Source organism: Hemibagrus wyckioides, linkage group LG03, assembly GCF_019097595.1.
Source record: "Hemibagrus wyckioides isolate EC202008001 linkage group LG03, SWU_Hwy_1.0, whole genome shotgun sequence".
Lineage (NCBI taxonomy): Eukaryota > Metazoa > Chordata > Actinopteri > Siluriformes > Bagridae > Hemibagrus > Hemibagrus wyckioides.
In genome coordinates this window covers 19,722,168-19,849,239 of record NC_080712.1, presented here as the reverse complement: position 1 = coordinate 19,849,239, position 127,072 = coordinate 19,722,168, and the positions used below count along the sequence as shown (strand labels likewise).

The following is a 127,072-nucleotide window of genomic DNA, read 5'->3' as shown; positions in this document are numbered from 1 at the left end:
AAGAATAAACTACTATGATCACCATTCTCCTCACTCTCTGAGTGAATTTAAACCACTACAAACCTTTCATTATATTCCTGACTTTGTATTATATTATTAATAATCTACACCAATCAGGCATAACATTATGATCACTGAGAGGTGAAGAGAATAACACTGATTATCTCCTCATCATGGCTCCTGTTAGTGGGTGGGATATATTAGGCAGCAAGTGAACATTTGTCCTCAAAGTTGATGTGTTAGAAGCAGGAAAAATGGGCAAGTGTAAGGATTTGAGTGAGTTTGACAAGGGCCAAATTGTGATGGCTAGACAACTGGATCAGAGCATCTGCAAAACTGCAGCTCTTGTGGGGTGTCATCAAAAATGGTCCAAGGAAGGAACACTGGTGAACCAGCGACAGGGTCATGGGCGGCCAAGGCTCATAGATGCACATGGGAAGTGAAGGCTGGTTCGTGTGATCAGATCCAACAGACGAGCTACTGTTGCTCAAACTGCTGAAGAAGTTAATCCTGGTTCTGATAGAAAGGTGTCAGAATACACAGTGCATCACAGTTTGTTGTGTTTTGGCAGCAAAAGGGGATCAACACAATATAAAGCAATTGGTCATAATGTTATGCTTGGCAACTTGAAACTGAAATGGCTTTAATCAGGATTATTATGTCATGAATATACACAAAATAGCCCAAGGATAACCGTGATGGCCTGGAAGCTTAATGGTGGTAGTATCATGTTGTTGGGAAAAGTTGTAAAAGTTGTAAAAACAGCAGGGACTATGAACCGGGGTGATTATGTATTAGCATGACAATGACCCCATACTGCCTGAACTACGGCAGTGGCTCAGACCAAAGAACCAGGATGTGTTCAAATGCCCCAAGACCTCAACCTGATTAACTAAGCTTGAGCAATTTTGCCAGTATGAGTTAGAATAATAATTTAGGCAAAACATCAGCATCCAGATGTCAAAGAGACATTTCCCAAGTTTCTGAAATGATGGAAAATTATTATTATTACTACTATTATTGTTAATAATAATAATAATAATAATAATAATAATAATAATAATAATAATAATAATAATAATAATAGGGGTGTTTTCTGAGACAAATAACTACTGGAAAAACGCTTTTGTCTGGATACCTGTCTGTGATATTTAAATTCCTGTGTGTAATATCTGCTTTATTCAACGAATCAGCCAATAATCCTGGATTGAATGTATACTTTTAGTCTATAGAGGATCAAAGTGAGGGACTGAGTGAAATGAATGAGTGAGTTGAGTGAATGTGTTTCATGAAATGCTTTGCATCTGAAAACAAGTTATATTTTCTGGTCAGTAGATGGCACCAAAGGACAAGACTTGGGAAAGACTCTGGCAAAGAATTAATGAATTAATTTTATTTACTAACTAGGACTGACATGTCAATTAAGGTTAATACAAATATGTACAAGATATATGTTATTAAATACAAATACAGTAGCACAAACTATACAAAGTTTAAATGCAAGAGAAGACTACATTTACGCAAATGTTTGCAGAGTTTGGGTGTGGTACAATTGTACAGAAGTGTGATTCCATGTATAAATAAGCAATGATGTAGTTCAGTTCTGAAATATATTAGTGACCAACGTTTAAGGAGAAGAAAGTGTGTATTGTTGTTTTGTCTTGATGAGAGATAATGTTCTTTGACAATAATTTTGTCACTCATACACACTCAACATAGATCTATTCTCCAAACAGAGCAGCATATTTGCCCTTTATATCAGAATCACCTTTATCAGAATCAGAATATCTGTTGATTGTATGACTGAGTCCGTGTTTCCCTATGTGAGATCCCAGGGTACTGTTTCAAGAAGTTTTAAAGACTCTATGTTGAGAGCTGAGCCAGTGATGATGTATGGTGGTGACAGCTGAGCCAGAAGAAAAGCAGAGTTGGGGGTTTACTTCGTGATCTACAATAATCTCCAGAGTTTAAAGAGTATTTAACTCCAGTTAGAACACACCAGCTGTTCCACCTCCTGTCTGTATGCAGTTTGTGGCCCTTAGATGTGAGACAGATGCGTCATGTCCAACTACAACTGTTAACTTTATGTGGCAAAATGATTATTCACACACAAAAATAAATATTATACTCAATGTGACTTTTTACTATATCCATGTCTAGGAACCAGCTGTCCACTAGCTTGAAAAAATCCACTGGATTTGATGAGACAATGTATGTAATAAACACACAAATAAATAATATAGTGTTATGTAATACACTCATACTGCAGTGCATGTTATGACATTGGGGCAGTGGTTAAGCTTTACATTAGTGACCTGAAGGTTAGTCCTTTGACGTAGCTATGTTTGGATTGTCAATGTGCCTCATTTGTAAATCACATGAGTAGAAATACTTAGATAATTCAAATAAGGTCTCTTTAGTAACAATCTGAGCTCACTAGCAAAAGGATTTCAATATGCGTCACAGATATATAAGCTCTGCAGTCTGTGGCCTCAGTGATTATGTAAGATCTCACAGTTTATATGCGCTATTATTTGGTATTATATTATATTAAATGTTATTTGGGAATATTGTGGCATTTCAGCTCAATTTACACTAAAAAAAAATCAGATTTAATAGTGTAGGCTGAATATATGAAATATGTCTGGCTGAAGGTCACCTGTTGTTGCAAGCCCTGCTTTAACCTTTCCCTCATATGGCTACATGTGTTCATGCTCCAGCCCCCACTCTTTTTGCCCTCTGGTAAAAGAATGATCTATTTTTTTTCCTGCCTTAGGATCCCAGGATATCTTATTAATTCTCACCATATTATCATTTCTAATATATCTTAATAAGTCCACAGTGTGTAAGTTCAGAGCTTATGTCTCTTCCCTTCAGAAAATGAAATTCCCCAAATGCTTGAGGTTTGTATTTAGGGTGTAACAATGCTTCCATGGAGATGGAATGTCAGTTATGGGAAGCTGAACCACAATTTTAGCCAGCTAATTACATCATTCAGACCAGACAGCTGCAAAAGTCATCTCCTACTCCCTGCTCTCTGTGAGAAACACATATTAAGACCAATACACTGTCAGCAGAATGGCAATCTGTCAACAGAAACAAGATATATTTTGAGCATAGCATAAATGAAATAATTCAACAAATACTGATGGTGTTTGTGTTTTCCTGGGCTTTTTCAGTAAGTACTGAAAACACGTTTAGTTTAGTGAAGCTGAATAATTTGGATGTTTTACTGGTGCTTAATCATTTCAGTGGCCTACATTTAAATTGTCTTCATTGTCTACGCACTGTACTGCAAAATGCAAATAAATTAATAAACAGACTTCCTTCCTTATTTCATTCACTAAAAAAATATATGAAGTGTTATGGAAGAGGCAGAGGTAGTTTTTGTGGCCATACATACAAGCAGTGGACAGATGGGTGATGATGTCTATTTATTTGTATGCTCTACTCACAATCTGTTCATGTTCAAGTTTCCTACTAGTTTAAAAGTCGTTTTTTTTTTTTGTCAGATCAGTCCTTTTGGAACCAGAAACACCGCCCACATCCTTTCAATGCTGGTGTGAAATTTTTCAAAATGTACAATCTTCATTGAGAAAGAAGCTCAAAACTTAGATATTTGTGGAGCATCAAATAGTTTTCATCACTCTGCATGCTTATGTTTATGCATGGTTTATACCTACTGAGCAGGTCAGAGTATTCCACTACAAATACTGAGCAGAATGTATGACACCACCTCACGCTAGCAAACAGAAAAGCAGATAAAAATAAACCAGCACTGGTACACTGCACACACAAAAAGCTATTAATGTGCTAACCAGGCACAAGTCAAGCTGAGGCACTGCTTATAAGAATGCATCTTTGAGAACTTAAATAAAGCTGTACTTTTAGGAAGATTTTTACCAGTGAACACATAGTGGGCAGTTCATAAAACTTAAAGGCCAAATTCATTTCCAAAGCTCACAAGAAATAACTAGACTGCCCAGCAAACACTATATTAGCACTGTGGTCAGCAAGGACTGATTTGACATAATGCAGTCCAGTGACAAACTGAATGAATTCTGGACCATGCCCTAGATCTCAATAAAATTGCACATACTCTTGACTGGTGGTATGTGCCTGGTGCCAGAGAGTGAAGGTCAGAGCCCTACACAAACGTAGCTGTGCTTATCTACTCCAAACAGTCGCGTGACACCTGAGACCAGGAGTGAAGTATGCTCTTCATATAATTTTCAACAAATGTTAGTTCTGGCATTCTACAGGAAGCTGATCTGCATAATTTATAATTACTTTTAAAAAAACTTTTTTTGGTATACTGAATTCAGTAAGCATATATGCATACGTGCACGTACTCACTATGGGGAATACACTCCCACAAGGTCATAAAGTCAGTCATTTGCATATGAAAGAGGAAGCAATTCTCTGTGTACATACTCACATGATTAGTTGCTTAAGTTTCTTATGGACGTGTTAAACTTATCATCTGGCAATCAGTGAATAAGCCACAAACCTTTGACTACATTCTCATTTCCATCCAGCTTAGGGACATTTTGAATGATGTGCTGGAAACTCACACTTAAGCATAAGATAACCTATCTTTTAGGACAACACATTTAGAGCCAATAAGTTAGGTAAGCAGTCAGAGCACAGGACATACTTACATGAGTCCCAAAATAATGATTCATAAGCACATGGAAAGTAGTAATCTCTGAAGTGACCTTATTTAGTTCTCCTTGAACTGTGTCATTCTAACAGTGTATTTCATTACTCAAACTAAAATTTTAGAAAATTCCAATTTACCAACAGCAGCTATATGTTTTGTATATTTTATATTTTCATGTGAAACCAGACATTAGCTTTAACTGGACACACTTATTATTATTATTATTTTATTATTATAAAAAAAATCTTAATGTAGTTAGAAAGGGGCAAAAGAAAAGCAGTGTCCGCCAGCCTGTTAGCATGTTGCTGGGAAGTTGGCCAGCTTTCCAATTCTAGAGTGAATGTCACATTCGCAGGACAGATAACAAAAGGCCCTTCCTCCTCTCTCAGTTGCTCTATCCCTTCATCTTGTCAGCCACTACCCCCTTCCTTCATCAGCTGAGCCTGACCACCCACTCACATGCGCACACGCATTCATTATTCACTGTATTAATGATTTCTTTTTTCTCGTTTTCGAGTGCTACAGAAGCCTTAACAGTTGAGTTTGACATGGCCCACATTTCTACAATTCAGAAACTCAATTTCACTTCATTTAGCAGTGTAAGCAAAATTGTGTGAATAGAAACAGTCCAGACTGAATTAGTGATCACTTGCTACAGTATAAATCTACTCTGAGGTTGAGGTTGTCTTTGAGCCCAGTCTTTCTTGTGGCTTCTGCCTGCCAAGCCCATGTACCAGACATATCCAAATGTACTTAACCAGCAGCAACTCAGCAGCACAAAGTACACTTTAGGTGTGTACATGCAGGCATTAAAACATGGCTTGGGGCTGTATTGGTCTCATTGTACGGCTTTCATTACTACACCTTTATAGTTTTGTTACAGTTCCAATAAAACTGTGACAACCAAGCAGCCAATGTAATAAGGAAATTAACAGGGTGATATTATGAAGAATCTGGAGCTCAGCAATGATTCCTAAGCAGACACTGAATATTCTAGTAAGAGCAGTTAGTTTTGCAAGCTGCAATGAAGTACATATTAAAAAATGTTCTATTACATTTCCTGCTTCCAGGGTTTTATAACCATTTGGCCACTATAGTCTCAGGCCAAGATAAAATAAAATGATACTGTCCTCCTTGAGTATTGGATTGGAAAGTATTGGAATGTATGAAGTATTGGAAACATAAGGCCATTTCTTCTGTTTTGCTGTATTCTGAAGATATTTGGATTTAAGATCAAATTATGCATCAGAAATTCAATATTTTAGCTTTCATTTCTGGATATTCATTCATTGTCTATACCCGCTTATTCCTAGGACTCCTAGGGTCACAGGGGTCTGCTGGAGCCTATCCCAGCACACACAGGGCAAAAGGCAGGGGTACACCCTGGACAGGTCACCAGTCCATCACAAGGCCACACATAGACAAACAACCACACACACGGGCAATTTAGAATTACCAAACAACCTAATGTACATGTCTTTGGACTGTGGGAGGAAACCCACACAGGCACAGGGAGAACATGCAAACTCCACACAGAAAGGCCCCAGCCTGTTCGACCCCAGGATTCAAACCCAGGACCTTCTTGCTGTGAGGCAACAGTGCTAACCACTAAGCCACCACACTGCCCCCATTTCTGGATATTTACATCTAAAATGTTTAGAAACAGACAGCCTTAAATGTAATTCAAGTAAATAACACGTAATGTTGCATATCCTTTGTTTCCAATAACAGTTTCATTCTTCTTTTGTGATACTTTTCCAGGCTTGTACCACAGCTTCCTTCAATTGTTCTTTCTTTTATTGGGTTTCTCCCCAGGAGATGAAATGCATGCTTAGTTGAGTTAAGGTCTAGTGATCAACTTAGTCAGTCTAAAACCTCATATTTTGATTCCAAAAGTTAGTGCAGACTGGACTGAAAACCAGAATTTCACAGAGATATTACAAAGAGGTTGAAGAAATCGGAGCAGAGTTGAAACGGGAGGGTCACAGAATGAATGAAATGCTTTCAGAATGAAAATTCGGGCCCAACAGAATATCACTGTAAATGAACACAAGATTATGTCCAAATTAATATGTGTTGTCTTTTTGTCCTAGTTAAACATACATCTACATAAATACATATGTATAACCCATCTTTCTGAAATAAACAGTGTGTAAAAAGGGTTGACAAATTTTCCAGCCTGGTCTCAGACTACCGCTGAGCAATGTCTTAGCACCATGTGACTGTGTCCTCACGGGGAATCCCATGATTTTTTGGCAAACATTCTAGATCCTCTATCTCCAGTGCTAGGAAACATTTTCACACAGTAAAGACACATAGTGCTGTGCATTTCAGTTTACTAGCATGTGAATTACAGAACCACAGAGGATATGAAAAATCATAATATGCATGACGGTGTTTTGTATATAATAAAAATCCAATGAAACCAAAATGATAGTATTAAGCTAAATATTCAAGATTCAAATCATTTTCTGCAATCCACATCACCAAACCCTCGTCCTCTTCTTAATAGTGTCTGTGTGTACCAGTGAGTAAACAACTTTAGCTTTGGTTTTTGAGTAACACCCATCAACTGGAAAATCTAACTGTAATGTAAACACTAAAATAGATGCCAGACAACCTCCCCGTGATTCATGCTCGAGCCTGGAGTCAGAGAGCAAATTGAAGCTAAATGCATTTATTTTCTGTTGGTGACATGACTGATCTGAAACCAGTGGACGGCCATTAGGAAAGAAGCATTCAATGGCGTTAGATGTAATTGATATTGATTTGCTTTGCAGACTTTTATCCAAAATGATCCATCACTTACAAATCCAAGCATACAGCTTAGAATTCATTCAAGGGTTCAATCATGCAGACTGAAGATCTCACAATCCTAACCATTCTTAAGAGATTTACAGATCTACAAGCCTGCACTGCTTATCCAAGCTTAACAGTGACATTTTATGCCTTTCGCCTACTCGGCAGGATTAAGACGGTTTAACTCAGAGAGTAAAGTGCAGTGTGCATATGCATCAAAGAGACAGCATTTAGATAATGGCTATCGGTAAGCACTTAAAAGTGGATGGTAAGCATCTTTGATATTGATGTTAAAAGTAGAATATTTTTGAGAGTCAAAGTTGCTGCATCAGCAGTGTACTGATTGTTCCATTAGTGGAGGAGTCGTTCAGCATCTATAGAAATTCTCCCAAATCCTGTGTTATTGTAAACATAGACCTGCTAAATTTAGAAGCAGAGAGCGAGAGAGCGAGAGAGCGAGAGAGAGAGAGAGAATACATTAAGGAACTGTGGCTCTGAACGGAAGCTGCTTAAGGTCTATGGATTTGCAGGGAGTAAAGGTGCTATTCTAGTGCTGTATGTTGTAGCTTAGACCATCAGTGCTGACTGGAGAGAGCAGACAGACAAGGGTGGACCACTTTTCAGCTCTATTCTCATCCCTCAGTCTTTTCCTTCCCTTCTTTAACCAGGGAACAGTAGGCTTAAAATAACACTCGCCAATCCCACTGTTACATTGGCCACTCACCATACCCTTATTTATGCACCCTGTGACACAAGCTTTATATGGTCAAAGGTACCCTTTCCATGTGTAAACTATGAACAGCACTGCAATACTTCCTACCTTTGCACATATATGATCCAAAAAGAGTTAGTACCCTTCAGACAACACAACATGGATCAGACTAGAAACTAAACACTGAAGTGACATGCCATGCCATGCCATGCAGAACAGAACAGAAGCAGAGGGAAAAAAGAGAAACAAGTTTGTTGTTGGAGTAAAATGGTTGATGCATAACTGGAATCGTAGTGTAAGCATTGGATATCAGGGAACACGTCTGTGTTCCCTGTGAGAGCTCAGAGCACTACCTTTTATGGTGCCTAGATCTAGATCTATGGTGCCTAGATCTCGCAGATTTATAAATCCTCCAAATCTAAAGGCACTGGACTGGGGGAAAGGTAAAGAAAAACCGCTCCCAGTTTTAGATAAGACAGAACAGCTGTAGTCAGAACATATTTAGCCAGAAACTCAGTTAACATCAATAAACAGATGGATCACTGATTACTCTAAATTTCTCCATTCCTTTCAACAACTCAAGGGTCTTTTTTTTCTCATGGTAAGTCAGATAAATAGGACTTGACGAGTGTACATAGCAGAAACCTTAGCAGTGTGTGGTGACATGCACAATGAAGAAAAAAACAATCAAGATTAGAATTGATTTCATCTCATTTTAAATTTATTGTAACAAAAAAAACCATACTTAACATAATAAAATGTATTGCCATACTCTGAAACAAATTAAAGATGTAAAAATGCTCATACACAAAGAAGAGTAATAAACATATGGTTTAAAGCCATGTAGCCTCTACAAAACACTATGACTGTCCCAAAATTCTGATTAACTCCATCTCTGTATCTTTCCGTCTCTGTATAAAAAAAATGAGCAGAGAGCTAATGTCTACCCTCATGTTTCAAGAGGTCACTTTATACATCTCAAGACATTCCTGTAGTATTCTAGTCCCTTGGTTTGGTAGCAAAAGTGAGGTATCCTGTGTGTCCAGCCATCTCTCTAGGTGGTGTAGCAGTCTTGCAGGTCACTGAAGAGTAGCTGGGGTTTGCTGCAGGTGGGACATCCTCCGGAGCAGGGTCAGAGGTTATCTTGGTACTATCTGTTTCTCCCTCCTCTGGGCCGAAGTCCGGTAAGGACAGAGTGACGGAGCGGACATCGTGTACTCTCTGCAGAACCTCCAGAGTACAGATCTCCTTAAAGCCATGATCCAGCAGACTTTCACATGTCCTCTGGACCTGCTCGATACATGGAGAGAACGAGCACAAACGACCCCCTGCACAGAGAGAAAGGACAAGCAGAGGTGCAGAGTTACGTATACAGAATATATATGTATATGCTCACTTAGCAACAGCACATTAATGGACCAAAAAAAACATTGTTAGACATGAACAGAATGAAGTCTTCTTTCACTTCACTACCAGTCTGTGTTCTAAACATTTCAGGACACCAGTCTGCTCTACAAAGCATGTGTGAAATAAAACAAAAAAAGACAAAAACAAAAGAGAAATAAGGTATGGTGAACAGCCATATACAGCAGGCAAGTCAAGTCAATAGTAATAAACTGCAGATGAGTGACGGCTCTGTTCATAGCATGTGTTCAAGAAATACAGGGAGCAGAGAAAGGAAAGAGGTGAAGCTAGCAGTTGGCAATTTCCCTGCCCTTCTATAAAGTCTCTCTTTCTCAGGGAAACTTACTGGGATTCTTGTTATACATTAAAGCTAAAACTTGTTTGTTTGTGATCTGTTCAAGTCTATCTAGTGCATTTGGCACACATATTAAGATCGTCAGTGCAGTGAGCCAATATGACCTCAGTAACCCTGACAAATAAACTGACCAAAGGGAACGTGTGTACATGTGGTGAGTGGTCTACATGTTACTCAATTGATTATGTGGTAGGGAATGCTCCAGTATGCTGATAAACTTTATGGACAGTAAAAACCTAAATAGCTTAAAAAAAAAATAAAATAAAGTAATAAACTGAAGAGATAGAGAGAGTGAGAAGGAGTCAGAGTATGTCTGAAATGTTCCACAGACAAATAAGGCCATTCCATGCAAACCAAGTCATAAACATAGACTCATGGTTTCCTGGCAACAGCAGTACAGCAGCCTCGGAAAGAGGAAAGTCAGGGCAGCGTGGGAGTCCTCCATGCACTCCAAGCACTAAACATGAGTAGGCCATCAGCCAAGCAATGACAGGTATTACACAGAAAGAGCAGGAAAGAGAGAGAAAACTGCTGTAGGAGTTCACAGACAACAGGAGTCAAACTTCTATCACCTTATAACATGCAGCTTTTTTGAAAATGTGAGTTGAGGCTAAACAAAGCTCAGTCGAACATTCTGCACAATACATGCACCATACATACTGTTCAATGTTCTCATATAAGAAGGCTGTACATACAGAGCAGTTATTAGAAGAGCTTTGGCTAACACCCTGCATTTATATTGGAGTTCTCTCAATAAGGAATCCTATTCCCTCAACCTAACCTCTCTGCAGTCTCACAATCTATCCCTTTATGGTCAAAAGCTTGTCGCTGTGTATCTTTACATGTGTGCAAGTGTGTGTGTGTGTGTGTGTGTGTGTGCGAGAGAGAGAGAGAGAGAGAGAGATAAGCTTGCAAGCTTCTAACCAGAGATATAAACAAACCTAAAAAATTAAATTGCGTTTATGGTCATGTACGACAATTTAAATATTTAAAATTGGAATCTGGGATCTTAATAACTTAATACAATTTTTCGGATAACATTTGTGTTGCTTGATGTAGGTAAGAGAATAAATGCTTTCTATCAGCATATCATTTCAGCAAACGTTAGTATGTATGCTAAAAGAAATTAACATCCCTATCCATTCATTCATTCATTGTCTATACACACTTATTCCTAGGATTCCTAGGGTCACGGGGTCTGCTGGAGCCTATCCCAGCGCACATAGGGTGAAAAGCAGGGGAACACCCTGGACAGGTCACATCCCTATCCCTCAATTCAAAAATGTAATGAAGCCTTGATTAATGCCACACAGTGTAACTGCAATGAGCTGAGCAGCAGACAAGTCCAGGCCTGCTGGCTGGACATGAAGCCACTCAGCTGCAGCAACATGCATGAGCACTTATGCACAGAGCTGTTTGGCCATATCCACTAACAATCAGCAGTAAGCTGGGTCATAAAATATTAACTGTGCATTAGACAAAATGTTGCCTATACAACTGTATCAATCATTTATTAAATAAGAAGAGGATAAGCTAGTTTAAAATTGAATGTCCTTCAATAAGCCAAGTTAAATGCACTGGCAATAGTGCGTTTATAGACATGAGAGATGTGATGCATCCTTGTGTGTTGTGTTGCCATAACAATGCTGTTTACATAAACTACTAAAATAAAAATACACAGAAGCTTATCCAGATATAACACAAAACACAATACTCTTACACGTGTCCTTGTCTGACCAGTGGGATATAGTATTCTATTTTCTATCTTTTTTTAATATGTTGTATACATGCGAGTTTCAGTCTACTCTTCAGACACATGGGTGAATGGTGTAATTCCTACATGAATAATACAAATCTTATGAGTAAATGATTCACAGAAAAAAATGACTGTTACCAGTCAATACTTCCTCAGTAAGAGGACAATAATAGCAAGGCATCTTGCCAACAGAACACTTACAAGCCTTTAACACATGCATATAGTGTCTCAGACAAGGGACAGGTGTGCAGGAGCACCAGACATTCAGAGAACTGGATGTTTAGCTATATAACAGCAATATTATAGGAAACAGAACACTTTTTTGCAGGTGGCCTAGACAAGAACAAAACTGTACCAAATTGGCCAAAGTAAGTACAATTTCCCTTATTGAGAATCTTAACCTTTATCTCCATGCCCCTTAAAAACAAGTGACACATATACGTACCCCTGGGTTTGAATGCTTTCTTGGCATGTATGATGGCCTCCCATGGTGATGGGATGTCCAGAAATACAGCATCGGCTATCCCCACAACACCAAAGCCGTCTTTGCACACATCCTGGTTACGGACAGTCACTAGATGGCCCACTTTGTGATCGCTGAACTCTTGTGCTGCCTTTTCTGCCCGTTGGGCATGGAACTCGACTGTGTGCAGGTGGCCATTGGGTGCGATGGTGCGAAGAATGGCGTGGGACAGTGAACCGCTCCCAGTGCCTGTCTCACACATTCACAGGCAGAAAAAGGAAAAAACATTTACAACATGCTTTATTTAGAAAACAGGGAAAATTCAATGAAATGATCACATTTAATTTAGGTTATAGTAATGATACAGGTGTATAACTAGTATCAGAGAGAAGCCAGTAAGCTGGTACATTCAAGACAAGAGATTTTGTTATAGATTATGTTAAGCACAGACAGATTAGATAAAGATATTAATAAAGCTATATATCTATTTTAAATAGTAAAATATTTATCTGACTGAAGCTCAGTGTTACTCATCATGTCAATACACCAAGGAGCAGGTCGATATTTTCACTGTATGACTGTATGATCATCACACCCATATGTGGATCTTCTCCAAATTGATACCACAACGTTGAAAGCAAACAACTGTCTAGAGTGGCTTTGAATGCTCTATAGCTCCTCATCACTGGCACTAATGAGCCAAAACCTGTTCCACTGCAATGTCCCTGTGCACAAAGCAAGCTCCATAAAGGCATAAATTGGCAAGGTTGGTATGGAAGAACTTAAGTGGCTTGGACAGAGCCTGGATCCAAATCGATTTTTGGGATGAACTGGAATAATGACCAGGCCTCCTTGCCCAAAATCAGTGCCTGACCTGTTGAGGCTGAATGAGCACAAATTCCCAAAGTCACACATCTAAATTAAGTGGAAAGCCTTCCTATAGGAGAAGAGGTTATTATAACAGCAAAGGGGGACTAAATCTAGAATCGGATCTTCAAAAAGCGCATACAAGTGTAACTGGCCTTGCGTCCACAAACGTTTAGCCATACAGTCTAAATTAAAAAAATATAGCATGTAAGAATAAATTTACCCTTCTGCCCACACATACAAGTGTACACCCACATATTTACAGGCAAACACATAGAAAGACAGAGAAGTATACATGCCAACTCCTCCTGTCCACAGTGTTACATCACCATAGCTTTTGTTTAACAACAACAATGCAGTCAATGTTCAGTTCGCAGGGTGGTATTCAGATGGAAGAGGATAGCTGAAGTCACAATCATAGATCAGGAAAGGAGACGGCCAAAGAGAGCAGAGTGACCAAGAGAAAAATGAGATGATAAGATAAGTATAACAAAAGGGTTCATACCACGAGACAGGGCTGAACAACAAACAGAAAAACAACACAGAAGCAAAATATTTTGCTGTTCAGCTCAGGTATACTGAAGTCAGTACTGACTACAATCACAAAAACAACACAATGTGTGTGAGAGACTCTGCTCTGCCCTCCACTTAAGCATTGCTTAAAAATCATTCAGAATACCACGCAGTTGAACAATCCAGCTAAAGAGAGGTGGCTGCAGAGTACCGAGAGGGTGTGTATGTCCTCTGAGGCCATTAAATAGATCCATTCAGATTACGAGTTGCTCCCACTTAGTGAATGAGCAAACAGACAGAAAGGAAAACACCACACAGACAGAGAAAGGAGTCATACATGGAAAAGGAAAAACAGCACATAAAAAGCGGAGGAAAGAGAGAGAAGGAAAATATTATGGAAAAATAGTCAAGGGAATAAACTTTTCCACACAATTTTTTTAATGAGTTCCTAAAACAAGTTGTTTTTATATAAACACTGTTGTTTCATAGAATCTGTTTTAGATAAATTACACAAGGAACTAAAGAAAGGCTGCAAAGGTGTCATATGGTGCAAATCCTCTCATAATTACAGGGCAGTGAAAAAGGGTTGTGGTTTCATTCTGTATGGTGAAAATTTTTCCTTCAAAATATTAAGTAAGGACAGAAAGGGAGGGATGTGCTAACAGTGTTCAAGACATGCCACATCACCACCAAACTGGTTAATAATTAGTTTTGATATGTACTGACCTATATGTACCAAAAGTATAAGAACCTCTTAACATCCATTTTAACTGGTACCAACTAATCCACAGTGCTACAGTAAGCTGTCGTTTTATGGGCACTTCAATAATGGGGTTAGAAATCATACCTTTATCATATCGGTCAGTCAATGTACACAGAACCAGATAAGCTAGATTCAGAAGGTGACCCTCTTTCTCCTAAAAGCACACATTACTAAACCTGCTTAAGTAATCCTTGATACGTACTGCAAACTTACTCAGCTCAATCACAAAGTCACTTTCAGTAAAGTTAGTTAAACAGATCATACGCAACTATTTAAACAAGCACTACCACCACTGTGCTTAAAATCACTGACCATTAATCCAACTGAGCATTGCAGTTTTACAATATAGAGATTTGCATTTTTCCAATGCATGACAACAGACACAAACATATCACAAATATGACATGATATCACAAAGATATCACAAATATGGTCAGGTGGATCAACATTAAAATTCTCATATGCCTGACATAACGCCAGAACTGAAAACAGCTTGGACATCTGAGTAAAACTGAACAAAAAAAGAAGTTTCTAGTAGAGAAACAGCTTTAGTAAATTATGAGCACATAATACCCAAGTACTCCCAAAGGAAGGTCCAATTCAGAATGAACTCCTAGAATAACCTTAACATTATCCTGCATGGTAAAATTTTGTATGGTAAAAGCAACATTTTAGAAGCTCATCAGGTTTCAGATTTAGCCTGACATTCAAAAGGAAACATTCAACAAATGGGTTATTGGCTTAGTTAGTTAAAAATGCCTTTTGGATGAGCCTTTAATTTTTTTTTTTTTTTTAAATATCTCAATTACTAAAAGTTACACCGATCAGGAATAACATAATGACCACATGAATAATATTGTGTTGTGCATGGACTCAACTAGATCCCTGAAGGTGTGCTGTGGTATCTGGCACCAAGATGTTAGCAGCAGATCCTTGGCCCCCACCTTGCAACTTACAGGACTTAAAGGATACTTACAGGACTTAAATGATACTTTTTGTAGATACTGACCACTGTAAACCAGGAACACCCCACAAGAGCTGCAGTTTTGGAGATGCTCTGATCCAGTCGTCTAGCCATTACAAATTGGTCCTTGTCAAACTCGCTCAAATCCTTACGCTTGCCCATTTTCCCTGTCTCTAACATCAACTTTGAGGACAAAATGTTCACTTGCTGCCTAATATATCCCTCCCACTAACAGGTGCAATGATGAGGAGATAATCAGTGTTATTCACTTCACCTCTAACTGCTCATAATGTTATGCCTGATCGGTGTATGAGTTTAATGTAAGATTAAATATGCATTCTCTCAAAATTCTAATTCAGTTAATCATGGTATAACTTAGCAAAATAGTGTCTAGCAACAAAATCCTAGAGAGACTGTTAGCTTCAGCTGTCTCACCTGATTCACACACAACAGAGCCTGGTTTGAGGTCCAGCATCAAGGTGATGTTGGCGATGTCTGTTGTGTAAAGGATTTGGGTTCGGTGAGGCAGATTCACAGTCCATAGCTCGGGAGTGGGATGCAGAACATACACCCATCCACCCTTACTGCATGTTACTTTCGAACCAAACCGTCGACCGATTAAATCAGTGGAGTGCCGAATGGCTCCATAGCGGGTCTGTGTTTGAGCACCAGATTCCACTTTGATGGGCATCATGGAATCATGCCCAAGAAAGATGATGACCACATCTCCTTCCTGAATGAGCTCTGAGTACTCCACAAAACTCATGGGACAGTTGTGATTCACTGCAATATTGGAGAAAAAGAGTGTTATTCCAGTTATTGGACATATCAGGAACTGTTTCAATGTAATGAACTTTCACTTGAATTCAATTTTTATGTGCAGATAACCACAGTGATACAAACAGAAAAACTGCTGTTATAATAAACATCAGTACTCCTGGATGTCTGTCAATCAAATTAGTGAACAGGAACTAAGTGTTATATAACTGTCGATATTCCTTGCCAGCATAATTCGCGTAAATGTCCTTTATATCAGCTATGCAATCTATAAGAGGTAAAATAAAATATTTCTGATTCATAATCAACTATATCTGTATTATAGACAAAAATATTTGTGTAAGTGATTTTAAATCCATATTAAAATACCTACTTGGTCAAACTGGCTTATTCATAGTACTTTCCATGAAACTTACCATTTGTGATTATGTATACATTCAGTTTATCAATTAATATCTCTAGATAGATAGTTTTATTTATTTATTTATTTATTTATTTATTTACTAAGTATGGATTGTTTTATTTTTTGTAATACTGTTATTTTTTTATATTTTTTTTAAATATGTATTGTTTATACTTGTGGGTTGATTGTCTAATTTGTAATATAATTTTATGTAACTTTTGTATTATTTTTATAGAAATAAATATTAGTTTGAAGGGGTTTTTTACTTCTTTTTATTTTACATTTATTACTCAGAGTATCTATTATCCATCCCTTATCGAATTTCCAAACACTGCACGTGCAAGCCGTATCAGGACCGTTATTATTCAAATCACTTCCCAACCAAACTCCCCAGCTTTTAACGAACTTCGCGATCGTCTAGAGACTTCAGCCGAAGACAAGGCTACAATGGGCAACCTGTAAGTGTATGTTTATAGAGAAAAAAGCCTGTGTAAAGCATTTTATTATGAATAGTAGCACTTTAATCTAAATAGCAGCACTTTATTTTACTTCAGCATGGTCACTGTAACGATCTTTAGCATCTCTCGGGGCGCGAGCTAGCAAAGACTGCTAGCTCACATTTGCTAACAGAGGTTTTCACAAACTGAACGGTAACTGTGTCCTACAATAAAAGTGTAGAAATCAGTGCGAATGCAGTGTTAAATCTGCACAATGTTTCCATGAAAGTCAAAATTTCCCAACATAACTAGACTACTTCACAGAATACACGTCGTCGATTACCCTTTAGCTAACCCCGTCGTAGAAACACTATAGCTCCTAACATTCAATACTGCATTCAATATCCTAAGTGTTGTACATCTATTATACATCCTAAGTGTTGTATCCTAAGTGTTGTACATCTACATCTGATTATTGTTTTAAGAACAACAGCTCGTTTTTGGTGGGTAACTAATCAAGTGACGTTATTTGGCTTCACTAAAAATGATTTTAGGTGTGCAGATAGGTAAATAAACACTACTACATTTCTACACACGCTGGGTTTATATTAACAAGCATAATGTCTCTCTTCACGTATTTCTAACGAAATGTTTCAGACTTTCTGTGTTCTTCCTATTGTAAAAACTGATGGAAATCGCGACGCATGACATATGCATTAGTGCAGAAATATCGCAAAAATAAAAAATAAGGGAATGTCTACAGTTAACCATCATCGTAATGCCTAGAACTAAGAGAACCGTAATGCTTAGATCTAAGAGAACAGCAATGCCTATAAGGTCTATGAGTACATTGGGGAGCTGACAGGTTTGTTTGGTGCGATGTCTGTCCAGCTGAGGTCAGTTACATCAGGTCAGGTGCACAACATGCAGGAGTCTGCACACATTATTATTGTTTCCACAGCTATCTAACAGCTCCAGAGCATCATTTCACTCAGCCTCCTAGCTAGCCACGTTAGCAAACTGCAAGATCAGGTTTACCTGAGTTAAGACAGAATTTACACAAAATTGCGGTTTCCCTGTGTAAGTACACGTAAACAGCGATTATACCAAGACACTTACCTTTATTGAAAATGAACTAGAGCTTTATGTTGTCTCTCAGAGAAACCCGTCTACACACGTGTTAGTACAGCAACACCGACTCCGCCAGTAACTTGTCGCAGGCAGATGACGCAATGAAAGCCGACACTACTTCTTTGACCTTCCTCTGTTAGCTAGTGTAATTCACTTGCATATCGACAGTTATAATGTCGCTTCACTGTGCATAAATCATTCAACTATACATACATAAATGTATATATAAAACATATGATTCTTGAGGGATTCTTGAATTGCGCTTTCTTCAAAAACACACAGATACATGCAAATAGAGACGTTTATCATGATTGAAGTTATAGTTTAAACCACATGATTTGTAGACAACTATCTGCTTTAATGGAACACAATGCAAATTTCTTTTTTTAAATACACAATACTACGTGATAGAGCCCTGGAGGTTTATAAACGCTGCAGTTGCTCTCTAAACCCAGTGTCCTCAGCCTCACACTCTCCTAGTCCAATGAATGGACTACAAATATTAGCCAATAGGAGCCGCTCTTGAACACTATAAAATAAACGCTCCATCCCCAAACCCCTCGCCGGAGAGTAGGATAACTTTAGAGCTCGCGCACACACCCGGGAGTTTTGTGTTAATCTTGTCATCAAGTAGTAGTCCACAGGTAAGATTTCGGATTTTTTTTCCCCCAACAGAAACTAAAATTAAAAGGAAAGACAGAAGGTAGATTGCACGACTACCAGAAAACTCGGGGATCTGACTGAAGTGACTTAGTCTTTCCATTACAACATGAAGGACTTGGTTTTGATGAAGGAGGACGTGTGCCTGCAGCGTTTAACCACACATTCCCCTTCTTTACGATTTATGTTTAGACATTTTCCATGTGCGTCTGAGACCCATTTAAATGCGTACTCAGAAAATCTTTTCATTGTCTAGTAGCGGGTGTGGAGATAAATGATTTTGCGCGTATATTGTTCTCCTAGGCCAAGCTGTACATTCAGATTGTTTTAACACCGCATGCACCTCTTAATACTCGGACCTTTTTTTTGTTGTTGCGTGTGGTCCTATGTCTGAGTCTCTTAGAGGGTACAAGTTAATTTGTCCTTATTTGGCCAAGTAAGTCATTCCACTGTCCGGGTATACGTTACTTTCATGAGTTTCTATTTATAATCTATTTTGCCAAATTGTTATAATCGCCATTCTCACCATATTGTTTGTTCAGCAAAACCAAGCCCTTGTTTGGACGATTTGATTTGGTTTGTTCGTTTGTGGAAACGCTTACGATGTCTTTTTTTTGTATGGACTCCGTTCCTCGGTGCACTCAGGGAGCCTCCGCCATGCCTTTCGGAAACACCCACAACCAGCTGAAGATGAAGTACTCTGCTGAAGCAGAGTTTCCTGACCTGACCAAGCACAACAACCACATGGCCAAAGTGCTCACCCCGGCCATATACGAGCGCCTGCGCAGCAAACAGACACCGAGTGGCTTCACGCTGGATGATGTGATTCAGACCGGAGTCGATAATCCAGGTAAAGCTGCTTAAATGGCTTTTGCCCGAACGCAAAAGCCGAAACCATCTACTTGAAGCAGCACAGTTCAGTCAGCGAAAGCAATCATTGGGTAATTTATCACGACTGCTAACAAAACAGGCTCGGCCAAATAAATCAACATCTTCATGGTCTGTCAGATGTGTTGAAGTAGGGAAAGTTGCTGGAGTATTTGTCCTGGTGCTGTCTGGGGCAAACGGTACAAATGGTTTGTTTTAGAACTATATTCAGACCTATTTCAGATGGTGAATGTAACTTGGTGTTCAAAAGCACAGGAGTAGTGTTTATTTATTTATTTTTTATTTAGAAATGCTGTACAATGACCATGCTGAATTAAAAAAAAATCCAAGAAAGGCTTTAACAGTCTTAGCTCTCCAACAGCAGTAGAGTATTGATGTAAAACTTAACTGCGTTAAGTACATTTTTCTGAATTCCCAGATTACTTCTCTGTAGATTGTGTTCCTGTGTTTTGTATTTGTGTAGCAATCAAAAACCAAGCACTCATGCCATCAAGAAGCTGTCTGCTGAGGATGAATACCCAGACCTCAGCCAGCATAGCAACCATATGGCCAAAGTTATGACACTGGAATTGTACAAGAAGCTCCGTGAGCGCTCCACTCCAAATGGATTCACCATAGATAAAGTCATTCAGACTGGTGTAGATAATCCTGGTAATGGAACAATCTCAGAATAGACATTATGCTTTTCTTATAGAATCAAGTGACTGTCCAGGACTGAAGAGTTTTTTTTGCAGTGAAACTTAAATTAGATTAGCAAGGAAAAAGATTTCCAGGCACAAGTTATGTTCCTTGTATATTATTGTAATTGTGCTTTATGTACTCTAGTGTGCCTTTTGTGAAACCCTTTCTGTATGCATGTAGAGCTGAGATTTCATGTCTCCATCCTAGGTCACCCCTTTATTATGACTGTGGGCTGTGTGGCGGGAGATGAGGAAACCTATGATGTGTTTAAGGAGCTGCTGGACCCGGTCATCCAGGACAGACATGGTGGATACAAACCCACTGATAAACACAAAACTGACTTGAACCCAAGCAACCTCAAGGTACAGTCATGACTTGCAATATACCAGCTACTGCAATGTGTGCAGACCTCTTGCTAACAAGCTTTACTAGTTGGCACATGGCATTATTCAGAACTTCTTTTTTTTTTTTTTTTTTTTTTTCCCCCCCATATAAAGGGTGGGGATGATCTGGATCCTAACTATGTGCTGAGTTCTCGCGTGCGAACAGGCAGGAGCATCCGTGGCTTTTGCCTGCCACCACACTGCAGTCGTGGAGAGAGGAGAGCTATTGAAAAACTTTCTGTGGAAGGTATATTTTAACAGCAGACCATGGCTCCATCTAGTGGAGAAACTGCTAAACTGTCTTTTAGTAGTGCATATGCACTTTCCTACCCATTGCATCATTAAAGCATAAACCCACAAATTTGTCTGGGTATGTTAAGACCTTTTCTTTTCAAAACTGGCATAACCAAGAATTGGGGTTCTGTTGACTCTTTGATTTGGAGCTTAATTATTCAAATGATAAATGGTGATTGCAACTGAAACCACCTGACATGGACCAGCACTGAAATGTCAGGTTATAGGTTATGCTAAGCCCCTATATATTGCTGTAATGATAACAAATGGGGAAATGTTTCAAATTGGGCATTCACTGACCATCTTTGTTTTCTCTCTTGTAGCTTTAGGTGCCCTGAGTGGAGACCTTAAGGGGAAATATTATGCTCTGAAAAATATGACTGAAGCTGAACAGCAGCAGCTGATTGATGACCACTTCTTGTTTGACAAGCCTGTATCTCCCCTGTTGTTGGCCTCTGGAATGGCCCGTGATTGGCCTGATGCCAGGGGAATATGGTAAGTGTCAGAGTACCCACTGTATAGAATATATACTGGGGTGCTTCCACTTGTGTGACGGTAGTATTGATTACTATTACACAATGCACTATTATGCTTTATATCCTATAACTGTATCAGTGCACACCTAATATTTAACCCTATATTTATGTAATTATGTATATGGCCATGTGTGAAAGAAATTGGGCAGTTATCTGTAGTAAAATTTGAGGATTAATGATTACTGGGAATACAGATTTGAGTGTATATATAATCTTGGTCAGATCAGCATATTTTTCAGCTAGGTTTATGAAAAGAATGATCAACAATCCACAAAGATATGTAATCAATTTTCTTAAATGTATTTAAGGGAAATTTCTATTTATTTGCATAGGTCTGACAGGACATGTACTATTGGAATACTACTTGAATGAGAACAGTGTTTGATATTTATCAGCTAGTGCTAATGTGCTTTAGAGTTAATGACAAAATATATAATGGATTTACCTGGATGCCAAAATCACCTTTATGAAATGAATAAAATACTGCTTCCCTGACCACTGTGAACACTAGTAATTGCCAGTACTGAGGGCAGTGGTCCTGGTTTATACCACTAGACATTTATGGTTATGAAAAAGGCATGCCCTTACATCAGTTTAGTAATTAAATGTCACCCAATGAGCTGTGCTGACAGTTTAGTGCTACATTTATGAATGGAGTAAATGGGTTGGAGTGCTTAACAATGCTTTGTATACTTTTTAGTGTTGTGGTAGCACCATATAGACAGTGTACTAGCTTTTGTCCCAGTTTAGTGGGTATGTTGATCAATCAACTGTTCTGCTTTACACTACATGACTAAGATTAAATTTGAGCCAATCATTTTTGATAGCCCTGGCTATTTAAGAAACTTGATGCAGCAGTCCCATTTGTAAATCACACCTTTTTAATGATTTTCAGGCACAATGACAACAAAACATTCCTTGTGTGGGTGAATGAGGAGGATCACTTGCGTGTCATTTCCATGCAGAAAGGTGGCAACATGAAGGAAGTGTTTACTCGTTTCTGCACAGGCCTCACAAAGGTAATCTGCTAATCTGTGTTCGAGTGGGATTATTTCATAGTTCAAGTAGTTGATTAACTTGTCTGCTGAACTGTTCTGTACATAACTGATGCTTTCTGACTTGTACCCTTTCAGATTGAGGAGCTGTTCAAGAGCAAGGGACATGCGTTTATGTGGAATGAGCACCTGGGCTATGTCCTCACCTGTCCTTCTAACCTGGGTACAGGTCTGCGTGGAGGTGTGCATGTCAAACTCCCCAATCTAAGCAAGCACAACAAGTTTGAGGAGGTGCTCAAAAGATTACGCCTGCAAAAGCGCGGAACAGGTAAATGTTAAAGCCTTTATAAGAAGGTAACATGTTATGAAGCACATGGTACTGCCCTCAGTATGGTGTTGGTAGTCTATGTGGCTGGTTCTGGCAGTAATACTAATGGCTGTATTCAATGTCAGGTGGTGTGGACACTGCTGCAGTGGGTGGTGTGTTTGATATCTCTAATGCTGACCGGCTGGGCTTCTCGGAGGTGGAGCTTGTTCAAATGGTGGTGGATGGTGTGAAGCTGCTGGTGGAGATGGAGAAGCGACTAGAGAAAGGCCAGGCCATTGATGACCTCATACCTGCTCAAAAGTAAATTCAGCAACCATCCTTCTACCTCACTCACTCCAAAATGCCCCTTTTCATCCCCACTCCAAATCAACTCCTTTGAGGTTAATAAAAGAATGTATATTGTATTTAAGATGCCTTTATGGTTACAAATGAATTAAACACTCTACCAGTCTAATCTGTCTGCTGTCTTGTTCAAATCAATAAAGGTTAAAGCCATAACAAATGGACCTATTCAATTGTATAAAGATGATTTCCTATGAAATTGTTTAAAATAAATTTGTCATCTTGTCATAAAATCAGTATTGAAGTGAACAATTGGTTAACATGCATGTCTTTTACCAGCCTTCCTTGAGTAGTAAGCCATTTGCAGGAGTTGAGTTAAAATGTTTAGTAGTGTCATTAAAGTAATAAGCTGTGTAATCCCCCCTCTATCCTCTCACCTGTTCAGTGCCCTTGTCTACCTTGCCATAACCAAGGCAAGCTAAATCTTATTTTCACAATGGAGTACAAACCTACACCTTCCAGAAGAGACAGTTTGGGTAATAAGTGGTATGAAAGAACAATCATGTACAGCTGTTTTAATATAATCCATAACTGCAAGCAATAACAAGTAGCCCTTTAACACATTAGAGCTCTTGAGTAAGAGAATGACAATGTAATCAAATCAAAAGGTGCATTATTTACAAGTGGGAAATGGGCATAAAATAAATAAAACTTTTTACTTCAGTCTTGCAGCATTCACACAATGAAGGTGAACTCAAATTGGGTAGCTCGATCACATTCAAGTACAAGCAAAGAACTTTGATAACAAACTTGACTGATGTGCAGAATAACACAAGCAATTTAAAAGCATTTTGGCTCTTCAAAGATTTTTACATAGCCTTTTACACACAGGCTGCTCATAACACCAAATACCTATAGCATTGCAACACTGCCTGAAGAGGAATAAAGTATCTCTGGTTTTACACTTTTAGGCCACATCTTGACAATCGTCACTCTATAGAGGATAGTGTGTATCTACACGTGCACATTCTTAACCAAAAGATTCAAATCAATTCTCTTTTACAGTGTTTAGCAACTTGTGGCACATAAATTATTGCTTTTAGCAATGTTAAAGTCTATACATTTGAAGTACATAGGTTAAGTGGTTTGTTAAAAAAACCCATACATTTGCAAACTGCTACGTTTGTGATTGTACAGCTTTGTTACTCTATATAGGATTTAACACTTTCATTTTTCTTCTACATGAATAGATGATAGACATTCATAGCTTGAGCTCACTGGCAACTTTGGAAGCAATGTTTTTAAAAGCAATGGATGTCCCAGATATCCTCTTAAAACGGACACCGTTGAGTGAGAGACGGGGCAGTTTGCAGACCTCCATCTCCCACTGGACAAGGCTGTCGGCATGTCCATCGCCATGGACACAGAGAAGCAGGAAGTGTTCACGCTGTTCATAGTCGCAGTTGTTGGCGTCTAGAACTTTGCGGATCTCGTTCATGATGGCGGCTGGCTCCATGCTGCTGGTGGTGTTCATACTCCAGGTGAAACGGAGAGAGCGGGGTTTCCCGTCTTTTCCATCTTTCCCTTCATCTTTTTGCTGATCCCCAGGTACATGGCGACTGAAAGAAGGAAAAAACACAATGTAAGGAAGGGACTATGTGAAAAGAAATGGGTGGAAATAAATAAAACGAAGGATCGGTTGGGGGTGGGTGGGTTATATTGCAAAATTACACTGAGATATGTGAAGACATTTTAAATCACAGCAAACATAACATTATGGGCTAGCAAAACATTAACTGTTAAAGAATGTCTCCTGTGACATTTTGTCTTAAATTAAGTGATCTTAAATGATGTAACACAGAATAGAGGAGAAAATGAAACATCCAATAGAAAAATATATATTTTTTAATGTTCCCCAAGCTCCTTGTTGTAGTCAGTTTATCAGTCAATATTTGGTTTCTCCCCCCCACCAAAATAGATTGCGGGATTTATATACCATATATAAAATAAAACCTTCAACAAGCATGAACATCTAGCAATGAAGGAAAAGTAAATTCACAACCAAGTAAAATAAATACATATATTAGACAGCAATAATTGTTTAAGCATGCAAACCCCACAAAAAAGCCCATACAACGAATTAAAAACAGTAATCACAATACATACAGCCACATGCAATAGAAACGACCATGTACTAGTTCCATGTCCATAAGAGCAAAGGTCTCACAGGCCACACTACTGACCATTCAAACATGATGTGTTGATAATATACTATAGGTCAGGTCAGACATAACTGAAGAAGAGATCAGACATGTATGAACCAAGTGTAGAGGATCTCAGAAACACCTCACCTTGTGCCCTCAAATCTCCCGCTTCTCTCAAACTCGGTTGAGACTCTGTTATTCGATTAGAAAACAAAAAGGAAGGAAAGAAGGACAGCACATTTGAGCTCAGTGTTACAGCATTGGTTAGAGCAGAAGGAAAAGGAAACAGAGAATAGAGTGATTGCAATGAACGAGTTAAAAAAAAAAAGAAGCAGACCAAAATATCCAATAGAAGCTATATAGAGCTCCGAAGAAAATTAAGAGACCACTCCAAATTTTTCTGAATGGCAATTGGACCAGCTGGATGGCAAAACCAGTGCTAGTAGATACCTCAAAAATAATTGGAGTCAAATAATAACTAATGGCCATGCCAAAAGAGTTGAAAAGAAAAGATTTGAGTAAGGAAAAGGTTTCAGTTCTAGCTTTATTGGCAGAGGGATACAGTGAGAGTTAGGTTGCTTCCATTACTTAATTTCAAAGACAGAGGTTCATAAGAGCAAGGTCAAGCTGTAGACCAGCAGAGATCAAAAATGACTCTCCACTGACTGGGATGACCACCAACCCATTAGATTGTCACTCAAAGGCTGAAGTCAATGCTAGAAAAAAAGCCCTTCATCAATGAGCAGCAAAGAAGATCCAGGCTGAGGTTTGCAAAAGACCATAAAGACTGGACCAAGGTCATCTTCGCTGAAGTTCAATTTTCAGTTTTGCCCAACACCTGGTCATGTAATGGTTGGATGGAGACCTTGAGAGGCCTACATGCCACAATGTCTCACACCCACTGTGAAATTTGGTGGAGGATCAGTGGTGATCTGGGGTGCTTCAGCAAGGCTGGAATCAGGTGCAATTGTAAAGGACACATGAATCAAACCAAATACACGTTGTCCTAGATGAAAACTTGCTTCCTTCTTCTCTGACAAATGTTCCCCATCTCTGAGGATTGTTTTTTTTTTCAAGCAGGACAATGCACCCCTCCACACAGCCAGGTCAATGAAGGTGTTTCAGGTCAATCAAGGTCATGGCCAGCCCAATTTCCAAACCTAAACCCAATTGAAAACCTCTGGAATGTAATCAAGAGGAAGATGGATGGTCATAAGCCATCAAAAAAAGCAGAGCTGCTTGAATGTTGGCACCAAGAGTGGCATAAAAAAAAAAAAAAAATCACTCAATAGCAACGTGAAAGATTCCACCAAATACTGATTTTGGAACTTTTTCTAAGTTAAAACATTACTACTGTGTTTAAAAAAATGAATGAGCATGTTTTCTTTGCATAATTTGAGATCTGAAAACACTGCATATTTGTTATTTTGACAAGTTCTACAAATAAATGCTCTAAATGACAATATGCATATTTGAAATTTGGGAGAAATTATGACGGTAGTTTATAGAATAAAACAAAAATGTTTATCTTATTCAAACACATACGAATACCTATACACAAATAGTAAAACCCGAAAAACTGATATTTTTGCAGTGGTCTCTTAATTTTTTCCCAGAGCTGTATCAGATTGCAGTTGAAATTTTTGTCAAGATCGTCAAGAAGTCATTCACATATACACTATGTGGCCAAAAGTATGTGACCCCCTTCCTAATTATTGAACTGGTACATAAAATCATCAACATAAATAAACATTAGCAGTGAAACGGTCATAATGAAGAGATCAGAGTCACTATTTTAAATGTGGAACCGTCATACTATGCCACATTTACCACAAGTCAGTTTATGAAATTTCTGCCCTGCTAGATCTGTCCCATAAGGGCTATTATAGTAAAATTATAGTGCATAGGAGCAACAACAGTACAGCCACAAGGCAGCATACCATGCAAACCATGGTGCTCCTGAGCACTGAAGCACAAAAAATCCTATCACTCAATACAATGGGCTATACTGCCTCTGGAAGCAATAACTGTGTTTCCATGGCCAAGTACCTGCACACAAGAAACCTTTAAAGTCATGGATCACGCTTCAATATCTAGAATCTGGATTTGGTGGATGCCTGGAGAAATCTACCCATAGGAATGCATAGTGCCAACAGTATTGGTTAAGGATGGATACTGTTCTACGGATGTTTTTCAGGGTTTGGTCTAGTCTAGGCCACTGTTAATGCTACAGCATACAAAGACATTTTAGACAACTGTGTGCTTCCAATTTTGTGGCCATACGAATGCTCTTTTAACTAGATGGACAATAATTCCCATAGACACTTTTAGAAATCTTGTAAGAAAGTCTTCCCAGAGTATGGGACACACTTAGGAAGCTGGTATTGCTGTAAAGTGAGACAACTCCATATCGATGCCCATGGCGATAATGTCTCGCAAGCTCATATAGGTGTGACTGTCAGGTATACACATACCTTTGGCTATACAGGGTATATACCATGTAAATACACATGACTGAAGCCATATAGTTTAAACACACACACACTAAAAACAGCATTTTGTTGAGTGGATTTTAACTATCCCTTACTCTAAACCCATTTCATCTGTGCATTTCTACAACTTCCTATAGCCCCTTCTCCTGACTATGTAAAAAAAGAAGAAGAATATCTGTGTCATTTTAAAAAGATTGGTAAACAAATCGAATATGCAGAGGCCAAGGAAGCTTTGTAAAGCCACGTTTCCAAAAGAATGATGAGAAGGTAGATGGGTCAGGAAGAAGGATAGAATAAGAAACAAAGAGTACAGACTTACTAAGAGTCTTTGGCGCAGGGTTGGAGGGGGCTGACAGGGTGGGGGGCACAGAGGGGGCCCCTGTCCCTGATTTAGCAGCACACTGCCGCTTGTTCGGGTCAAAAGTGACCCTGATGTAGAAAAATAGAAATGGAGGAGAGAAAAGACAGCCAGTGAAGAAGAAGAAGAAGAAGAAGAAAGAGAGTGGGAAAGAAAGAAGTCAAGGCACAAAGAGGGGAAAAAGAGGGGAAGGTTGCAATGGACAGAAGAAACAACAAAGAGCCCATTTTGTCAGTGGTGAAGTATTTTCACAACAGTTTAAATCTGTGGATCCAATATCAGTTTGAAAAATACCCACATAAAGTTGAAGACAAAGAAAATGAAGAAGAAATGGTAATGAAAATTCCTAAATTGTTGAACATATCCTATTAAAAAAATAACAAAACAACAAAAAAAAGAAGCTACATATGCCAGGGAGAGAAGACGCATGGATGAGAGAGGCAAAGTGAAAACAAAGAGGAAGACATGAGGGCAAAACCAACCTGAGACAGCCTCTGCTGTGGTTAAAGCACCAGACAGGGTACTTACTTGACATTTTGTAAGACTGGGACAATTTATTTATTACTAATAATTGATCTTAGCTGTGTAATAGGTAGTCAGTCTGGATAAGAAGGTTTACTAAAAGACTAAATCTTAATGGACATGCATATCTGTAATTTGGAAACTCAGGCCCTTGACTCAGTTATTGACTCAAACAGGACACCGATGAGTTTAATAGCAGCAAGTGAACTTCATACTCGTTAAGAAAATAATACATACAATACAAACATGTCTACATGGCTGGTAAGTCATCTAATACATTTTCCCCAGGCCAGTGATTGTTTAATACTAATTAGCTTTAGGAGCCACATTCTAAAGTGACACACTATTATTACAATATAGACTCACTGATCACTTTATCAGGAACATTAAGTGATTGCTGATTGATATAATTAACCAATTGCTGTCGGGTCCTATTTCCAGATAATAGCACATGATCACTAAATGTTTCAGCTCTTAAGGTGTCCCCATCATGACTATCAGAGGGAGGCCTCTAAAGCAAAAAAAAAAAAAAGCTCCAAATCAAAAAAAGATAGCTGACATGATTGCAACTTTACAGATCCATGACCATTTCATGGATGGATCATGCTACAACTCATTATTGGAGTATGAGTTTGCAGAAAAAAAAGGAATTACACTTTATGTTGCCATGAACACATGAGCCAAGTCCACCAGGTAGCCCCAGTTAAGCAGATAGACTTGATTAGTTGCAATCCATAGCAAGATATTAATTTCAATTTGTCATATTAGCATGCAGATAAAGCTTTAAGGCATGCTTAATCAATACAGAGATAAATGAATGCAATCACAGCAATCGAAGAAAATCACTAAGCACTATATGTTAGTATTCCAGCTCGTTTTAGTTCATTACCCCAACAGACTTGAAGTCCTACCTTTTGGAAAATCTGAATGACATGTTTCTACAATACAAAAAGATGACAAAACAAAGGAGGAAACATTACAAAGATGGACAAAAATGAGAAAATTAACTAAAGAACCTGTAATCGAACATTCCGAACAACTAATTTCAAATTAGAAAACACTTTTGTTCATTTTGTGTAGTCTTCTCTTTAATTAGGCATATTTTATACGTTTTAATGAGGATTAGTTAACAGCAGTGAGGACTACTGTTGGAAAAAAAAACAAACATATATGCAGTTTAGTCTCTGGGAGAGTTCAGGGATTGGTGTGTTTTGTGCATTTACCTGCGTGTGAGTTTCGAGGTGAGCTTAGTGAGGAGGTTGTTGGTGTTGGCACGGCTGCGGGGCTGTGTGGGTGAGGTTGGTGGCCCGTTGTACGTTGCAGTGCGACGCTCCCTCACCTGCCCATGAAAGGTGCTGCGACTCGTGGTACCTCGTGGAAATCGCAGTTTATCAGAAGTAGCAGCATTGCTGATGCTGTGAGTGGAGGCTCCTGGGTTCCGCTTATCAGGAGACAAAGACGCACTATGGAAAGACAGGAAGGAACAGGGTGAGAGTTACATTTTCCTGTCTCTCTTCTTTTGTCTGCAACATCCTGTAGAACTACCAAAGTCTTCTTTGCACTCTGCTGCCTGCAAAGCAAATTACTTACAAGTGCAATACAAATACAAACAGCTATAACATGATGCACTAAACCCAAAAACTGATACAATGACACTTTTAATTTTAATACATTTCCACAAATCAAATAACTGTAGAAGTCAACAGAAGTCTCGATCTCAGATTCTGCCCTGGACACATTAGGATTTTGTGAGAATCCTGAAGGGCCATAATCATAGTCTAATTTTTTTCAAAATATAGCAAATAGAATATACATCATATATGAACTACAACCATTAATCTACAGAGCCTGAAATTAGAATCCAATGCTTCTTTAGAACAGAGAAGGGCCAACAGTCTCTATTAAAGTCTATGCTCTATTAGGGTCTGTATTTATAATAGATTATAAAGCTGTCATTTCCCTCTGTTATTAACATGTTTTCATGGAACTGTCAAATTTATTTCATGGCAATGTTATTAATATGGAAAGAATATCTGACAGTAGATAGTGCCTTTAATGATTACATAAAAAATGGTTTCATCAATGCTCTTTGACATACACCTTAAACACACAAGTGCATTATTACCAATTTAACCATACAGAACAGGAAAACAATTTTCCTAATCCTACTGAAATTAATGTTAGACAACATGCTTTTGAATAGTATTTAGATGTGATTGTAAAAATACATCAAGTGAAAGACACACACAGCTTTTGATTTTAACACCAGTTTCAGAAAACGATCAATCCAGCTGTGATAGAAACCTGAGTTAACTATTATGATAACTACCCTATGGATGACTTTGCTATGGATCTGCTGTGAACTATGGATAGTAGGAAAAAGTTGTGCTTTATTGTACTTGGGACTATTTTTTGAATTTTTTTCCAAGTTCCAGCAGCCCAAATGGAGAACGGCTGTTGGCCTTGTGTTTGACATGTGCCACAGCACTTCCTACTTATTCGAATAAATTTTTGGACTATTAAACATGCTTTGAATCAGTTCAGTTCCTGTTCACAAACCTTGTTTGTATACTTCTACCTCTGCTGGTGCCACCTAGTGTGTAAGAAGAATTCCAGCTCACCTGAGCTTTTCCAACCTACCTGATCCCACTTCCACTGTTGAAATAAATGGAGATTGAATTGAGAAGCTATTTTCTGGCTGAGAGTGGAGCTAATTTAAACAGTTTCTATTTCTTCAGTCTTTGGATATAAAAGTTAAACTCTGGAAATGTTTCTAATACAATGTTCAATATAAAAAATTAAAAGTTAAGTTCAAAATCACTTTTAAGCTATGTCCATTCAGACTGTACCTGTTCTCTTTTCCATTGGGAACAACAGCGAGGCGATCTGTATTGTTCCTGTCACTGCACACATACGTGTTTCTCCGACCCATTCCTCCAGATCCTCCAGAGTTATTCTGAGTAAAACCAACACACACATCTTGCACATCACTTATACTGCACTAAAATGGTAATTATTATTCTGGCTGAAAAAAGTAGTCAATGACAAACAGTAAAAAATTATACTTAAACATGATCACTCACATTAGGAGTAAGAGAGTTCCCTGTCTTGCGGTCAGGTATGTCTGCTTTGTTAGGGTTATTTGCATTACCCAGTAATGGGCTAGGGGGGCTTTGTGATGGAGCCTTACGGACTACAACTCCTCCATCCTGCTTAGTGTTAACGTCTGCTGTGCTGGGAATGGGCCTCTTAACGTTACTCAACCCGGTGTTTACACCGCCCACTGATGGAGAAAGACAGACAGACAGACACAGAGAGAGAGAGAGAGAGAGAGAGAGAGAGAGAGAGAGAGAGAGAGAGAGAGAGAGAGAGAGAGAGTGAGAGAGTGTGAGAGAGACGCCAAAAGGAAAAGAGAGACGAAAACATTCAGCTCTGTATTTCTATAACGTTCAATTTACAATATGCATGGTACTAAAATGCAGTTAGAATGAGGGAGCTCTCATCATCTTTGGCCAAGAAAATTATTAGTTATTTTTCTGAGTAAATTATAGGCTTTAGAATAACTATTTGTAAACATTATTATTTTGTATTCTATGCCATTCAAATATTTAAACAACCATGTGGAATTGCCATTTGAATTAGAATGAATTTAAAAAGGTCAAGTTGAATGCCACCTTGGTCACTGTAGCGTCTAGTTTTTTGATTGGACGAGACACTTCTCTGGACCTTCTGGTGAGCTGGTGACTGGCCATTCATCTCACTAGCAGGCCTGTTTTTCACCACAGAGAGGTTGCTGCTGGTGCTGGAATCATTCCCCTCCTGCCCAAAAAAATGAAATGCCCACAGAATGTAAGATGAAATCCCTGCTTTCATGGACTCTTTGACCTGCAGAGTGGTTATGCACCAATTTCTGTTGAGATATCCACAGAATGTATAGAAAACTTTATTGGTACAGGTCCTCACCTCATTGACCTTCCTCCCTAGCAGTAAGTAGGTGGCTGTGATGTCATCATATTTCATCTTGGACAAAGACTCTTGAATTTCCTCCCTGGTGTAGCCCATACCAACCATCACATCTGCATAAGTCAAAAGAGAAATATGACAAATCAGTAACAGCTACTAGCTATGTGCCTATTCTTCAAAATGAACTTGAACTAGGCTTCAACACATTGGATTGCACTTGGGCTTTTAATTTTCAGTCTACTTCAGTCCGTCACTTCCCTAACATCAATCAGTCGATAAGTCGATATCTGTGTATGTGACGCTCATGTGAAGAAGTCAAGAGGAAAGACTTGTTTGAGGAAAACGGGAAAAGAACAAGTTCATGTTTGCATGTGGTTCTGCAGGCAGATCTGCCATTTTATAAAGGCTGTGACCTTCACAGAGAACAGTAAACTGGAAGCAGAGACCAATTTTGCTGCATACCTATTCTCTTCACATCACAGATGTCAGCCTCTGGTTCAATGTAGGGTTTGAGCTCATCCTCCTCTGAACCGGAGTTGATCCAACGATCCTTCATGATTTGCTATAACAGAATTATGCATTGGATAAAGTAAATCCAAAATAGACACACAACAACATAAAGGTTTCTGGAACTATAATTACACTGATAATTTATGGAAACAAACTGGCAATTTCAACATCTTGTTTTTTTTTAATCTAAAGAACAAGTAGAAGGCTTGTCAAGAGGAAATCCAAGTGGAAGGCTTGTTTTCATCGTCATTGCAATTTGTCTGACAGGCAGCAGAGGGCTCACAATAAAACAAACAGCGCTTTCAAACTGTCACTTCTGTTCTTAAATATGAAAGAGCACCAATGTATAAATAAAAGTTGGCAAATATTGACATAGTCATTGTTGAAATACACTGCAGGACTGTGATTACGCCAGAAGAGTATGAAAGAGAATAATGGAATGTTTTATGTCTTGCAACTAGGAAACGGTAAGTTGCAGACCAAGCTTTTTGTGCACTCCCTCACTATTCTCCACACTCACAGAGCCTACAGGGTATGAACATACCGCAAACTGCAGCAGCATTATTCATTGCTCTGTGGGAACGGGACTAGGTTGAGGTTAAAAAAGAATGCCAGAGATACCAACCTCTAGTGTTCCTCTCTTCGCAGGGTTCAGCACGAGGAAACGTTTGAGGAGATTCTCGCAGTCTGTAGACATGTAGAAGGGAATTCGATATTTACCTCTTAACACACGTTCTCGCAGTTCCTGCATACACAACACACAAAAGCATACATTTTAAATCATCTCTATTCAACTATGGATGTCAAGCTATAAACAGAACTGTACATAGAAATTCAGACCTTGAGGTTCTGGCCATCGAAAGGAAGTGATCCGCTAACCAGAGTGTACAGTATGACTCCCAGACTCCAGACATCAACCTCAGGCCCGTCATATTTCTTGCCCTGAAAGAGCTCAGGAGCAGCGTATGGAGGACTGCCACAGAACGTGTCTAACTTATTCCCCATTGTAAACTGGTTGCTGAAACCAAAATCTGCTATCTTTATGTTCATATCAGCATCCAACAGCAAGTTCTCAGCCTATAAGAGCACAACAGATATAGAGGAGAAAAAATATTAAGTCTCTTTAATCACAAATGTCACAGAGAAGAACAGTTGGTAGCTTTATGCTTGTAGCTGCAGTGTCTAAAAAAATATCAAACACAGTGATTAGCATGATTATTCATAATTCAGTTGAAGATAAAAGCATATTGTCTGTGTATGCCTAAAGCTGGGCATTCACTCTCTATATAATGTGTGAGAGCAGAACAGGATCTTAAACAGAGAACATTGTACACATTACTGTCTATGCTTTAGTAAAACAAAACAAGACAAAACAAACAAAAAAAAAAAAAGGAAAGAGCCCGACTACATTGGGTTGAACTTGATTGTGCCTCTCAAAATGCAGTTTCTTTCACCATTATACAGTGCAATACTTTTTTTCAGTCATAGAAAGCCAACAAATCTAAAACAGAAAATAATTTCAGAAATCTTGTCAGGAAGTGCAAACTGAGGATAAAACTGAGCTAAAAATCCTGTTGTGCATTACCAACTTAACTCAAATCATCAGCAGAAGGCATCAGCAGGCTCCAAAGAGAAGGGTACGGATGTCTTAGACAAAACCGACCACCACCATATTTTAGAGAGCATGATCTATTCCAGACATCTTCTCCTCAGGAACACATTATATTCCATACTCCATTACTTTTAGCTCATTCAACTTAGACACTATTATGCATGACAAATCATTCATATTACTAAAACCCAGTGGACCATTCATTTACCCTGGGACCACCCTTTCTTAGCTCCTTCTTTCACTTACAACGACGCATACATGTAGTCAAAAGCCCTCTAACTGTTCTCATGGATTATTCATGGCAGATTGAAGTAAAGGAAGCATGACAGCACGGCTAATCTAGATAATAAGTGAGCTCTCCACAGAACATGCTGTGCTTTCTCGCATGCAGTACAGACACACAGGGCAAAAATACCTACAGCATAAATATGAGCATATCCACCCTCAGCCACAAAAGCATGCTCATGAACATAGCTTACCTTCAAGTCTCTGTGAACAATGTGTTTCTGGTGACAGTACTGCACAGCTGATACGATCTGAGAAGAACAAAAAATGTTTTCATTAAGAAGACTTGCTAGACATATCGATATCTAAATGGCCTTCCAGCTATTGTCTTTTACATCTTACACTCACTTTACAGGAAGGCTTGTAGCTAAACTGAAAAGGCACACTGTGCTCTGAGCAGCACAGGAGGGAGGGATAATCTGCTTTCACAAACTGGCTAATGTTTCATCCCAATAAAGAAAATTGCTCAGCATGTATTTCCCAGTATCAATGTGGCTACTATTAGATCTTGTTACCATTCTTTATCTTAAATCTGCAGATGTAACCACACTCAAAGACCAGAGTTTTATAAATATTACATTTTCACCATATCCACAAATTCGGATATTAAACACAGCAACATGGCTGTGTCAGTTCAGACTAGTCTGTTTGAATAGCTTCCTAATGAAGGAATACTTCAAATTGAGAATTAATAGGAACTTACTATTGTTTCAAAGTTTTTAATATTACACTAGACAGCGCATAGTATGTGTGAGAGCTCAAATAGAGTTAGGGTTAGAATTCTACCTTAATTCTACAAAAGTTGAATCAAGTCTCCACTCTATGATCAAACTGTATGTGAGAATGTGAATGCAAAACAGATGTTAAGAACACTACACCTGTCTAAATTTAGCTCTGGCCTCTTTCTCCTTCATCCTGCCATGAGTAACAAGGTAGTCGAACACTTCACCTGCACACAAAACAAATGAAAGCAATGTGATGAAAACCAATGAGATCAAGACAAATGTACAAAAAACCCCCCAAAAAACCCAAAAGGGGTCATGTCTGGAACCAAACGGAGGCACACACACTCACCTCCACTGGCATACTCCATCACAAGATAGAGATTCCTTTCTGTCTCAATCACCTCAAACAGCTTTACTGCAAGGGAGAAAGACACACAAGACAAATTATAACATAAACTGTACTCATTTGAAGTAAATAATCTTCCAATGTTTAATATGACAGTGTGACCCTGAAAAAGGTAAAGCCGTTTCTGAAGAATAACTGAATAATCAGTGTTTAAAGCTGGGAAAGCTCCTAATATCATTGGAAACTTTTAAAGGTCGAATTTGAGGACTTTTAAATAGAAAACAATGGCTGTTTTTCATAAAAGTTTATTAGACCGAAATATAAACTGGACATCATCTGTAAGTGAAGGATTTAATTAAGGATGGGATGCCATATCATTATAATTAAAGATTTATTTATGAATAAAATCGGTTAAAAAATGATTTTTACATTCATTCATCCACTGTGTCTTGGAACTTTTTTCTTTAACAAAAAATGCCAGATTAAAAAAACCTGCAATATTTTTGAAATTTGTGCTGTTATAATTTATCATGTCACATTGCCTAACCCTAGTTTTAACATGTAAAAACTACTATTTCTTTTCATAACAAATTTTTTTAAAATAAAATAGAATGCCTGATTTCATCTTGTGTTGCATTTCTACTGACATGCACTTGGTCATAAAAATATGATGAAATAATCCTTTATTTGTCCCTTTTATTTGTTTAAAGAGCAAATTCCTACTCAAGCAGGTGAAACTCTACCTTTTCTCTATCAAAAATAAATCTTAACAGAACTATTTAAAAAAAAAAATCATAGTATTTTATCTCTAAAATACGTTCGTTAGAAATTATATCTGTAAGTAAATAAACAGCAACTAGTCATTATTTTTCATTTGCTCCCAGTCCCCAGGAACCCAGGTTATGCTGTAGTTGGCTTGTCCTGGGATATGCATATGAGGTTGCACTATTTAGTTTGGTAATACTTTGTTTCCCCTTTTTTATGGAGCACAAAACTATTTAGTCTACTTCTGTTTTTAGACGAATTATCATAAAGAGCTGAAAGAAGTGAACCAAAAAGGCAAAATGTTTACATTCTAATGTCAAATAACAAATTCATGTTGTCCCTAATGACCATTAGGATTTTTGTACTGTGCTTTGTCACTGATATGACCATGACTCCTTATTTAAAAACTGCGAATAATACCTCGCGTATCACATTATGTATTGTATTTGGAAGAATGCGCCAGTACTCTACGCCTGGACAATTTGTGCATTCATTTTGTTTAAGACCATTAGGTATGTGGCAGAGTTTGCAATTTTATAAATGGCTAGACAAGTGCGCCATTGTACTTCCATCGTTCTGCCCGTTAGACTCTGCAATAGAGACAGCAGCAGTAAGGAAACGTCTCCAAGGCAACATGTTGCACTCTCTCACACAGATTCAGGACTTCAGAGAAATAAGCATTTAAATCAGTCAGTCAGTCTACGCTGACAGAAGGGATACACAGAGCTTCTTTCTGTGTACACTTGAGGATATGTCTGCTCCAGCGACTCATTGTCTTGTGTGCAAATCAGAACAAATGCAGAGGAGTAAATCAGTGGATCCTAACCCTGAAAGGCACGGCATTATAAAAGGAGACAAAGTAGGAAAAAAAAAAACACACACACACCATTTACTGTCAAGATACTTTTTCTTTTAAACTTACCAATATTTGGGTGGTTTAAAATCTTCATTATTCTAACTTCCCTGAAGAGCTGATGGACAAAAAAAAAGGACATGGTATTGAGCAGTACATTCAGGAAGGGACACAAGCCACAGACATCATTTCACCAGCTTTAGCTTTGAGAGAGTGCTAAAGACACTGAGCAAGTGTTAAGAGACACTTCTGAGACAGTTCACACATGCTGACTTTCTAGTACAAGCAGTAGTGCACTGTTCCCTAACCTCGGAACAAACAAAGCTCATCTCAGCATGGAAATGCAAGAAAATGGGGTTTTTACTAATGAATAGAATAAAGCCAATCAGAAAAAAATGACACAGAATGCTTGTTTTGGGTAACTATGCAAGGAAATGTCTTAATACAGTAATGCTGTATTTACCTTAAAAAGCCCCAACACAACAGGTAGTAGCTAAAAGAGACATTTGCTAAGCTACAGTGTTAAGTCTGTTTATTCTTCTTCTCCTTCTTGTAGTAGTAGTAGTAATATTACACAAATCACAGGGTGTATTTATTAAGACTATGTATGTTCAATATGGAAAATGATACTAGAAGAAAATACTAAAAAGGTAATCTGCCTGGTTAATATATATCTCACATTAGCATTTGGTCTAATGAGAACCAGTGATTCAACCTGATGTATACCAAATAAATACATATAAATGTAAATTTAAATGTGTCTCTATGAATCCATCTGGCTACAGGAAGGGCTGTTAAAAACAGCACGGCAAAGCAGGGAGGGAGGGCATGGTGTGGAAATGGCAACAAGTTCACCGGGTTCAGGAAAAAGAATAAAAAAAAAACAAAACACTGGTCAGACTTACTCTCAAAGGAATTTTTACAATGCCATATTCCAAAACCAACTTTTTTCAAGTCAAACTGGGAGACAAATATATAAGAAAGTGATATGGTTTGTTACTATTATTATTATTGTTGTTTTGTTATTAATAATAATAATAATAATAATAATAATAACTATTAGTTTTAATATTATCATTCCATTTCCAGAAATGACTAAATGAAAGGCAATGATCCTACAGGCCCATCCATATCAGTCTGATGCCAAGACTATAAGTGCTTCATGACAAACAGCTCTCTGTGAACCTCCTGTAAACCAAAACAGCGTGAAACTAAACCTAATCTGTGCAAATAAAATTAAAGACACAAAGCACAAAGCAAAGGGAGTACAGGGCAGTATGGTACAGAGCTGTTCTTGATCTAACACAGCGGCCTGAAAACTGAACAGAAAACTGCTTAATTAAAGAACCATTATTATTAGTATTCATGATGGCAGTTTTCTAGAACTGAAAAGCATTTAGATATTATCTGAATGTAATGTCTGTCGATCCATCTTTCTCCATTTGCCCTCTATTTCTCTCCCCGATCGAAAATCTTAACACCTACGTGATTGCTAAAGAACACTGCGGCACGACAACTCACTTCAGTCAGGGGACAAGTGCAACATGTACACCCACGCACAATTACACAACCGTTCAGTGACAACGAAATTCTCACACATTCATACAGACAAATGTGAGCTTTGGAACAAAACGATAAATAACTCTTGAAAGCAAGGTCACTGCTACAGTAATAACCAAGAGGAATGGGAGGATGCAGGGTAAAGCAGAGATATAAAGGGGCAGAAGGATTATAGAAGAGGGGCACTGGCAACACATCAGAGCAAATTGGAGAAATAAAAAAAAAAATTAGGCATGCAGGGATAGTTTCAGGATTTGTCTGTGTTAATTAGCACTATATATATATATATATATATATATATATATATATATATATATATATATATATATATATATATTTATATATATATATATATATATATATATATATATATATATATATATATATATATGAGTCAGACTTTTTCTCTTTTGGCTCAGCACCAGAAGGCAGGAGACGCAGAATATACGCAGAATCCAAAACCGTAGTGTTGTGGAAAATCTAATGGTAACTGCAGTGCGCTTCTGTGCCCAGCTAATAATAGAGACAGGGTCTCTGAATGCATGTGTCAGAGCGAAGGAAAACATGAGAGTGGTTTCTACTCTATTTCTCTCCAGCTTGTTTTTTTTTATTTCATCTATGCTCATGGGCCTCTTCTGAATCTCACACCGCCCACAACATTGGCCCTTCTGTGGCTCTCCTTAGCTCCTGGTGAAAAATCTTCCTGCTGGCCTCAGTCTCACATCACTCCTATCTGCCACCTATTTGTCCATCTGCCGTTGCTCGAGATCCCCCCCACCCCACCCCCCACAAACAGACCAACAGACAAGCAAAATGCAGATTTTCTTCAGATTGTCTAGATAAACTATGCCAACACAGAAAGTAAGGAGACACAGAGATTGGGATTATGTCGGTGTTTGTTATGTGCTTGTATTCAGATCCCAGATGAGTGTCAGAAGTCTAATTTTGTATTTCTGGGCATTACCCAAATTACCATAACCAGGCCTGTATTTTATTAATTATTTCAAGATAGATCGTAGCCATTTATATGCACTTTATTTACTATTTAGTGCAGTAAACACTAGTAGAATAAACGAGTGCTTTTTTGACATAAATGATAAAACCCACTCTGATCTGTACCAAATTAAAGCCCTATGGACATCATTTCCCACAGACTTAAACAACGTGTCCGAGTCCACAGTGACCTCCCTTCCTGACATGGATGACATCATTTCCTTGAGAACAAGGATACAAACCAAGTATTTCAATGCCTAAAATTTCCAAATAAGTAATTTCTCCAAATGTCAGTTTTAAATAGATGTAATAAAAACAGGCTACACTCATACACCAAACAAAAGCTACACTTTTAACCCAAAATATAGCTCACCTTTTGAAGGCTTGTTGGATTCAGTTGGGTCCTGTCAATAATTTTTACTGCCACCTGTAAAAAAAAAATGATTCATTTAATTTTTTTTCATGTAATCCTAGTAAAAAAAACTTTTCTTATTAACTTTTTTCGCATTTTCTTATAACGATATTTGCATTAGTAGTGTGGAGTCTCACTTATTCTAGGGTAAGTTTTTTTTTTTATTGCTCTCTCTTCTCTGCTTTGTCTCTGTGCTCACTAAGTATTTTAGGGTGTAACTAAAATCTCCATGTACAGTCTAATAACCTACAGCTGTAACATTCCAGTGGAAGTAAAAAGCGTGCAACAGGAAGGACACTGCTGACCGCTCACCTCTCTGCCTGTGAGGATGTGACGACCCAGTTTAACCTTGGCAAAGTTGCCTTTTCCAATGGTTTTCAGGAGCCGGTAATTCCCAATATGAGGATTCTGATCTTCAGAGCTTGAATTGCCTGAATTACGGTTTCGGCCACCCGACCTTACAGACCGAGAGGCCCCCTCCATACGGCCGTGGCCATTAGATGTGTGCTGTGAAAGAAAAACCTCAAATTAACATCATGATCAAGTTTGGTTTCAAGAAACACAGCAAGCTTTAGATGATCTCACAAATATAAATACAAACAAGTACATGTATAACTTATACAGACTTACTGATATGGACAGAATAAATTAAATGGATTGTTAGTCAGATCCAGAATTATTGGCACCCAGGAAAACTTTTTTTTAGGTTGCACACCCCCACAGATCCTCTACCAGAGTTAACTGGAGATCAAGCTATTTTCAAGTGTGTGCTGAGTGTTTTGTGCCAAAAAGCTTTATTTTTGTCTCATCTGACCACAGACACCATTTACAGTAGTGTCCAGTGAACACTAGGCTCTAATGTTTGTGGTCAGATGAAAGAAAAACCTTTATTCTGGCATGCTGCTCACATAGTTTGTTGGTATGGAGGTGGCATCTAATTTTTAGTCTTAGAGACTTGGTGGGGGAAAAAACATCTGGTTATGTGTGTTTTCTTGTCTTGCTGTACTAACCCCCAACAAGGTTTTTAGGTTGATGGTATTCTTAGTCCCTGACCTAGTGAACTAGCATGAGGATGTGTTTTTGTAAGTCATCTGCTAAAATGCAGTAAATTATCAAAATGCTACCAACTTCAATCTCAAACTGTGATCCTGTTTCCTCTCTAACAAGATTTTTTCACTGTATTTGAAGGCAAAATGTGTCAGACAGTGTGTCGTCTTCTAAAAAGGGTCATTTACATGGTTTATGAGGTTAAACATGGTTTGGTCTCATTACTTTATATTGATATTCTCTAAGCGTCTCCATGTTGATGAATTACTAAAGGTATGTAGCTGCTGTATAATACATTATATTAATATTTCATATTGTAATAAAATATATCGCATAATAACTTTAGTATTATGGTGTTAGATTTATGACAAAATATTCTTAAAGTCAAGACAGAATTAAGACCTGTGTGTTCATTTGCATATTGCAGCCTCAGTACTACAGAGGACATTTCAATAACAACAACAACAAATATGTACATATAGTGCAGTTCAATTCGACGTATGATGTCAGTTTTATAAAAATCACCCGGCACTATAATTCCTGTGATATTTTCGATTTTTGATATGATATTAGGAATTATCCATTGTTACCTGACAAAAGAAGGATGAGCATAAAGCCCCTGAATAGCAGTTTTATTGCCACTAACCAGTGAGGAAGCATTACAGATCTTAAACTGCTGTGAGATTTACAAGGTCAAGTGACAGAATTGCAATCAAGAAATGGTGCAGGAAGAAGTTCTGACCTTGTGAGATCTGAAAACCTGCAAATCCAGTGGAGTGAAGCATGCCATGTACTAAATATCAATATGTGAAAGCAATATACTCTGACTTGTTTCCTAGATCAACAGAGAATACTTACGTTTACTTCATTTTCATTATGCCAAAAAGCACATATGCATTTTTAACATGCTATCTGCATGCTAGACAAAATTGTTTCACTAATTAGTAAAGAAAATAACAGCAAGTTGGTGTGATACTCTAACACAACACCACTGTCTCGACAGAAAGCTGACCCTGCACTATGGCTAGTTTTAACTAAACCGGACTGACTGTCTCTTGTGGCAGCTTTAGCGTTATCTGTACAGTCTGATCTGAAATGACGGCATTGCGCCGCTTTTTGAGTAGCCTCGAAAATGGATTTTTTTTTTTAAATGCTGTGTCAGCACAATGCGAGCAATAAGAAATGAATGAAAATGCAAAAAAAAACCAAAAACAAACAGAACTAACACACTAATGTTAAAAGTGGTAGATTAATTAGGACAAGGGGATTCAAATGTGTGTACTTAAAATACTGCTGTGATGCGTCATTCATTGAGACCAAACCAAGTGCTTCGGAAGCAAACTGCTGTCCTTCTTTTAAGCTGGGGGGAGGGGGGGTTTTGGGGGTTCACTGATACTCGCTTCTAGCGATACTCATCAGACAGGTAACATTAGGGCTGTGACAGGCGTGAGTCAGGGCATTAATGCCAGTGCTGACCAACACCTCCCATTATTATGTTTATGTCTGTGGTGTCAGGTTCCACTAGAGATTTGGGATTCCCCTCTTTTAACAGATCAACTGATGACATTGTTTTTTTGTTATACTAAGAATTTATTCCGTTATGTTACGTGAGGTTCAACGTTAGGTGCAGTGCATATATTTCTATAGAAATTTAATGACAATCAGAAACTCTTTTGATCTTAGAACATCTATAGATATGTGTATATACATTCCTCTTATTGTAAAGGTCATATATGAACGATAATATTAAAAAAATAAATAAATGCAGTGGTTCTTAATGACTCAGTGGTTCGATGCAAAGCAAACTTGGTCCCAATGTCAAGCTGCAGTCTGTGATGATCAAATCACCTGCACATCACACCCAACCACCTACACACTATGCGAACAAGCCTGTGACGCAGACATGACATAAGACACACTTTTTCCTCTTTGCATTGAGACCCTTGAGAGACGTATGAGGCTGGAGATGAATGAATAGAGAAACTGCAGCAATAAGCATTCACCTGCAGTTCCTAGTCGTGACTCACCAAGCAGACAGCTGACTACCCCCCTACCTTACCTCGCGCCAATGCGCATTAGCTCTTACCAGTCAAAGCGAGAGTGAATATCTCTATACATATAAAATACGGAGACAGATCATCCAAACGGTGCAAGACACACATTGCTCGGGGAGAGAGTTTGTTTAAGCATATGCTGCACACATTAGGTAGATTAAAAGTCCGCTCCCGGATGCTGCAGACCTCATGCGTGTATCATCATGCTGAGTGTCCATCTGTCCATCTGGGCGAAAACAACTAAAGCGTTTAATTACCGAGCCGAAATGCGACACTGTGGCAAAGCAGACACAGATCACAGTACCACATGTTAATGTTAGTACACCACTTATGTGAGTTGTACTATCTCCTAGTCACATCCGAAAGAGTAATGGTTAACAATCAGAGCATAGGTGAGTGTACAAAAAGTTCCAGCTTGTCTGATGAAGAATACGAGAAGGAAGAGAAGGACACCATTTCAGATACAGTGAATGTCCAAGCTAGCTTCGTTACAAAGACGTTTATCTGAATTGACTGAGAAAGAAGCTGGATACTTACATTTTCAGTTTTCCGCTCGTTGACGGATGGTAGTGCTGTTTTTGTTGACATTGTATCGCTGAATCGAGGCTGGATTACAAGTTTAAATCAGACGATTTTGCCGCACCGATGTTTTTAACGTGTAATAATGTCTACAACTGTCTACACCATTACTGGACTGAGCTATTGAAGAGCACCGTCAGCGCAAACTTGGGTAAAAACTTCACACTGGAATAATGTCCAGGCTACAGACTGGGTCCCCGAGGTGAAAATGTTGTTTTAATCCAACGTCGGTGTCGAGCCATTAGCTAGTTGAACTGAATTTCCCGATAAGAGCAGCACCTAAACTAGCAGCACGATGGACCGTCTGTGGCTCTCTGATTCACATTTCGGATGTCCGGCTAGACTGAAGAAAAAAAAATCCCCCCACAAGGCCCTGACTATCCAACCACGGTCCCTTTGTGTGACAAATAACTACAGTTAAGCACTACAACTTTCCTTTTCGACCAGTCTGAGTAAAACAGTTGTGTTACGGGCCTGGGAATGAGGTGCTCTCTGACAGCTTCATTCCTCCGACCTCTGTCTGTCGCTTTTGGTTAAAGCTCCTTCCTTCCAAGATGGCCACCCAATGGCAAACAAGCCAGGACCTCAAAGCGTTATTTTTTCCCCCCTTACTCGTATTCTGACAAATCCCTCCCTGCTCATCTCCATCAGCTAGGAGAGCAGTGAACAGTCCAATCCGAGGGCTGCTTGTAATATCTACAGCGAATAGCATCTGCTCTTCTATCCTGGACCAGGGGAGGGGGATCTGTGGAAATACAGGCGTAGAAATAAGGCGGCGCTGGGAAAAACCACAGGAAATGAGGAAACTTTGATTTCTGTGGTCGCTGGAGACTCTTCGGACACTTACTTTTCTTTGACAGTTTTAAGAACCGTGCTTTCATGGTGGGACAGGGGAAATGGAGACCATGTACACCACTTCTGACTTACATAAATAGCAGTAGAGCTAAAAACAGCTCAAAACATACTGAGTACCACACATTAATGCCATCCTTTTTCTATGCCTAGATCTGCATACACCTACATCAGCCTACAACATATCTGGATTAGAAGAGGAAACCAGAAAACCCCCGAAATCCCGAAGCAGGGGACCCCCCCCCCTTGAAAATTTGTAGTGAAGCATATATAAATCATAATTTGAATAATTTACCGTCATCTCCACAAGTTTCATGTAAATTTCCACACATTTAACACAATATTCTCCTAAATGCTGCAGGTCTGTGGTTGCTGAATTATGTCTCTTTATGATACATAACACTACAAGCATACACCGATTAGCCATAACATTATGAGCAGTGAGAGGTGAAGTGACTAACACTGATGATCTCCTCATCATGGCACCTGTTAGTGGGTGGGATATATTAGGCAGCAAGTGAAAAGTTTGTTGTGTTAGAAGCAGGAAAAATGGGCAAGCATAAGGATTTGAGTGAGTTTGACAAAGGCCAAATTGTTCCTGCAGTGGTCATTATCTATCAAGACCGGTCCAAGGAAGGTACAGTGAACCGGCGACAGGGTCACGGACAGCCAAGGTTCATTGTTGCACGTGGGGAGTGAAGGCTGGCCTGTGTGATCCGATCCAACAGATGAGCGACTGTTGCTCAAATTGCTGAAGAAGTTAATGCTGGTTCCGATAGAAAGGTGTCAGAATACACAGTGCATGAGGGGGTCAGCGCTGTTTTGGCAGGAAAACACAATATTAGGCAGGTGGTCATAATGTTATGCCTGATCAGTGTATATGTAGCCTATATGCTAAAAGTTGACACAAAGTACTAATAGTGTCACTTATAATTTAAAATCCATTTCAGTGCTGAGGAAAATACAGTGGATATTCAAGGTGTTTTGTGATGTAAAAAAAAAGAAAATAATACATAATTTGTGCATACCCTTCCATAATTGGACATATGACTGCTCATATTTAAACAATCACATTCATGTTCAAAAGTAATTATCATACACCTGGCATCAATGACATAATTCTGATTAACCCCAAATAAAGATCAACTGTTTCTGTAGGATATTTTTGACATCACCTTGGGGTCATCCGAGTGTTGAAGTCATGGCCTACACGGCTAAGAGCTTGCAAAGCATGTAAAGGATCTCGAAGTCTGGTATTGTTTAGGAAAGGGGTACAAAAAAAAGTATTTGCTCATCAAAATTAGCCATCATCAAGTGAAGAAAATGTGGCAGTATAGTGACATCACCAAGAACGGGACATTCCTCCAAAACTGATAAAAGGACAAGATGAAAACTCATCAGGAAGGCTGCCAAGAGGCTTATGGTAACGTTGAATATCTGGCAAGTACTGCTCACTCCCTTCGAAGACAATCGCTTTTATTCTTCACATGCCTGGGTTATTGGGTAGGCTGACACTTTCTCACACACACACACACACAAAAAATCAAAAACAAAGTTTTCCAAGCTCATCTACAACACCTGAAACCATGCAGCAAAATGTGTTATGGTCTGATGAGATCATGGTAGATAAATATATTATGACTGGGAATTGGACTCAAGTCAGGAATCAGAATCATAGATAGCTTCAAGCACCAATATATATATGTTGGTACAAAACCTGCAGGCATCTGTTAAAAGCTAAAGATAAGGGAACATTTTACCTTCCAGCATGATAATGACCCAAAACACAAACCTAAGCCAAAACAGAAAAAAAAAAATCAGTGTTCTGGCATGGTGCAGTCATAGCCCAGACTTAAATCCTATCGAACCTGACTTGAACTAAAGACTCGAAGGGCCCTGTGCACAGGAGATCCTCTTAGACCTTATTAGATGTGGATTATTTGTTTAAGGAAGAGTGGAATAAAATTTCCATTTAACATGTTCTAAGTTGGTATACACTTTTCTGGTATAAGCTTTTCTCACTAAAACATTTGTCTTGCACATGTATTTTGTTGCTTGTTATATCACATGAAAGATGCAAACTATGTTTTACATCATACAAACCTGCAATTCATAAAAGGTTTGTAGAATTGTTTATATCCACCATGCGTCTATGAGATGAAGGGAATATTTCCTATGGATAAATACTGACACCTGTTGGCAACAGCATTTTTTTTGGGAAAGACTGCCTTAATGGTCAATTCACAGCACTACTGAATTCTTCAGTCTAACTGGTCAGATGATAAGTTTTTCATAACCACATATTTATGGGCACTGTGTTGGCCATACATTGCTGTCCATTACTGAGCTTGTAAAGGGGCAGATTCTTCCTAACAAAGCCTAGCAGGCCTGTAATGTTTGGTTTATTGTGAGAGCTTCTCATGGCTAACTGTCAAGTATACACAGTTTCAACATGACTAACAAGTCATGATGCAGGATTCATAATGTCTAAACAATTTGGCTGTTTCAGAACTGACCATCTTAGAGAAGCATTCTCTATACATTTCTGCTTCTACCACTCATTTTGCACAGGATTCAGCAACGAGACCACAGAGCAGCTCCAATTTGGCCTTGGAGAGTTTGCTCCCTGCATCAATCCAATCATCAGATCAACTATTTATCCCTCACTGTGGGAAAGATACAGAGAGGTCAAGGAGTGTTAAAAATACTAGGAAGGAACCAGGTTGGCATGGAGAATGAAATGGGAACAGAGCAAAACTCCAGCAAAACTATATGACTTAGCATATCCGGTCAACATAACCCGACTCTGCAGTGAACAGTGTGGAATGTCCACAGTCACAAACTGTTAAGATAGATCCATAGTGTATGTATTGGGGGGGATATGGCTGGGTTACTGTATATAACTTTGGTACATTGTGGGACATACCTGGCATGCCTGCCCTTGGACACAACTTTAGGGCACTTACTGTTTAGTACACCAACTAATTATTTTGCTAGCTGTTTTTTTTTATGATAGTAGTTATTTCTTACAGGTTGAAAGCTGAGACATGTTTAAGAGCTTGAACTGACCAATCTTTGTGGAATTAAATAAATCATCCACAAGAGCAGTGACCATTTTGAGTGCTGGGTGTATAAACTGTAAAGGAGCAAAATAAAAGCCTGACTGAAGGTGCTATTGGTTAAAAAGTACAAATGAATATTGGAAAGTGGCTTGGCAGAGGAAACTCTACATATACTTTGGTTAGTTGATTTTCAATCAAATTCTTTTGCTCGCACATTTTTTCTTGGCTACTTTATTTATAAGTCTGTAATTGGAAACAAAATCTCTATCAAACATTAACAGCATTAATTCAAGAAAACATGAAAGCATTCTTTATTTAATGATTAAAGAAATTAAAAATCACCACCAACTGTGCAGCTTAGCTAAAGCCATTAATCAAAGTCACAATATAATTTTTTCAGTACAGAGGAAGAACAAACAATAGTTTAGCAGCAAGACATTGAAAGCGCCATTTTAAAACCATGCCTCACTCAGCAACAGAGATAGAATAACTAGTGAAAGAGCTATGCATGTATACATACAAATAAGAAAGGGGCTGAAAAGAAGGCTACTGATATTAATTTGATCATTTTATCATTAAAGAAAGCTGAATAATCTGCGTTGGCTGCCCAAGATGCATCATTTCTCTAAATGGCATCAATGTCAAGGTCATCCTCCTCCTCAGTTTTCTCTGGCTGAACGGTCTCCACTTTCAGCTCACGGGCAGAAGAAGAGTATACAACCTAGAGGGCAAGAAGGACAGCATCACCAAAAGCCAAGACAATCTGACCAAGGTTACTGACAACGACTTGAAGCTTCCAGTATTTCTTGCCAAATGAGAGTTTGCAGAAAAGGTAGAGAAAGTGCAATAGGGCATCTGGGCTCATGATTAATGTGCACCAAGTAGTCAGTGTGGATGGAAACACTAAAATGGAAGCGTATGATGTGCCCAATGTGGTTTTGGCAATATGTTGTGTAATCTGTATTTTTTTATGTTCAATAAGTAAGACAAATGCCTTAAATATACAGCCAAGCCCTGAGAGATTTAGAAAGCTAAAAACTACAGGTAGGTAATCATTAGCTACAATTAAATTGTACTTGTAATATTACTGAAATGTAAAGCCACTGCTGTGAGACTTAATGTTTAAGTACACAGCCCACTAGGATTTGCACAAATGCACAAAAGATAACATGGACCTATGGATTTCATATGTGCCCAAGTTGGGGAACTGGGAGAGATTTTTTCTTCTTATAGACTCGTGCATCGAATAAAATAAAGGAAAAATGTGGTTGCTGCTTTACCTCTACATTCTCATCATCTTCCTCTTCTTCCTCTTCACTTCCCTCACTCTCCTCTTCTGCCTCCTTCAGCCATTTGACAAAAGGAGCAGCCTTAGCATGGATCTCCTTTGCCAGCTCTTTAGATACATATTTCTTGGACACCTTAAAGATAAAAACATTTGTTTTGAAAACCACATTTTGTAACACACTAAACAAATACTGTAATAATATTACTGTACTTTTATGTACACACCTTTTCAGCCCATGTGAGAATGACATCCTCCTCCAACAAATCAGCATCATACAGGTCTTTTAGTATGATTGGAACTCTGGGCAGCAGCTGAGCTTGGTGTAGCTTCACCACACACTCAAAGCCCCCCAGCAGATATTTCTGAGCCTTCTTATCATTATGGCAAAACTGTACAGATGGAACAATTGAGAATGATTCAGTATCAGAAGAAAAATGAAGCGCACAATTCTAAAATGTGCATATTCAATCCAATCATAACCACAAAGAAAACACTTCAGCTCAGGGCACTCTCCTCAAGTTCAGTAAGTGAGGTTACATCAACATGGCTGCTCACAGCGTCAACAACAAATTAACTTGCTGCCAAGACAAACATGGAGGCATCAATGTATTTCTTCACTTTGTAGCTTGACGTGTAATTCTGAGCACTGACTGGTAAGTCTGTTGCACACTGGTTCCTCAAGTTAATAAACTGTTAACCAATACTTGAACTAATTTGCATTAGCAAATGCTTCCCTGAGCCAAGACAGTAATGCTTGCTTGCACCAGAGAATAGTGCCATTTATAGGTACCAAGTTGTGTTTAACTTAAAATAAAGCAAACACTCAAACATACCAAACTAGGACAAACAAATTCAAGACTGGAAGCATGATGCTTCAAATAGGCTGCTAATATCCTGTATAAACTTTCAGTTAGTTAAATAAATCTGAAAACCTTCATTTGATGCATTTAACATGACAGTTTGTATTGTATTTTCTAAAAGCCTTTGGAAAATTCACAAAAAAAAAAATAACAGCAAATTCATTAGGTGAATTGTTGGCTAATTGCTTGTCTTGCAATCACTTTAACCACATCATCAGAAGCTCCAGAGACTTACACGTAAAAAGTGGCGTTTGTATTTTTTGATCTGATCTCTGATGTTTTCATTAAAGAGCAATTCACTCAGGATAAGTGGCCCCATGGCCCTCACATCCAGACGCTCTGCCTCAGCCAGAATTTCCTTGTCTGCAGAGTCTATTGCGCCATTTTCTTTCTTTTGCTAGGAATGAAACATGATAGAAGAATAAAAGTCATTATTAGCCTTTATAAATCAATTTCACAAGCCTCAGAACTAATGCACGAAGGATTAAAGAAGACATTTGATCAATTTTGTAGTTAATCTTAGGCAGTTTCGAGGTTTATATGCTCAGTACCCATGCACAAACACCCACATCTACTTACTTTGACAAAATTATAAAACATATTGACTCTATCCTCCAGGGTCTTCTCCAGGTCATCTGAGAGGGTCAGGTTCTTAGCATGGTCACTAATCTCCTCCATCCGCCGACGCTGGGCCTCCTCAGTGGTCTCCTCTGCCCAGTCCTCATCATCTTCATTACCATCCTAAACACAGGGCATATTTTTGACTGAGTTTTTCCATGTCAAATAGGGAGGTTTTCACACCACAATTATTTAATTCACCTTACTTAACCTCAAGTAAAAACACAATCCTAATGTAACCCCTGTAATCAATCTAATATGGCTACTTGATGTAATCTGTATTCTAATAACCATCAACAACCGTAAAAAGGCACTCACCACAGCGTCCGGCGCATCAATGTCTTTATCGTTCCCAGCATCACCACTGCCTGATCCATTTTCCTTGTCCTTCTTTCGGTTCTTCTTCTCCTTCTCTTTCTTCACAGACCCACTATCACTCTCTAAATTTATAGTGATGATAAAACAGAGAAGGTGATAAAAATGAATTATTATTATTAAATCAACAAATACTTCTGGGATGTGAAATGTGAAAATCTTTATTAGTAATTCATTTTCATGGCAGCTGCTGTAAAGGTAAAAAAAAAATGTACCTGGTGGATTTTTAAGGATGAATGTGCACAGTTTGTGGCGAGTGTCTAGCATACCCCGGTACCCACAAGCCTTACAAGAATTTCCAATAGTTTGTTTCTTTGGATTAACATGCTGAAAGACACAAATTCAAATTTAAAGCACATTGTGACAATCATGCACTGGCTCATTTACACATACATACATCAAAGTAACACATCCCTTTCTACGTACTAAGTCAGTCTCAGGATTATCACACTCAGGGCACAGCACAAACTTGCGTATGAATCCATCCAGCATGTCCTGTAGTTTGTTGGCCTCATGGGAGCCGTTCACTATGTAGCGGTCATTCTTTGTGTCAAACTGGGTCTGCGCCCCAAGCTCACAGCCAAAAAACTTGGTTGGATCTTAAAATAGAGAGAGATATATTTTGTCAGAATTAATCTGGCAGACTCACATACTCATTACTGATGAGAGCAAATCACCATGTAGTACCCTAGTGGAATAAATTAATGTCAAACTGTCACTGACAGGATTAAATAAAAAATACATTACTTAAAACTTACATGTTGGAGGTCGATTCAATGCCTTTGCAACATCAACCATGTTGACAATGACTGTCTTGATTCCATTTCCTTTGCCCTCCACCTGGACAAAGAAATAAATTACTCTTTATGAACAAAAAACACTTTCCAAAAGTCAGAGAGATACAATTCTAAAATAAACAAATAATAAAAAAAAAAAACATGCCTAACAGGAAATAAATACCTTGGCAATCAGACGGGGCATCTTGTAGCGGTAGAACTGGTCCGACACATTGCGATTGACGTTAACAGACATTTTGAGTGACCTGTGGCACTATCAGCAAGATAAAAAGATCTTGGATGGGGATTTTTGGGTATCTTCTGTCTGGAGAAGACGGGATGACATAAACGATTGCAAGCGTGCTCGGTCTCTGACATGAAAAAGATTTTGCCACAGAGGCTGCAAGTTCCTTGCTCGTGGTCTAGGTTTACACCGCTTGCGTTCCAACAGCTGCGCAACAGCTCTGGGAAAAAAAAGAACATTTTTATTAGTCAAACAGGAGTGCACACTGATATTTTTTATATCATCCAGTCTTTCCCCCTCAGCATCAGCAGACCTTAATTAAACTAAACATAAACTGAAAATAGTACGTCCATGTGGAGAGTTACTGAGAATGAGAGAAATAGTTACAAACAACCCCTGTGCTCTGTAGCAATGGGCCTACTGTTCAAAGGTTATATTGATTTTGGGCTGCTGAGACAACATCTGAAAACAATCACACAAACACACATTATATACACACCAATCAGGCATAACATTATGACCACCTGCAATATTGCGTTGGTCCCCCTTTTGCTGCCAACCAGCCCTGACCTGTCATGCACTGTGTATTCTGTAACTTTTTCAGCAATTTGAGCAACAGTAGCTCGTCTGATGAACGTCAAGCTCGTCTTCGCTCCCCACGTGCATCAGTGAGCTTTGGCCACACATGACCCTGTTGCCGGTTCACCACTGTTCCTTCCATGGACCACTTTTGATAGACACTGACCACTGCAGACCAGTAAAGCCCCACAAGCGCTGCAGTTTTGGAGATGCTCTGATCCAGTCGTCTAGCCATCACAATTTGGCCTTTAATCAAACTTACCTGAATTCTTACACTTGCCCATTTTTCCTGCTTCTAACACAACTCTGAGAAGAAATATTCACTTCACTTCTCACTGCTCATAATGTTATGCCTGATCCATCCATCCCTCTATATATTATATAAATGGTTTAAGCTTTTTATTTTTTAAATCCTCTGCATTTTTCTTGCTTTATTTATTTATATATATATATATATATATATATATATATATATATATATATATATATATATATATATATGTGTGTGTTCTGTTCATTTCGGAATTATTCACTTAACATAAATTGGGACAACACTAAAACATGCGGATATATATATAATTCCGAAATGAACAGAACACAGGGGTTACAAAGCACACGGTTGGTTTACAGTAAGACTATCCAAACTCTAAATTTTAGCGATTTTCAGTGCTTCAAAAGGCATCTTTAAACGCCTCAGTATAACTATACACGTTTCTGTATGCGTGTTGATGCAGGAGAACAATCTCCCCAGTGTAACAGGAGTCGCCCCCGTGACTAACTGGGCTTCCAGTTTACTTCAGTCACTGAGCTCACCACCCCCATCATGTCCGCTTAGCTGTCTTTGTGAACGAAACCAAAAAAACCAAGATGTCAACGCCTTTTCTTCTTTCTTCCCAATCATCGAGTGCCAAGTTTCTCAAAGAATTAATAAACCAAATATAAAAGCGCTAAATTGTAATAAGAGGTCGGCGAACTCGGCTCATTTTCCACCATGGTGCAGAGTGCGTCATAGCTAAGCTAAGCTAATTGCGCTTGTACGTGCGCCACCACGGTACACACACGGTATGTAGGACGCCATTTTGATCCGAGTTCCTCCAGTCATTCACACCCTGTAGACTAGCAGCTGGTTGAGATTATTAACGATAGACACGATGTACAGGTCTGACATGTATAAGGTTAACCAATATTAACAATTTTGATCTGAGACACTGTTCAAAGGCTCACCGTTTCCGTAAAATAAAGACATAAACACAACGCTAGTCGTCCAACGACGCAGTGAAGGGTTGATAGTCGAGCTGGAGTTGTGTGTTTGGGTCCTGATCCAAGAATAAAACCCGACACGGCTGAAGAGAAATTGGTTAGGGCAATGCAGCAGGTCCAAAACAGTACGGGGATCTGAGAATGAAAAGAAAAGACGACATGAAAAACCTAAATACGGACAGCTTAGATTGATCTGAAATAGCAGCAGTGATGACCTAGTAGCTAGCTAGTTTATATAACCAGCAGGTTAGCTAGCTAAGAAAAATGACCAATAACAAGTATTTAAATATCAAATAAATATTTATACGATTAACAAACGATTTTTTTTTATTTATAAATCATTCAAACACAAATTTGGGTATATTGTTTCTGAACTGCTGTTCTTACCTATCTAGAACCTTCTTGCGCCTCTACGCAATGGCAGAGATCATTGGCAATACAACTGAAACTCGATGACGAGCTAGTACTCCTCGCATGACGAGTGCACTAATAACCCCGCCCCTACAAGGATTGGATGAGCGCCCCATACGCTGGCACATTCTGCATCCTGAGTGGTTCCTTAAAACGTCAATCACAATCTCCTCGCTTCGTCTTCTTTCATTACACAGCCTGCCTTACACAAACAGTGCGTTGTCAGGCATGTTCTCAATTAAGGTGGCAAAAATGGCACATCGAGAGTATTCCCATATTCCCTGTTTACAATCTTAAAACACTGCAAACCCTTAATGTGACATTTCCTCCTAATCTGTTTAGTAGCGATTACAGTGTGGATGTACGAAAACTGGAATAATTATATTTTTATGTCTGTCTATGACAACATTTTTTTCGGAGTTATGTCTGATTCTGCATAGGTCTGATAACATTGCCTACATATGATTTCTCATAAATCTAAAATATCAAGAGGAAATGCTAGGGATTTTTTTGTTCTGAATGATGAAAGAGCTTTGAGGTAATGGGGAAGTACTTTTTCTATCCCTGTTATTTGCGTATTGTGGAGGAAGCTGGTTGGTTGATGGCTGGGGAATACCAGGCATTGGTGTTTACTTAAACTGGCTGCGCAAAGCTTGTGGATAAAACTGTTTGATATAGTCGGAGCTTCGTAGTAATAATAATAATAAAAACGTTACTGAGTACATTTGGAAGGTCAGCATTGGAGAGGACAAGCAAGAAAAATGCCGAGATTTTTGAAAACCTTGAACCATTTTAAGAAAAAATGTCAAAATAGGGAAAATGAAAGTTTGGTGAGCCAGATGAACCCGGAGTCCACTGAGCATGCATATGGTAAGTTATATTCTTATTCATTGATTATGATGAGAGAAACAAAGTTATATTATTTCCCTTTTTTTTCTGGGCTTTTCAGGTATCCCAATCATTTATGCAGAGTATGAAGAATAAATTTATCAGACTTAATTTTGCAATAGAAATTGATTTGGTTTGATAGCCACATTCCTGTCATTTGGGAATGGTGTAGAAACATCATATCTTTTGAAACCATACCTTTCACTGAGCAGCGTTATTGGTCAGATGGCATTTATATACAAGTGTTTCATTTACAGAAAATCCCGAACAAAACAGTTTGCTTATGAAGACAAAAGACAAGTTTGATGAAGATCCCCGAATGTATGACCAAGAAACAACCCCCCCAATTCTCACAGATGCACTTTCTGGAGCCAGACATATCCAGGAGCTAAAAGATGCAGCTGAGCAGGTGAAACAGTGGAAAAATCCAAATGGCATCACACCTTATGGAAATATAGGCTCTGGCACCTACTCTCAGTGCAGGTTGAAAGACTACGTCATGGCAGTGGAAATATTTGTAAAAGACAACTTTCCTTCACTGCCAACAAACTCACAGACACCCACTGAGCAACACCTGAATGATGTGATGAGTCTGATATGCAACACGGTGACTGTTTTAGTGCCAGTCTTGGAGGATTCAGTACTAGTGAATTACCTGCTTGACAGTTATAATCAGCACTTGTTTGGCATGTTCTCCTTGTTAATGGATAGAAGTTCATCAGTAAAAGACTCCTTCTTCCTTCTACAATGGGTGAAAAAGGCATATTTTAGGTAGGCATTTTACGAATATAATTATCATGATCCAGTATGCTGGTATAGTGCATAAACATATTAAATTACATTTCACGGTTTGTTTAATTATTTATGGTTTCAGGCCGGACCATAAAGGATGCCTGGATACAGAGAATGGTGTACTCAGTCTATCAGACCCTTTCTTGCTTGCTGACTGGTTGGAGTATTCAAAGCAGAAACTTCTCATACTCCTTCAGGACAAAATCTCGACCACCCTGCACAATATCCTGCAACATGATGAGCCTAATAGTGTTGGTGAAGACAGCAACGAAGAGGCTTGCATTCAAGTCCAACTCGACGTTATACAGGTACTAGGTCAATAGGAATTTCTGTTTATAAATACAAATAATCCTGTCCAGAATCTCTTCAACATTAGCACTCCCCAACCCTGTCTCTCTACAGTGTCTAAATGCTCCCATTCAGGCAAGTGAAACAATCAGCCACACCCTTAAAAATGATGTACAAAGACTTTGTTGCAATGAACTTCACACTTTCATGGAGAAGTGAGTTTGTCAGATTTTCTTCCCTGTAGTAAATAGATAATGTTTTATGTTTTTTATTATATGAATTAATATAAAATGAACTGCCTCTCTAACAACAAATGTATGTTGGCAGGTATATGAATGCACAGGGGGCAGATGAGGCAAATTTACTGTATCACTTCAAGAGACTTCATACCTGTAGGCAGCTCAGGTGAGTTTGAAAGCTGATCCTGATTGTAGTTTGCATGTAACAATATAGTTAGCTATTAAAAAAAGCCTACAATTCTTTTAAACAAGAATGTTGATTTACATGGTCTGTGTGTAACTTGTTGGATTGCACCTGTTAAAATGATTTTCCTTTGCTGCAGGTCCTATGCTTTGAGCATTATTGATCCAAACAATGACACAGATTCCTCAACTCTCCTGATGTTAGAAAACACGGAAACACAAGTTTTGTCCAGTGTCCATCAATGTTTTGGAAAGTTAGCAAAGGTGAGTCCTTCATTTATTACCAAAGTACAGTAATAGAATCAACAACTAAAATGTAAAACAAATTTAATGCACATGTAATGCAAAAATCTAACACATACTGTACATTGTATTACATACACTATGTTAAGCTTTCTTGTCCATAGTAGATTGTGACTGGGCTTTCACAAGGTCATCTGATTTACAATAAATGTATTTATATCATTTGAAAGCATTTACATTTTACAATTTTAGGACAATTTAGAGAATTATTTCAACAATGAGGGCGGGCGTTTAAAAAATATAATGACCAGAATTCTAAAGATGCTTTCATCTTTACCCAAAGTGGAACAGGGAGAGGAGACAAAACAGGTATGTATACTGTTATATAATTTACATTAATAATTGTAATTTCACATTTCAATTATATATCTCGGAGAATTCTCTGATCACTTACATAACATTATTTTAAACCGCTTCAGCTTTTTTCAACTGTTGTCCCAGATTATTTTCTGCATAATCTGACACACTGTGACTCTTCTTTTCTCTGTTTTCTAGCTTATTGTAAAAGCAGCATTAGCCAGTGTTACAAGAGCATACCTGCAGTGTTTAATGCGGAGAAAGTACCAGAAATTGGAAAAGAGTTGGGATGATGTGGAAAAGAGGATAATGCAGGATGCTGAATATTTGAACGTAAACTTTGCAAATGAGGTGAGAAATGCAAATATTAATATACTGTACATTCTTCCCAAATAATCCCACACTTTACAAAGAGACAGGAACCCAAACCATCATAAAACCACCACAAACATTTTTTAAATGTAAATCCAAAAAAATATGAAAATAAATGTTTGTTTTTCGTGTATGAATAAATCAAGAGTGCTTACAGTATATAAAATGGCATGAAAATAAATGTAGCCCTTACCACACATTAGCTGCCAGTACAGAATTCTCAGTAGAATAGCACTGCAAACTTGTATTCTTGATTCATTTTACACACTCTTCATGCATTTCCTCATTTCTAACATGCTGTTTAAAGCAAGTGTACTTTGAACTTTTCTCAACAGAATGGAAGTGATTATGAGCAGAAAATTCTCCTGTTAAAAATGGGCGAGATTGTACAATGCCGTGATCTAGATGCTCTTAAGCTTCTTTGCTCAGAACTGTACATGAAATTCCCTAAGGAGAGGTAAACTCATGCACAAACAAATTCAAATCATTTCACATTTAAATCATAAATGTTGTTACATTTCTGGTTGAGGATAAAATTCTAATTGAAAAATATGTTATTTGCAATTTCTTGTAGTGAGGAGTACATACCTACCCTTCTGCGCTGGAGAGGGGAATTGTCAAGAAAACAGATTAAGGAAGTAATTGATGTGAGTAGGGACCTTGTCGGAAATGGAGACCATGTCAGACCCCATCCCTGTATGTCCTGGTGGTGCTGTCTTTCTTGAATGCAAGGACAAAGCAAACGACCAGTATTTTTAATCTAAATACAAAGCACATGACCAGGGTTTTTCTCTCCTTGGGTTTTGTCATTGTAGAACTTGACACTGACTGAAGATTAATGGGAAATTGTTTTCAATTACTATCCCATTACTTTCCCATTTCAGCTCCCATTACAACTGTTTTGTTGTAAATATGAATTATTTTATTATACATGCATTATGTACGTGTCATCTATTTATTTCAGGATTGCTACTCTGGAAACTGAAATCCTAAAAGATTTTAGAATTTTAGCCACACTTCGCTACATTTTGATAGTAATTTAAAGTCACTTTTCAGTAGGTGAAATGTTTGTTTGGCCTACGTAATGTTATTTTTATAGTTGATATGTTACATGATTTTTCATCATGTTGTACCAGCCTTGTTTACATGTTGTGTCTGTCTAACTAGTTGACAACCTAACAATTGATGTGTTGAAATATATGCATGATTCTGTGTATAATTGTTTACTTCAAAAGCACAAGGATCTTTTGTGTCATGTAGCAACAAGTGTTGTGATTATATTAAAATTGTTTTGATTTTATTAGATTGTTTTTGCATTTATGTTTAGACCTTGTTGTGTCAGATTTATTTGTAAACAATTATATTAGCCTGTTAGATTCTTGCCCTAATTTGTAAAATAAACAAAAAAAAAGGAGAATTAAGCTTCACATTGTTTTTAGGGAATGTCACAGCAGTGTCCACTTGAGGGCAGCATTGTATTTTTTGACTTAAAAAAGCTTCAGTGTTAACTAACAAAGACAGTCCTAAAGTAATATTTTCTGCAGCTACTCAGCAACTTCAATCCAAATCAGCAAACTGCCTAAAACCTTGTTGTCTTCTTACAATAACACCATGGAAGGCAGAAATTCTGTTCGTCTTCAGCAAATTGATCATCTTGATACTGCATTAAAATGAACACAATAATTTTGTGTGGTGTTAACTAAAGAACTAATTAAATTATATTCTTGTTAGGTGGATGTAAGATCCAATCCTAGTCAAATAATTTAAGTTTTTGTTGGGCATGTTTAAAACATGGAAAAAAAAATATGCATACATTTACTCAGATAATAGCACTAATATATAAATATATATTTATATATATTCCTCCCACAGTCCAAAGACATGCTTCTGGGCTGATTGGAGTCTCTAAATTGCCTGTAGTGTGTGATTGCATGAGTGAATGAGTGTTTGTGTGCCCTGCGATGGGTTGGCACTCCGTCCAGGGTTTATCCTGCCTTGATGCCCAATGACGCCTGAGATAGGCACAGGCTCCCCGTGACCCGAGTATAGATCGGATAAGCAGTACAGACAATTAAATGAAAATTTTTTTAATATATAATAACACTAACATATAACAATTTTTTAATTTCTCTGAACTAGTATAGTGTTTGATACCCATAGTGTACAATATTGGGAGCCAAATTTCAGATGCAGACATCTGCTTTATCCAAGCTGCTCTATTTAATGAGCCCTGCAATCAAACAGTAGAGGATATAGATCTTATTCTTTCATTCATAAGCTGGGTTTAGGTGTGAAGGAAAACTCATATCCTGTATTTTCCAGTAATTAGGCACCTCCTTGAGGCCATTCACACAAAATATTTGTCACATACCAGAACAAGTGTTAGGCCAGGAGTCAATGTTCAGTAACTTCATTGTTCAACACAATACAAACTGTCATTATTCAATGCAGTAAAACAGGAAGAGAGTGTTTATACAAATCAAGCAAACTACTGTTCCTTCCTCTGTTAAATATCGCAGGAAAGTCTATTAATAATTATTACTACATTTTAGACTTCACAGAGGCCTGTATTAATGCTCTGCTCAAGAAAACACGTCAAACAAATACACCATGCAGAAACGTTTACTTTTTTATTTACATAAAAAATATCTAGTTTTTATTTACATAAAAAATCATTATAGCTTCTTCATTTCACATTGCACACGACACTGCATAAAGCACCATAAATATAACGTACAGCATGAGAACATTTGGTATTTTACAGTATTACAGCGAATCACTTAATGGTAACTTTGGAGAAGAAATTCCTGCATGAATGATAGGGATCCTGGCCATCTACTGTGCTTTCTTCTCTTTGAGCATGCATCATAGCGAAGGTCTTCTTAATTTTTTTGAGTTGGGAGTTAGAGAGGTTTGCCTTGAGGTGTAGCCAAGCAGAGACGTGGGCTTCACTGTTAAATACCAAAATTACATCAGTTTCTGAGGTGTAAAAGGTGTATTTTACATAAATGTGCACATAAATATCTGGAAATTGCATTACCTGAGGTCTGGGTAAATGTTAGCGAGTGTGACCAGCTGAAATTCAATGCAGTCTGGATCATTTAGTGTGAGCACTTCAGCTAATTTGGGCAAGATGTCTTCTAGGCCCTTCATGTTTGATCCCTGTACATGAAGGCAATTGAAAAAAGAAAATTAAACAAAGTTCAGAAAGAAGTAAATACACAACAACAATTATAAAATAATATAAAACTTACAGCCTCAGTAAACAGAGTGTGTATTTTCTGATTATTGTTGCGCAATGCTTCGGCTGCCTGCTGTTGTTTCTTCACATCTTTAAATTTGATCTTCTTCTTCATCATTTTTTTGACATACTTAGCCAAAACTTCTTCATGAAGCTTGCTGACCAACTCCTGTTAATAGATCAAATTTTAATAATCCACCAGCCCACCATCGGTTTTTACCAGAATTCAGAAACCAGTACATCCATCAATTAAAAATCTGTTAATAAACCTTACCTTAAGGCAGGCTTCATGTAGATTTCTGATTTCCTTAATGTGTCTATCCACCCCTTTAAGTAATTCACTAGAAACATGTTCATTGTGTTTAATCCATGCTTGGGTACCCAGTTTGGAGTAAGTCCTCTGTGGAAGCAGGCAAAGATAGGAATTTTATTTTATTGCTCTCATTAATCTCATAGGTTTAATCGGAGAATACAAACCAAAAGCAAGACTTTTTAGCAGCATGAATACTAAGTGAAACCAAGTAGATAATCATTTAATGCTATATAGATTTGTGTAATGCATTATTTTGATAATATACTGGTAAAAGAATCAATAAAAAAAATAAACCTCTGCATCTGAGTTACCTTGAGATTTTTGTGGATCGGTTCGGTGAAATAACTGTGGCAAGTGTCTCTCATCTGGGTCAGAAGATCTATACAGTCATTTTTGATGTGTTGAGGGAAGGGATCTGGATTCGTCATTCTGGATTCCATTATGTAATTCCTAGAGAAACAACGACTGTTACATATCGGTCCTTCAAAAGGTACAATGTCAAGCTGCAAAAAAATAATTTTCTAGACGCTTACATGAAAGCTCTGATACAGGGTAGGTTGGCCTTCAATACAGCATCAGCGTTCACTGGATTATCTTCAATCACTTTCTCAAGGTATTGCTGGTAACTGAAAACAGGCCAATTCATAGTAAAATTGTCATAATTGTACATATAAAATCATTAAAAAATATATGAAGTAATTAATGAACATTAAATTAAAAAAAAAAGAAATATTTTAAAACCAGCTTGTAATGAATGTAACTCACTTAATAAGAAATTGTTTTAACTCATGTGTGATTCTCGGAATTTTTGACCAAGAGCCCAGCACATCCTTCGATGTGGTTAAAAGACCATGGACACACTGCAGAAGACAGTAACACATTCTGTATTTACAATATCACACCACATGTTTACAGTATATTGCCTTGACTACATTTTCAGTAGATTTACCTGAATCACATCAGTGGCCAGATGGCTTAAATAGCAATTATCCATCACTTCAGGAATAGCTGTCTTCTCAGTATTCAAGGCTGCCTGACACATAGTCTGCAGCTTATTCTAGACACAGGATTGAACAAAGGACAGAATGAAGGAATCTTAGTGGAAAGCAACAAGAGTCACGTGTCCGAACACTTTGAATTGAGTCTAACAAGTGTTACACACAATAACACAATAACATATACCTCTTGAATGGTCAAAAACTGATCTTCCAACTGCTCAAGGATATCACCAGGGAGCAATGGATCAAGATGTTCAAATTCAATCAGCCCAGAGAGCTCTTCATGCCTCAGAATCCTGAAAAGCAAAATGTCGTTCAATTAAAAAGCGGCTTTAAAAGCATTTAAAGGTTACAGAATGCCTTGCTATGGCTTTCAGCACTTACTTAGGGTAGTGATTGTTCACCCACTGAAGTATATGTATGCAGTCATCATCAGCAAGTCCATAGTCAGCAATTTCCCTGAGCTTGTCACTAAATACCTGATGGTATATTTCTGCATATAGTTGGCATATATTTTCTTTTGGGTAGCAGCTCATAATATTCTTTGCTATTTTTAGCAGGTCTTCTTTTAGTTGTTTACCCTTGGCGGTGATCTCTAATTGAACTGAAGATGTAATGTTCACATTTGAATCTATTTTTGCCTCTTCCATCCGCCGCATAACCATACTCTGAAGCCGGCCATCATGGTTCAGTCTGCAACACCTGGGCCTCCATGGAGGACGTTCGTTTTCTGCAGCCCCTTCCCATCTCCTGTCCTGTTCCTCCTCTTGGTCGATGGCTTGGACTGCCTCTTTTAGAAATTCTATGTCTTCGTTAGTTTCAACATTTAAAGAGTTCTCAACTGTTGACATCATTTTCTCTAAAAGTTCTTCAAAGTCTTTATTTAGTTCGTCTTCCTCCAACATGCTCTTGCTGGTGCCCATCCCTTGTTGTTTCCTGTTTAGTGCAAACAAATCCTCCTCTCGACATATCAGCTGCTTCCCTGCCACTGCAAAGTGATGCTGATGTAGGTTCTGCTCAAAAGTTAAAATAACCTCTAAAGGAGAGAGAAAAATGCAGAAATTTAATTAAGACCCTAGGACAACATAAACTCACACTCTGTTGCACAGATACACATTGTACACAATAATGCACAATATACCAGTTAATTATATGTAATGTGTACTGGACATGAATGTATAGACAACACTAACAATATAATGGATTAATGACAGGTATCTGACCTTAACTAGGAGAGATAATCAGGTACTAAAATGATCTTACCTTCAGATTTGCTGTCTTCCTGAGTATTGTTATTTCTTTTAAAAATTGATAGGCTTGCTTTGAATTTGGAGAATCGTGACTTAGAAGGTGATACCCTTCTGACTATGGAGGATGATGAGCCAACAGTCATCGTTTCTTTAAAACAGAAAGGGATCATAGTTTATAGGTAGAGCACAGAAGAGCACAGTGTTAAAAAATAATACAGACATTGGAAAATACATAGATTAAGTAGCTTTGCCATCTTAGTTGGTTTTAGCAGCGGAGCGAATTAGGGTTATCATTGTGTTGATAAAGCTGATCTGACAATAATACAGCTTAGACAGAGAGAGAGTCTTATAAAATACAAACCCTATAAAGAAACACCTTCACTGTTGAGGTTGTAAATATTTTTGTCAAAATATTTTTGTCAAAGTCAAAAACTTACCAGCTTTCGCGCACTCTGGTTATTCTGGTCTTTCACTTCGGTCTACACTTTATATAGACTGAATCCTCCTCCACTACAACGCAAGGGGGAGGACCTGGCGTGTGGTCAAGCACTTTCCCGTGCACGTGAACTTTCCGGGCAGAGGTGTGATTAGGACACATCTGTGCTTTAGTCTTTAGTATTTAGTATTGTAGCCTACTTAGGTGCGGAAAAGCCAAGCCAAAACGCTCTGAATATTTGCGATTATTATGTGCAATTATTAAATTGTTCTACAGCCACGATATTGTTCCATCTACAACTCTATAAAGATCAAGGTTTTCCAAAGCATCCAGCATCCTGAGTTATAAAACGCTGTTGAATAAAATGAAAGCATCTTTTACCGTGCGATGAGGAAAAATATCCTTAATGAATAAATCGGTCACTTCTTTCTTTATATTGTAAGCCGAACAGCAACAACAACCATTTTATCATCATTTAATTAACCACTGTTACCACTAACACTACCACCACTACCACTACCACCACTACTACTACTACCACCACCACCACCACCACTATTATTATTATTATTATCATTATTATTGTTGTTGTTGTTGTCATTGTTGTTTATAAGAACAACAACAACAACAATTATTATTATTATTATTATTAGTAGTAGTAGTAGTAGTAATATTATGAGAATATTTGCATCCTTACCTTCCTGCTCAGCTCTATGTTCAGAACGAAAACGGTTCAGTAAACTCCAGCAACACTTATTGAACGCCATGACAGCACAGAACATCAGTAATGTAGTTTTTATTACCAGAACAGGTGCATTTGTAACACATAGAAAGTGTGTCATGTGAGGCCACTTCAGAAAGGATGTGGGTTGTGGTACCTACATATTTTGTTTGCCTACCAGATTTCACAGACTTCACATTCATGTGATCATTCATAGATCAGCACTGCTTGAAAGGCTTTAAGGTGTATTATCTAAACCAGTTACAAAATTCAGTCTTAACCTTTTTACTTATTATTATAAAACGTATTACAGGTTCCAGTTATTGAAATGTTATTATGAATGTGAAGTCTGTGAAATCAAACAATACAAAATTGTACTAGGAACTGTACTCAGGATTCTTACATAGTGGCCATATGTGGCATATACAGTGGTTTAAAGTGAAGACTGTACAAAGAAAGAGAAAGGTATGAGTGAGAGTTCACTACTTTACAATTATATGTTACCTATGATTTATTTGAGATATGGAATTGTGAATCTTTCCCTGTCTTACAAAATCTCATATAAAAAATCAGGCACGTCACCATGCATTAATACTAAAGTATTCTAATTATTATTATTATTTTTATTTTTTTGCAAATGTTGTAGCTTTAATGTGAGTATCACTTGCTTGTGGTTTACAGCAGTGGGTTCAGAGGATTAGAGCTAGTGTAGAGGAGGCAAAGCACAACACTCTCATTATCATAACTCACTCTCAGTAACTGAATTATACATATGAAAGCATAAAACCACTCATGAGAAAGCCTTTTCAGGAGAGACACATTAGTTTATTAGACTTTACAGAGGCCTTAATTCTTCAGTTGTCTGCTCGTTTAATTCAATATGGAGATGAATATACAAGGATATTGCATTTTTTATTTTAGCTTCAGAAGGTGCTTGTATACTGTGTGAAACCCAAAAATGTTCCACTTCATCAAACAAACAGCTTCCTTCTTACAAATGAGAGGGCAGAAAAACAGAAAAACGTTAAATTATCAACTGTGTAAATGAACAGACACAAAGTATATGGTTAAACAATGATTTACAGCCATTACACCATACTAACAAATATTTTTTATAACAATATTTACACAAAATATTTTAGGCTTTAAAATATTTCTAGATATTTCCCCACTATTCCTGCAGTCAGGTCACACATGGGTGGTCAATGTCATCAGCTCTATATCCATTTCAAGCTACTCCAGAATACCTTATGATTCATATCCACGGGCTATTTTAAATATTGCCACTATAGTCTGTTACTTCCAATTTCTATTCTGTCCGGGTCCTATCCCAGTGGATCGCTCTCATTTAGGTTGTCCTGTTAGTCCTGCTCTTTTCCTGTTTTATTTCCGTTGTTTACCAAGATGGTTTTTATCTTTCCCTGTTGTTGACATTGCTGGCTGTTTTTTTAAAGAAATACAAATTTTGAACACAACACAGTATCATTATGTTTACCAACAGACATTGTGTAATCACAGGATCCTTATCGTGATTGGAAAATAAATTAGAAACACACATCATAGAATTGAACGCATCATAAAATTGAAAGGAAGTAACTGGATGTTACAGCAGGATGTTCTTATTTTAGACACAATTATTAGACATAAAATTAAGTACATGAATACTAAAATTCACATTTAAAAATAATTTAATTTAATAATTATTTTAGATGAACACAAATATTTAAACCTGTATCAAATATTTATTTTATACATTTCATATACAATTATCCCAAGTCAGTAGACATTCTTTCTCAACGAGCTCTGTCTATGTCCTAATAAATCTGAATATGCTCTAAACTCATGATTTCAGCTTTAATGCAAATCAGGCCCTTTTGGCTGCTACTGTGTTTATGTGTTTATCAAAGCACATTGGGTTTAAAAGCCCTGAGGTTACTTTATTAGCTTTTAGCTTAGAAAATATATGCCAAATTTTTTTTTCCAACTGGCATACCAGCAAACATTACTAGGGCTAATTTGTTAGCAGATAACTAGAGGAAAGAACAGAAAGGCATATTAACTAGGCAGTGTTGGCTCGCAGCTACCTCCATATTATTGAATAGTGCATGGTTTGTACTCCCAGCATTCCTGGCATGTTTCTGCAGGTCAGAGAACTTCTGTAGGATCACCTGTCTTTGCCTGCCCCATTTTATTCCACGAAAATACAGTACTGCAGAGAGATGCTTTTGGCTAGACATGGGAAAACAATTCAGAGTTAGATCACATTTGTCTCAGGGAGTTTTACTACCATCAAATCTGGTTTACTTTTTAGGGATCTAAATAATACATAATATTAGAATATAAATAAATCTGTTTTGTAATAAGGTCTATTGTTAATGTATATAAAACTGATTCTGCTAAAGACATAGTAACTTCAGTGTCAGCAAAATCCAAAAGTTTCTGGGAATGTGACTGGAAATTCCATCTCCCTCCCTTTTAAATCCTTTCCTCCTCAATTTCCTGTCTGTGTTTAAAACATCATTCACAGATTTGATAGCATTTACGCTAACAGTGGGTGACTCATTAAAGCCTGGCACACATTTACTGATAAAGGAATATGGATAATAGGATTAGAAAAGGGGAAAAAATTAAAAGGAGCAACTCTGGCCAAACCCTCTGGCCAAAGAACTATGATTGTGTAAAATGGGTTCACTACTGGCAGAGAAAGACAGATTATATTCATTCTGTTCCCTTAATGGAATACAAGAGCTTTGGATCATTTGGTTATTGTGAATGTTATTTCCCCCTGTAAAATATTAATAAATATTTTTTTCGAATAATGACAGCCGGGGTGCTAGATTAAAAAAAGGGACCTCACCTGAAATCTGGATACTCATCAACCAATGGTGATAGGCAGTTCTTTATTTCACTCTTTTTCTCTTCAATAATCTTTTGCAGGTGGCCTCCTACTGGATAGAGCCAGTGTTGAGCAGAATTCTGTGGAGAAATAATAGCAAGACAATGTAGTAATCTAGTCCTGTAGACCATCATCTTGCTTTTTAAAAAAGAATCTGAATCTATCCAGATAACAATTAGCCATGACCCCAAACAAAAAGTTCCAGAGGTATTTGGACAGGAAGGAAGCAAGGTGCTAAACATGCTAGACTAACCTCCGGGAAATTGCGCACACAGCATAGGATCTTTGAGGATTGCCTGGAAAAGCTGTGTATTTATAGTAAGTTGCATATAATAGTTAAAACTAGATGATTTTTTAAATAATTGCAGTTTTTTTTTTTTAGGTTACTATCACAAATATAAATGATATTGCTTTCCTCTAAATAATCCCAGTTAGTCTTTATAGTCTTTATTTTGAAGTTCTAATATGCCAAGTTAGGGCAAACCAACCAAGAGGTAAAAAACAGAGCTGAAGATGTTGAGGTTCTCTTTGGGAGTGACAAGGTTGGACAGGATTAGGAATGAGTACATCAGAGGAACAGCTCATGTTGGATGTTTGGGGGACTGAGTTAGAGAGGCCAGATTAAGATGTTAAGAGGAGGGAGAGGGAGTATATTGGTAGGAGAATGTTGGACATGGAGCTGCCAGGCAGGAGGCAAAGAGGAAGGCCAAAGTGGAGGTATATGGATGTAATAAATGAGGATATGAAGCTAGTGGGTTCAAGTGTTGAGGATGCAGAAGATAGGGATAGGTGGAGAGAGATGATTCGCTGTGGTGACCCATGAAGGAAAAGGCTGAAAGAAGAAGAAGAAGAAGAAGAAGGGCAAACCAATCAAGAAAATGCTAAAAAACAAAAACAAAAATCAACAATTCAAAAGTCCAGTGTCTTGAGACATGGAAGGTCAATAATTTGAAATCAGGACTGAAACCAAGATTTGACCATGACTGATCTGCTTTAGTAGTGGAAAATGGTATATGGACAAACAATGTGTTTAAATGTGAAAGACCCATTATGGTTTTCATTTTGAAGAAAACACTTCTGGGGCTTTTTACAGATGATGCAAGAACCATCAAATGATGCAAGCCAATACAGGAACCTAGCTGGAAATTACTTTTAAACATCACACAGCCATACAAAATTGCTAAAGCTTAAAAATCTTTTATGAGAAATATGCTAAAAGAAATAAACATGAGTGAACTAGCTCTCATATTTATTCTGCCCGCTAATCCAGAACAAGCCATTAAAAGATGTGAACAAGTTTATTTATTTGGTATACAAAAGACAATGAAGCTTTATAAGAACTACATGTGGCCTATATAAAACACATTTCACCCACACATTGAGTACATACAGGATGCTTATTTGCAGCTTGACAATTACTTACTGAGCTACCAGAATTTTCACACAAGACACAAACTGCACAAAGCTACTCACAAGCACCAACAATAATAAAAAGTTCAGATTTTTCAAAGCTTCAGATTGTCACTAATTAGTATTACATTTTCAAAATAATCAGTTCTTATGGTGCAAAATACACATTATCTGGTAAATATTATCATTGTCAAAAGCATTGTGGGTCTTATCAATGAAAGCTTATTTTCATAGTTAACTTGAAATACTTTGCTCTTACACTAGTCCAAATTAGCAAAAAAAATGTCACTTGAAATAGAACAACAGATAATTTGCTTTTACTGGTTAGTATGTGGAGTATTCTTATTCTGGGTATAATCCTTCAGATGTTTTAACTATGAGAGTGTGGTTACTGTACCATTTCCTGGAACAGCTCACAGAGTTCACCCCATTGCTTGTCTAGTTTGGCAGCAGCTTTTTCACTCTTCCTGTTTTTGCATGAGTAGTTATTCTTGATCAACTGTGATATATACTCCTTCACCACAAAGTAATGCACATCACTCACAAAGTCCTGTAGTAAAACATACAAAAGACACCCAGACAAAAAAAGACAAGTAAACATTTTTGTTTTATTCACATATACCTTATATTTTTTTTTTTATAAGAAGCAAGATTTTCCTTTTTGCTCTATCATTATGACATAAGGGAAACCCCATATTAGAAGCAAAAAAAGGGAACTACAATCTTTTGCACTGTGAATGTCTGAAATGTTTGTATGTTATCTGTAACTGTGTGGGTTACTTGGTCATCTGCAGAATTTCCCCAGACCTCCTATTGAAATCATGTATTTTAGAAACTTTTCTAGCTATTTTTAGGCAGTAAAGTGTGATTAACATGTTTTTTTAAATATATGTTTCTATTTCTGTGTAAATTACTTACTTAAAGACGCAGTTTGATGGTCATTTGTAAGTTACTGGTGTTCCCTTTTTGTCAGTTGTGAATCGAAAATATGTTCTAAGTGTCATCGTTAACATATGAACCTGAGATGGATAGGCTACAACTGCAGAGGACAACATTGGTTTCACTTCTGTCAGCCATGAACAGTCATCTGAGGTTATCATTGACATACTTTCACAAAAACAGTCCTGTACTTTCTGTGATCCTGTGATCATTCAGATTCTTGTTCTTGGTCGACAGGAGTGGAACTGAATGCGGTCTTCTGCTGTTGCACTCTAAGTCCATTTAAGATTTGATGTGTTGTGCATTCTGAGATGCTTTTCTGCTTACCACAGTTGTAAAGCTTGATCATTTAAGTTACTATAAACTTTCTTTCCACTGAGAATCTGATCTCTTTCATCAACAAAGTGTTTCAGCCTGCAGACCCTGCTCACATGATGTCTCTTTTATTTTGTACACCATTCTGTATACGACACTGTTGTATGTGATAATCCCAGGAGATCAGCACTTTACAAAATACTAACCCTCCTACTATTAAAAATACACTCATCTGCTTTGGTTGTTTTGGATAATATTGAGGTTACTATAACACTCAATTTTATAATCTTGAAGAACATCCCTCATCCCTCTGCTAACATAAACCTACCTGTGAGAACTACTGAGAGTTTACATGACATAGGGGAGGGGAAAACATCATTTCTCAGAGACCCAGAGGAAAAGACATGATACTATCTGTAACGTCTGGGACCCCCACCCTATGCGGGGCTCGACCCCAGACGCCCGTGGTGTGTGCGCGCACGCCAGCACACGGTGTAATGAGACCCATGCGCAGGATTCAGCGAAGCACTGCTTTTATTACATTTAAGACGCGACATAGGGAAACAAACGTAACACAAGACATGGCGTGGATAACTAAACAAAACAAAACCTAGACCTTAGCTTGGACATGGAACCTAGCAAACAAAAGCCCAACAGAAACCACGGTACAGATAACAACCATGGACAAGGACACAAACACAAGGATCCCTATTTATAGGGGTGGACATTAGGGCTAATGGGATACAGGTGACACAATCAGGATAGGAACAATAGGAAGGGCGTAACAAAAGACACACAAAGAAGCAGGCTTCCAAGGTTCACCTGCCAGCGACCTCTCTGGGCCTGGCAGGGAACTGTCCAGCTGTTCCTGACACTATCATTGATAACAGAAATTGTACTACCTTCCAAATGTTATAAATAACAAAAATCTGGACTTAAAATAATAAAAAAAAGATCTTTCTGTTCAATTTGAAGTCAATCAGTGAGATTTTATGGTGATCTGTAATTTTTACATTATATTACATTACATTAAATATGTAAACATTACCTGAAGCTTTTAATTTGTATCTGCATAATTGTATACACTGTACTATTGTGATACAACTGGCTGATTAAATAACTGTGTAACAAGATGTATGTTTGGTTGTGTGTATGTGTGTGTGTGTATCTAAGAGAGAGAGAGAGAGAGAGAGAGAGAGAGAGCTACTGAGGGAAAGACACAGACTATGTGTACTGTAAATGTTCTTACCTGTACACATTGGGGACTCATGTGTTTACATTGTTGGGACAGAGTTTCAATTCTCTTATATAATTTTTGAAAGTCTTCTTCAGAAGTCATCCACTTCCTTGTCATCATCATCTTTAGAAGAGGCTATAAAGAGTATTAAGAGGTTAAAGATTAAATGATCAAAATACGTATATTATTATATGCCAAAAGAGTCAGAGAAGTCCACTCATGACTCAGAGAAGGCCAATCGTGATTTTCTTTACCTTAGTGTCAGTTTTGAAATGCTCTAGAAGAGCTTGCCTCAGTCTGTTAACCAGCCCATTTATCTCCTTGCCCAGCTGCTCTACCTCAATTGGGCACTTCTGTCTGTAGCTCTCAATTTGCTCACTAGACAATCACACACACACACACATACACAAAATGAATGACCTACAGATTTCATGACAGGTACAGGGTGAACTACGCTGCCCAGATAAGAGTTAACAGGAGCCACACCTTGAGTCAAGCCTCAGTGTAGTGTCCACAAAGCCATGTAAAGTGCCTTTGGGAATATTAAATGTTATTAAAATCAGCACAGGCATTTCTCTCCTAGAATTGAGTGGGGCGCTTACTTCAGGTGAGGGAACAGACCTTGCCCCTGGTTGATTGTAAGACTGATAAACAGATCAGATCAGTGGTAGCAATGTCACAGTCACTGCACTAGTGATGAAACAGGAGCTCAGTTTTTGGTTTTAGCAGTCTGTTTACCAACTAAGTTACATCCCTACTATCACCTATGGTGGCGAGCTGTAGAGGTATAAATGTACCTTAAAGTACATTTGCCACAAGAGTACCCTGTAAGGTACAGGAAATAGTCCTTAGGGTGACAACTGTGGACCTTTGTTTTACATTAAAGGTACAAAATCAGTTCTTACAACAAAGGGTACATAATTGTACTTATAACAAGCTTAAGCTACAGACAAATTATGCAAATCACAGATCACAAAATCTTAATTTAAATTAAAAGTGTGTATATTGAAATTAAAAAAGGTACAATGGTAAATTTCCATCCATTACTTGGCCAGTATGACCTATATAAGTTTCATTAATAACTAGATTTGCCTCAGGGAACGAGGGAATCCTGAAATCTCAACAAAAAAAAAAAAAAATTTTTCAAATTAGCAATGAAATCTGGCATGACCTGTCCCATACGTGCTGTTCAAAGGCAGGGTAGGTGGTTTTGTTAAAAATCTTTGTCATACAGCAGTGCCGATCTCTTGCTTCCAAAGCTAGTTTGCTATTGCTAGCCCTTCCGAAATCACCTACCCTACGTTTAAGGGCGCGTCTCAGTATGCTGTTTCTGTCAACCGGAGCATTAGTGGCAGCTTCAGTGAGGTGACATCTATCAGTCAACATTGCACTTTCTTCCATTCATAAGTAAATTAATATAAGCGCACCGTCTTTGGTTTAAACTGCCACACGGTTCTCAACTTCTACGCATTTGGGTGCATGCAAGTCTTTGTGTGTGTTACACTTATTCGTCTATATCTGTATATATAATTTTGCCTGTGTGTTCAGAAAATGAAGTGGATGGAGAAACAGTGGATTGTGGACTCACTGAAGCCATGGTTGCATCGTTGTTTGATGGTTCCTTCAAAAAGCAACTAAAATTTCAAGAGCCAATACAAGGAGAATGAGACCATTGTAGTATTAGAGTCAGTACCAGTTGAAGTCGCTACCACTGATCCACTGATCCAAGGTAAGGACAATATTATGAGGATGCCGTTTTGGTAAACAACATAAAAATGAATAAATTTTAATGTTATTATGAGAGTATTGTCGGCTCATTTGTGTATGTGATTCTGTTTTTTCCTGAATTTTATTTAAAAAAAAATTGAATTTGATGTCTCTTTATGCAATAGGATCCACCCACAATTGGTTACTGATGTATTTATGTTATATTGCAGTGGTGAAGCAGCTCACAGGGGACTACCTGTTGTGACTGTCATTCCAACCTTTCCCAAAGATGTCCAGGTGAGACTTGACACCAAGGAACCGTGTCACACAGTGCCAAAAGTACGCAACAAAATAATTAGAATGCTGTATGAAATGATGGCAGAATACACCCTGTAAGTATAACAATTATTACCATCTCTGCTACTATAACTGCACTACTATTAATTCACAATCTACTGTATGAAGACCATTAGACAAAACCAAGAGATTGATCTAGAGTTTGTTTCTGCCTTTGTGTGTAGTGTGAAATACCCTTTCACAATAAGGTAGATAATGAGATAAGGAAGGAAATGGCTATGTAAGTTTGTTTTTTTTAATCTACTGATTTATCTCAAGCTACATAATTGCACAAGATATTGTTACTTCATTTTTACTTGATGGAAAATGCCAAATAGTCAAATCTGTGTTTTTTACTAGCATACCTGGCACATGTCCCTAAAGTGTAAATTTAAAGCAGAATGTGCCCTGCTCGTCAGCGACAGTGAAGTCAGAAAGCTGAAAGAGAAGTTTGGCCATGCAAAGCGGCCCAGAGACACCAGTGCCTCAGCAAGTCGAAAGCCAGCTAATGTAGCATATGTAAGCCCAATGCCATATGCATAATTTATTTTTGCCCTGTTAATCACTTTTACACTTTCACTTAGTGCAGGACAATGTAAGGCAGGTACTACAGACATTTAAATCTGACATTTAACTGAACATTAGGTCTCATTGTTTATGCAGTTTGGGTTTTTTTTTCCCCGTTTTTGTAAAATGAGTGGGTAGATGTTTCTCAGATCTGTCTCTGTCATTACCTCTCACAGTCTAAGCATTATCTGTTTCTGTTCTGATGAAGGAAACTTGTGTTGGGGAGGATTCAACATCTATTGAGGCCCATGTGAACACGCTACAAAGTGAGTATCGGAAGAAACATCCAGATATCTCGACTGTTAAAGACGAATGACAAACCTTTTAATGTTTTATTCTGCTGTACCCTTTTAGCACATCTCTTAAAACATTTTTTTTAGATTGAGAAAACAATTTAATATTTTTGAAATGCATCATATAATTTGAACTTTACACATTAGCTTTCTAATTGCATTTGCAGTTCTGCACTTTTTGTAGCTGTACTGTCTGAGCCATGCAAAAGGCTGTTACAAAGCTGACCAGTGTGATTTGCCTGCAATAAAAATGCCAATAAATTAAATAATTTACTTTAATGCCATGGTCTGTTTGAATACTCGATTCTGATTGGCTGGCAGGTGTTGATTAAATTCGTTTAAATGCACAGGTGGTTCCAGGTCAGTATAATCATGTTCTATATTAATGCGCTGCCTATAAAAAAAACTGTCAATTTTACCCTTCTGGTCAAATATTGCAGTGCAACATTATTAACATCTTTAACATGTAAATGCTGGCAAATGACCATGGGATAAGCAGGACAATCCACGGCTAGCTGTGCAAATGATTTGAATGCGCTGCACACCAGGTGGTTCTTTGCCTCCATGTTGTGCATTCAAATCGTTTAATGCATAGCTAGCAGTGGATTATCCCTTACTTGAAATTGAAAAAAAAATATATATATATATTTGAAAATTAAAAATTATTTATTTGAAGAAAAAAAAAATTTCTTTGTAGGGGGACCCTGCTACACCCTTTCCAACCATACAACTGATGGATGATGACTGGAAAATGGCAATCATTGGAAGAGGGCTCAGTGTGGTGAAAGTAGATGGTATAGAAGTGTGCCAGTGCACCAGCCTTGATGAAGCCTTCATAACAGCCTTCTGTATGTATTTTGCTTTCAACATTGCATATCCGCCACACCTTAAAAACACACTGACTTTCCTTTAGAGGCACATTGTCAACATTGTGAAAGAGGGAGACAAGCCGCTGCCAGTAACTCTACTCCGGATGATTAACCTTTTGTATTAGGTCCTCATGCCTCAACTGTACCACTGCCCAAAGTGCACTCGAAGGACATTCATGTTGGAGTTGTACATGCACATGAATCAAATTTTAGTATCACCTTTGGTATAAATGAGTGCATATCAACTTTTTCAAGATTCCATTCTTTTAGACAACATGTGTACAGGAAGCACAGCTGCTTTGTTTTTGGACCTTCTGATAACAAAAATGACTGTCCCACTGAAGACCCAGCACTACAGCAACGCAGCTTGAACCTGGATCAGCAAAATTCTGAGACTGATCCCAATTCTTCTGATCCTCAAATAGTTTTGCCACTTTTACATAAACTATTAGAAGATTTTAGAGATAATCTGTTTGTCAGTCCAACAAGACATTACAGGTGATGTCAACTTTTTCTTCTTTTTTTTCAAAGAAAACTATGATTCTTTTATTTATCTTCTTGAAAACAGTGGTTTTGATATTTTTCGAAGTGCCCTGAACTTCAGCAGGTTTTGCACTCACAGGGTGTCCGCGGATCCTTAAATAATCTTAAATTACATAATATAATAATAAGGCCTTAATTAGCTTTAAAATGAAGGCTGACTTCATTTAACTTCACTTTGAAGTTTGAAAGGTTTGGCAATCTGGGAAAGAAATCTCAGTTAAGGTAGTTCAGGAACACTTAAAAGGGAGCCGCTGGTTGGCTCCCCACTAATCTTTTATATTCCAGAGCAGACATATTCCACAGGATGGAAAAACCCTGGAATACCCAGGACTTGTTTTAGAGCTTACAATTTACTTGGAACATTTGGGAATCCCCCAAGAGGAGGAGCTGGCATGTGTGACCTGGTATAAAGCTATCAGGGTTAAGGCTGGAGATTCTCCTGTTGCCAGTGTACGTTACATCAGGAAAACCAGCATGGAAATGAATGAATGAATGAATGAATGAACATACGTAGGTTGTGCATTGTGTGCGACTTCTTTTGTTATGATCATGTTAGTTAGCTGTGCATTGTCAGAAACCATTACTGTAAATCCCTTCATTTAAACTATGTCAAGCATTGTAGCAGCAGTACAAACCGGTTTGTAGCCTGTTTGTAGCCTGTTTGTCCTGTAGTTTGCTCTAAAGATAAATGACTGGTTTTCAATAAAACATTGAACATGAGCTATATGAAAGTCTTTTCTGAGCAACTTCTGCTGCTTCCATTAAATCACATGACTTAACACACAAACATATGCACTCACCCAAACATGCACATGCACATGCACACACACACACATACACACACACACTGTATATAATTTTTTATGAATAAAATAATACAAATACAATACATTTTTTAAATTTAGTAGCTATTTAGGTGCCACACAATTCAGAAATGGGTTGTAAGATATGGCACAGGACAAATAAAATAGATGTCACAGAAGACTGTTGGATCTGAGTGGCACTGTGCTGACAGATTCAATTGTTACACCTCCACATTGCTCCGTTCAACACAGGAACCTCCATCATATGACCATCAAAATAGCAACAGATAGTACACCCTAAACATCAGAATCTCAATGTGTGGGAGTTTGGGAAAAACTGCAGTTTAATATTGTGCTTCACTTCACTTTTTGCCAGACATGAATGGATTAAAAAACAATAGTTGCATTCTCTGATGTCATTTTGGGTTAGGGATTCACAGTGTGTGATAAGGTACTTACTTAAAATCAATGAAGCTGTTGATGTAAGTAATGTGATATTCAGCCCATAGAGAAGGATCCAGAAGAGTTTTGTTCCATTCTACAAATGCTGACTCAAATCTTTGAAAAAGGAAGAGATAGAGAGCAAGCTGAACAAATATTTTGGTATGTTGAAATCCAAAGGTTAAGCTCAGCTTATCATTTTGACATAAATAAAGATTTATTTTTTGTTTGACATGTAACACATCCTATTTTAAATATTAAAAGGATTTATTCTTTCATGAAGCTGGACACTTCTCAGGACAGGAAATCAATGGTTTCTCAATTAGATGTCTGAATTATGCAAAAAAACAAACAAAAAACCCCAAAACAAAACAAAACAGCAACAACAACAACAAAACTCCAATCTTACAACAACATAGAAAGGTGACAGATACTGAAAGTGATAGGACATTAAGAGTCAGTGCTTTCCACAACTTTACAGAGTGACAAAATAAATACAATTTGAATATATTTGGGTGGTAAAGTTATTAATGACTTGTCAAAAAGTTCAAACATTGTGGGAAAGGCTAAGCTGGTGGGATGTAGGCACCTCCATAATAACTAGTTTATAAAGTATTTCGCCTAAAGCAATATACTCTTATTACAAACCTTTTAGGAAATTCCTTCAGCTCATGGAGGCAGCAGTAGATAACTCTGTGCTCCAGGTTCATATCAAGCAAACTAGATGCCTGGATTGGTCCTTGAATATTCTGAGGGAAGAATAATAATATATAGTATAAATAAAAACTTGATTGCCACCTAATGGTAAAAAGGTGCATTGCATGTACTGCTTGTATCTGCTAGTTCATTAAACCATGTTTATGAAATCTTTGATGCATACCATCAAGATGTCCATGTGAATGTGAGAGAGGTAAAGTTCCTCATTAATTTGTGGTTTATTTTCGTCTTTCCACATTTCATCATGCTCCAGCTTAAGTATGTTGTCCAGAGATGATCTCACATCTGCCTGTTACAAACAAGGAATCCTTCATTTCAGAGTAGGTTAGTTGTTCACAGTAGTTTTGTTTTAGTAGCACAAAACTTCAAGCACTACCTATATGCATCTGTATCTTACCTGTAAGTGATCACAATATGCATTCTTTATCTTATCTAGGAAATCTGCCTCTAGTTGAAGAGTTTTCAGCTCCTCTCTCAATTCTGGCTGCAAGGAATCGCTTCCCATAATCTTCTCACTGTAACACAGTCAGATGAATCATTTCTATATCCATTAGAATGGTTCTTATAAAAGAGGTTTCAGCTTGTTTATTGAGGAAGTAATATAATATTATAGCAGCATAATATTATGGTAGTAGTCTTTATTTGAATTTCTTTTTAAATAAATGTGTGGTAGAATAATTTGATTGTGTATCTAACATTTTTTCTATAGTACAACATTTGTTGTAAATGCCTGTGTGTTCACAATGTAGAAATATATTACAATGTCCAGCAATGATCAGTTCTTCAGAGTCATTCAGTATCTAAAATGCTGAATATAGACATCCTACAAAAGTAAGCTAATTCAGCATCTAGGAAATGCTAATGTTAAAAATGTCTAAAAATAGGAAGGTTGTTCTTTAGTAACTTCATTGTGATACTAACACTGTCCAAACTGCTTTCAAAATGCTAGAATTTTATTTATTGCCATATAATTAAGATACTATGTGAACTTTGTAACAAGCTTCGAATTCATTAAAAAACGAATTATAAACGATATACAAATTTTACTAATGTGATCGTGGATAAAGATACTCACCATGTATCACATCATATTATGCAACTGAAATTGTGCAAGAAAGAAATCTATTCATCATAAACCAGCTTCTCACCTGTTGTACTGGTTCAAAATAAAATTCAGAAGGGCGTAATAATCCTTTGCTTCTGTCACTTTCCCCTGAAGCGCTTTTAGGTGTTCTCCAACAACTTTATGAAAGGTTGAAACGTATGTTTCAAACACATTAAAGCTTGGTGGGTAAGAGTTTATAAGCTCAGCTTTTACTTTCTTCAACTGCTCAACAATCACTTTTCCCACTTGTCCTAAATGTACTGCCAACCAGGAAACATTTTGGTCATGGCTGTCCAGGTGAATCTTCTTGAGTGTCTCTATCAGTCCTCTCTCTATTGCAGTCCTCCAGACCTCTCTCCAGCCACAATTCTGGCCTGCAACTTCTCTTTTTTCCTCCTCTTCGATAATGCCAGCCACCTGCACTAGTAGCTCTTTATTGCAAGATGGCTCGACAGAAGATTGCTGGACAATTTCAGTAAGTTTATCTTTCAAGTTGTTGTAGAGTAGATTCAAGTCTTTCTTTTTATTTAACAGTTCCATCGGAAACGATTTTTCACCAAGTGCTTCATGCTCACGTTGAACCTCCTCCCGCAAAGAGAGTATGTTGAGATACGCCTCTTCCAGGAGATCATTCTTAATGAGATTGTTAATCTGCATTACTAAACAAACACATATACAAGACAGAGAAACTCAGTTAATGAATGTACAGAAATATTTGGCATTAACCTAAATCTTTTGTTAAGTTTAAAGAATTTTAAATAATGTGAGTATTGATATAGGACATGTGGCCCTCACAAAAAAAAAACACTTCTCACAAATCAGAAAACTAGCGCATTCGTCTGTGTCTGCAGAAAACATATAGAAGCCACTGTTTTTTGTTTTTTTTTTGCATATAGAATGAGAGCAACCAGTTCAGAAATGCCTTAATATGCCTTAAGTGTGAAAGCTACCAACTGAACTGAAAAATGTGTGACGCCTTAGAGACTTAAAAACCCACCCCTCCCCCTTGCCTATAAAACTATTTAAAAAATGGAGATAATGACCTGATAAGGGGACTTGGGGGATCTCAGGAAGGATGTATAACTTCCAGGCTTCAGGTGTTTCTCCTGTAACCTCTGACTCCATTACTGATGACATCATAACCTCTGAGCACACCTCCAGCTCCTGTTTGCATGCGTTTTCCTTTTTACTTCCAAAGCGCATTCTCCACCTACCAGATTCCTGTTTAGTAAACTGTTCTTCTATTGTGTAATAAACAAAAGGACAAGTTTACACATTATAAATCACGTTATAACTACAAGAACACAGATCACCCGAAGTCTTTAGTATGGCTAACAATGCAAAATGAAATCTTTATTTATTCAGATATATGATTAAAAACTGTTGTTAGACCTGGACAAGAAATGTTTTTTTAAATGTAGTACTTACTTGGTGAAGTTGGAGATTGTACGGGATCTTCAGAGGAATTACCCAGGTCATTTCCATTATTTGTCTTCTCTAATTTGGTAATTGGTTCTTTGTTTTTCAAGGGCAAAGAACTGATCTCTCCAACTCTTTGAAAAGTTTTTTTCAAGGCTTTCATGCTGTTCTTCTTCTTTTTGATGTTATGTCTGTTATTTTCTGTCATTTCAGTGACAGAGTCATCACATGCTGAAATGTCACTAAGTCCATCAGCTTCACCTCTTACATTATCTGCCATCCTTCCAGCCAAAGCTCGGTGATCTATACAGGTATGATAGAGAAAAAATATATGAGATATGCTGAAGTAAGCTAAATAAAAATTAAATAATAATTATGTAATGTTTTGTATGAAGGGTGTAGATCAGCTGACTTGGCTATGCGATTTTAGTAAGCTGGGGGTTTTTTCAACACCATGATCTTGTTGTTTACTGAAAACAGAATTTGCCCTGAGAGGGGGAAGGTGCAGATGGTTCCACAGGGACACTACCTCACAATACTGCATTCAAGTAGTGACAGGAAAAGGCTAAATTACATTTCAACATTGATTAATATAATACTTTTTTGATACTCAATAATTTTCATATTTAAAAAAATCTTTTGTTAGAAATCTCTAAAGTGTGTGCTTAGAAGAAATATTGAATAATTAAGTTATTTTCCCTCTAAACAATAATTGTTATATTTTAATACTACATATTTCTGATTAGGAAACTCTATTCATTATAGGGTACATAGAGCTTCTAATCAATTAAGGGTTCTACAAAAATGTCAGGGTAATAGGCTATTTTAATAAGACCAGATTTATCCAGAATTGCCTAGAATCAAGACTTATGCTTTGTGCTCTCTCTAATCTCATAATGTGAAAAGCAGAAAACATTTAAAAATGGAGTCTTTTGCTGTGCAGAGATTCCCCTTTTTTTTTTTAAAATTCCTTTTTCTTGACCCAGTATAACACTACTGAAATACCCTCAGAAAATTAATTCCTCGGGTCCTTATGTATTTAAGTTTAAAGCCTTAGTTAATTAAAGTGGAAGTACAGGGCAAAAAAAATCAACTTCCACATGTAAAAATGCAACACTTTCAAGTACAATCTGACATTCAGATACTTACATGCAAAATATTTGGCTCATAATGTTTTATAAGAATAGTCATGAATACAGTCACTGTAATGAAAATACTAATCTTATTCCATCTAGCTGATGTACTATGTAAAGCAAGCTAGTCAAAATTTTATGTATATCTTAGAAAAGCACTGACAGCATTTCTTGTTTTCACTAAGTTTCAAGTTTTTTCTGCTAACAGGAGAATTATCTGGCTACACTCAGCACTTGCTGATTTGAGACTCAGATGGGGTAAAGTGAAGGGGTGTTTCCTCAGCCACATAATACAACAAGTCAAGGCAAATGCCTTTTTTTTTTAAAGGGAAAATAGATGAGCTGATAGGATTTCTCCTATCAACTGCAGCTACACTAGCCAATCATGAGTAGCTATGTGCTCATGCATGCAGAGGGGCAGACGAGTTTCTGGTAGTGCTTCTGGAGTTTCTGAAAAAAGAGCACAAGTATTTACTCAATAATACCTGAGTGAAGTACAAATAGTCCAAATATTTTCCACCCCTACTGCTTTATGTAATTCATATAGCGTCAGCACAGGTAATTCTGCTGTCTCTCATCATCAGGGTCCCCAATCAAACCTGAGTTACTCTATGTGTTTAGTTTTGCATGCTCTCTATGTCCATGTGGGTTCCTTTGTGTTCTTTCCCAAACCATACCAATACGAGGGATTAGCTATGCTAAATGGTCCCTGTGAATAGGATAGACTCCTGATTCCCCATGACCCTGACCAGATAAACAAAAGAATATTTAGTGCACAATGCCACATATGAAAAACACAAGGCACAAGCCAGCAAGACAAGAAATCCATACATAAAAACGTCCTCTTTTGAAAGGTATTTGGTTACGGCTGATTTTAAACGATTTAATAGAAGCACAAAGGGGATAATACGACAGGGAAATCCAATCTCTCTAGACAGTTCCAGTGCACTGCATTTCACAGTGCACTTTTGGTCTAATTTGTAATCACTCAAAATAAAGTATTTAGGAGCACCTGAGTAAAAATAATTATTTGTAACAACATGTATATTTGTTCACACAATATGCACATCAAATCAGCTTTTAAATCTGGAGAACTTTAATGGTTACAATGAAAAAGCCTGCTGTCCATTTTAACCATAAACAGTTAACTCTAACACTAACCCAGCATTCTAACCCGCTACAGTGAAGTGTAAAGCTGTGACCCTTTGTGTTCACCGATATATACCATTCTGAACATTGACCGCAGCCTGTATTACCTTTTAGTGACATGCAATTAGAATATTTCCTAATAATCTTAGGCGAAATGCTTCACACAGACTGAAGCGACTGCCTTTAACCTTCAGACATTACTCGGACAAAGCACTACTTACTGCAGAGATCAACAGAGATAAGAGCAGCGTATTAACCTTGCGTTGTCCCTCCAACGAGTTAGTACAATACTTTTATCTCGACTCGAGCAAACAGCATGTAGTAAATGATGGACACTTACCATAAGCCTCTGATGATTCTGTTAAACGAAACCTCAAAGCTTCAAATGCGCAATCCCTTTCGTTTTTTCCGCGATATAATCAGCAGCCTACCTGATTAATATTTACCTTTCGTTTTCACCTTAGGAAATCACCTGCCCTTCGATATGACCACTCCACAGTCATTAAAGCTATACACACCACCAAAAAAAACAAACAAACTAGCAACCAAAAAGCCTATTCCTGACCTATTTCTTTCTTTAAGTGTGTGGGTGTAGATTACACTGATGCCGAGCAGTCGGTGACTGGAGAAAAGTTATATTTATACATAAATATAGTCTGTTTTTGAAATGACTTCCTATTTTCGCGCACATTCAGACCTCAAGTCTCTACACACATACTATACACAGATTTCACAAAAACACACATGCTGGAAAATATATACGGGACTATATATGCCCATGATCTCGAGTAAGGTAAAATATGTTTAAAGTGTCTTTTGTCTGTGTTACTGAATGACAACAGTTGATTCTAAAGGGAATGGGGGCACTGTTGTGCTTAGCACTTGCAGAAATGGCTGTATTTAAATAGACCACATACTCAGACTGGCTAAAAGACAGAAAAGTGAAAACTACAGTATATGGTTAAATAGCCTTGTGAAACGTTGTAGCAGTGACATTCCAGCATGTTTATAAATTCGTCTCTGATTCTGGAGTACCTGAGGATTGTGTTTAATGTTATTGTGGCTAGTTACTGAGCAAGAATATTTATTTCAGTTATAATCTCGGTGTATTAATGTGCTGCTCATACATAATCCAGTAGTCTAACTAACTAACTAACTAACTAACTAACTAACTAACTAACAACATATTTATTTTTACGACATGCTAACGTGTGACGCTTATCAAGTAGGTGGGCCAGGTGAAACTGAAAGTAATTACGTCTGCAAGTCGATTGTCTCAGGTGGACACAGGTGAGTGTTTTTAAAGTATTTTTCCCTATTATTTATTGTTAGTAAATGGTCTGGTATATAACAAAATGTTTTTGTTTTGTTTTTTTTGTAAAAAATGTATCGTCTGATTACTAGAAATGATCTGTGGTATCTGATGAACTGGCCTTTGTTTTTGTGATTAAATGTTCCGTCTTTCGCTCGACCCTTTACACGCAGGATTGTGTTTTTAAAAAAGGTAACACATAAGCATCAAAACCGTGTTACTGAGTTGTATGTGCTTTCACTGCACCGTCAGCTATAAAAGTGTCTTGTTTCAGCATGTTTCAGTAAAACATGCTTAAAGTTTAACCGCGATGGTGCTGAGAGTAAGCCCTTGACAGGGTTGTAGCTATGCACTCTGTATAAAACCCAGAATACACTGTTATTTATGTTGCCTCTTTTTTTTTCTGCTTATGATGTGTGATTTTATGTATTGTTTTTGAAGATTTCATAAAATGACCACAGTTCTTGGACACAAATGTAACTTACACGGATTACAGATGACTAGAAAATTTGCTAATTTAATAAAATGGAATGAGGATTACTGACTAATGTAAAAAGTAACAATTGGTTGGCTGATAACACTGCAGTAGATAGATAGATAGATAGATAGATAGATAGATAGATAGATAGATAGATACTTTATAGATACTTTATTCATCCCAAAGGGAAATTCACAGTTTCCAGCAGTATACACAAACACAGGTAGTAGATAAAATAGGAAGGAATATGACAAAAATACTAAAAAACCCAAAATAGGGTACAAAAATATAACAAAAAAATATATAAAAAAACATAATATTACAAAATATAGCAGTAGATAGATAGATAGATAGATAGATAGATAGATAGATAGATAGATAGATAGATAGATACTTTATAGATACTTTATTCATCCCAAAGGGAAATTCACAGTTTCCAGCAGTATACACAAACACAGGTAGTAGATAAAATAGGAAGGAATATGAAAAAATACTAAAAAACCCAAAATAGGGTACAAAAATATAACAAAAAAATATATAAAAAAAACATAATATTACAAAATATAGCAGTAGATAGATAGCTAGCTAGCTAGCTAGCTAGATAGATAGATAGATAGATAGATAGATAGATAGATAGATAGATAGATAGATAGATAGATAGATAGATATTTTGGCATGGATGTTCTGTTGGAAATATCATCTATGATATATGTTCACAGAATGGCAGAAAGCGAAAACACTGCTAAAAAGAGCCCAAGTGAATCAGTGACTAAGAAGATCAGACGAACGTTCTCAATGACAAAGATAAGAAATCATGAAGTCCCAGCAGCAGATGGCACTACCTCGAATACCAGCCCTGTCTCCCCTGACACACAAAGTAAAATGAATTCACTTTACTCTCACTTTTCTTTTACAAGGCTGAATAATAGTTCGAAATGAAAAAGAAAGTATGTAGTATGACAAAGAATTCTGTAGTAGGGCTGTTTTACACGTAACGTTAAAAAGCTAAACAATACATTTGTAGATATAAAGCTACACTTAAAAAGTTTAAGTCCTTAACATTTCTTTCAGTTGTAGTTCTTAAAGAACTCTTGAAGGAGTGTAGAAGTGCAATTGGTAAGAATTTATTTTATTGATGTGTAGAGTCGCCTACAACAGATGTCTTAAGCTGGAAAAATTTGAGAAAAAGCTTCAGACGACAGTCTAAAGAACTTAAGGAATTATTTAAATCCAAACCAGAACAGGGTGCCACAACCAGCACTGTAATGGAGAAAGAGAAAACTAAGGACATTTATAATATTCCGCCATCACCTTTGTCAGGTAAGTACTTTATTAAGTAATAGAGTTTACTAAAGTCTCATTAATCAGATCAATTTGATATGATGTATATCTGTCAATGTGTCAAACAATCCTGTTTTTTTTTTTTTCTTAATCTTTCTTTCATATCTCTTTGTGCAGTTATGGGAATAAGTGGTCTCATTGAAACAGCAGCCTTGAAAGAGGCCTATCTGAATATACTCTCTCTGGAAAAGGAGATTAAATGTGAGCAGGAAGCCCTGGGGAAAGAAGCTTCTTCACCGAAACTGGGCCATAAAGAGAAAGACCTGAATCTGCTCTACAACAACCTGAAGGATAAAGTTATTAATATTGTCCGTCAATCCTGTGTCCAGCCTTCTTGCAACAAAGAGCTACTGGAGCAGGTGGCTGGAATCATTCAAGATAAGGAAAAGAGAGAAGGAGATGTGGAGGGGGTGGGGGAATGGAGGGGTGTCTGGAGGGCTGCAATACAGCAAGGGGTAAAAGAGACACTCGGGAAGATTCCCCTGTATAGCTATGAGCAAAATGTTTCCTGTGTAGGAGAACGCTTGGAGCTTTTGGGTAAAAAGATTGTGGAGCTGCTGGAGATGGTAAAGGCAGAAATTTTGAATTTATATCCCCAGAGATTCCAGGTGTTCGAAACATATGCTTCATCTTGTCATGAGTTTGTAGGTGAAAACCTAAAAGTGCTTCTGGGAAAGGTCACAGAACTGCAAGATTATAATGACATGCTGGATTTTGTTATCAAACGCTATCATAGGTGAGAAGTTGCAATGAGTGTTAAATACATTTCTACTGAAAAGGTGGACAATAAAATCATATTTACTGTTAACTTTACATTGTATCTTACAGTGAGATGATTCTTGGCAGTCCCTCTTTGCAGCCTGAGATGAAAGAGCAGACCTCTCTCACACTATCTGATGATTTACTTGGCCAGATAAAAAATTCATATTGTGACTGTCTACAAGTAAGTAACAGACAATACTGACCTCAGCAATAAAATGTCCTGTTTTGTTGCTAACTGTGTGTATAATTTTTTTTTATCAGAAGACTCTACCTGACTCACTGGACAGTGTCCTTAATGCTGAACAGGAGGAAGTATGGAAGAAAAAAGCAACACCCAAGACTACAAAAGAAGGAACTTACATCTCTGAAATTGACACAAATATCTGTGAAGTATGTAAAAATCTTAGTTCAGTTCTTTAATATCTTAGTATCTTTTTGACACAGAGAGCAGGTGATATTTTATAAAATATGAAGGTACACTCATCAACACTCTTTCACATGTAGATGATCAAGAAATATTCTGATAATTCCGCAAAGTTTGATGAGAATCTGGAAAAGATGGCCATATGCAAATGTATGGAAATTCTGAAACACTTTCCCAAAAGGTAAACAAAGCTCTTACAGTACATGCTGACTTGATAGATGCAGCTTTCATCTATTGCATGTATTAGAAACTTTAAAAAATTAATTAAAATGGACTGAAATATCAAATTTATTATACAACCAATGTACACATTTCTAGTGTCATTTTAATTTTGGTCTAGATTTGAAGAGGCGTTTTCAAAGCAGAGCCGCTCCTTGTTGGGCTCAGACTTACTGGACTGCTGCCTATGGGCTGGATATCACATTTCCTATATAAATAGTTTTAGTTCCCTCAAGTAAGTCTTCAGTAAAAAGTCTTTGTAATTCGTTGCATGTCTTTCCATTTAAGTCGAGACTTTTTTTGTCAGAAATACTGACAACTGCCCCATTTATGTGTTGATTTTGACTGTAAGATAAATGTTCTACAATGATTGTTTCTGTTCCAGAGAGCACGTGGAGGGATATAAAAAGACGTGTCCAGGAAAAGTGGAAGAGTTTGTGAAAGAGCTGGATGGACTCATTGACCATCTAAGACAAGCTCTGCTGGAACAATTTAAAGTTGAAATTGAGGTGGGCTATTTTGGATGTCAGAGTTAACTGATCCAGTTAATGCAGACTCCTTAGACTTTCTTTTTCCTTTCTTTGTTTCAGCCCTACCTGGGTGGTCTAATGACCAAGAATTGGCTTAACACAGACACTGATTTCAATGAACTAGTTAACAGAATAGACACTTACTCTGGATACAAGAAATCCATGAAACATCCATCTGCACAAGTGAGCATGATCATTTAGACTCTTGGTAAATTAATTAGGAAAAGAATATGTTGCATGTTATCATAACACTGCCTTGCCTTGCAGGCATTTGCTAATGATGTGCATTACCATGTAGCGAAAGGGTACATAGCGGAAATGCTGGGGAATAAATACTCCTGCAAAGGCAAGAAGAATGAAGAGGCTGCTGAGAAAATTAATATGCAGTGGACTGAGCTTAATAAGCTGTTTAGGGAAATGGTAAGACAGAAGTTATATGTTCAGATGAAGAAACATCTTTCTGCATATACTCATCATTATGTACTAAAATGTCAAATAGTAATGTGTGAAATATGTACATGTCAAAATATATGCATGTTGCTATTTCAGGGATCAACCTTAGACTGGCTTTTCTCACTAGGAGGTCATATTAGTAAAATCATTGAACAGGAACATGAGAAAGATATAAAGAATGTCTTAACACCGTTGGTTGAAAATTACCCAGACATAAGGTAAGCATAGTTTCCCATTCTTTACAATAGTGCATGTTTATCCAATAGTACTGCACACATTCTTACTAAATGTTTTGCATTTCTAGTAAAAAGCAACTGTCAGCTATTCTATACTTCAGAGACAGTGGCTTGTTAAAGTTTGAGAGGTCACCGGCCATTCAGAGCTTCAATGAGCTTAAGCGTCGGATAGATAACGGGAAAACAGAAAATACTGGAAAGCACACCTTCTTCAGTGACATCAAGGTGCTTATTAACTAAAACTGCAATACTAAAAATCCTTAAATTGATTTTTTTTTTTTAAAGAATTTTAAATATAAGACGAACAGAAATAGGCTATTGCCATTATACAAAACATTTATCTTGGTAAATATAAAATAGTATCTTTTTCTGTATTAACACATGTTTCCAATAAGTTAATATTTATTTAATAATTCGTTTCATTTTAGTGAAAAAGACAACAGCCTGGTACCCTTCTAGAAGTCCCTAAGCCTTGATGACCTCTTTCATTACATCACTTGTGTCATGATGGTGGTTCGGGTTGGATACAAGTGCAGGTTTTTTTCAACAAACAAACCAATCCAAAAGAGCATTCAAAAAACGTAGTCAAGCAACAGCCACTGGTCAGGTCATCAGTAAACAACATCTAAAAGGGGCAAAGTCAAGAATTCATGTAGCAAGTATATTACAGTTCAAACTCTGAGAGCAAATAAAAAACAAACAAACAAGACTTTACAACATCTCTATTAATAGCTAACAGGATGACTTTAGAAATGACTGAGAGTGTTGTTTCTTCTGTACAGTATACATAATACATAACACATAGTATACATGCAATTATCTTATCAACAATTAATGTGGCATCAGCGCAACACAAAAATATTATTCAGATGCAGGCCAAGAGCTTTAGTTAATCTGTGTGTGAGATTGCAAACATGTGGTGCTGTAAAATTTTTCAGATTGCATGTTGTTATGTATTCAGATAAAAAAATCATTACATACCAAAATATAAAACTTTATACATAAATAAATACATTAATGCTAATTCAGGGACCTCAGAGAGCTTCACTCACTCATTACTGAAACCTTTGTTAAAATGGCAGTTAACATGTCAATATCACAAATTTGCTTATATTTAATAGAGATCTAGAAATAGTGCAGACATTTAAATATTTATTTTCTTTGTTTTAAACATTTGAAAAATCTAAAACCTTATGTTTATTTACTATTTTCAGGGATTAATAAAGTCTCAGACTTTTAGAGCCAAATGTATATAATGTATGTAAAAAATATATACAATTATGGGAAAAAGAATGAACACCCTCCTTTAGTTTTTAAGGCCTAAATTACAAATGTGTGGTCCTTATGAAATTCTATAAAAACAAATAATCTCTGGTGACACAACAAATTAAAAAAATATTTGTCCCCGAAAAGTAAACTCAGAAACCAGATGGGAAAAATAAGTACTCCCTAGAATTCAGTAACTTGTAGACCCACCTTTTGGAAAAATAACTTGAAGTCCATATTTTCTGTAGTAGTTCATCAGGCTCTCGTATAGTTTTGAAGACATGGCCCTCTGTTCTTCACAATATTGTTTTAGTTTATGGATGATCAAGAGTATTGGTTCATGCATAGGATCTCAGAGGGTTGACTTGGCACTTCCAGTACCTTATTTTTTTGTCTTCTTTAGCCATTCAGATGTTGTTTTGCTAATTATGGCCTTCTTCACTTGTATCAATGTCTCTTTGGACCTCATATTGAGAGTTCTCATTTGGAATCAACTCCAGGCCATGTATCTTCATAATGTGTCAGCAAATAATGAGGAAGCAGGCCACACATGGCCATGAACTTGCTTATCACCCAGTTGTCCAATTACTTTTGAGCATGTGAAAATGGCAGGACTATGTAAAAATGTCTGTTACTCTTAACTGATTAAAGCAGTAATTTTTTAAAAAACCCTTGAATTAAAGCAGAAAGTCAAAACATTCATCACATTTTGATTGATTCAGAAAGAAACAATATTACAAAAATAGTGTCCAAATACTTATGGATCTGACTATAGCACTTGGGGTTTTCATTACATCCATGAGCATTAAAATTGTCTGACCTTTTACTGATTTTTTTTCTGGGACCCCAGTCCTGGAAAGATTGCAAGTTGTCTTTAGGGCTCCATATTTGTAAACAGTCCCTTTTACTGCAGAAAAGAGAAATTAAATTGTTTAGGAAATGGCCTTATAACACTTCCCATGTTGATGAGAAGCAAAAACTAAGATCAATTAGTCTTGTGCATTTCACTAGTAACAACTAGATGCCAAGTATGCTAATGATTGTGGGATTCGGAAGGGTGTACTTATATTTTTCCCCCTGTTGATTTACTTTTTTGGAAAAAATGACTACTAAGTCCCCTTTTTTATTCTCTTTTATTTTTGATTCTTTTAAAAATATCTATTTGGGCTAAAGGTGTGTCTGAAATTTGACATGTTTAAAAAGATTACATTTCTGTTTTTGTATTTCTGTTGTTTAAAAACTTAATCTGCTCTGCAGCTACTGTGGTTTTGTACTGTATACAATTCTGAAACTTGGATTTCTATTTGATCCAGTTTTCTCTGTGCTTTACTGTTAGTTGCCACTAGATGGAAAGCCACTGCAGGTTGCATGTTACTGAATAATCCAGTATGCGTTGCCATCTCGTTTATAGAATAAGCTATTCAAATTCTGTGAAAAAAGATCATTATAAAAATGTGAAATTTGTGGAACATTCTACCTTACGGTTTCAGTGTAATATGGTGCTCTTTGGATCTATACATTTATGATAACTGACCTTATATCATTATTCTGAAGCAGCTTTAAGAAACTTTGTACTGTGCAAATGGGCTTAATAAAGGTGTTTTTTTCATTTTATTTTGAATTTAATTATATTTGAAAAAAATATACCAATAACAACACTACACATGAACAGTTCACGGTATAAATGGACTAGCAGGGCTAATGGCATTTGACAGACACACTGGGTCCCATTTATGAATCTTTTAAAAAGTTGCATGTAAATCTTTGGGTAAGCCGACCTGAACTTTATTTCTGTTGGAATTTGCAAAATGTTCGGAATGTTTCTGATTTTCTTTGTAATTACATGAGTTTGTTGATTAATGCAAATACCCGTATATTACCAGGCAGATTCATGCCACAGCTTATTTACATTTGATCAGATGATTAGCTGATTTGCACCCATAACAGGCAAAACTCACAGGACTAACAGCAAAATTACTGTGCCAAAATCTGGACTCAAATTACAGAAAAGATTCATCAAGTATGAATTAACTGAGATGAAAATAACATGGCTTGACCTAAAAAACAAAAAGAAAAAAAAAATACAGAGAAATGTTTTTTTTCTTTTTACTAGATACTAGATCAGTCACATTTCTCATGCAAAAAACTTTAGCAGCACCAACAGTAATATGAGAGAGATAGCAGTGACTCTAGGAGTTGCCAAAACAACTATTTGGTACATTCTTAAAAAGAAGGAATGAATGTGCAAGCTCAACAACATTAAAAAGGCCAATGTGGTCCTTCTGTCTTGTCAGAATAGGAGGAAGTTAATAAGCATCCATGTCTAATGTCCTTTTGTAAATTCCTCAGATTTATTAAGCTTGTGCCTCTCATTTGACTTCCCTCCTGGTCAGAGGCCACTAGTAGGTCATTTTCCACTTTAAGCAGTGCTGTCTTTGTGCTAAGATGAGGCCTAACTTCTGACTGACAGATTTTATGAATGTTATTCCTCTGTAGGTATACACATAACTGTGGTACTACAATCCTTCCTTCCTTTAATTAGTTGGACAGCTCACAGATGTTAAGGTCAGGTTTTTTAATCACCTGTGTTTGATAATTGGTAGTTTAGGCACATAACCAGTGCTAAGGAAAGTATTGATTATTTTTAGAAGAGATTTGGTTGCTTCTGGTCTTATCTATTTGAAGAAACATGTAGGTAATCAAGGGACTATGTAAAAAAAAAAAAGAACCTAAAAGTTTAATGCCAATATTTTTGTTAACCCAATTGATTTAAAGCTGAACATTAACACTTCAACCTTACACTTTCATTTCTAATGTTTTGTGGTGGTAAATAGAGACAAAACTGTGGAAATTGGCTATAGAGTGTATTTGCTACAAAACTGATGCAGAATACTTGGGTTTTAGATGAATCACCAAACATATTTGGTGCACATTCAGTAAGTGAAGAGAATGAGAGCATAAACAATAAAAGTTTCTGGTTTTCATAAAAAAAAAAAATTAAGAATATTCAAGATAACCATTAGATGACCATTTTTATTTTACAAGATTTATTGTGGTATATGCACATATTTTAATACATTTATTCATTTAGATGTACATATATCGTGTTTTACAATACTGTATGACATGGAATGGACCTTGTCTGAACATTTTTTAAAAATGTACTTTCTCTTCACAAAGCTGCAAAATCTTAAATGCTTAAAGTTAATCACGATTATAGCTGGAAATGCAATAATTAAATGAAACTGACACTTGTGCAAAAAAATATTGTACTATTATCACTTTTCAACAGTCACATATATTATATATTTTCCCATAAATATCTCTAAATGTGACACAGTTATATTTAATTGTATATGAACAAGAGGGCACTGTAAACAATTTCAACAGAGAATACTTTTACTGTAATGGGTGCTGAATGCCCATGTTTCTCTATACTGAGTATCCTAAGCGTTATTAGCTAACCATATTTTTTTAATTATGCCATTAAAATAGGTGTTAATTGCTATCCCTAACTTGTATTATGTTTGCACAACACATTTGGTTAAACATGTAATAAAAATGGATTCTGAAGTATAATACCGCGCCAATCTTACAGAAAATGTGTAGTTTTTGTGAGACCACACCGACTTTTCTGGTTTGCACACTCATAATTCTGTATATTCTAAGAATTCTAAAAGTGACAACTCATTTCCCCTCATTCTCATCTGCAGAGGAATCTGCATGCCTTAGTAATGTTTCAGTGCTCATTACAGTTGTTTGACTTGGCTCTGCCTCCTCAAAAAATCTAATTTTTTCAGTGTGTACACTGTCTCTTAACTTTTGAATTGAGGATGCTGTGTCATCAGAGATAGGCTCAGTAGAGTCTCCTTCAAAAACCTGTATTCTCTGTGTCACAAACATTTTCTCTTTGTCATCACCAAAGACTTCCTTTACAACATGCTTCTCCACTATTCTATGTCCTGTTCGCATTATTGTTTCCTCAACTGAAAACATTGAGTCAGTGGCTTTTTCTGGAGGCAAAGTTTGTGTATGCACTTTAGTGAGAATCGCAGCATGTTCTGTTTTAGACACATTTTGTACATTTGACACAACTATATGTCCTGACATTTGTTTCAGAGTATCCACTGAAGAAGAGGATGTTTCAGAAGAGAATGGAATGTTTACTTTTTCTGGCTGATGAGGCTCCATAGATATTATTTCAGTCCTGGCTGTGGAAGTAATAATATCACCATGTACGTCACTTACTTCAGCATTAGCGGAGGGCTCACAGTATTTTACTTTGACCTTAGTAGGGCTGGCCAGCGACAGGCCCATCTGTTCAGATGTAAGCGCAGAACTTACATCAGCAAAAGCATCAGATGAACTCAGTGACAAAGTAGGACTGACACTGTCATCATCAATATCCCTTGTGTCTCTTGTAAAACTTTTCTTGGACTCATTTTCATTTATGTCACCTTGTGTACTATGTTCAGTTTTTTTGTAAAATTGGAAGGTTACTTTCTCATTGCCTTTGGCTGTTTTGGTTGTAGAGGGAAACTTGGGAAATCTAAACCAGTCACTGCTTTCAGGTTGTGTTTGTTTTTGGTCTGTCTTCAATTTTTCATGAGCTCTGCCATCTTCATGTTTTGATATATACTCTGTTGATAACTGACCTCTGACTGCAATGTTATGTTCATGTTTCAAAGGATCTGAATATTTTTTCATTGTTTCTTCAATTTCATCAAAATTAGGCATATTAAATTCAACTTCAAAGCCACTGAAAACATCACCATGTGATGGCAATATAAATTTTGACATCTTCACTTCTTGTTTATACTTTTGTGTTGCTTCTAAGACAACGTCAAGGGCATTATTGTCAACAACTCTATCTTCATCGCCACATTTTCCCTCTTGGGAATACAATTCTGCTATGGCTACATCATTGTTTGCCTTACAGTCTAATTTAGTAAATTTCACATCAATATCTTTAGAATCTACTTCTGGTAGGTCTGCTTTCACTGTTACACCTTGCACTTCAACATCAGGTGGATGAACTTCTAATTGTGCCTTTGGTAAAGAAATGTCAATCTCTGCCTTGTCTGAAGTTACATCAAATTTTGGTCCTTTTACTTCAGAAAGGCTGATTCCAAATTTTGGAAATTTCAATGTACTGCCTTGTTCCTTTGTTTTTATATCTTGATCTTTCATTTCCACACTGACAGATTTTTCTTTGTCTAGATCAGGTCCTTTTATGTTTACTGAGAGTGGCTCTGTTGACAAATTTATCTCTGCATCTGGTAAACTTATGTCAGGTTCTACATCAGAGACCTCTACTGATGCTTTTGGACCTTTAGTTCCAAACTTTGGGAAGTTGATTGATGGCAATTTAAACTTTGTTGGAGAACCAAACTTTGATTTTCCTTTTTGTTTTGCATCTTCCACTGATACTGTAACATCAGTAGATGGTCTTTCAATTTCTATACTTCCTTCAGGCAAAGACACATCAACATTTGGGAGACTCACTTCACCTTTGGGAACCTTAACTTCTGGTTTGCTAATTCCAATTCCAGGGAATGAAAAGCCTGGTGTTTTCATTTTCACTTCAGTATCTTTAGAATCTATTTCTGGCAGGTCTACTTTCATTTCAGCTGTTACACCTTGCACTTCAACATCAGGTGGATGTACTTCTACTTTTGCCTTTGGTACAGAAATGTCAATCTCTGCCTTGTCTGAACTTACATCAAGTGTTGGTCCCTTTATTTCAGGAAGGCTGATTCCAAATTTTGGCAATTTGAATTTACCCCCCTGTTCCTTCATTTGGATATCCTGATCTTTGATTTCCACACTGAGAGGTTTCAATTCTTTGTCTGCATCAGGCCCTTTTATATCTACTGACAGTGGCTCAGCTGACAATTTTATCTCTCCTTCTGGTAGATTTATTTCAGGTCGTTTAACATCCACATCCACACCAGAGATCTCCACTGATGCTTTTGGACCTTTAATTCCGAACTTTGGCAAGTTGATTGAAGGTAATTTAAACTTTGTTGGAGAACCAAATTTTGATTTGCCTTTTTGTTCTGCATCTTCCACTGATACTGCAACATCTGTGGATGGTCTTTCGATTTCTGTACTTCCTTCAGGCAAAGACACATCAACATTTGGGAGACTCACTTCACCTTTGGGAACCTTAAATTCTGGTTTGCTAAATCCAATTCCAGGAAAAGAAAACCCTGGTGATTTCATTTTCACTTCAGTATCTTTAGAATCTATTTCTGGCAGGTCTACTTTTATTTCAGCAGTTACACCTTGCACTTCAACATCAGGTGGATGTACTTCTACTTTTGCCTTTGGTACAGAAATGTCAATCTCTGCCTTGTCTGAACTTACATCAAGTTTTGGTCCCTTTATTTCAGGAAGGCTGATTCCAAATTTTGGCAATTTGAATTTACCTCCCTGTTCCTTCATTTGGATATCCTGATCTTTGAATTCAACACTGAGAGGTTTCAATCCTTTGTCTGCATCAGGCCCTTTTATATCTACTGACAGTGGCTCAGCTGACAATTTTATCTCTCCTTCTGGTAGATTTATTTCAGGTCCTTTAACATCCACATCCACACCAGAGACTTCTACTGATGCCTTGGGACCTTTAATTCCAAACTTTGGCAAGTTGATTGAAGGCAATTTAAACTTTGTTGGAGAACCAAATTTTGATTTGCCTTTTTGTTCTGCATCTTCCACTGATACTGCAACATCTGTAGATGGTCTTTCGATTTCTATACTTCCTTCAGGCAAAGACACATCAACATTTGGGAGACTCACTTCACCTTTAGGAACCTTAAATTCTGGTTTGCTAATTCCAATTCCAGGAAAGGAAAACCCTGGTGTCTTCATTTTCACTTCAGTATCTTTAGAATCTATTTCTGGCAGGTCTATGTTTATTCCAGCAGTCACACCTTGCACTTCAACATCAGGTGGATGTACTTCTACTTTTGCCTTTGGTACAGAAATGTCAATCTCTGCCTTGTCTGAACTTACATCAAGTTTTGGTCCCTTTATTTCAGGAAGGCTGATTCCAAATTTTGGCAATTTGAATTTACCTCCCTGTTCCTTCATTTGGATATCATGATCTTTCAATTCCACACTGAGAGGTTTCAATTCTTTGTCTGCATCAGGCCCTTTTATATCTACTGACAGTGGCTCAGCTGACAATTTTATCTCTCCTTCTGGTAGATTTATTTCAGGTCGTTTAACATCCACATCCACACCAGAGACTTCTACTGATGCCTTGGGACCTTTAATTCCAAACTTTGGCAAGTTGATTGAAGGTAATTTAAACTTTGTTGGAGAACCAAATTTTGATTTGCCTTTTTGTTCTGCATCTTCCACTGATACTGCAACATCTGTAGATGGTCTTTCGATTTCTATACTTCCTTCAGGCAAAGACACATCAACATTTGGGAGACTTACTTCACCTTTAGGAACCTTAAATTCTGGTTTGCTAATTCCAATTCCAGGAAAGGAAAACCCTGGTGTCTTCATTTTCACTTCAGTATCTTTAGAATCTATTTCTGGCAGGTCTATGTTTATTCCAGCAGTCACACCTTGCACTTCAACATCAGGTGGATGTACTTCTACTTTTGCCTTTGGTACAGAAATGTCAATCTCTGCCTTGTCTGAACTTACATCAAGTTTTGGTCCCTTTATTTCAGGAAGGCTAATTCCAAATTTTGGCAATTTGAATTTACCTCCCTGTTCCTTCATTTGGATATCCTGATCTTTCAATTCCACACTGAGAGGTTTCAATTCTTTGTCTGCATCAGGCCCTTTTATATCTACTGACAGTGGCTCAGCTGACAATTTTATCTCTCCTTCCGGTAGATTTATTTCAGGTCCTTTAACATCCACATCCACACCAGAGACTTCTACTGATGCCTTGGGACCTTTAATTCCAAACTTTGGCAAGTTGATTGAAGGTAATTTAAACTTTGTTGGAGAACCAAATTTTGATTTGCCTTTTTGTTCTGCATCTTCCACTGATACTGCAACATCTGTAGATGGTCTTTCGATTTCTATACTTCCTTCAGGCAAAGACACATCAACATTTGGGAGACTTACTTCACCTTTAGGAACCTTAAATTCTGGTTTGCTAATTCCAATTCCAGGAAAGGAAAACCCTGGTGTCTTCATTTTCACTTCAGTATCTTTAGAATCTATTTCTGGCAGGTCTATGTTTATTCCAGCAGTCACACCTTGCACTTCAACATCAGGTGGATGTACTTCTACTTTTGCCTTTGGTACAGAAATGTCAATCTCTGCCTTGTCTGAACTTACATCAAGTTTTGGTCCCTTTATTTCAGGAAGGCTAATTCCAAATTTTGGCAATTTGAATTTACCTCCCTGTTCCTTCATTTGGATATCCTGATCTTTCAATTCCACACTGAGAGGTTTCAATTCTTTGTCTGCATCAGGCCCTTTTATATCTACTGACAGTGGCTCAGCTGACAATTTTATCTCTCCTTCTGGTAGATTTATTTCAGGTCCTTTAACATCCACATCCACACCAGAGACTTCTACTGATGCCTTGGGACCTTTAATTCCAAACTTTGGCAAGTTGATTGAAGGTAATTTAAACTTTGTTGGAGAACCAAATTTTGATTTGCCTTTTTGTTCTGCATCTTCCATTGATACTGCAACATCTGTGGATGGTCTTTCGATTTCTATACTTCCTTCAGGCAAAGACACATCAACATTTGGGAGACTCACTTCACCTTTAGGAACCTTAAATTCTGGTTTGCTAATTCCAATTCCAGGAAAGGAAAACCCTGGTGATTTCATTTTCACTTCAGTATCTTTAGAATCCATTTCTGGCAGGTCTATGTTTATTCCAGCAGTCACACCTTGCACTTCAACATCAGGTGGATGTACTTCTACTTTTGCCTTTGGTACAGAAATGTCAATCTCTGCCTTGTCTGAACTTACATCAAGTTTTGGTCCCTTTATTTCAGGAAGGCTGATTCCAAATTTTGGCAATTTGAATTTACCTCCCTGTTCCTTCATTTGGATATCCTGATCTTTCAATTCCACGCTGAGAGGTTTCAATTCTTTGTCTGCATCAGGCCCTTTTATATCTACTGACAGTGGCTCAGCTGACAATTTTATCTCTCCTTCTGGTAGATTTATTTCAGGTCCTTTAACATCCACATCCACACCAGAGACTTCTACTGATGCCTTGGGACCTTTAATTCCAAACTTTGGCAAGTTGATTGAAGGCAATTTAAACTTTGTTGGAGAACCAAATTTTGATTTGCCTTTTTGTTCTGCATCTTCCATTGATACTGCAACATCTGTGGATGGTCTTTCGATTTCTATACTTCCTTCAGGCAAAGACACATCAACATTTGGGAGACTCACTTCACCTTTAGGAACCTTAAATTCTGGTTTGCTAATTCCAATTCCAGGAAAGGAAAACCCTGGTGATTTCATTTTCACTTCAGTATCTTTAGAATCCATTTCTGGCAGGTCTATGTTTATTCCAGCAGTCACACCTTGCACTTCAACATCAGGTGGATGTACTTCTACTTTTGCCTTTGGTACAGAAATGTCAATCTCTGCCTTGTCTGAACTTACATCAAGTTTTGGTCCCTTTATTTCAGGAAGGCTGATTCCAAATTTTGGCAATTTGAATTTACCTCCCTGTTCCTTCATTTGGATATCCTGATCTTTCAATTCCACGCTGAGAGGTTTCAATTCTTTGTCTGCATCAGGCCCTTTTATATCTACTGACAGTGGCTCACCTGACAATTTTATCTCTCCTTCTGGTAGATTTATTTCAGGTCCTTTAACATCCACATCCACACCAGAGACTTCTACTGATGCCTTGGGACCTTTAATTCCAAACTTTGGCAAGTTGATTGAAGGCAATTTAAACTTTGTTGGAGAACCAAATTTTGATTTGCCTTTTTGTTCTGCATCTTCCACTGATACTGCAACATCTGTAGATGGTCTTTCGATTTCTATACTTCCTTCAGGCAAAGACACATCAACATTTGGGAGACTCACTTCACCTTTAGGAACCTTAAATTCTGGTTTGCTAATTCCAATTCCAGGAAAGGAAAACCCTGGTGTTTTCATTTTCACTTCAGTATCTTTAGAATCTATTTCTGGCAGGTCTATGTTTATTCCAGCAGTCACACCTTGCACTTCAACATCAGGTGGATGTACTTCTACTTTTGCCTTTGGTACAGAAATGTCAATCTCTGCCTTGTCTGAACTTACATCAAGTTTTGGTCCCTTTATTTCTGGAAGGCTGAATCCAAATTTTGGCAATTTGAATTTACCTCCCTGTTCCTTCATTTGGATATCATGATCTTTCAATTCCACACTGAGAGGTTTCAATTCTTTGTCTGCATCAGGCCCTTTTATATCTACTGACAGTGGCTCAGCTGACAATTTTATCTCTCCTTCTGGTAGATTTATTTCAGGTCCTTTAACATCCACATCCACACCAGAGACTTCTACTGATGCCTTGGGACCTTTAATTCCAAACTTTGGCAAGTTGATTGAAGGTAATTTAAACTTTGTCGGAGAACCAAATTTTGATTTGCCTTTTTGTTCTGCATCTTCCACTGACACTGCAACATCTGTAGATGGTCTTTCGATTTCTATACTTCCTTCAGGCAAAGACACATCAACATTTGGGAGACTCACTTCACCTTTAGGAACCTTAAATTCTGGTTTGCTAATTCCAATTCCAGGAAAGGAAAACCCTGGTGTTTTCATTTTCACTTCAGTATCTTTAGAATCCATTTCTGGCAGGTCTATGTTTATTCCAGCAGACACACCTTGCACTTCAACATCAGGTGGATGTACTTCTACTTTTGCCATTGGTACAGAAATGTCAATCTCTGCCTTGTCTGAACTTACATCAAGTTTTGGTCCCTTTATTTCAGGAAGGCTAATTCCAAATTTTGGCAATTTGAATTTACCTCCCTGTTCCTTCATTTGGATATCCTGATCTTTCAATTCCACACTGAGAGGTTTCAATTCTTTGTCTGCATCAGGCCCTTTTATATCTACTGACAGTGGCTCAGCTGACAATTTTATCTCTCCTTCTGGTAGATTTATTTCAGGTCCTTTAACATCCACATCCACACCAGAGACTTCTACTGATGCCTTGGGACCTTTAATTCCAAACTTTGGCAAGTTGATTGAAGGCAATTTAAACTTTGTTGGAGAACCAAATTTTGATTTGCCTTTTTGTTCTGCATCTTCCACTGATACTGCAACATCTGTTGATGGTCTTTCGATTTCTATACTTCCTTCAGGCAAAGACACATCAACATTTGGGAGACTCACTTCACCTTTAGGAACCTTAAATTCTGGTTTGCTAATTCCAATTCCAGGAAAGGAAAACCCTGGTGTCTTCATTTTCACTTCAGTATCTTTAGAATCTATTTCTGGCAGGTCTATGTTTATTCCAGCAGTCACACCTTGCACTTCAACTTCAGGTGGATGTACTTCTACTTTTGCCTTTGGTACAGAAATGTCAATCTCTGCCTTGTCTGAACTTACATCAAGTTTTGGTCCCTTTATTTCTGGAAGGCTGATTCCAAATTTTGGCAATTTGAATTTACCTCCCTGTTCCTTCATTTGGATATCATGATCTTTCAATTCCACACTGAGAGGTTTCAATTCTTTGTCTGCATCAGGCCCTTTTATATCTACTGACAGTGGCTCAGCTGACAATTTTATCTCTCCTTCTGGTAGATTTATTTCAGGTCCTTTAACATCCACATCCACACCAGAGACTTCTACTGATGCCTTGGGACCTTTAATTCCAAACTTTGGCAAGTTGATTGAAGGCAATTTAAACTTTGTTGGAGAACCAAATTTTGATTTGCCTTTTTGTTCTGCATCTTCCACTGATACTGCAACATCTGTAGATGGTCTTTCGATTTCTATACTTCCTTCAGGCAAAGACACATCAACATTTGGGAGACTTACTTCACCTTTAGGAACCTTAAATTCTGGTTTGCTAATTCCAATTCCAGGAAAGGAAAACCCTGGTGTCTTCATTTTCACTTCAGTATCTTTAGAATCTATTTCTGGCAGGTCTATGTTTATTCCAGCAGTCACACCTTGCACTTCAACATCAGGTGGATGTACTTCTACTTTTGCCTTTGGTACAGAAATGTCAATCTCTGCCTTGTCTGAACTTACATCAAGTTTTGGTCCCTTTATTTCAGGAAGGCTAATTCCAAATTTTGGAAATTGGATTTTACCCCCCTGTTCCTTCATTTGGATATCCGGGCCTTTCATTTCCACGCTGAGAGGTTTCAAGTCTTTGCCTGCATCAGGCCCTTTTATATCCACTGACAGTGGCTCAGCTGACAATTTTAATTCTCCTTCTGGTAGTTTTATTTCAGGTCCTTTAACATCCACATCCACACCAGAGACTTCTACTGATGCCTTGGGACCTTTAATTCCAAACTTTGGCAAGTTGATTGAAGGCAATTTAAACTTTGTTGGAGAACCAAATTTTGATTTGCCTTTTTGTTCTGCATCTTCCATTGATACTGCAACATCTGTAGATGGTCTTTCAATTTCTATACTTCCTTGAGGCAAAGACACATCAACATTTGGGAGACTCACTTCACCTTTGGGAACCTTAAATTCTGGTTTGCTAATTCCAATTCCAGGAAAAGAAAACCCTGGTGACTTCATTTTCACTTCAGTATCTTTAGAATCTATTTCTGGCAGGTCTACTTTTATTTCAGAAGTTACACCTTGCACTTCAACATCAGGTGGATGTGCTTCTACTTTTGCATTTGGTATAGAAATGTCAATCTCTGCCTTGTCTGAACGTACACCAAATGTTGGTCCCTTTATTTCAGGAAGGCTAATTCCAAATTTTGGAAATTGGATTTTACCCCCCTGTTCCTTCATTTGGATATCCGGGCCTTTCATTTCCACGCTGAGAGGTTTCAAGTCTTTGCCTGCATCAGGCCCTTTTATATCCACTGACAGTGGCTCAGCTGACAATTTTAATTCTCCTTCTGGTAGTTTTATTTCAGGTCCTTTAACATCCACATCCACACCAGAGACTTCTACTGATGCCTTGGGACCTTTAATTCCAAACTTTGGCAAGTTGATTGAAGGTAATTTAAACTTTGTTGGAGAACCAAATTTTGATTTGCCTTTTTGTTCTGCATCTTCCATTGATACTGCAACATCTGTAGATGGTCTTTCGATTTCTATACTTCCTTCAGGCAAAGACACATCAACATTTGGGAGACTCACTTCTCCTTTAGCATCCTTAATGTCTGGTTTGCTAAATCCAATTCCAGGAAAGGAAAAGCCTGGTGTCTTCATTTTCACTTCAGTCTCTTTAGAATCTACTTCTGGTAGGTCTATGTTTATTCCAGCAGTCACACCTTGCACTTCAACATCAGGTGGATGTACTTCTACCTTTGCCTTTGGTATAGAAATGTCAAACTCTGCCTTGTCTGAACTCACATCAAGTGTTGGTCCCTTTATTTCAGGATGGCTGATTCCAAATTTTGGCAATTTGAATTTACTTCCCTGTTCCTTCATTTGGATATCCGGGCCTTTCATTTCCACACTGAGAGGTTTCAATTCTTTATCTAGATCAGGCCATTTTATATCCACTGACAGTGGCTCAGCTGACAATTTCATCTCTCCTTCTGGTAGATTTATTTCAGGTCCTTTAACATCGAAATCCACATCAGAGACCTCTATTGATGCTTTTTGAACTTTAGCTTCTAACTTTGGCAAGCTGATTGATGGCAATTTAAACTTTGTCGGAGAACCTAACTTTGATTTGCCTTTTTGTTCTGCATCTTCCACTGATACTGCAACATCTGTAGATGGTCGTTCGATTTCTATACTTCCTTGAGGCAAAGACACATCAACATTTGGGAGACTCACTTCACCTTTGGGAAACTTAATGTCTGGTTTGCTAATTCCAATTCCAGGAAAAGAAAACCCTGGTGTCTTCATTTTCACTTCAAGACCTTTAGAATCTACTTTTGGCAGGTCCGCATTTATTCGACCTTTTACACCTTGTATTTCAACATCAGGTGGATGTACTTCTACTTTTGACTTTGGAACAGAAATATCAATCTCTGCTGCTGTCTTTGGAATGTTAACTTTGTCAACTGACATGTCTACTTTCACTTCAGGTGTTCTAGCTTGCACTTCACTATCAGGTCGAGTCACCTGTACTTTCCCCTCTGGTATAGAAATGTCAATTTCTGCCTTGTCTATATCTATTTTTGGTCCTTTTACTTCAGGAAGGCTGATTCCAAATTTTGGCAATTTAAATTTACTTCCTTTTGCCTCACTTTGGATGTCCATATTAGTAAATTGCATACTGACAGATTCCTTCTGTCTGTCTACATCAGGCTCTTTTATATCAGATGGCTCAGTAGATAATTTTAATTCTGTATGTGGCAGACTCATGTCAGCTCCTTTAACATCAACAGCCACATCAGAAGTCTCTACTGCTGACTTTGTAACTTTCATTCCAAAATTTGGAAACTTGATTGAAGGAATTTTGAACTTTGTTGGAGAACCAAACTTTGTTGCATCCTTTTGTTTACCATCTTTCACTGATATTGCAATTTTTGTGTTTGCATCATCCATTTCTGTATGTCCCTCTGGTAAAGACATATCAACATTGGTAACATAAGAGGCTGGGGGTGCATGTTCAGATTTAGATATCCCAAATCTGGGAAATGAAAACCCTGGCCTTTTAATTTTCACTTCAGTTATTTCAGAGTCTGCGTCTGGTAGGTCTGTGCTCACATCATGTTTTACAGCTGGTGGTTCTGCTTTAGGTGAGTGCACTACTGGCACTTTACCACTTTCCTCTGATACAGAACTGTCATCATCTTTCTTTGAAGTACAAATAATACTTGGTGCTTTTACTTCAGGAAAACTGAGCTCAAATTTTGGTAATTTGAACTTCTTTCCTTGCCCTTCAGTTTCAGTATCCTGACCTCTGACAGGCAGTCTATCTTTATTCACATCAGTGCCATCTATATCCGAACAAAATGGCTCAGTTGATAATTTTATTTTATCCTCTGGTAAATTTTTTTCAGCTTCTTTCACTTGCACGTCCACAGCAGTGATATCTATTTCTCCAGTTGGAACTTCAGTCCCAAATTCTGGCAGGGTGATTGAGGGAATTTTAAATTTTGTTTTGGCAAACTTTGTGTCTGTTTTTTGTGGCAAGTCCAGGTTATCTTCTAAAATCTTGGTTTCCTGTACTTGAACATCTATATTTTCAAATTCTCCTATGTCAGGAGTTTTGGATTTGGGTTTCTCATAGATCTTTGGTTCTCCACCATCCATTTTAGAGGAATACTTCTTTGGTGATTCAGTACTAATATCTGGAGACTGAGTATCAAGTTTTGTGCCTTCAGGTCCTTCGATTGTTATTTTTGTTTTCTTTGATTTCTTTTCATGACCTTTCCTGTCACCATGTTTTTTAGTTTTTGGCTTTTCAGCTTGGTCAAGATCTGCTGTGCACTGGAAATTTGATTCCTTTACTGCTTCCATCCCTGGTATTTCAATATCTTCCCGCTTTGGGAGTTTAAAGTTTAGAGCTTCAAATCTCCCATAATCTGTTATCTGTGGCTGTGTGTAGTCTATTTTCAGCACTGCTATTGATGTCTGCTCATCAATATAAGGTAGCTCAACATTGGGCATCTTTATTGCTCTGTCCTTATCTACAGCATCAGAATCTAGTGACTTTTCTTCACCAACTTTAGTTTTAGGCAAAATAATGCCACTGTCTGTACTTGTGATGGATATTTTATGTGGTGATCCCCTTGGGGTCAATGTAGACCTATCTGACTTCAGTTCAATTTCTTTTTGAACAAGAACTCCTGTTATGTCCCCCTCAGGCAGTTTAAAAGCAGGGAACTTGGAAACAGCCACTTTAACATCCTCAACATTGAATTCTTCGTCTGTTTGTAGAGCCTGGATTTCTCTCTCCTTTGTGATATCTATAATTTTCTCAATTTTTGGAACCTTAATTTCTGGTGTCTGAAAACTGGTCTTTTTTTCTTTATTTTCCATCCCTGGAATTTCAATATCTTCTCGTTTTGGTAGGTGCGTCCTAATTTTTTCCACCTCTGTCATTTTGATTAGTTCATGGGTTACAATTCCAGAATGATCTACCTTTGGCAATTTAAACTCTGATGCTGATCTTTTATCTACATCAGCTAGAATAAAATCGCTAGTTTCTGTTGGTAACTTGGTAGTTTTCACTAAAATTAAATCTTTGTCTACAGCATGTCCATCAGACATTTTCCCCACTTGCATTATCTCAGAAAAATCTGGTGACATGAACTGAAGCCCATTTACTGTGCTCACAAAGTGAGTCTTTGATGTGGCCATGTCTGCCAATGGACCTCTGGTTCGAATCCCATAACTCTCATTTTCAAACACAGATTTCTCCTTCCTTTGCTTCTCATTGCCAATCCCTGGAGATTTTTTTGTTACTCCTACACCAATATCTAAATTTGGCATGCTAAGTTCAGCATTTCCATATTCCATTTTTTTCTCTGAACTATCTTTTCTCATTCCCTGTCTGCTGATGTCATTGTCAAGTTGAGGTATTTCTACCCCTGTCTGTGATAATACAACATTGTCACAGGCAGATATATCTGAAATTTTGTACAAAGCTTTGATAGTTTCTGCTTGGTTCTTTGTTCCAACATCAGGTTTCTCCTTCTGATGAATTCTAACTTTCATTTCTGAGCTCTCTATTTTTCCTTCCTCTGCAAGAGCAACTGAAATATCTGTAGTCTTCAATGTGTTGCCCAAACTAATTAAATGAGCCTCATGATGTTCCATTCCTGACAAACTCTGAAATGCATCTCCAGTCTTCGGAGAAACCTTATTTTCAGCTCCATCCATGACCTGTGGAATCTCTGGTATTTTTTCCTCATGTGCTTCCGGAATCTTTTCTTCTAATATATCATCCACTTGTTGATTTTCCCAAACCAGCACCTTCTCATTACTCTGGGATTCCTCAACTGACTTGCTCCTGTTGCCCTTCATCTTCATTTTTAGTTGAACTTTGTGCTTTTTTTTCTTGTCTTTTTCATCTGGACATTTCAGGGGAGATTTTAGTGGCGATTCAGTGTCACTGGTTGGTGGGCTCATCTCTAATTTCCGGTGTTCCTCTGCTTCTGATGTGCTGTGAGATCTCTTGAATTGCACTCTGGGTCCCTTGCCAAAGGAAGGGAACTTTGGCCATGAGATGCGTTCTTGCTGTTTTTTCATCTTTCTCTGACTTCTCATTGTTGGTGAGCCCTGGTCTTTTTCCTATGGAAGGAAACAAGGGATATGTTAGACATCAAAACCTATGTAAGTATGTAATCTAATGTAAGAAACGTTGAATTACAGTTACCTTTGAATGTATAATTTCAGCATTTTCTGGTATGGTTGGTTCCACTTTGCGTCTTAGACAGAATTCCATTTTATATGGTTGAGCATGCTCAAGAATTTTAAGTGCATCTTCATATGAAACATTATCGAAGTATACTTTAGCACTTAGTATTTGATCACCTGGTGAAATGCAAATAAAAGTTAGAAAATTAAGACACAAATCACAAAGGGGGTGATTAACTATGATTGCAATCTTTTATATACCCTCTTTTACACTTAGATGTTTGGAAGCAGGTGAATCTACTTTCACTTCTTTGATGAAGATCCCCTCTTTCCCTCCACCTGTCACGACTAAGCCCTCAACACATGCTTCTTTCACTGTTTTCACAATCATTTCAGATTCACCAGTCTGCATGTCCTGAAATCACAGATGGAAAAGTTAACAAAAAATCTTTTATAAACTACATAACAGTAATCATTAATAAAGTAGATTTCACAAACATTTGGATTTTAAAAACCGATTAATTAATTTCTGTCTTGAAAGGAAAAGTCTTAAAAGAAATAGTCTCTGTCCCATTAATGCTCCCATTAACATGATATCAATGCTCACTGAATGGCTTGATGCTTAAAAAAATTATTTCTATCATATGCTATGGCCTTGGCAGACAACACATTCCAACCCAATTTAAAACTTGTGGGAGATTTTGCAACAGCATGCAGTTAGACACCATTTGTTTTTAATTTGTCTTTAAATTTAAATAGACATGGGACTTTTCAAATGTACATACATACAAGTATATCTGTTCAAAACATTTTTACGATACTAAATATATGTAAAAAGTGTATGTGTAATGAAAAACAAATTATTTAATTAAGCTTGACCTCTGTTTCATTCATTTTGTCAGATGTGCGCTTATCAAACAGAGATCCAAAGCCGCCTTTTTTGCTTTTTTTGTTGTTTCCACTCTTGTATGCTGAATCGGAGATATCCTCCTCAGCCTGACAAAACAATACATGCATATTTAAGACGCGTTTAATAATTTCACTGATTTTAGCTGAACTAAAGCTGTATTAAGGATTATATTTACCTGTTTTTCAATCGGAAATTCTTCTACTGGGGATGAACCTTGAGGACGAGGTCTTTCCTGCTCTAAAATCTCAGGCTCCTCACATACCTAGGAATATCAGCAATTTTTTTTTAAAAAAAACAAAAAAAAACAAAGAAACCTCATGTATGTCATTTGTCTGCATGTGAATATAGAAGTAAATATGGAACCAAATCTCACCCAAACCCACAGAAGTTCATAAAGCTCTACATGGAAATCCACTCTCCATTAGCCCAGAATTAAGATTTTGTTATTTGGCTCATACGAGTCCTTATGTAGTTGATCCAATTTTCAAATATCACATTTTTAGAAGGTTTCCAAAAGTATTCTAAAACTGAATAATAATCATTTGAGTGACACTCACTGAATCATCCTCCGCTCCTTGTTCCGGTCCCCTCAGCCTTCGCCCAGCTCCTGTTTCAGATTACAAACAGCATTTATCACTGAAAATAGAACTCTGTGAAGTAAATATGCTTAATTATACAGAACCACTAATCCACAAAATTCAAACAATGCTAATCAACACAGCCAAAATTAGTCATGAATAAATGCAGTTGTTTGCAAAGTGCTGAGCTCATTCTCGGAAATATTCAATGGCAGCTCTTACTGTAGCACAGTATTTTATTAACTGACTTAGTGCAGCACATAAAGACAAACATCTGCAGAACTCAATCATCCTTTCCAAAAAAAAGTACATCTATGTGGTTTTGAACTCCAAACACAATGCTCAAAAGAGCAGATAAACACAGAGAAGGCAATATCATTTTTGGCAAACTCAAGATGAATTTCTACTGCAGCAAAAAAAACAAACAAACAAACAAACAAAAAACAAACAAAAACACACTTTCCTGATTTCTGTAACATCAACAATACAAGATCAATGCATTGCAACGTCAACTGTATCACCAGTTATTAAACAATGAGCATTCTGTTAAATTCTCTTCAGACCAAAATGTTGCACTTACCTGAGTTATTGTCTACAAAGCTCTTCCTCTGCAAGTATTATATATCTTTAATGTGTTACCGTGCCTTACCCAATCCACTCTGCATTCCTGCTCTCATCTGTATTTCAGTACAGGAGGAGTTGCAGTGCCCTGCCCTTTTCCACACACAGGTTTGGCAATATCAATAACATGCACACATTTAAAAAAAAAAACAACCCTTTTTATACATCTGCAAATATTTAGTTACTGTCCACATAAATGTTAATGATCATGTATGACACATGCATATACACCTAGAGATTAAAGAAACATTTTGGGTGGTGCTCCTTTAATTTGTAAGAGACGTAGACATTGTTGTTCAGGGTGTTCAACTTCTCATTTTGTAGTCTAACACTTTTTTTTATTAATGGCTTAGTAATCATAAAAATGTTATTGTACTGGTGGTACTGGATGCTAATATATAACATTGCTGAGATTTATAAACACATTATTTATTTAGCCTATTCATCACACATACATTACCATTTCCTGGTTTATTATGTTAGTTTTACAAATTACAGAAATCAGAAACAAACCACACAAACACGTCAGCTAGATAGTAGTAATGCATGTTGTTGAACTTTATTTGTTGTTTGATGCTTTTCATTTACATATTCTATACATATTTTGTCCAGTCAATTCTTTGTCTTTGTTCTGGTCTGAGAATCCTAACACTGCTAAATTCATGATGCAGTTCCACCCTGCTCAAATATTTGCTTTTAGGGTGCCACTAAAACGATAACGCAATGGCCGATTAAGTTTATTAAGAATGGTTGCGTACATGTCCGAGTTAAGAAATTCCACAATTATTCACCATGGAAAGGCATGCATGCAAGTGTTTACGCAATGGACATAATCCAGTATGCTCTAATTACCTCAAACCGAATCAAACATACTGATTGAAAAAAAAATAGTGACAGTTTTTTTTTCGTGAGTTTCATGACAGAAGGGTTTTGACCTATAGTCTTATAGATGTAACCTTAGCTTGTATTTCAGTAAAAGAACCCAGGGTGGTTTTAGTTGGAAAGGAAAAAGTTAAAATCTGTAAATACCAAAAGGAAAATAAAATAACTTGTTTCTTCAGTGGTCTGGGTATAGCCAAGCAAACTCATGCACTGCCTATAGGACAGAAGCTAACAGCTTATGAGTGCAATTGACATCATTAAAAATGACAACAGAATCAACCAACCAGTTAGGTTTTTGGTTTCCAATGTTAAAAATGTCATTCAAGGTTATCTGGAAGGCCAACGCACTGTGAGAATGATGGCACCCTAAACATTAGCCGACTTTGATTTAATAAAAAGCACTTGCAGCAAATGTGTTGAAAGCATTAGATTCAGAAAGTCAACAAATATATCTACCCAGATTAGGGTGTTGATAAAAACAGATTTTAAATGTATTAATATGCTGCAATTTAATAGAAATAATAGTTGTGTATGGTCATGGATTTCCTACTGATGGAAAAAAACAGCAACAATCAGTAGTCGAGGAGTTGCTAGTCTACGCATTGACTCACAAGTGTCTTAATCCACTTGTGCTGTTTTGACTATGGGAATAGATTACCCAATATCGGGAATGTTGAACATTATGAACAATGAGTAACATTGCAAAGTATTGCTAAAGCGGTGCAGTTACCACATCTGGCCTAAAATAGGCTTAACACTTTATATGTCTTTATACTCACTACAGTTTATAAATTGTCATTTTCCAAACTTTAGTAAATTCTTAACATGGCTTTCAACCAAACCACATATTTTGCTCTATGAATTTGAAAAAATGTACATTGTAATAAATGTTGTACTATACAAATATATATTATTTGTAAAATCTATGAAGAAATTACCTGTTGGTGTGACATGGGTTTGTTGCTTTGATAATCACTGAATGTGAATATGTGAATATGTTCTATGTAAAAATGGCATTTTCTTAAATGTCTAAATTTAACAAGCAGCCACATTGTTGCATACATCCTGTATACGAATGGATCATCCGTTTTTCTGTTTTCATGGCCATCTGAGAGAATCCTCAGATGCATATTAATTGAACTAACACATTTGAAATAACACGTTTGATGTGTATTGAGAACACTCACAAGGCTGTTTCAGAGGGTGAAGGTTGCATACAAAATATAATTAAATTTCAGTCAGAAAACAGAACTGGCTTTTTCCCCTCAGGTTATAAGAACATGAGGCCCAATTCCCTCATGATTCCAATTAATCGCAAACATTAAATGATGCAAACCATAGTGTTCCCGAGAAACCATCTTACCATCTTATCATATTTTGAAGAGAAGTTTAATGGAAAAGAGCTATAATAATGCTACTATCAGCTATTGTTAGAAAACCAGAATTTAAAACCAAGATCTAGAAACCCTTAGCTGTATTTAACAAATTCACCAGCATGATCATATTCACAGTGCTCTAAGTCTCAGCGCTATCTGTACATTTCAACACAAATGTAGTTAACAACATATTCTTCGTAGTTTAATAAAGCTATTTCGAAACGGTTGGTCAGTTTTAGTCTACCTTCTAAATGGATGGTAAGTAGTCATAAAGAGAGGTTAACATTAGCAGTTTACTTCTCCTGCTTCTGCTTTGAGTTTCTTGTTAGAAATACATAGAGACATAAATATGCCATTAGGACTGTCTTTGAATTTTATTAAGGTCCGGGTTCAACAAGCTGCCACTGATGGGTCCCTGAGCAAGGCCCTTAACCCTCAATTACTCAGTTGTATGAAATGAGATAAATCGTACGTCGCTCTGGATAAGGGCGTCTGCCAAATGCCAGAAATGTAAATGTAATTCAACTCATATGTATCCACTCCCCTTGACATGAATTCTCTTTTGTTTCTGCTATATATGAGACTATTTTAGAATTACAGAATTATCACAAATATTATAATTTTAATTTTAATAATCTTTCTACACTATAAAAGATATGTCTGTTATGGTTCATGTTGTGTCTTGATATGATGTAGATAAATAGGTTTACGCCCAGATTCCGTCTGCTCAGTTAGTAAATAATGATTATTAATTTATAATAACAGCCAGTCATTCTGGTGCAAAAAAATTTAAAGCTTGACTAAAACAAGCTTTTTGATGAAGTAGTTTAGTATGTGCTATAATACTTATAACAGTTAAAAGTTACATAAATACTCCCTCAATAAATCCCACAATAAATCACTTCAATATTTATGAAGACACATACATACCCTAATATATATTTATTTGTTTAAAAAAATCTCACAATATGTTTTCAGAGAAAGTAAAAACTGATATGAAATTAAAAAGACTAATCAAGTTTTATTCTTATTTTGATCTGAGCATGATCCATCAAGTTCCGCAGTGGTGTCAGGTATCAGTGCTACGATGATGGAGCACAATTTGAATTTTGTAGCATACTGGTGCTAGAGCTATCTGCAATGTGCGCACACACACCCTCTTTACTCACAGACAAGCATGTAAGTCATTATTTACCTTCCTATTATGAACAACTTAACCTATTCATATATTTATATTACCTATTATACATAACAGCTATTCATGTATTAGTAGCAAGCATTAGTAGCAGAAATCAGGAATATGCTAAACAACTTTACATTTTGTCTTAAAATACCACATAAACTCAACACCTACGCAGCATACGCAACCACTGCCACTGCTCAGTAATTATGGCAGTATGAGTTTTACAATAATCTTTTGCAGCTGTTGTGAAATATCCATATTTCCCAAATGTAGGTTTGCCACAAAAGTCTAAAAATCCCTGTACAATACTGCAGACACACCTATTCTAGACTACATGATAGTGTGCACGCCTACAACAAAGCCACACCCACTTTACTGCAGACACACCCAGACCACTCACAAGCACTGCAGTCAGTGCCTCAACAGCTCAGTGCAAAGATGCTGTTTACAAGGTCAAACCAAAACTTTCTTTTAACACACACACACACACACACACAAAGCACACAAAGCACACAATCAATGAGTCATTGCAGTGCAAGAAACAGGAGGCAGGCAGGAGGGCTGAGCGCTGGATCAGGGATAAAAATAGCAGGTATGAAGCAAGTTAGAGGGTAAGGCTGAGCAAAAGAAAGAGACAGGGAAAGGCAGAGTGATAATGCCCACCCGCAGCTGGTGCGTGCCAGTTGGGGAACGCCAGATGAAAACAGTCACACATTGTGGCTGTCCTCTAGAGAGCTCAAGCCTGGTGTCCAGTGATGTCTGGCCCAAAAATATGCTGCGTCTGTGCAGGCTGCTTCCCTCCACTCCTTCTGGAGCTGCAGAATTCGCAGCCTCTTCTTCACTCTTGCTCACTGGTGATGTGCAGAGAGGGAGAGAATAAGCAGGAAACGGTCAGACTGTGAGGTTAGTGAATGAAAGAGAGAGTGTGCTGAATCCACGCTAGGTATCAGTGCACTCTGCAATGATGCTCTAGTCTGCTCTGCTGCAAAGTAAATACAGGCTCCCATGCAGCACATGAGCAGGGGGTGGGCTGTTTTGGCTGTTCCTCTTTTACTCCTCCCATCTTCAACCCCAACTCCACCCACCTCATCGCTTAGACCAACGGGGAAAAAAACACCCAGGACAGTCTGGGACAATGGATTTGCCAAGACAGGAAAAAAACATTCACCCCAACCCCTCCTTCTACCAGATTCCCTGAAGCCCAAAGCATGCAAATGGGCTATATAACTGAATTTGACACTGCACAGTGCATGATTTCATGTCTCAGAAAGAAAGGATAACGTAAGATGCAGTACATCAGGTGATTTGGATCAATTGAGATAAGTACAGGAATAGCTAACAAGTTTAACAGATTTTATGACCAATGAAATGGCATAAGAAACTGAGGTACATATTTTAAAAGTTCTGTGGCATCCAATAATTATTACATTTATATGAAACTTGTGTGTGATTCCACTCTGTTTCTGGCTTAATCCAATTTTGGATGAACTAAGCTGGCCGCAAGAAGCTAAATGATTTAGGACTCTTGCCCAAAACTAAGAGTGATCTCAAAGAAGTGTATGATGTCAACCTCAGCTCAGCCCACTGCAGAGGACACACACAGCAGGAGGCAATATGGCAACCATTTTGTTCTCCTTTAGAATAAAGAGCATACTGCATTTTTTATTTCATGTACTGAACCATTAAAGGTACACAACATAAAATATTTAACCTTACTTGCATTTTTTTAATGACCTGACTCATGCCATCTCTTTCTGACTCTGCATTACCAGCAGGGAGTGGCAAGATGATACTGCATTAGCTCCTGGCCCAAGACCAAAAAACAACTCCACATTAAAATCCATTAAGGTAGTCCAGAAAAACAACCGTCTACCTTCTCCATCTTTTCTCTAACTACCACATATCCTGAGTTTCACTGTTATAACTTTCTTAGATTTAACAACCAAATTCATTTTGTAGTAATGTGAATATTGGCATATTTATACTATGTTTACGGTGCTTTGTATAGTTTGTTTAGATGGAGGGAAAGAGTACACAGACAAGCACATACACTCACATCCACTTCACTAATGCAGACGTATTTGCAAGTAATATTTTTCATAAACCAGCAAACAAAGAGCTAACAAATCAGCAATAACATATCTATGGTATGGTTAAACACAATCAGTCACACTAAAGGCACATATTCACAGGTCTGCAGGTTGCCAGTCATAAATGCAGTTAAACCAGTAATCATGGAACCTCTTGCTGTTGATATAACAAAAACATTAAATCTAAATTGAAATCATTCAACTCATCACTAGTACCACATCACTAGTAATGATAAATAAATACTTTGTTCTGTGCATGTTGGCTGCGTCCCATGTAGTTTTGTATAGCACATTTCTGCAAATTCTGCAGAAAGACAGCAGTTTTACAAAAACTGCAGACATACAAAAAAAGGTACCTCATTTGCTGTATAAGGCAGTATCACACAGATCACAAACATACTGAAATGTAATTATACAGGCTAGTGGTGAAATGTTAGTGTTTTGTGCCTGACTTAGTCCATAGTAAAACTGACACTGACTGTAAGTAGGACATTTAAGGTCAGCTTGACCGACCCAAAACCTAATTTAGGGGTGTATGTCAGAAACGTCAAATTTTCTCAGTGTTCTGTCCGGTGAGTGGCACATTGTAACCTCCATGTCTTGTGACTGAATCAAAAAAAAAAAAAACCTGGTAAAACAGATGGATGAATCAATCCAGTGTTCTATGTTTCTGATTCGATGATCCTTCACTACAAGGTTAGCATGCCTGGAATTCTTTTTTGGTGGAAAGACAGGAGTTGTTTGTGAGAACAGGATATCACAAACAACATAACTGTATTAGGTGAGGGGGTTTCTTAAGTAAATTTTATATGTACACAAGTATTTATTGAGTTTATCTCTAACCTAAGAGTTAGACAGGGCTGTAATACCAGTACATCACAAATAATAACTGTGATGATGACAATGTAAATAAATTCTGATCAGAGGATTTAATACATTTGTATTTGTTATATGATGTTTGTATAATTTGCAAATTTAATGTAAATTAACTAGAATGTATATTATAGTGAATATGACATTCAGTACATTTAAACAACAGCAAATATATATTTAAACTTTAACCATAACCATAACCACACTACTCAGTCTTTTTGTGTAAGACTCGATTGGCATGGCACATTTCGACTTTCTTACTCTCCTGTGCACAGCCTGCTGCAGGTCACCCCACAGATTTTTAGTTGGATTCAGTAATGTTCTGGTCCTGTAATGTTGCTGTAGGTCTCTTCGTAGTCTTTCTGGTAAGTTTCTTGTTTGGAGAAACTTAATGATTCTTAATGATGTCACTTTGGTGCTCCAGTTTCTCTATTTGCTGATGATGGCCTTCACAGTGTTGCATTGTACATCTAATGTTTTGAAATGCTTTTATACCCCTCTACTGATCAATACCTTTCAACAAGTGAGATACCATGCATGCTTCGTAAGCCCTTTGTGGACCATGACTTGGCAGACAAAACCAAGAAAATGCAAAGAAAATCCAAAAGCTGTTCTTAATGTTGGTTAAATCAAAATAATTTCATGGACAGCTGTATGATAGTTACTACTGAACATGAGACTGAATGTGGTTGATTGATTCTCAACACAACCACACCCCTACTTTACTGTAATTTTTTTTTTTTCCCCCCATATTTCCCTAAAAATTTTCTGATGGTTTTTCCGCTTAGTTCTGACATCATCTTTTTTTTTCTTTTTTTACAAAAAAAAAAAAAAAAAAATCACGAAAATATTGCCATTTTAACAAGGGTTTGTAGAGATTTTATGTCCATTGTATATATTTTCCTTAAAAAGAAACCCATGTTACACAGGATCTTAACATTCATAATCTCTGAAATGGTTAATGGTTAGGGTAGCTTGAGAATATTGAAATTCTTAGGAAATAAAACATTCCTTGTATTTTGTTTTATTGTTAAATAATAGCCCTTTGTCTGAAATTTGCCTTTTGAAAATAAGTTAGGAGTCATTTACATTTTATATATAATTGTTGTCTCTAGAGCTGAACAACCACTGTGCTCTCATGATATTTCTCATGATTTTTCTTATGAAACATTCTTTCTACCTGTGTGATACTGGTTCTGTGATTAGACAAAATGAAATGACTTGCATCCTGTAAATGACATATCTTCAGTGCAGCTGAAGGTTTTTTAGTAAGAGTATCTGCAATGTATCTTGTGTTATTTTGGGGTCAGTGAGCCATTTTTGTGCCAACTTGGGGAAATATTATCTTGTTGCAAGATCAAATGACACTGTTTTATTCTCTGACCAGAGGAAGTCAAATTTGGCTCCAAAGTTCCTGGAACATGAAACAGGATGCCTAATGCTATTAATCATAATATACTGCCCTTAGCCTCTGAAAGCCAAAAAAGCAAAAAGCCAATTAAATAGAAACCATTTTAGTGTCAGGTTAAGCCAGTGTTTGCATCATCTTATTTAAAGTAGCAAATAATCTGATCACACATTTTGAACATCATTACAACAGCATGTTTTTAGACAATATATAGACGTGTTGTGCTATGCTACACAAAAATACATGTATATATGTATATATACGTATGTACAGTATACACTGCAACAGCATTTTTTTCAACATCATTGTTTTAATAAATATTTCATAAATATCCCATAAGACGTTACTTCATATCTAATACCCTATGTAAAATGGCTGCCATTTATACAGGCACTCCCTTTTCCCCATTTCTAGAATCCATGACTTTAACAGTAATGCACATATCCTTTGATAGTCTCAGTAACTGTGGCTGTGGATACAATGATATAACTCATGAACTCCATGTACAAATGCACAAATGATTCCAGAGGTCAGCTAGGTTAGCCAAAGGTCATCTGATTTTATGGAAATTACATTTAAATAAATTAAACCCCATGGCTGTTTAAATTAAAATTTTATACCCCTATTTCCTTAAAACTGCTTTGTGACCATGTCCAATGTTAAAGTGCTATATAAATAAAACTGAACTGAACTGAATTTGGCTCTCTCATGCATAAAGACTGAATGCAAGATATTTCTGGACTAAACCCCAGGATTAGTTGAGTTATAGGCACACAGAAAAATACATATATTTTATTGTGCATAGTCTTAAAAACAAAAAGGTTAAATCTACAACCCTGGATGTTGCTTTAGGTTGCTCTACATGGGGAAGGTTCTTCGTAGGTCCCCCATTACAAAGGTTTTTCTCATCAGATTTCCACGTGGAACCATTTTATGCAGCAAACTCATCTGTCCAAAAAGCCCTTCAAGAACATTTTTAGAATGTTCTTGTGTAGAATAATTCACCAAAATTAGTCTTGAGAGATGCTGTATATTTTCTCTAAGCTCAGTAACAATATATTATCAAAATTACTTCCCTTGAGAAGGTAAACTATCCTTAAATTCTTTCCACTGCAGTTTGGGTGGATCAAACCCAAAAAGTTTTGTTGTGTACTTTTATCACCATCTAGAGGTGATCTTGTGGTATTTTTTTTCACTAACGCATTGAGAGCATAAGTAATTGATAGGGAAACAGCATTTTAGTCAGTAATTTAGACTTTTATACTGATCTTATATTGACTGATATCTGTCATGTAAATTGATCTTATGTTTTATACTAAATATAAAATCTTTACTGTAGATTATGTTGGTTGAACTAAACAGTTATATTGTTGCTTTTATTTGCTGCTAAAACTCCAAATGGAGACCATGGGCTATATATCATTAACAATGAAAGAGTACTATATTTTATAAGAAATGTAATTATTTAAGACAGAAATTCAGCATCCAGCCCTGTAGCTCTAGGTTTAGAGAAATAGACGAGAAAGCCATAAGTCATTTACTTTCCCTCTTTAGAGAAAATAATATTGGAGAGAAGAAAAAAAAATCACAGAATACATGAAACAGGATTTTTGATTAATGGTTAGTTACATACTCAAACAGCAAGGCCAATTCTTTTGTTTTTTGACATACACTAAAGATATTTAGGTTTGAGATCAAAAGATGAAGGTGATGGCAAAGAATTTCACAGAGACCGTCATCTGGATCTAGATATTATAACTGTTATAGAGCCAAATATGTACAGTTGACTATATTAAACATTCGTTTCTGAATGTCCCAAATATATTATAACATACAAATACATTATATGCAAGCTCTCAGAAGTAGATTCTTTGTTTGTGCATGTCACAATATTAGGGCATGTGGCTACCTACTAGCTGGGGGCTTTCTGTCCCATTTCCCTCCAGCTCTTCCAAAGTAGTAGGCTCTCACTCTTTCCTTTGGTGACTAAGAAGCGAGGCAGTTTATAACCATTAAATTGGCCCACACCATCATCTCTGCCCATAGCCAATAGCATTGTCACATTTCCTACAAACAAGACAAGAGACACAAAACCTAAATAACAGGTTACATAAATATATACACACAGTGTATACATACATACACACATCTTTTTCTAAAAGAAAAAACTGCAATAAATGTTTCAATACATCTGCCTTACAACAAAATCACACTGATTCTGTGATTAGACTGTGGTTACCTGCTTGTTCTTCTTCCTGAAGTATTACAATGACATTATCAATATGTGGCTTATAGTATCTACACTCACTTACCACTTTATTAGGAACACCTGTACACCTAGTCATTCATGCAATTATCTAATCAGCCAATTATGTGTCAGCAGTACAGTGCATAAAAATAATCTTGAATAATAAACTTGAATATTGCTGCTGACCATGTGCATGGCCACAATTTGTCATCTTCTAATGGCTACTTCCAACATAATAATGCGGCATGTCACAAAACAAAAGTCGTCTCACACTGGTTTCACAAACATGAATCAGTTCAGTGTTCCTCAGTGGTTGTAACATCTCGACCTGCAACGCCAGACTGCCAAAGGGAACCCTTGACCAAGTTCTAGCACTTCCGGGTCAAGGTCACTTCGGGGGTCATATTGACTTCAGGGTTTTCCACGGAATTAAAAACTCTTTAGCAAACAGAAAGCCCCTACCCATTAACATTAATCCCAGTGGCATTGGAACAACTGCGGCATGCACGGTGTAACTCCAAACTGGACTTAAGAAGCGTGTATTACTTGGTTCACATCAGAGGGGGATGAATAGAAGACAACCGTTAATACCACAAGGGGGCACTATGAATACTTAGTAATGCCATAGGCCCAGACCAGTGTGCCCACCATTTTTCAGACTTTTATCAGTCTAAGTGAAAGCAGAAAAATGCGAGTTCCATAGACACTGTGAAATTCCTGGGATACATCATTTTGCAACGGGGAGTAGAAATGGACTTGAACAAGGTCCGGGCAGTGACAGAATGGCCTCAGCCGACCAAGGTGAAGGAACTACAATGCTTCCTGGGGTCCAATAATTTCTCATATAGCCATCCCTCTCACCTCTCTCTTATGAGGGAAACTCAAAAGATTACTCTGGACTGAATCTACTGAGCAGCTTTTAAAATACTCAGTCAGTTTCACTACAGAACCTATTCTCAAACACCCCGAACCAAGCATCTCGTTTGTAGTAAAGGTGGACGTCTCCAGCTGTGGCTTAGGGGCAGTGTTATCACAGCACCATGGGGACCCTGGGAATCTGTTCCTCTATGGCTTTTTTCTGTAAACTGACATCAGCAGAAGCAAATTATGATGTAAGAAATCATCAGTTGCTGTCCTGGCATTGGCTTGAGGTGGCACAACATCCCTTCCAAGTGATTACAGATCACAGGAACTTGGATTACATAATAAACGAGAAACACCTACACTTCCGACAGACTAGATGGGCCCTATTTTTTCTACTGCATTTCCCCCACTTTTAATGTCTCCCTCCTCAAACCAGTACCACCCACTCATCACCAATACCTCCACTAACAGTACCCCGCCAACTCTGAACATCGACAGCTACCCAGTATATCTCGTGTACACCCTCCTGGATTCCTGGCACCGCAGGGGCTGACTTCAGGGACTGGAAAGGGTATGGCCTTGAGGAACAATCCGGGGTCAACACTGCAAACATCTTGGACCCAGCTCTCATTATGGAGTTTCACAGATTCCACCCTAATCAACCCAGCTGCTTGACCCTGGGGTCACCCACATTGTAGAACTCCAGGGGGTGTTCCTAGAGGTAGGAGCTATGTAACATCTTGACCTGAAAGGCCTCCACTAGACCACCAGAACCGTCACCAGAGTTCTAGTGCTTCTGGGTCCAGTATTATTATAGTGTTTCTAATACATGTTCCTTGATGAGTGTAGATTTCAAACTAATAATTTCACTGGTATGTAAAATTCCAATGTAAAGCTGTTACAACCAAAGTGCAAGGTGAAATGTTGTTACCTGTGTTGTATGAGGTCAATGGTATTCCAGACAGGCTGTTAATAATATTTTTCACAGCCACCTTGGCATGGAGACCTGCATGATAGGCCATTTTGGGTTCATTTACATTAGCACAGTCTCCAACAGCATATATGTTTTCAAAGCCCTCCACCTGCATGTGCTTATTCACTTTGAGGGCTCCATTCTGTGCCAGACATCCACCTGAAGCATGAGCAGACACACAGAAAACAAAGTAAAGGTGAGGAATATACAAGTCTTAGTATTGGAATTGAAAGACCAAACACAGGTATTTATTCACTGAATAATCAATGTTTCAAACATTACTTTATATACAATACAGGTCACAAAAATTACACAAAATTTCCACTAAGGTGAAATTTAGAATTTTTTTTAGATTTCTTTTTTTTTATAACCAGATTTGAGAAATAAAATAATTTTAAATAGATGTTTAACATTCACTAACACCTACATTTAACAAGTAAGTATCTATATTATATAAAGGCAACATTTATAGAAAATCCAATTTCATTCATTCAACATATGCACACAGAAAAATTAACTGACCAAGACTGGACTTGTATGCATCTGAATTGATCTTGCACCCTATACAGCATATAATAAGGTCCACAGTAAACTGCTCGTTCTTATCTGTCTTGACCACTCTGCCCTTCTGAGTCACATTCAGTTCCAGCTCATCAAGGTTTGAAACTTTCTGTCCTAGATCATAAAAAACATCAAAAATGATTAAAACCTGAATATTCCTCAGGATGAACTTTGCATGTACGCTAAATCATTGCCATCATAAAGAGTTACCTAGAAATAATTCCACTCCCTTCTTCAGTAGTACCTGTCTGGCCTGTTCTCTTACACTCTGGAGCAGCTCTGAATCAGCCAAGTCATCATGTGAGTGTATAAGAATTACCTGCATTTGAAAAATTCCTTAATTTGTGTTTTTTGTCTGCTATTATTAGATTTTAGCCAGTAATAATGATTTTTTTTTCAGCTGCATTAACCAGCAGAGAATTGAAACAGAAAAGGCTTGTTAAGACAAGAATGTAAATTCATATACTGTGTACATATTATAATCATACAAATTATTACTGAATGTTTTATAGAATGTTTTGATTTCAGGTCTTTCTGTAACAAATATAATTACCTTCTTGTTCGGATATTCTGTCCTGATTTCAGCAGCCATTTCCACCCCAGTGGCTCCACCACCAATTACAAGCACAGAGTCAGCTGCCTGGATCTGGGAAAGGACATTACATTCTTGTTTAAACACGTCCTGTTTAGTAGATAACATCATAAGGCATGTTTAACAACAGAAGTTAACATCTAAACAAGGAAAAAATTAGTATGAGCTGAAATGTCTACCTCTTTCACAATATCTTCATACTTCTCAATCGCTTTCTGGTAGGAATCCACAATGGTGCACTTCCCAGGAAAAGGTCCATCTGACCCAGTGCAGAGGATGAGATGTGAATATCTTACTTCCTGAAAAAAAAATATTAAAGGCTGTTTAGGTTCCAATACTACTGTTGCAAAATAATACATTTTCTAAGATACATCAGTCAATACCTTTCCATTGTCAAGCACAACAAATTTTTCTGTTGTGTCTATTCGTATCACGCGCCCTTGAAGGAAATTCAGTCCAAATGTTTTTTGGTACGGTATAAAGGTTTGCTGGGCGAAACCTATGCAACCATACAGCACTGATTGTTAGACATTACATAAAACATCCAATAAAAATGGTGGATATATTTAAATCATATTAGTAAGATATAATATAACAAATTTTGTTATGTTTGCCATACCACTTTGAACTGAAGCACGAAGTGAGGCAACATTGTGATGAAAAGCGTCTGATGGGTTAATCAGAATAAAGGGAACCCCGTGACTTTTGAGGTGCTGGGCAGCTGCAATACCACCAAACCCGCCACCAACAATAACCACATGGACCTTCTCGTCAATGGACAACTGACCCCCCATAGTATAAATCTGCAAAAACATCAAAGTATGAGCAAAATAACATACAAAACCAAAACATTTTATCCTCTTTTTTAAGACTTAAAACCACACGGTTTATTTATACTGTAAGGCAATTAGCATTAATGGTAGACAAGACTAAGTTTACTTGATAGATGTAGCTATTGACATTTAAACACTACAAGGTTTTAGAAGCCCAAAACTGATTTTACCTGCAAAGATCTGTTTCATTAAATTGTTGCAAAACAATAACAACAAAAGGTACTGAAACAAGATTTAAGACAGTTTTTAAATGCGGGCTATGATCCATACATAAAATACCTTAGTATTTTATCGTACAAGTGATAACATCAGCCCAAAAGTTTGCCATGACTTCTTGCATGAGTGCGCATGCGCTATTTTGGCGTGTTGCGTTTCTAGGTACAGAAATACCAGGGACATCTGCAAATATCTAGACTTCTAGGGAATCTAGACTTATGCTCCTTCCAATTAACCAGTTATAACTGTTGCGCTTTTTTTCAGCCTACACCCTGAGCAAATAACTGGTCCAAACAAAGCTGATATGAAGATATTAAGTACAGACCCGGAAATTAGTCTGGCAATTAGTGTGACTAGGAAGTTTAAAGGATTTTCCTTGGCCATGTTATTATATCTAAGTGCTGTAAATATATATCTATATATATATGTCGATTTTGAAGCAATCGTTCAATGAAGAAAGAAACGTTTTATAAATAATATGCAGACGAGTGTTCAAATATTTACCTATACGATCAGGAAGTAGCTAAGGAATGTCACCAAATTCCAAAAGTCAGTCTACTAATGTCGCTTTAATTCCCCAATCCGTGTCACTTGCCCGAACCGCAACGCATGCGTAAGTTAGGGAGAAGACGCGGTTTAGGTAACGATGATGCTGTCCGGTCTTTACTACGCATGCGGTAAGGGTTTACGGCCTGTTTGGATCCACTGCGCATGCGCAAAAACGTACCACACGGACCGTCAGATCTTTTTGTTACGTAATTACAACATATAAAAAATATTAAAAATTTCCATAAACAAAGTTTTTTCAGGGTTTTTTTTTTTAGATTTTGACCATAGAATATTTGTTACTAAAAATATGATTTAAATAAAATATGAAATATTATGTAGTTATGGATGCTGTTCCTATCAGAGTTCCTATTCCTCTTCTATTTGTTGCAATTCATAAAATTGTGGTTGTGAGAATTTGTTTTGTCTTTCTCATCCAAACCCTGTTAGAAATAGATGGATGTTAGTATATTAATATATAAATGTCTTATTAGAGGTGATTTCTTACAATGTACTCAACTATATATTTATTAGGAAATAAGGTTAAAGACCACCCTGATTATCCATTTTTGCTGCAATGGTTAAACCAAAAAACCCCCCAAAAAACACTCTCAGATTCTTTCATAAATACAGATGAATAGTGCTGAGAGCTTGAGAGCAGGGTTGCCAAACTTCTCCGTCTCAAAATCTCCAGAACCAATCTCAGAAGACTCTTTTTTTTTTTTTACAAAACGTTGACAAAATAGAAAACGCACTTTATACTCTTTTTATTCTATCTGTATAATAAGAAAGCACCACTAATGCACCATAGCTGTATATAGTAAATGTGTGCATACCTTAAGTAAAACAGGACAGAAAGGTCTTCAGTGGGATTGTCTTTCTCCTCATATGATGCAATTCTCCAAACTTTCTGAATTACATGACATGGAAGACTATACTTCAAACAGGTTTTGCTGCATGCCAAAAGTCCATATCTTGGTGAAGGATGGACTTGAGTTCATAGTCCCAAGAACTGGGTGATTCTGGAGTTTATTTTTATTTATTTATTTATTTTTACAGTTTTTAAGTGTGTGCTTGGTAGTAAATGCATGTTTATTTAAATCTGACTTCTTACCAGAAAGTATGACTTTACAGTATTTGCAAAAAGCCTTTGTCACATTTCCCATCACAGGCTGAAGCCAATCTTTAAATACAGTTTTTTTTTAACCTTTGTCTCTGAAATGCTTGTCATACTTTTTCTCTGCTATCTTGGCTTGCTTATTGAGTAATGACAAAATGTCAGGCCTCTCTACTTTATGTGTCTGAATTTAAGCAACTAGTCAATTTTGTTGCTTAAATTGGATTTGACTGTTTCGAGTGAAGAGTCTGGCAATCCGAAAGCAGTACTGTCCCGCATGGTGCAGAAGAAAATTATAAATGTAGTTAAGTTAAATTATGTGGCAGGAAAATTAAAATAATTCACTCCTCATTTGTTCACTCCAAGATGGCATAGGTTCAGCAGAACCCCACAGTTACAGACAGGGTGAAATGAAAACCAAAGCCCTCACAAGAAAAAAAAAATCAAGAGTATTTAACATTTAACTCAAATTTTAAAATTGCTGGTGTAATTTACATAAACACCACAGACAGCCTCACATTGCACTTTAAAGTTATAAAGAACTCCTTAACATAGCTCTTTTTCTTTAAATTTCCATTTCAATTACATAAACCTCAATTATTACTTGAACATTACCTGACACATGGCTGACCCACCTATCTAATAGGGAAAAGTGAGAGAAAAATGCTTTCTTATCACACATACACTATATTGCCAAAAGTATTCGCTCACCTGCCTTGACTCACATATGAACTTAAGTGACATCCCATTCCTAATCCATAGGGTTCAATATGACGTCGGTCCACCCTCTGCAGCTATAACAGCTTCAACTCTTCTGGGAAGGCTGTCCACAAGGTTTAGGAGTGTGTTTATGGGAATTTTTGACCATTCTTCCAGAAGCGCATTTGTGAGGTCACACACTGATGTTGGACGAGAAGGCCTGGCTCTCAGTCTCCGCTCTAATTCATCCCAAAGGTGTTCTATCGGGTTGAGGTCAGGACTCTGTGCAGGCCAGTCAAGTTCATCCACACCAGACTCTGTCATCCATGTCTTTATGGACCTTGCTTTGTGCACTGGTGCACAGTCATGTTGGAAGAGGAAGGGGCCGGCTCTAAACTGTTCCCACAAAGTTGGGAGCATGGAATTGTCCAAAATGTCTTGGTATGCTGAAGCATTCAGAGTTCCTTTCACTGGAACTAAGGGGCCAAGCCCAGCTCCTGAAAAACAACCCCACACCATAATCCCCCCTCCACCAAACTTTACACTTGGCACAATGCAGTCAGACAAGTACCGTTCTCCTGGCAACCGCCAAACCAAGACTCGTCCATCAGATTGCCAGATGGAGAAGCGCGATTCGTCACTCCAGAGAACGCGTCTCCACTGCTCTAGAGTCCAGTGGCGCCGTGCTTTAAACCACTGCATCCGACGCTTTGCATTGCACTTAGTGATGTATGGCTTGGATGCAGCTGCTCGGCCATGGAAACCCATTCCATGAAGCTCTCTGCGCACTGTTCTTGAGCTAATCTGAAGGCCACATAAAGTTTGGAGGTCTGTAGCGATTGACTCTGCAGAAAGTTGGTGACCTCTTCGCACTATGCGCCTCAGCATCCGCTGACCCCGCTCCATCAGTTTACGTGGCCTACCACTTCGTGGCTGAGTTGCTGTCGTTCCCAAACACTTCCACGTTCTTATTATACAGCTGACAGTTGACTGTGGAATATTTAGGAGTGAGGAAATTTCACGACTGGATTTGTTGCACAGGTGGCAACCTATCACAGTTCCACGCTGGAATTCACTGAGCTCCTGAGAGCGACCCATTCTTTCACAAATGTTTGTAAAAACAGTCTGCATGCCTAGGTGCTTGATTTTATATACCTGTGGCCATGGAAGTGATTGGAACACCTGATTCTGATTATTTGGATGGGTGAGCGAATAC

General features: G+C 37.4%; 9 protein-coding genes across 22 annotated transcripts; 3 read left to right on the top strand and 6 right to left on the bottom strand.

Annotated features, from left to right (window-relative positions):
* Positions 1-8,889: 8,889 nt before the first annotated feature.
* On the bottom strand, positions 8,890-18,153 carry trmt61a (tRNA methyltransferase 61A). The gene is made up of 4 exons (XM_058385774.1): positions 17,996-18,153; positions 15,695-16,042; positions 12,135-12,401; positions 8,890-9,502 (listed from the first exon to the last, which is right to left on the bottom strand). Exons 2-4 carry the CDS (start codon positions 16,023-16,025, stop codon positions 9,174-9,176), a joined length of 927 nt encoding a protein of 308 aa, XP_058241757.1. The 5' UTR covers positions 16,026-16,042; positions 17,996-18,153; the 3' UTR covers positions 8,890-9,173.
* Positions 18,154-18,492: 339 nt separating this feature from the next.
* Positions 18,493-23,226, top strand: ckba (creatine kinase, brain a). Its single transcript, XM_058385773.1, has 8 exons — positions 18,493-18,651; positions 19,313-19,517; positions 20,444-20,598; positions 20,734-20,866; positions 21,237-21,408; positions 22,345-22,468; positions 22,583-22,772; positions 22,898-23,226. Exons 2-8 carry the CDS (start codon positions 19,325-19,327, stop codon positions 23,074-23,076), a joined length of 1,146 nt encoding a protein of 381 aa, XP_058241756.1. The 5' UTR covers positions 18,493-18,651; positions 19,313-19,324; the 3' UTR covers positions 23,077-23,226.
* A 388-nt stretch (positions 23,227-23,614) lies between these two features.
* On the bottom strand, positions 23,615-44,961 carry mark3a (MAP/microtubule affinity-regulating kinase 3a). Of its 7 annotated transcripts, XM_058385767.1 has the most exons (20): positions 44,293-44,961; positions 40,967-41,161; positions 40,616-40,669; positions 37,759-37,807; positions 36,075-36,140; positions 35,879-35,949; positions 35,195-35,251; positions 33,944-34,180; positions 33,729-33,848; positions 33,056-33,155; positions 32,594-32,706; positions 32,305-32,449; positions 31,714-31,913; positions 31,480-31,586; positions 31,271-31,285; positions 29,854-30,093; positions 29,542-29,568; positions 28,070-28,179; positions 25,406-25,450; positions 24,443-24,673 (listed from the first exon to the last, which is right to left on the bottom strand). In XM_058385767.1, the coding sequence occupies exons 1-20, from the start codon at positions 44,341-44,343 to the stop codon at positions 24,585-24,587; spliced, it is 2,091 nt and encodes a 696-aa protein (XP_058241750.1). In that variant the 5' UTR covers positions 44,344-44,961; the 3' UTR covers positions 24,443-24,584. The 7 variants fall into 7 exon arrangements, with proteins under 7 accessions (XP_058241746.1, XP_058241752.1, XP_058241748.1 ...); XM_058385768.1 differs by lacking the exon at positions 29,542-29,568; XM_058385763.1 differs by lacking the exons at positions 25,406-25,450; positions 28,070-28,179 and having other exon boundaries at positions 23,615-24,673; positions 44,293-44,957.
* Positions 44,962-48,531: 3,570 nt separating this feature from the next.
* On the bottom strand, positions 48,532-54,772 carry LOC131350836 (eukaryotic translation initiation factor 5-like). Its single transcript, XM_058385772.1, has 12 exons — positions 54,636-54,772; positions 54,213-54,383; positions 52,350-52,629; positions 52,148-52,229; positions 51,816-51,988; positions 51,605-51,716; positions 51,333-51,454; positions 50,976-51,137; positions 50,632-50,793; positions 49,761-49,925; positions 49,529-49,669; positions 48,532-48,969 (listed from the first exon to the last, which is right to left on the bottom strand). The coding sequence occupies exons 3-12, from the start codon at positions 52,419-52,421 to the stop codon at positions 48,874-48,876; spliced, it is 1,287 nt and encodes a 428-aa protein (XP_058241755.1). The 5' UTR covers positions 52,422-52,629; positions 54,213-54,383; positions 54,636-54,772; the 3' UTR covers positions 48,532-48,873.
* si:dkey-196h17.9 (uncharacterized) lies at positions 54,663-59,387 on the top strand. The gene is made up of 10 exons (XM_058385770.1): positions 54,663-55,529; positions 55,805-56,318; positions 56,422-56,647; positions 56,742-56,842; positions 56,955-57,032; positions 57,190-57,313; positions 57,545-57,661; positions 57,848-58,000; positions 58,357-58,478; positions 58,596-59,387. The coding sequence occupies exons 1-10, from the start codon at positions 55,421-55,423 to the stop codon at positions 58,744-58,746; spliced, it is 1,695 nt and encodes a 564-aa protein (XP_058241753.1). The 5' UTR covers positions 54,663-55,420; the 3' UTR covers positions 58,747-59,387.
* Positions 59,388-60,617: 1,230 nt separating this feature from the next.
* tnfaip2b (tumor necrosis factor, alpha-induced protein 2b) lies at positions 60,618-65,062 on the bottom strand. 2 transcript variants are annotated; one of them, XM_058379565.1, is made up of 12 exons: positions 64,957-65,062; positions 63,837-63,971; positions 62,958-63,609; positions 62,758-62,869; positions 62,525-62,632; positions 62,341-62,435; positions 62,109-62,201; positions 61,887-62,025; positions 61,537-61,662; positions 61,276-61,431; positions 61,062-61,183; positions 60,618-60,972 (listed from the first exon to the last, which is right to left on the bottom strand). In XM_058379565.1, exons 1-12 carry the CDS (start codon positions 65,039-65,041, stop codon positions 60,798-60,800), a joined length of 1,998 nt encoding a protein of 665 aa, XP_058235548.1. In that variant the 5' UTR covers positions 65,042-65,062; the 3' UTR covers positions 60,618-60,797. The 2 variants fall into 2 exon arrangements, with proteins under 2 accessions (XP_058235548.1, XP_058235558.1); XM_058379575.1 differs by lacking the exon at positions 64,957-65,062 and adding an exon at positions 64,261-64,758 and having other exon boundaries at positions 60,620-60,972.
* Positions 65,063-65,793: 731 nt separating this feature from the next.
* On the bottom strand, positions 65,794-83,613 carry LOC131351027 (exocyst complex component 3-like protein 4). 2 transcript variants are annotated; one of them, XM_058386122.1, is made up of 13 exons: positions 83,200-83,608; positions 80,587-80,880; positions 80,202-80,399; positions 79,202-79,817; positions 78,451-78,568; positions 78,217-78,342; positions 77,985-78,085; positions 77,355-77,453; positions 72,032-72,155; positions 71,790-71,912; positions 69,684-69,836; positions 67,838-67,956; positions 65,794-67,209 (listed from the first exon to the last, which is right to left on the bottom strand). In XM_058386122.1, exons 2-13 carry the CDS (start codon positions 80,855-80,857, stop codon positions 67,011-67,013), a joined length of 2,247 nt encoding a protein of 748 aa, XP_058242105.1. In that variant the 5' UTR covers positions 80,858-80,880; positions 83,200-83,608; the 3' UTR covers positions 65,794-67,010. The 2 variants fall into 2 exon arrangements, with proteins under 2 accessions (XP_058242105.1, XP_058242106.1); XM_058386123.1 differs by lacking the exon at positions 69,684-69,836 and having other exon boundaries at positions 83,200-83,613.
* si:dkey-45k15.1 (exocyst complex component 3-like protein 4) lies at positions 80,834-91,494 on the top strand. Its single transcript, XM_058386124.1, has 15 exons — positions 80,834-80,888; positions 84,086-84,149; positions 85,369-85,526; positions 85,793-85,969; positions 86,108-86,726; positions 86,819-86,933; positions 87,014-87,142; positions 87,257-87,357; positions 87,517-87,630; positions 87,781-87,904; positions 87,986-88,108; positions 88,193-88,345; positions 88,475-88,596; positions 88,683-88,839; positions 89,043-91,494. The coding sequence occupies exons 3-15, from the start codon at positions 85,370-85,372 to the stop codon at positions 89,043-89,045; spliced, it is 2,094 nt and encodes a 697-aa protein (XP_058242107.1). The 5' UTR covers positions 80,834-80,888; positions 84,086-84,149; position 85,369; the 3' UTR covers positions 89,046-91,494.
* A 1,405-nt stretch (positions 91,495-92,899) lies between these two features.
* aifm2 (apoptosis inducing factor mitochondria associated 2) lies at positions 92,900-124,190 on the bottom strand. Of its 6 annotated transcripts, none has more exons than XM_058386120.1 (10): positions 123,999-124,189; positions 123,065-123,248; positions 122,829-122,944; positions 122,625-122,744; positions 122,407-122,499; positions 122,064-122,172; positions 121,815-121,967; positions 121,251-121,451; positions 119,121-119,274; positions 108,788-108,803 (listed from the first exon to the last, which is right to left on the bottom strand). In XM_058386120.1, coding segments are annotated over exons 2-10 (1,122 nt in total). In that variant the 5' UTR covers positions 123,240-123,248; positions 123,999-124,189; the 3' UTR covers positions 108,788-108,802. The 6 variants fall into 6 exon arrangements, with proteins under 6 accessions (XP_058242097.1, XP_058242098.1, XP_058242103.1 ...); XM_058386116.1 differs by lacking the exon at positions 108,788-108,803 and adding an exon at positions 109,488-113,687 and having other exon boundaries at positions 123,999-124,190; XM_058386121.1 differs by lacking the exons at positions 108,788-108,803; positions 123,999-124,189 and adding an exon at positions 109,484-113,687 and having other exon boundaries at positions 123,065-123,244.
* Between the last annotated feature and the right edge of the window lie 2,882 nt (positions 124,191-127,072).

Bases quoted from the DNA above. Each gene is read 5' to 3' on its own strand.
- ckba (XM_058385773.1), top strand. From the start codon at position 19,325: ATGCCTTTCGGAAACACCCACAACCAGCTGAAGATGAAGTACTCTGCT. The intron at 22,469-22,582 runs GTAATCTGCTAA...GTACCCTTTCAG, and splicing joins TCTGCACAGGCCTCACAAAG to ATTGAGGAGCTGTTCAAGAG. The intron at 22,773-22,897 runs GTAAATGTTAAA...ATTCAATGTCAG, and splicing joins CCTGCAAAAGCGCGGAACAG to GTGGTGTGGACACTGCTGCA.
- LOC131350836 (XM_058385772.1), bottom strand. From the start codon at position 52,421: ATGTCTGTTAACGTCAATCGCAATGTGTCGGACCAGTTCTACCGCTAC. The intron at 50,794-50,975 runs GTAAGTAGATGT...TTTCATTCCTAG, and splicing joins TGTTTTATAATTTTGTCAAA to CAAAAGAAAGAAAATGGCGC. The intron at 49,670-49,760 runs GTGTGTACATAA...TTTATCTTTAAG, and splicing joins TTCTCACATGGGCTGAAAAG to GTGTCCAAGAAATATGTATC.
- tnfaip2b (XM_058379565.1), bottom strand. From the start codon at position 65,041: ATGTTCTGTGCTGTCATGGCGTTCAATAAGTGTTGCTGGAGTTTACTG. The intron at 62,026-62,108 runs GTAAGCGTCTAG...TTGTTTCTCTAG, and splicing joins CCCTGTATCAGAGCTTTCAT to GAATTACATAATGGAATCCA. The intron at 61,432-61,536 runs GTAAGGTTTATT...ATCTATTAACAG, and splicing joins TACATGAAGCCTGCCTTAAG to GAGTTGGTCAGCAAGCTTCA.
- aifm2 (XM_058386114.1), bottom strand. From the start codon at position 113,551: ATGTGTGACTGTTTTCATCTGGCGTTCCCCAACTGGCACGCACCAGCT. The intron at 108,804-113,499 runs GTGGGCATTATC...AATCTGAAACAG, and splicing joins CTGGCACGCACCAGCTGCGG to GAGCTGGGCGAAGGCTGAGG. The intron at 107,702-108,165 runs GTCAAGCTTAAT...CTGTGATTTCAG, and splicing joins ACAAAATGAATGAAACAGAG to GACATGCAGACTGGTGAATC.
- si:dkey-45k15.1 (XM_058386124.1), top strand. From the start codon at position 85,370: ATGGCAGAAAGCGAAAACACTGCTAAAAAGAGCCCAAGTGAATCAGTG. The intron at 87,631-87,780 runs GTAAGTCTTCAG...TTTCTGTTCCAG, and splicing joins AATAGTTTTAGTTCCCTCAA to AGAGCACGTGGAGGGATATA. The intron at 87,905-87,985 runs GTGGGCTATTTT...TCTTTGTTTCAG, and splicing joins AATTTAAAGTTGAAATTGAG to CCCTACCTGGGTGGTCTAAT.
- si:dkey-196h17.9 (XM_058385770.1), top strand. From the start codon at position 55,421: ATGCCGAGATTTTTGAAAACCTTGAACCATTTTAAGAAAAAATGTCAA. The intron at 57,314-57,544 runs GTGAGTCCTTCA...TTACAATTTTAG, and splicing joins GTTTTGGAAAGTTAGCAAAG to GACAATTTAGAGAATTATTT. The intron at 58,479-58,595 runs GTAAACTCATGC...AATTTCTTGTAG, and splicing joins ATGAAATTCCCTAAGGAGAG to TGAGGAGTACATACCTACCC.
- LOC131351027 (XM_058386122.1), bottom strand. From the start codon at position 80,857: ATGGCAGATAATGTAAGAGGTGAAGCTGATGGACTTAGTGACATTTCA. The intron at 80,400-80,586 runs GTAAGTACTACA...ATTACACAATAG, and splicing joins ACAATCTCCAACTTCACCAA to AAGAACAGTTTACTAAACAG. The intron at 72,156-77,354 runs GTAAGTACCTTA...GTGATTGTCTAG, and splicing joins AACAGCTTCATTGATTTTAA to TGAGCAAATTGAGAGCTACA.
- mark3a (XM_058385769.1), bottom strand. From the start codon at position 44,343: ATGTCAACAAAAACAGCACTACCATCCGTCAACGAGCGGAAAACTGAA. The intron at 34,181-35,194 runs GTAAGCTATGTT...GTGCTCTTATAG, and splicing joins TTGTTCACAGAGACTTGAAG to GCTGAGAACTTGCTGTTGGA. The intron at 31,914-32,304 runs GTGGCATTCAAC...TTTCTCCATCAG, and splicing joins TAGACGCTACAGTGACCAAG to TGGGCGGTGTAAACACCGGG.
- trmt61a (XM_058385774.1), bottom strand. From the start codon at position 16,025: ATGAGTTTTGTGGAGTACTCAGAGCTCATTCAGGAAGGAGATGTGGTC. The intron at 12,402-15,694 runs GTGAGACAGCTG...TGTGTGAGACAG, and splicing joins CTCTGTTGTGTGTGAATCAG to GCACTGGGAGCGGTTCACTG. The intron at 9,503-12,134 runs GTACGTATATGT...CTCTCTGTGCAG, and splicing joins GAAAGCATTCAAACCCAGGG to GGGGTCGTTTGTGCTCGTTC.